The 144,179-nt window shown below is 44.1% G+C and overlaps 1 protein-coding gene across 3 annotated transcripts; it reads left to right on the forward strand.

Moving 5' to 3' along the window:
• The first annotated feature begins 12,587 nt into the window (after positions 1-12,587).
• On the forward strand, positions 12,588-86,092 carry Ly86 (lymphocyte antigen 86). Of its 3 annotated transcripts, XM_036188318.1 has the most exons (6): positions 12,588-12,758; positions 41,704-41,790; positions 42,877-43,005; positions 72,444-72,496; positions 74,348-74,453; positions 77,875-78,233. In XM_036188318.1, exons 1-6 carry the CDS (start codon positions 12,623-12,625, stop codon positions 77,904-77,906), a joined length of 543 nt encoding a protein of 180 aa, XP_036044211.1. In that variant the 5' UTR covers positions 12,588-12,622; the 3' UTR covers positions 77,907-78,233. The 3 variants fall into 3 exon arrangements, with proteins under 3 accessions (XP_036044211.1, XP_036044210.1, XP_036044209.1); XM_036188317.1 differs by lacking the exons at positions 74,348-74,453; positions 77,875-78,233 and adding an exon at positions 86,063-86,092 and having other exon boundaries at positions 12,613-12,758; XM_036188316.1 differs by lacking the exon at positions 74,348-74,453 and having other exon boundaries at positions 12,613-12,758.
• Positions 86,093-144,179: the final 58,087 nt, after the last annotated feature.

Raw genomic sequence — 144,179 nt, forward strand, 5'->3', positions numbered from 1 at the left:
TGGTAGGTGGTGGTGGTGGTGGTGGTGGTGTGTGTGTGTGTGTGTGTGTGTGTGTGTGTGTGTGTGTGTGTTCTAACATGGCTGAATTCTGAGTCTGAAAGTACATGCTTTCTCAAGGATTGCTTCAGGTCCCTTTCAGACAATACTGGGAAAACAAAGGGTGTCATCTTCACAACATGCATATACACTAAGGCTTGGAGAAGGGAAGATGTCCCACCTCTGGGTACTAGGCTTCCTTCAGGAGTTCTCCACAAGCCTTATCTTCCCAGGCCCTTTCCCTCCCCCACAGCACACTGACTCCATGATCAGAGTCAAGAAAACAACAGCAAGAGGTCACCAGAGCTACTATGGAAGAATTCAAAACAAAACTGCTCTGCTCCTACAGCTCTCCTCCAACACTCACTCAACACAGCACTTCCCATGGCGGATAGGTAGGGCTCCCTCCATGTACCAGTCAAACAAGCCTCCAGTGAACACCAGGCTGTCTCCCCAGAGACAGTCCACAGGTTGAGACCTGAGCCTCAAAGATCATCTTCTCCCAACATCCTCCCCAAACACCTCATTGTGTACTGTCCTTCTGACCCACTGACTCTAAATCAGAGAGCTCACAATCTCCTCCTTTGAGCTTGATTACTGTGCAGCTCAAGGAACTCAGGGAGACATAGTTATCCATTTGTTCTGGAAGATGTTGGAAAGTCTACAGGTGAGCAATCAGATACATGAGATGCCTAGGCAATGGTATGGATCAAGAGCATGGGGTTCCCATGTCTTTTCCCTTTGTGTGCCACCCTTCAGGAACTTCCACAAGATCAGTGATCCAGAGGATACCACCTTCAAATTTGGCCTTGGCCTTTGATGATATCATTGGCCATTGGTGATCTTCCTTCCTTCAGTTCCTTTTCTTTCTCCAGAGTGAAAAGTTGGGAATAAAAGAACCCATCTTAGTCCGGTGTTGGTCTTGCTGGTAAAATGAAGCTAAACCATTCATCGGCCATCCTGAAAATACCCAGAGGCATTCAGCCTTCCATTATCTACTTTGATAGAAAGTACATTCACTGTCCTTGAGGTTCCTAGGGTTTTAAGAGTTCTGTGTAAGATAACGGGGACAAGGACCAGCTATCCATTTTGTGTCACAGGCAGAAAGAAGAATGACCCCCTTTCAAGGGAATCTTTTGGAGGCAACAATTCCTCCTTCAACAGCTAGAGTCCAGGCTCTTTCTCCTTCTTCTCCCAGGCTGACAAGTAATTTGAGGCCTGGGACTTTGAAAGAATCACTCCCCAGCTGTCTGTGACATTTTGAAATCTGTTCCCAGTTTGAACAAAGTGATGTCTTCAGCTCTTACATGTGAAGGCTATTCCGTAAAGGTTATAGGAAACTGTTTGTTTCAGCTTTTTATTCTTTGTTGCCTCTGATTTTCTAGACTAAAGTACTCAATAGAAACAGGCTTCCACTGTCTCTGGGGAGGGCAAGTCCAGGAGAGATAATGCAGATCCATTAAAAAGGTGACAGGCTCATGTCTGAACTTCCACAAAGAATTGGCTTCTGCCTTTCTCACCAAAAGACTGTCATGACCACCTCCAGAGTTAAACCACTAATATACAAGTAATTCCTCCTGGGTGTGTTGTCCACTTCCTCCAAGTGTCTGGACCGTCATCTTTGCAGAAGGCTCAAACACTGGGTATGCACAGGACAGAGGCACTTTTATTCTAAGGAGGAAATACATTTTAATTTCCACATCTTGCATTTTAGCTTACATGTTAGTTTATTTCAATGTTTTATGATGTAGTGGTTTTGGCTTACATCTGTTAAAGACAACTTGCCACAGCTGGGAACCATCAGCATCCCTGCTACAAAATCAAGGAAAACTGGCCACTGTATTTTCCTCTCTTCATGGAAAGTGTTAAAGACAAATCAGAAAGGATGATATTCAAACAGGAAGTTGACTTTTGAGGCTCCTGGGCATGTTATTTAAGGTTTGAGGAAGTAACATTTAAAATGAAAGTGGCAAGCTCTACTTGGCACCAAGTTGAGTTCTATTTTGGAATTTTCTTTTCCAATCACACAAGCGCTAACTGGATTACGGTGAAAGATGCAGATACTGAGTGCCCCATGGTGGTTACTCTGCACTGTGGGCTGGACTGGATATAGAGTCATCAGGGAGACGTATCCCAGGGCACGTCAGGCAAGGTATTTCTACAAATGTTTAACTGAGGAGGGGAGACCCCTTATGAGCATGGAGGGCACTGTCCCATGGGCTGGTGTCCTAGGCTAAACAAAAGAAAAAAGTGAGTTGAGAACTTAATGTTCGTCTCTCTCTGCTTCCTGCTTGAGGACAATATGACCAACCTGCCCATGTGCCTGATATTACGCCTTCCCCACCAAGATGCACTGGATCTCTTCAAACTGTGGAGCAAAAAGGAACTTTTCCTTCCTCAAACTGCTTTGTCAGGTCTTGGGTCACAGCAAAGAAAAAGTAACTATACACATGCTCTTTTCACTGCATGTCACAGAACGTCAGATTGTGAAGAACATAGACAGACAGATAAAAAGATGACAGATGATAGATAGATAGATAGATAGATAGATAGATAGATAGATAGATAATAGATAGATGATTGATAGACAGAAGGAAGATAGATACATTGATACATGGTTGAATAGATAAATAGGTTCCAGCATAAAATATATGCATTATGCATATAGTCCATGGATAATGTAAAAAAAATTCAACCATGCTGTCTGGTGTCACTTTTGGCTCTTTGGCTCTGTGGCCCCATGAACTGGCCCTAATGTCATTACTCCAGTTAACACCTTCTGGAGATGATTAGCAGTGGGTCTGAAAATTCTGCCTACAGACATAAAGATGTGCAGGAAACACAATTATCAGACCCGAACAGGGAAGAAAAATAAAAACAGTGCAGTTCCCAGGGTGAGTTTGCCTGTTGTGCTGAGTATCCTAAGCAGACACATCTCTTCCCATGGAACTTCTAAGCTCTCTTTTCTACCATCTCAACTGCAGTCACAGCCAAGGGGTGGTAGTGCATGCCTTTAATCCCAGCACTCACTTGGGAGGCAGAGGCAGGTGGATCTCTGTGGGTTCAAGGCCAGTGTGGTCTACAGAGTGAGTTCCAAGATAGCCATGGCTCACAGAGAAATCTTGTCTCGAAAAACAAAAACAAGAACAATTAGTCATAGCAGTTTGGGCTCTCCTTTCCAATGTCATTTTTTGAAAACCAAATTTGACCTCCTTTTTTCCCCAACAATTTTAGGTGTATAATTTGGTAACAATAATTAAGACCTATCCAGAAATATTTTTCTTACCCTAAATAGAAGCTTAATATTAATGTGACCATTAAACAATTCCCTATTCCTCCTCTTTTAAGCTTCTAGTAGCCATGGCTTTAATTTCTGTCTCCATAAATTTTCCTATTCTAGGTACTTGTGCTGGCTAGTTTTCTGTCATCTTCACAAAGCTAGAGTCATTTTGGAAGAGAGAACCTCAGTAGAGAAAATGCCCCCTGCCAGAGGACTGGCCCCCACCAGATTGGCCCACCAGATTGGCTTGTAATTAATTTTCTTGATTGATGAGTGATGTGGGAGGACTCAGCTCACTGTGGGCAATGCCACTCCTGGGCTGGTGGCCCTGGGTACTATAATATGTACAGCTGAATGAATAACCAATGCATAAGTGGAAATGCACTCTTTTAAGTTTCTTGTGGATGCATGCTATAATTTCTAAGGAAGCAGTACCCAGTGAAAATGTAATGTTAACCATGAATGCAAGTTAATAGGTAGGACTTCACATTTTCTGGCAGGCATATTAAAAGCATGAAAGAAATACCTGAAAATAATTTTAGCATGATAGTTTACTTAGTCCAGTATGTCCAAGACATTATCATTTCAACATGTAATCCATGTGAAAAAAAAATCACTAGTGAAATGTTTTGTATTCTGTTTAGATGAATTCTTTAAAAGTTGTGATGTGATTAAGCTGTCAGTCACCCCATCCTAGTTCCTTTTGGTCACATTTTAATTTGTAACGTAATTTATGGCTATCCCATTGGTCAGCTCAACAACAGCTGAAAATGTCAATCAGAAAGTATAGGTAAGAAGACAATATTGGGATGTGGTGATTAGTATTAATTGTCAACTTCACAACATCTGGAATCACCTGGGAGATGGGCCTCTGAGCTTGCCTTTGGAGATTATCCTGATTGTGTTCATTGAAGTAGGAAGACGTACCGCTGGGAGAGGCATTGTTCCCTGATGGGGATTCTAGACTTTCCAAATGGAGACAGGGACCTGAGGGCTTGCCTACATTCATCCACTGCTCTCTGTTCCTAACCCTAGGTGCAATTTGACGCGCTGTTTCTGGTTCCTGCTGCCCTGACCTCCCTGGCAGGATACAGACTAACTGTGAGCTGAAAGGAACCCCACTTCCTCTCCAGATGCCTTTATCCCGGCAAGAAGAAAGAAACTAGGACAGCAGTCAGTCAAATGTAAATATAGAGGGCCGGAAAGAAAGAAGCAGGGGCTGGAGAGATGGCTCAGAGGTTAAGAGTACTGACTGCTCTTCCAAAAGCTCATGAGTTCAATTCCCAGCACCCACATAGTGGCTCACAATCATGTGTAATGAGAAGTTCCCCCTTCTAAAGGTTCCACACCCTCCCAAAACAGAACCAGCAGGTGGAAAGCAATTGTTCAGACATGAGCCCTACGGTGCCATTTCATATTCAAACTGCAACGAAGGACGACCAGGGTTTTAGTGCCGATTAGCCAACAAATATTCTCCGTACACACTTTACTCTAACTTGAAAGCTGTGCAACCAAGTTTCACGTTGCAGACAAGAATCTGCGTCTTACCCAGGTCACACGGCAGTCAGCGGTGGAACCCAAAGTCACACAGGTCTCACCCCAGCACCTCTTCCTTATAAGCATCCCTCTTCTTGAGGCTTTTGGGGGGGGCTGGAAACCAATTATTGAACAATAGTGTTACTATTTGTTCAAGAATAAAAAGTTGGTCACGTGCTTCCAGTGGCTCTTAACAAACATCCAGAGGTTGCAGACAGACCAAGCACCATATGCTGCTAAGTAAGTGTTTTCTAGTCATCAAAATGTGTGCTCACTGACAAGAGCAGCAGCTGGCGCAGTGTGGCTGAAGAAGTCAACTTTTCCCATACAACTTTTCAGTTGATCATGTTCAATTAGAGGGGGCGATCCAAGAAAACATCTTCCCTCCAGAATTCTTCTTTTTTTTTTTTTTTAATGTGTTATAAGCACCGTGTGTTTTACTAGGAGTTGGCATTGTCCTCCAAGTAAATTTGAGTCTCCAGGAACTCTCAGCAGATTTTCTGTACTCACACCAGACCACAGCGGTTTACAGAGGGATGAGGAGTGTGTGCTGGAAGGAGGGGGTGATGATGCTTATTGATGGGATTATCATGATAGGCTAAATTCCTAGTTTTCATTTCGTTCATTTGAATTTAACATAAGGGGAGAAAATAGTCAATGGCTGTGTATAAGAATTTACAAAGGCAGAAATACAAATAAATGACCAGCACAACATGGTGAAAAGATGTTCACTTGTATTATTGCTGAAGGAAATGTAAATAGGCATAAGGAGATACTAATGTTTGTCTGCTAAAATGGCCAAAAAGTCAATAATAATGTGCAGCTGCTGAGGGGATTGTTAAATTGCCCAGTGTTGTTAGGTAAAAATATGATTGTATGTGTCAAAAGTCTTGTAATATATCTGTCAAATATCTGGTAATTCTTTTCACCAAGAATTTCTCTTTGAGTAATTTACTCTGAAGAAGTAATCCTGGCTAAATTCAAACATAACAAAGAAATCCCCTCACCATTAGCGTCTTTTATTTTTGCTATTGATAGCTAGCTGAGTGTCCAAAGTATAAACAGATTCAGTCCACACAGCAGCAGAAGACATGGTTATTAGGATTATCTAATGGAAGGGGGAAGCTAGTCAATGTAAGTTGTGTAGTACAATTATGTGTGTGCATATATTCAAGTAAATTTCACCAAATCTCAACAATGGAGACTGTTGGATGTTGAGATTATTGGTGTTTCCTTTCCCTGCTTCTTTGACCTCCTGCCTGAAAAGTTCTTCAGTTAAAATGCATGAGAAACATGAAGAGAAAAAAGAAACTGACCTACTTTCAGAAAAAGATGATGCTGTACTTTGTTAATTTCTTGGGGGTGTTACAGACTCTTTGAAGAGGAGAAGTCCCTTGTCTTGCCTTTTTTGTGATTGCCAATGGAGTCTGGAAGTCCAGCAGAGTTGGCCAAAAGACAAGCTTGTTGGGCCACACTACCTTGGAATTTCATCCATTCTATCTAAAATGTTGTATTGACTACTTATTGTGTACTAAGCAGTGAGCATACAATAATGAGAAGGAGAAACAGAAAATAGCAGAAAGCATAAACAAGTAAAGATTCTGTGCTGGTTAGTTTTTTTGTCAACTTGACATGAACTAGGATCATCTGGGAAAAAGGAACCTGAATTGAGAAAGTGTCTACCATCACATTGGCCTTTGTGTAGCATCTATTGATTAATAATTGATGTGGGAAATCCCAGTCCACTGTGAGCAGTATTATGTCTAGGCAGATGGCCATGGGAGATAAGAAAGGTAGCTGAACATGAATTGGGAGAGCAAGCCAGTAAGCAGCATTCCTCCAGGGCCTCCGCTTCAGTTCCTGCCTCTAAGTTCCTGCCTTGGGCTCCTGCCCTGACTTCTCTCAGTGACAGACTTCCCTCTTGTTCAAAAGGTTTTAAGTCCAATTAGAGAGTTGTTGGTTACTACCGAGGTATTTGTGCCACTACTACAGCTTAGATTTATAGTACCATGCTATCCATTGTTGTGGTTCATTGTTGCTTCTCTCCTTTTGATGCTTTCACAAACCCTTCTGGTACCATAAAAACTAGTCCTCAGGGAGGAGGTGTTCAGGTTAGTTCCAGCTCAGAAAGTCTCTGGGCCTTGTGTCCGAAGTGTATGATGTTTTCAGCAATAGAGACTTACCTTTTACCTTTATGAGGAAGCCAAGGGCAATAACAATAGCTTATAATATTTGGGAAAACTCTTGGACAACCCTGACCAACAACTCAAAAGAGAGTTTCTCATGTCTGATGTTGGTTTAGAAAGTTATTTTATTCCAGCTACCATCTTCCAGTACAGCATCATATGCAGTGCAGAGAGTTGACTTAAATGTGGCAAGCACATATCCTATACTGACATCTAGAAGTTCTGAAAGCACCCAGAGTTGGAGGCATATACAGAAGCCAAAACCCCATGTTCTAAATGTAATACCTGCCATGTAAGAACCATCTCCCCATTACCTACCATGTATCAGCCATCTCCCCATTCTTTATGATGCTTTTAGTTTCCTCCAGGGTCCCTCCTTGAACTTACTGAAATTCCTTCCATCTTGATGGATGAAACCTTGAAAGCATTCTTAATTTGTGGGGCAGAGTTTTAGCTACAAGTTGCTAATTTATCCCATGCAACAAAGTACAGTAATTATCAGTCTTTTCAAATGAGACCTCCACACCCTGAACCTCTGAGTAATTTCTCCTGCTTTAATCAGATGCTGCAATGTGTTGCCCTTTAAATCATTGGGAAATTGATCTAGCTGATGTATAGTGCTTACCTCTTCCCTTGAATAGCAAATGTATTCCTCAAACAAAATTCATTTCTGTTTAGAGTTTGTTATAGAAATTTATAGATTCATTTAGAAACAAAGTACTTTACATATTATGTTCCTGGAGTAATTAGACATTAATAACAATAACAAATGTAGCAAAAATAACAAAATGAGGAGACACTGACATTTCATAGAGGCCTGCTACAGTTAATCCATTAGAGAAAATGGTTAATGGAAAAAACTTAATGAGCTACTGGGCTGGCAAAATTTCAAAGTTTATTGTATATGTGCAGCAGCATATATACATGAACTACTTCAGAAAGTTCAGTCAAAGAATCCCACTTTTCAGTCTTCAAATCTCTTTTTCAGCTGGGAGTGGCAGTTCATGCTGTAATCCCAGCACCTGGAAGGCTGAGGCATGAGAACTGCAGTGAGTTCAAGGCTATCCCGGGATCCACTGTGAATTCTGGGCCAGGATGGATACAGAATAAGAACCTACCTAAAACAAACAAATAAACAAACAGGGCCAGTGAGAGGGCCCATCGGCTAAAGGTGATTAGAACTGAGCCTGAAAACCCAAGTTTGGTCGTTAGGATCTGTGTGGTGAAAGAGGAGAAGTGATTACCACTGGTATTCTTCTGACCTCCACAAGGGTGAGAGTGTGGGGTGGCTTGTATATGCACAGGTGCATTCACACACACACACACACACACACACACACACACACATCAATCAATCAATCAATCCATGTAAATAAAAAATATCTTTTTTCCTCTGTTAAGCAAGTTTTGCATCGAACAAATAAGTAATTGTTACTTCTACTAAGAAGCATCTATAAAAATAAAGGTCATGTGTTTGCTGTATTCTTGGTGCTTAGAGCTGTACCTGCTGTTGTGAAAGTGTGTGGCAAACATTTGGTAAATAAATTATTAAGTGAATAGGAAGCAAGTTGACAAATTGGGGATTTTCTCCCCCATTGTTTCTGAACTTTCTGTCAAATGTATAAATCTATGACATCAAGAGTCTAAGGGAGGAATTTTGTACCTTCCTTGGAGACAAACTAGTATGGTATCAATTCTCCAAATAAGAGAAGGTGTGTGGATAAGTGTAAAACACCCACCATAACCAGCATGATGGGAAATGGTGGTACATAGGAAACAAGGTGGCTCCTTGACCTTCATGTGAGAACAGTTTACACTTTTCATTCAATCTAGAAATTTAAAAAGCCTGTCTCCTCCCATCAAAGTGTGACAGAAACCAAGAGACAGGACACAGGGAAAAGGTGTCTTGGTCAAAGAAAGAGAAACATTCTGCTTGATGTCCAGTCAGGGATACTTAACAGTAGGGCATGCTCAGAGAAACATGTCAGAGGGAACACTGGGCCACTGTGTGAACATCACAGAGAACGTTACACAGATCTGGGTGGCACTGAGGATTCACTCCACCAAGTAAATGATCTATCATTTCCAAAACTCCTTCCAGAACACCTTGACATCAGCCCTCCAGGCTCTGCTCACTGGTCAAAGATCTACTGACCTTTGAAGCCACTCAGAAGTGAGAGTAAATTCAAATCTGCACTTGAATCCAGGCTTTTATTGCAACACTGAAAACAGACTTCTTGTTTTGACCATGACTGTCATAACAATAGGATAAATGCATGTCTGGTCTTCCATCCCGATCCCTGTGAATATCACTGCCTTAGTCAAACAGGTCTTTTTGGCCTCTGATTTTATTCTCTAGCTCACACCCTTGACTCAATGGCACCTGATGAAGTGGCAAGCAATGACCGCTGGTTTTCTACCTTTGAAGTCCTTCATCACTTTGAATTTGCTTTCTAGGTCAGTTGCTTCATGTGGTCTCTTCCTGGCAACATTAACAGTGGATTCTGTCAGGGCCACAGTGAGCGAGGCAACTTAAGATTAAATTAGCACAGAAAAAAACAATGCAATAAACGCAAGATGTACAAGGCTGCTACCACTGGCCTCCTTTGGCCAGTTGTTGACCAATACATGGTTGTGCAGTTCTGGGCTGTAACAAGCATCCTAGGCCAGCTAGAGGTGGATAGGCACCATTGAATACAAATAAGAATGAAAGCACCATTGATGTTGAAGCCAGCCTTAGTGTTCAGAGAAGCATGCAAGAGGGAGATAAAACTGATCCAACTTGCCTTCCTTGTCCTAAGAAAATACAATATATCCACACTGAAACTGAATCAATTACTTTCCCAAGGGGCTAGATTCCCATGGCATTAACCTCTAATTTCATAGTAAATTGATGCAAACGTGAACCCTTCACACACACACACACACACACACACACACACGGGGGGGGGGGGGGATCTGGAGGGGGCTCCCACACTGCACAGCAAACAAATTAGAACATGTTGTGTTATTGTTTGGTTGTGGGGGGCAGTTATTGTTTTGAGAAAGGATTTCATGCTGTAGCTCAGGCTGGCCTCAAAGTCATAATCCTCCTGTTTCAGCCTCTGAAGGGCTTAGACTCTGTTCTTAGATATCTTTGGCTCATCCTGCCCATAGACAGGATGCTTCAGCCCACTCAGCAGCCACCCTTTCCAGCTCACCTTGCCTCCCTTTCTCCTTCCACCGTTTGCTGTTTGCTCTCCATCTTTAGGCAGTCTCATTTCCACCCTGCAGGAAAAGGGGGACACCACGCCCAATGTGACCACTCTGAAAGGAGCACAGTGGGTGACAGAGGAAAAGGACCGTCATCGAGCAGAGGAGGAATACAGACAAGAACAGAGACACAGTCTTTTTAGCCACCTCTTGCTAAAGGGGGAGATGATACCAGAGCCTGGCAGCATGTTCGGTTACCATTTACATACACATAACCATATTTTAAATAGCTATCATAAGATGATTCGAATCTTATTCTATAGTAAGGAACAGGACATTCTCAAAGAATTTTTTGTTGTCTTTATAAAGTTTCTAGTTAAAAACTTGTCTTGTCACTGTTCTATTGCTGTAAAGAGACAGCATGACTGAGGCAACTCTTGTAAAAGAATGCATTTAACTGGGGGCTTGCTTACAGTTTCTGAGGTTTAATCCATTATCATAATGGCAGGGACAACAATGGCCAGCAAGTGTGGTGCTGGGGAAGTAGCTGAGAACTACATCCTGATCCACAGGAAGAGGGAGAGAGAGAGAGAGAGAGAGAGAGAGAGAGAGAGAGAGAGAGAGAGAGAGAGAGAGAGAGAAAGAGAAAGAGAGAGAGAGAGAGAGAAGACCTGGCACAGGCTTTTGAAGCCTCAGGGCCCACCCCCAGTGACACACTTCCTCCAACAAGACCACACTTCCTAATCCTTCTCATCTTCTCAAACAGTGCCATTTCCTGGTGACTGAGCATTCAAATCTATGAGCCTCTGTGGGCCATTCTTATTCAAACCACCACACTTGTGTTAGTCAGCTTTCCATCACCATGACAGTTTGCCTAAGACAAACAAAGGAAGGAAAAGTGTATCATGGCTTCAGAGGTTTCGAAGCATGAGCACTTGGTTCCACTGTTGTGTGGGCTCTAGTGGAGCATGTTACGGTGGGGCTGCATGTGGAGGGAACCCGATCATCTAGTGGCATCTTGGAAATAAAACAGAGAGGAAGAAGAAGGGTTGAAGTCCCAATATCTACCTTGAGGGCCGACCCTTGATGGTCTAACTTAAAGGCTCCACTGCCTCTCAACAGGGCCACAGGCTGGAGACCAAGCTTTAGCATGTGGGACTCTCAGAGACAGTTAATATCCAAACCATAACAGAACTCAAGATGATGCCATTAGGGATTGATTTCTGAAACACATGGGTCATAACCAGTGGTCAGACTCAATCCTGGTCCTCAGTGGGCAAAATAAGCAAGCATAACTCCTTGAAGGTTTACTCCTTTTTCCCATGAGGAAAAGTGCCATCTGCCATGCAAGAATATAACATTTCATTGAGAAATCTTCTAAAAATATATTGTACATTCTCAACAGAATATAATTCATCTCTTCCTGCCATGGGAAACAGTGTTTCCTGGTGCTCTGGAGAACTGCTGGCCTTGGCCATGAATCTGGTGAACTATGTAGAATGGGGGTGGGGCTGAGATTAGTAACAAGAGCCCAAGGAAGAAAGGACCTTGGCTGTGAAACGAGACATTGATGACCTCACCAGAGACCAACAGTAGCACTAGCTTTAAGGTAGGTTGTGGACCAATGAAATGACTCAGTGAGTAAAAGCATTTAGCTCATAAACCTGGTGAGTTGGGTTTCATCTCCAGAACCCACAGTGAAAGGAGAGAATTGAGTCCTGGAAGTTGTCTTCGGACCTCCACATGTATGTACACACACATATGAACAAAGAGACAACAATCTCAGAGCTGTTCTCCTGCTGGACAGTGTACTGTTCACTCCTAACCCCAACACCAGAGCCAAAGCCAGAGAAGAGCCAATGAGGCAAAAGCCCTCGTCGTTCCAGATCCTGAATGCTAGCATACACCCATAGAATGCCAAATGAGCCTGGGGGCTTTCTCCGGCTCTGAGTCTCGCTTCAGGGACCTCCAGTGATGTGCATGCTGATGGAGAAACACATGGTGGCCTGAGACTCATCTTTCCTGAGTTTAGGGCTCCACTTGGGGAGGGGGACCCTAAGGGGACCCTAATGTTCTGAGTCATGTTGTACCTCTTCCTGTGAAAGCAGGAAGTCAGCTTTCAACGTAGCCCACGCCTGCACACTACACACACACACACACACACACACACACACCCCTACTATTTTGAGTGAGTAAAGACCCCCACCCCCGGAACAGTATTCAAATGCCCCTCCCTGCTCTCTACCTTTGGCCTCTCACATTAGATTCCCCAGAGCCTAGCATTTGAGAAGTGAAACTTCTCAACATACCACCCCTTTCATGAGGAGGGAGGAGAACAGCAGAGGCTTTTGTATTGGGCTTGTTTAGCATTGGTCACACACAACCCCTCACCATGAACAGTGTCACAGCTGCCCTCCTTGTGTGGACTCTGACTTCTCTCAGAGGCAGTGACCATGGCAGAGGGGAAGCTTGGCCCATTCACATAGCCTGCAGCAGTGGGGGCTTGGAACTATTCTACCAGAGTTGCGGTAAGGTCTTTATGAAATGTTTGTTTGGGTTTACAGAGAAATTAAAGCCTACAAGTGTGGACAGCATGAGCACTAAGTTGGTGTGGGTGAGGAACAAGGTTATCGGCAGCCCAGTGCTTTCTCCAGCTGCACTGAGTCTTTGAGGGCCATGAGCAGCTCTTGGGAGCTGTGAGGAGAGACATTGAGACAGCCTGCTAAAAATAACAAAGACAAAAAAAGAGAAATTCACAGTCTAGATATGGGGCCCAGTCTGAGGGCTCAGTGATCTTCCAACAAGGTTTTCTTCCCAAATCCTACACCTGGGCTGGCTCTCCAGGGCACCCATTGCATCCAGGGATGCAAACTGGGTAAGTATCAAGTCATTTTTATCAAAGGGTCTCTGTTCTTCAGCTGCCACCTCCAGAGTTCTTGTCACATGTGCCGCACCACCTACTGAAGCAGCAAGCACTCCGGAAGTAGCATCGGGTGCCAGGGTTTCCCTGGGAATCAAGACAGCAAACGGGAGTGCTGTGGTCTGACTATGTCCTGGAGCATGTATTAGAAACGTAGTTTGGAGAGGTGGCATATACTGAGGAGAGTTCAGCTGAGAGGGCTCTGCTGTTGGCACTAGCAGCCAGAACTCAGGAGCAGGTTAGTTACACAGTCTGAGTTTGGTGTCTCCCCTTATCCTCTTCCTTCTGTGATGGTACAACACCGTGGGGAGAAATGAGTCTTCGGATCCATTTTCAATGGCAAGTAAAAGAACTGGCTTGTGGAAAGGCAGGCTTTAATGAAGCCTGGGAATCTACAAGGAGATGGGGCAAACATGGCTTGAGATGAAGAATGGGGAAGGGAGAGACTGAGCCCCAGTATCGGTCCCACCATAAGCTGGGAGTAATGAAAGCAACTCTTGAGCAAATAGCTGATCCTGACTTCTGCTACCCAAGGACCTGACCTGAGAGACACAGGTGGTCAGTTTGGTTTCTGGGGTAATATCCGTTTATTCCTTTAAAAGGGAACATTGAAGTGCATTTTAAAAAATACAAATAAGAAAAAGAGAATGTTTGCTGTTCTCAGGGTAAATAGGAACCTAGACTGCTGGTAACAAGTTCATCTAAGGTGTGAGGTGACAGCAAGCTCTGAGGAGCATGGACTAGTTGGGATTTGATTTCTCAGGTCATTCAGTCTCGTGTCATTGGCTAGTCTGTATCCCAGATGCCCCCTCAGACTGCAACCAAGTCTCCTGAGTCCTTTCACTCACCTGGAGAAGAGGCAAGAAGATTGGGTCTGTTGGGGAAGGAACAGGACATAAAGGCTGCCTCACTGTCTGGGGTGGTGCATCTATCTGGAGGTAGGCCTTCTCCAAAGAGTAATAATACTCTATAAAGTATGCTCCCAGGGGCATAGAGAAGACAAACATTAAGTAGACATTTGTGGAATTGAAGCACATCCATCATTGGCCTCTCTAAAACAGCCATACTCTTAATAACCCTGGTGTGCAGTTTTGTTGTTGGAAGAATGGTATAGAGGAGCATGGAGGAGAGTTCACAGAGGGAAGAGTGTGTAAAGGCAACAGAGGCCATGGCATGACCAGACTGAGTTCAGGGAGCTGAGAAATTCGAACCTAACAAGGGAGAGTTGCCTGTCTTTGGCTGAGGAGCCTCCACTTTGGAAAGATCACTTGGGTAGTTACTAGGGACGTAGGAATTGCAATGGAGCCTGTTAATAGCTGGAAATAGGTTTATAGCTGGGAGTCATGACAGTTTAGGAAGAAAACCACAATCATCATGAAAACCATTCAAAGATATTTAGACTGAGGGGGATCATGGGTGAGCTCTGGAGTCAGCAGAAAGGCAATTTGAACCATAGAAGCTCCTGCAGGGGTGATGGTGACTCTGTCTTCTGAAAAGCCACAAGCTTTTGGAGGCTGAATGGCTGTACACTCCTGGATACAGGCTGTACACTACAGCTAGGTTTGCAGGGCAGTGGTCTCAGTCAAAAGCTGCCTGGCGTGACACTCTGGCCAGTGTGGTTCTGTGGCAGTGTTAGCACCTCAGGGGCTTCTGGGATCCAGCTGTAAGCCCAGAAACAGAGTTGCTGTGGTCTTCTAGGGTAGTGCTTCATTTATCTCTGTTTTTTCATTTGTGATTTTAGTTCCAAGAGAAGGAGACTTTAAGCTAGAAATTGTTTTCTGAATCATTAAAAAAAGAAAGAAAAGAAAATCCTTCAAGAGACAGAACAACCATCAGAAGTGATTTCTGATGTTAGGTACAAACCAGGAAGCAAGGTATAGTGTGGTTCATGCCTCGAATCTTAATACTTGAGAGGTGGAGGCTGGAGGATGTGTAAGTTCAAGGTCATCCTTGATTCACAGAGACTTTGAAGCCAGCATGGCCATACGAGACCTGGCCTCAAAAATATAATAATAATAGATAATAATTAGTAATAGTTACAAAATAAAAAAATCTAAACAGGAAGTGAGAAAAATTTTCTGAAAAGCAGAAGTCTGAACTTGTTCAAGAAAGAGAACTACAAAAAAAGAAGCCAGTGTTGTTAGATAAAAATGCAAGAACATGTAAGGATCTTCCTACATTAATTCATAAGATAATATTTTTTAAAAGCCTAGGGATGTGGCCCCAGTGCCTACTAGTGTATTACTCACATGCATCCTCTAGTACTCAAAGAAACAGAGTAGATTATAAAAATACTTAAAAAGGAGAGAAGTCAGTGGCAGTGGAAGAAATAGGGTAAGCAGGAGAGCAGGAGGCAGCGTTATGGACAGAATGTTTGTGCCTCCCACCAAAAAAATTCATCCGCTAAGAGCCAAGGAGATGTCTGCAAGCCTGATAACCTGAGTTGATCCCTGGAATCCATGTTGTGGTGGAAGGAAAAAGCGATTCCACACAGTTGTCCTCTGAGCTCACACATCATATCAGGGGTATGCCCACACTCATGATCATACATCATTCACACACACACACACACACACACACACACACACACACACACACACACACACTAATAATAATAAAGTTTTAGTTTATATGTTGCATCCTACCTCTAAGATGATGGTATTAGGAGGTAGGGCTTTTGTAAGGCAATTAGATCATGAAAGCAGAACCCACAGGAATGGGATTTTTCTTTTACAAAAGAGACCCCCTGGAGCCAGAAGCCCACACCAGGAACCCAGTCCTGCTGAGCACTCTGATCTCAAACTTGTGAAAACTTGAGAACTCTGAGAATACCAGTTGTTGTTCAAGCCACTCTGTGTATGGTAACTTGTCACATAACCCTGAGCCAAGGGAAACAGAAGCAAGTAAGGTCAAAACACATATGACAGATGAATCAGGTGAGAGACAAAGGCTTAGGATCTGGAGTCAGCAAATCTCATGCAAACTGTTAGGGAAGACGCTAGTCTCAGGCCTTTGTTGCTAAGGTATTTGTCCCCACTCATGTTCCAAGTTTCACTTTACTGACTAAAATAGCATGCACTGGGGCTGAGGACACAGCTTATCTAGTAAAGTGCTTGCTATATGACCATGAAGACGTGAGTTCACACCCCAAACTCTCATGCAAACATGCTAGGTATGGTCCTGTGTGCTCAGAATTCCAGCATGGGGGAGGAAGAAGCAGATGTGTCCCGGAAACTCACTGGCATGCCGGCCTAGCCCAGTTGTGAGTGTCAGGCCAGATGGAAGACTCTATCTCAAAAATTAAGGTAGTCAGCACCTGAAGAACAATACGTGAGGTTGACCTCTGACCTCTCTATATATACACACACAGATAAGACACAAAAACAAAAAATTATATACATGTATACATATGCATGTACATATATATTTTTTCAAGCACTCATTAATCATTTCAGAGTTCTGAAGAACAGAACTATAAAGTGAGTTTCTCTGGGTCATGGTGCTACCAGGCCTCACTCCCTTAGAGGTTCTAAGGGAGAAATAACTGCACTTTCCAGTGTGCAGTCTGTCTCTTAGTTCGAGGCTTTTCCTCCATCTTCAGAGGCAGAGCTGTAGCCTCTTGTTTCAGTCATCACATTGCTTTTCTGAACTATGGCAAAGCCCTCTACCTCCTTCTTGTGAGATACTTGTATGGGAGTGACCTCCCAAACATGAGATTTGTAACTGTGATGGCCATCTCTCTGACCATATACAGTAGTATTCACAGGTTCTAAAGATGAGGACATGGCTGGGTTTAGTCACCATTTTCAGCCTACTACAAGAGGCATAATATTTTACCTCACAGGGCTGTGGAAGGATTCAGTGAAAAGAACCACAGGAAAAGTTTTCCAAATATACTACATACTTAATAAACCTTTGCTGTTGGTAACTTTATATAGTATGATAAAATCAATAGAGCAGTGGTTCTCAGCCTTCCTAATGCTGCAACCATTTAATACAGTTCCTGGTGTTGTGATGACCCCCCCCCATCCATAAAATTATTTTGTTGCTGCTTCATAACTATGATTCTGCTACTGTTATGAATCATAATATAAATAATCAGACATGTGACACCGAGAGGGGTCACCACCCCCAGGTTGAGAACCCCTGCAATCAAAGCGTCTCTGACTATAGTCCTCATTGAAAGCAAATCAAACAAGGAGATGACATTTCCAAAACAAACCAGTTTTCAAGGTTGTCAACTTTGCCCAGTTCTGAGAGAGAATCGATGAGAGAAACTTTGCCCTGAATGGCTAGCTTCCTGGGTGATGTGTCTAAGCAGTGCCACTGTCCCCTTAGTGTAAATGAAGGCCTAGAATCAGACCATACAGCAAAGAGCCATTGTAGAACCTCCCTGGGGTGCAGGTCTCAGAGGGCCGCTGGCTCATTTGGAAAGTTCGGTTGTCATAGGAATAAATGAGCCGTTCCTTCCCGCCAGGAAGTCCTCCCTAACTATTGTTGTGGCTGCTGAGAGGTTTGTTAGCAGGTTTTCCATGGGGGTTAGATTGCAGGGGTCTAGGTGATAGTTCCTGATGAAGCTTGAGAATAGATGTAAAAACTGGGCTACATATATAATAAGTAAACAAGATAATGTGACTGAGCCTAATACAAACCTAAGAGTTCCAACTCCCCTCTCCTGGCATTCTAATAGGCAAACATCTAGGAGGGGGAAGAGAAGAAGGGAAATACCTTCTGATTAAAGAACAGTTTTCCCGCCTCTCACCCCATCATCACCCTCTCCATCTCTTTACATATTCAGAATTGGCTCAATTTGGCTCTTTTCCAGCAGCCATCAGGGACCTTCAGTATCTGTAGAGGACCCCCACACTAACATTTGCAATGATGTGTCTCAAGTTGCAAGATTGAATATAGAAATGGTGTCCCCCAAATTTAAAAAAAAAAAAAAGCCAATTGGGAATGCTTTTGCCAGCATGAATGGTGTGTTCACCAGTCAGGGCCTTCCTATGTAGTTGGCATGTTTATTTCCTAAGGAAGCCCATTTCCCACACACAACAACAGGTTCCCCTTTGGTGTAGTTAGTGAAGAGAAGAAGGATGCTCCATCATGGGCAGAATGTTGTGGATGATGCCATAGGACCCAGCCAGCTCCTGAGATTCCCAGGGTCTCAGGTGAGTGCTGCATCTGGTTCTCAAGCTTCAGGCTTTCAGCAAACATCTATCCAGGGCAGTGGTTCTCAACCTTCCTAAAGCTGTGACCCTTTAATCCAGTTCCTCATGTTGTGGTGACCCCCAACCATAGAACTATTTTGTTGTTACTTCATAACTGTAATTTTGCTACTGTGATGAATCATAAAGTAAATATCTGCTATGCAGGATATCTGATATGCAACTCCTGTGAAAGGGTTGTTTGACTCTCAAAATGGTCATGACCCACAGGGTGAGATCCACTGCTCCGAGGTGACCAGCCTCATTCACATCTATCTGAATAGCATTCTAAGTTGTTGAAGTTTGCTTCAGGGTGCATAGTTTACCTGACCTCCAAAATGTCCCTTAATTATGAAAGTCTAAATCTGATCACACACATGCACCTGCATAATCCATCAAGGTAGTCAAACAAGACAATTAATCAGGCTTTAAGAATGCAAAACAATGCTGGCAAAAATCCCCCGTAGGATAGAGGGCAAACTACGAATGACCTACCCCCAGAACTCAATGAACAAAGCACATGGATAAAGTGTTCATCAAAAGTTTTAAGGTGCCTTGAGAAGCAAGGAATAAGGAAAGGGACTGTTTTCCCCAGAACCTGATAATTCTGAAGTAAAGGAGCCACAAAACCAACATCAAAGAAACAACATAATAGCATCAAAAGAATCACAGGCTATGTAAGCATTTAGCAATGCTTTCAAATCCTGCACAGAATGTAATCTCTCTGTTTATGCTATAGTTCAATAAAGGAAAATATTGAAAGATGGAAAGAGAGGAAGAGAGGGGGCAAGGAGAGAAAGGGAGAAGGAAGGAGGGGAGGGAGGGAGGGAGAGAGAGAGGAAATGAATCCCAGGATGATAAGTTTGGGCATGCAGGATGCAGGTTGAGCAGCAGACTACCTGGAACAGGGTGCTGCCTTTGGGGTCAAGTTTTAAAACAGGAAGTTGACTTAGAAAATACAAGAGGTTTGGTAATGAGATGCAGATTTTTTTTTTTTTAAGTTAGTCAGAAGGGATGCTGGAAGGGAAGCAATCCCTAGAGATAGGTTCCTGGGAGCCCATCACTAGGACCCTCGAGTGGTTTTGTTGAATGGAAACCACTTAGAAGCCAAACTTGGAGGGTGGTTGAATTCTCCTGAGCACATTAAGAAAGAGATACTAAGTAACTGAGGAGCAGAGGGAAAAAAGCCAAGTCTGCGGTTCTAAAGAGGCCTCTTTAGTGGGCAGGAAATAAGTGCGTTCTGAAAGGCTAGCCACTGCCCTTTCCAGCCATATGAAATCCCCATAGACACCTGGCTCTGTTCATGTTTGAGGAGGAGACTTTTGGGAGAGGCTGAGATGGGAAAGGCTGAGCTCCAGCTCAGTGATTCGTTTTCAGTCAGCACATCCCCAACACTCCAGGCAGCATCGGGTCCTGGACATGGTTTCTATCCAGGCCTTGCAGGGAGGAGGGGTGTAGGGTGCAGGGCATGGGGCACCAGAGTCCGAGAAAACGTCCTTCACTGAAACATCCTTTGCAAGTTCCCATCATCACAATGATGAAGGAACACACAGCTGTCAGAGGTCACCTGACCCCTAGACTGTAGCATCTGGGAGACCAAGCAACAGGTGCCCCCTCAAAGACCCAAGCAATAGGGCAGGGCTCTGTATAGGAAGAGAAGGATGGACTGCTCAGTGATTTCATACACTCGAGATTGGTGTTTTGCCTTTCCTAGATTCCTCCTAAGGTCATATTCTGGATCTATACCCAGTAGCTTTGTGCTAAGGAACTAGAAATACCAAGCAGGTGCCGGAAGTGTGCTGCAGCTAACCAGGAAGCAAGTGTCTGCACATTTGAATGAGGCTGATGAGTGAGCAATACACAAAGGACAATGTGCAGATTAGTGTGTGGCAGAAGTCCCTTGGCCTCTTAACCATGAGGATAGAGCACCAGAGCCACCTTCTTATGATGGCCACCAGTAATGCCCCCTTTCCCAATAGCTTTCTTATCCAAATGGTTTCTGTGCATGTTAGTGAAAATTTAGTCCTTTTCATTGTGTTTTAAAATGTCTTTTTAAACATGTGAGTACTACTTACACAACTGCTATACCAACGTTTTGCTCATTTAACAAATTTTCACAGAAGTGCACATTATCCACAAATTTATCAATGGACTCTCCTTAAGTGTTTGCTGGAATACAACATATTTTTTCCTGATTGCTTGAAAACATTGACTAGCAGAAAAAGTGTGTAGAACTATCACAAAATCATTTCATGACTGTTTTTTTCTTAAACTTGTTTCAAAGACCCAAAACTATGGGTCTAGTTTCTTCATCTTTGTATTGACACTTACTTTCTTCTCTTCCTTTTCTGTCTTAAATGTGATATGAAGTCTCACTAATGCTGCCCAGGGTAACCACAATCTCTTGATCCTCCTGCCTACTCAGCTTCCTGAGTAACTGGTATTGGGGGTATAGACCATAACACCAACATGATTACTCTTAACTACAAGACTTATGCTTCTTTGCAGTTATAGAGGTATGTGTTTGAGTATTTGTGTATCTAGCATGTTCCAGCTCAAAGAATACATGTTTTTGACTTACCATCCAGTTGATTCTGGGCTTGGTGGCCAGTCATCAGGTTGAGTTCTCCTGGCATTAATGCTTCCTGCCACAACCTGAAGACCTCTGAAGACCCTTCTTCCCACAAAGCTCCCTCCATTTTCTCATGGCCACTTTGTCTTTGAAAAGTATACTGAGGTTTGCTGGGTCACTGTTTTATGATTCAGCACTCTACCATTATCCTATGCCTGGAGGCTTATGTCTACTGTGAACTTCCCAACAAAAACCTCAGGGGATCATTTAAAGAAGAGGACAGAGTTGCTCTGCATGGTTAAGGCTCATCTTTATAAAACAGAGCTGACTTGTGATTAGCATTAAGCTGTCTTTCTACTTATATATCCTGTGATTGCTAGTGACAATCTAACTTTCCATTGACTTTGGGGAAGTGTGCACTGGGGAAAGAACCCAGAGCCTGTGTGTGCTAGGCAAGCACTCTGCCACAAGCTTTACCCTATGCCCATCTACTGGATTTGAGTTGGACCACTTGCACTGGTCCATCCTTCTATTTTTCTCCAAGGCTGTCTGGCTCATTCACAACTCTCTGTCCTCACTCCTACTCATGTACAAAGATAGAGAAAACTTCGGCGTTCTCTCTGGTCTGTCCATATGGCTAAAGACATTCTGAATTCCAAAGAACTGAGAACGAGGCTTCACGCACATGAAGCGCTTAGGATGTGACCCAGTTTCCTTCCCGTCTTCGTTGTCACTCAAACACGCATGCTAAGCAATTCCTAGGGACAGAACCATGAGACATGAGATCTCAGAGACATAAAAACAGCAGTGTCATGCTTCATCCAGCAGCAGCAGCTTCCTGGTATCTTGAACGCCACTGGCCACAGTCAGCGAAGGAGACACGGCACAGTTCTTCTTCCTGACTGGTATTCTCTGTCTCTAACGGGCATTGCAGGTCACACTAGACCTCCTGGAATGCAGATGTGGAGGGCATTGCTCTTTTCCTTCATAACCGCAGTAGACAGGAGGAGAAGGAGACATGCCCCCACATGTAATGAGGGGCCTGAGCAGCTTTTGGGGATCAACTCAGTGTCTCTAGAGGCAAAGCTGTTGGTTTTGGCAGTCTGTCTGTGGCTGCTGGAGAAACATTGGAGTGTAGCAAAGTTGTGACCTGATGACTAATTTCCCCGAAGTCTGGCATTCTTCAGGGAGACTTGGCCTCCTGCAAGGCCCTCTGAAAGGCAAACCAGGGGTCTCGCATGGACTGGAATAAGGTCAAGCCCCGTAGAGCCTTGGGGATTCAGTCCAAATGCCCCCTTATTGAAAAGAGGATCCTCTGAGCCTGAAAGGCAGCATGTTCTAACTGTAGTCACCAAGCCAATCAGTGGAAGAACCTGACAGGACCCTCCTGGTCAAGTTCAGCTTCCTCTTCAAACAGAAAACCACCAAGAGAACTTGCCCAGTTTCAGATCTGAGACACCACCTAAACCAAGACCAGAGCAAGGTCTCTGAAAAGCAAAATGTCCTCTTTCCAGGCAGCTCATCTTGTAAAACAGTTTGTCCAGGTCCCTTCCTGCCTAAGACCCTATAAAATATGAAGCTTTGCAGTTCAGAGCACTGAAACTGTGGACTTTTCATGGGAATGTCATGTATTGTTTCCCCCTTTATCTGTAAAGGACATGTTCTAAGATCCTCAAGTCTAGAGTGATGACCTTGTGCATACTTGACTTGTTCTACACACACGTACCCATGACAAAGTTTAACTTATAAATAGTTCCAGTAAAAGTGACAGCAGGCAACTAATAATAAAATAATTTTAACCACATGCCCTAATAATACTGCCACCAGCTACACTTGTACTTTAGGGTCATTACAAAGTAGGATGACTGTCATTTGGACACAAAGCACTCTGATTCCATGACAACCAATCAGATAGCTGAGACAGCTACTAAATGACTGAGGTGTGAGTCCCATGTACAGGGTGGATGTGCTGGACACAGGGGGACCCAGTCGGGTGGCATGGGAGTTCATTGTGCTGCCCAGAACAGTTTATAATTTACAGTTTAGAAATGGTTCGTTTCTGGAGTTTTCCATTTTAATATGATTAGTCCATGATGGTAACAAATTGTGAAACATAAAACTGCAGATGGCGAACAGCTACTATATTTTTCATAAAATATCAGAAGGGAAAATGCTTGTTTAGAGTAAGGGCTGCACCTTCTGTGACAGGAACCTAACAACTTACAGTAAACACATACTGTGTCAGGGGAGATCTGTGAAAGTTATTACAGTGACTTGGGCCCCTTGAGCCCCAAAGTGTGACACCAGAGCCTGCATCCTCTGTTCTTTTCTCCATATATGGGAGAACTAACTACAGACAACCAACCTCAGCCATCAGACAAATACACACGCTTCTGCCACCACCCTCTCCACTGGGGTCATCCGCCTTGGGTCTGAATCACTGGGTGGAAGGTGTTCTAAGTGGGAGACTAAGTTCCAGCCAGATCCACAGTGAGCCGTTTGGAATCCAAGCAGAATGGGCAGAAAGGTCATTTTCCAGTGGCAATAAAGGCTTTTCCACCTCACATGTGGATTGAATTTTAACTAATTGAAGGATATTTGTGGATAAATCATGTTGGTGTTTTCAGGTGAAGTGTCAGTCACTCTTGATTTATTTGATCCAGTGGTTGAACAGAGCACAGCTGGCAGGCAAGGATCAAAACTGTGCCTGAGGTTTGAGAACCCAGTAAGCAGAAGGAGCAGAGATGCCTGTGTGTGTTATCTGAGGGCAAGCTTTCAGGGGACTTCCTTTATGGGGCAGTAAGCCAGGAAGGGCAGCCGGAGCATAAGGGAGAGCTAGACAGTCATAGCTGCTTTCCTGCTACCCCATAGGTCTATATTTCACCCCTGTCAGAAGGGTGGAGCTAAAGGTCCGAAACACAAGGGACATCAACTTGACAATGTCAGGAATGAAACCATGAATTCTGCTCTTTTTCTGATCTAAAAATAATGGGATGTGATACCCTTTTCCAGATGAAGGGAGGTAGAAATGAGCTTCAATTGTCAGTCAGCCCACGGGTACAGGGGGTAATGATAGTCTACGGTATAACTCTGTTGCTAAGCCATGTTGTTGATAGGCTGGGGGTATTACATGCCTTTTCAACTTCTGATGAGTTTATAAGGCTGTGGCCCCATCATAAGGGAGGGGTGTAGCTGTAGCTAATGGAGAAGGCTAATTGTGATTTACAGTGTGAAATCTCAGGCACTCACCTCATCCCCAATGGGACTCTGATGTTTGGTTCCACCTAAGAGCTATGTGTGCCAGTGAGGTCTATGATGTCCTATTTCCTAATTTTTCCAAAAGAAACCAAGACTTAACCCTCAGATGCAATACCCTAATTTACATATATGGAAACCAGTCTGGTTTTGAGCACAATGAGAATCCACAAAACACATCCAAAAGCCACAAACAACACCAAGTGCCACCACTTTCAGCCTCTTCTAGAGAGGGAAGGGTTCAGTGGGGTCATACCCTTCTACACCACTCCCTCCCTGCAACTCTCCCAACTCTGAGGTCTGCTCAACATCTCCAAGAGCACCTTGAGGTCAGTTTGAGCATCACATCATCCTTTGTATCAAGTGGGCCTCCACATAAATCCTCAATGGGTCCAAACATAAAATAGTTATGCATATCCTTGTTCAGACAGCAATAGTCTCGCCAGCCCATAGCCCAGTGTTCAAGTCTACCTAGTTCATGCTGGTTCCATCCCATCTGGATACCTGGAATTGCTAGTTAAAGTTAGTACTAATTTTGGCCCAAATCTATTAAAATGCTTCTTAGGCCAGGCAGTGGTGGCGCACGCCTTTAATCCCAGCACTTGGGAAGCAGAGGCAGGCGGATCTCTGTGAGTTCGAAGCCAGCCTAGAATACAGAGCTAGTCCAGGATAGGCTCCAAAGCTACAGAGAAACCCTGTCTCAAAAAAAAAAAAATTAATTTATTCTTTGGCAATTTCGTGCATGTACATAATACACTCTGGTTACACTCAGCCACCCCCTCTTACCCCTGCCAGTCTCCACCAACTCTCCTCTTCCCACTAAGTCCCCATCCCATTTTCACATCTTTTTGTTTTTGCTTCATAACCCACCAGGTTTAACCACACCCCTCTTGTAGGCATAGCTGTGAAGCTATCCACTGTAGCATGAATAGTTCACCAGCAGCCATCATTACTAAAGACAATGACTTCCTTTTCCAGCAGTCTACAACTGCTAATTGCTTCCCTCTGTGGGGGCTCCATCCCCTGAGCTCATCCCTCAACTATGACTGAATGTTTGAAGGCTTGGTATTGTCCAGACCTTATATAGGCAACTCCAGTTGTGAATTTATAAATAGTCAGGACCTTGACAGCCCCAGAAGACATTTCCATTTAGCAAAACAAAAGTAGTACATTTACCCCTGGTGCCTTTGACCTCCCCAGCCATAGGCCTTTAAATAGGTCTCCAGTACCAGGCAGGAATTCTTCACTGGGGAGGGGCCTCTGAATCAATCAGGAGTCAGTTGGTTTATTCAATAATCAGGCTACTTTCGCACCAATGGGCACATCTTGCCTGCAAAGTTGAAATATATATATTTCTTAAAAAGAATGAAAAGTAAGAAAGCAACCACAAATTATGCTAGAGATGAACCACATCTGACTTATTTTAGAACAAAATGCATAGACTGTACTCAATATAAACTAGAAGGATTGGCTTGAATATTGCTGACGTTAAAGGTTTGTCCGGAAATGGCTGCTAAAACAAGGCACAGAGTACAAACATGTTTGAGAAATGGTCCCTAGGAAACCCCCGGATGAGAATTAAGAGGTGAGACATGGAAGAAAAATAAGGCTACTCCAAATGACCACTGTCATAAACAAATCTCAATCCTGCCGAGGATCCTCAGGAAGCCCCTGTGGATGATACCTCAAAATGTCTCATCCAAACTGGAAGAGCTGGGGTATTGATCTGTCAGCTCCCAAGAGCTGTTCCCAGAGATGTTGGTTCTCAACACTTCCACTTTAACTGTGTTAATGAGACAGGTTTACTCCTATACCAAGAGATGTATAAGCAGCAAGTCAAAAGCGTTTGCAGGAAGAAATCTTTGGTGGCATTAAATGCTATGTGCTTTAGTTCATTCAAGCTACTAAAACAAAATACCTTAAATTGGGTAATTTATGGGCAATAAAATTTTAATGCTTGGTTATAATTTATTAATTGGGCATGAACTTCTTTCTGTGGAGTGGGCATCAAATCTGATGAGAAATCAATTGGTTACTCCCATCACAGCCATGTCACTATTGTGCTAATGGGCATATGTTTTATTTTATTGAATTACATTAGCTAAATAGATATGCTGGCTAAGAATCCAAGGCAAAGGCAAATTTAACATCTGATGAGAATTTGATCTCAGCTTCATAGATGCTACCTTCTGATTTTGCCCTCATGGTAGGTGGAAGGGGTATACAAGTTTCTCCAAGCATCCTCATAAAATACTAACTAACTCCACTCATGAAGGACTAACAACCTTGCCTTCCAGTATCATTCATTGCCTTGAAGGGTAGTACTCTGCTACAATGCCCTTGAACATTTGAATTGCACACTGAATTACTGAATACACATGAACATGTTGATGAACAGGACACTAGTAAAAGAGAGATTGGCATCACTCACCAAAAAGATGATCTACCCAGGGAAGCTGTGTGGAATGGGCAATTTCTGAAAGCTATCATAGACATCTGTCTTGCTGGATGGTACCTGGATATGAGGTATGCCGTGGAGCACAAATCATTTTTAATACATAGCTGAGCTTGTATTGGAAGGACTAGGGGAGGGCTTCTCCAGAAGCAAAGTCTAATACAAAACCAAAACAAACTACAAAACAATTTTAAAAAATTAAAAAGCAGAGCTAGAAGAGGATACTGGAGCTTTGAGTGCCCTCAGAGAATTGGTTACCTTCCATGGACTAGAACTGAGGTGTTAATGACTGTGCTGTAGTTAGCAACAGTGACCTGCACCCTTCATGAACATACAACCTTCTAAGTGTAGTAGCCATAAATTTTAATTTTCCAGTAAGTAAAAACAAAGTACTACTGGACAAGGGAATCTGTTTAACTCTTCTGGGTCGCTAGGGAAATTATGTGTCTGTGAGCGTGAGCAGTTCCAGATATGATAACGCATAGGCTTGGGCCCAAATGTATATGTACTATCTTTTTGGTTCAGGAAATCCCAGGCCCAGAAGTTAAAGTGGTTTTTGATTGGGAACATCTGGAGTGTATTGGCAAAGAAACAAACACCCTCGGTTTATGTTTCACTGGCATGCTAAAGATTCCATGAGCTCAGGGTCCAAAATCTAAAAACAGAAGGGAATAAATTATAGTTGGCAGAAAACACAATTGAAAGAGACATATCTTGAGAGGTATTAGAATTTGGAAATACAGACACATAACATAAATAATAATATAATTGTTTAAATAATTAGAAGTGGGAATTTCAGAATATGAGAGAAGAAAAATACAGTATTAATAAATATCAGGGAGATTTGACAAAATAAAGCCCCTTAGTATAGAATATTTAATAGCTGAAAAAAAGAATGATAGCTAAATTAAAATGGAGCTTTAAAAATAGCTGGAGAGATGTTATTGGACTCGGAGAGAGGTGTGTTATGGAACAGAGAGATGGAAAATATGAGCTACTACAAAGGGAACTAAGAAAAGGGCAATTGCTAAGCAAACACTTGGTTCCTTTTCTGGAACTCTGAAAGGTATGCATTTTCAGGTTCAGCACACAATCCCCAGGTAGACTCATAAGAGGGACTCCATAGCCTGCCAAAGGGAAACAAATTACCTAACAATAAATTACAATTAAGCTGAGAACAGACTTATAAATAGCATTATCATCATCCCCAGAGAAGAAAGAAAAGAACCGTCAGCCCAGAATTTTATACATAGTTCAAATGCCCATCAGTAATGAGAGAGAATTGAAGATCTTCTGCACAAACAAAATCTAGAGCACATTACCAGCAGTGATCCTAGTTCTGGGGGGAGTCAGTTCTGGGGGGAAGATGGGTCATGAAAAATAACAAATTAATCAGATTTAAAAAAAAATACTTAAGAATACCAGACTGCCTTGTTAAAATGAGCTATCTGTCTTCCAAAGAAATCTATCCAAGCTACCACTCTGCTGTGGGCATTATATTTAAAGGCAGAACACAAAAGCTTTTTGTTTAAGATTTTTAAAAAGGCAAAAATGTCCACCATCATTTCTATCCAACATCCTATTGAAGGCCCCTATCAGAACAGTGAGATGAAATACGTTTATGGATCTGAGAGGTAAACAGAGCATATAAAAATTTTGTTATGTGTATCCAATGTGACTGTCCACATGGAAAAATGAATTAATGAATCACTGCAGTAAGAGAGAGTTGAATTGATAGTCACTCTGGAGACTAACATATTGCACTCTTCCAGGGTACACTGAGCATGTGCCCAACCCGAGGTAATTCTTTCTCAGCTGTAGAATGTGTCATTATGTGTACAGACTACGACTGCTCTGTTTTCTCTTGATTGTACATTTAGACTGCCCAAGCTGTTGTCCTTATAAACTGCTGTGAACGTCAATGTTTTGTTCCTTTCTATAATTGTTGTTTTCACTTGAGATGGAGTCGTATATGGTCCAGGTCTGCCTGGAACTTTCCATATAGCCCAGGCTTTCTTCAGGCATATGCTTCTGTCCTGTCTCTGTCTCCCACACTCAGTGTAAAGGTACTATTTATGTCTGTTACATCAGAAAATGCTTCCTGACCCAGGAATTTGCTTTCTCCATTTCTTTGAAGCAGAAGCTAGGAAAGAGGTATTTAGCTATAATGACATAAGACTTGTCTAGTCATGTTCTACACATACTAACAGTTTCTAGGCTATGCCCTGCAAACATATGAACAAATGGCAAAAGAAGGCTGAACAATATCCAAATAGTTACACAAATGATGTTAAGAAAACCACAGAATGTTGTCCAGCTTCTTGCAACTTAGCTGTGAAGCCGAATTCATCTCCAGCCCCTACTGTGTGATTAACTTGGTAGAGTGTCCAAAAAGATGGGGCTGGAGTTTGTAGTCATTCAAGGGGGCATGGTTCTCCTTGGTTCATCTGAGACTCAGGTTCCCAGCTTCTTTTCTATAGCAGCTTTCTATCTTTCCATGCAATCCTTTACATATATATTTAGCAGAATCATTTTTTTTATCTTGTAAAGAGAAAGAGAGTGATTAATGATAGGACTTGTTCATTGGGGAGAGAGAGAAATGAGTCTTCCACCTGGTTAAGAATTTGTTTAGCTGGCAGAGAAGCACAGTCTCCAGCCATTGGTCTTTTCCTCTTCCACACAGACTTGCAGGAGCTTGTAACCCCATAAAACTCCTGCCCATGGGACCCTGTTCTCCATGTACTTTGCTACACCACAGGTAAAATGAAATCAACAAGGATAGTTTCCCAGGGAAGCAGCTCTCTTCCCTGAAAGGAAGACAGCTCTCTGGCTGAGCCAGGTATCTGGTAGATTCAGTCTGACTTGTTTTCATTGAGGTAAGAGCTGCAGGAAGAATTCATTTCCCCTGATTTCAGTTCATGATATCCTGAGCAGCATTCCCAGTGGACAACTTTAACTCCTCTGGAAAGCTGCACTATAGCTGTAGGAAGCCTGGGAGTCTAGACCTCGGAGATGTTGGGCTTTTGTCAGCTATGGATGTCTGCTGCTATGATTTTCCTTGAATCCAGTGTTTCTTGGTAGAGACACTCTTCTATTAAATCAGAGGCAGCCATGTTCACAAGCAGCATCCTCACTGGCCCTCTGAGACATGCTAAGACAGAAAAGGAGCCTCTCACTATGAGTCATCTCCATCTACGGGACTGCTTCCTAGAAAAGGTATAAATTGATCTGTTTCCTCCTATTGGCCAGCTGGGGGATTGGAAATAGCAGCGGGCAATTCATTACTGGACATACAGAAAGAGCAGGAAACACATCACACTGGTCCCATGATCTGAAGCATTTTGGAAACACAATTAACACCTAGGCTTTAGACCTCCTCAGAGTGAGGCCAAAAGAGTGTCAGGACCCTGAATAGAGCCTTGGGAAGATTGAAGGTGACTAAGCATGGATTCCAGCTGCCATGGGCATCCTTGTTCTGTGTCCTGCAGAGTTAATAGCCTTACCCCTGTGGCACCAATGCTTTCCCAGAGATAGTCTTGTGCTGGCTCATTAAGAGCTGAGGGGGCATGGAAGTTTTCAAGCACACCTTGGACTATAAGGCTCCTGTAATCTTTCCCTTGGGAGTTCAATTCTCTAGCAAGAGTTTCTTTCAAGTGGACGCTGCCTTTGGGATCCCACTGGAAGGAGAGCTTCAAATGCTCTCTCTTGGTGGAAGGTAGCTGGGCCGTTTCTAAGGGAATTGAGCACATACTTGCCAGAATACCCAGAAATCCCACTCATGGGCATTTATTCCAGAGAAATGAAAACCAGTATGTGAGTTGATGATGGATTTATCAGTAGTAGACAAAAAGTGGTCAAATGTCTTGGCCTCCAGAACTCTTCTGGAGGCAATTCTGGGAACTTTGTGGTCCCTATGTGTTATAGATCATTGTCCTCTGAGCATAACAGCCATAACCTTCTTCATCAGAGCAGCTGTGGGTAGGTGCAAGAAATTCTCAAACTCAATCTTCTTGACATTCTTTCATAGTAGGAGAGGTTGAGGAGGGTCAGTAGACCCTCACCTGAGATCCAAGCCATTACTTTCCTACACATCCCTCCTAGTGGTACATAATCCTGCCTAAGCTGCCTGTGATTCCATGGTCTTGGGAGGTGATAGAGTCCATAGTGTGGAAGGCTGACTGATGGTGGGACTTTATCCATGCTGCTATGATGAAGTCACCATCTATGGTGGAGTGAGACTTTTGGGTAATATGGAGTGAGACTTTATGGTCACCTACACTCCTGTAAGTAGCCCTGTAAGTAAGGGCTACATGCTCCGTAAGTAAGCTCAATAAACTAATTAGTTCATCAAGAAGAACTTGGATGAAGTCACACTCATTAGTATGTCATTGGTGCCCTACCTTGCCTAAGTTCACACAACAGCGAACATCTGTGGTGATGTTATTGGTTGTTACCTTGACTACATCTGGAAAGAACTACAGTTCAGAAACAGAGGGCATACGTGTAAGAAATGTTTTTTGCTTGATTTGAAGTGGATAAATCCACTTCTAGTCCAGTCCTGTGAGGTAGGAAGACACACAGCTTGGATCTGAATCTTGAGGCAGGAAGACACACCTTTAATCTGGGCCACACATTCTGCTGGAAGTCTGTATAAGGACACAAAAGGAAGCTTTTGCTCTTGGCCTGCTTGCCCTCACCTTGCTAGCACATTCCTTCCTTCCCTGGCATTGGAGCCTGCTTCTTCGGGATTCCAGTATATACAGAATACCAGCTGAGGCATCCAGCTGGACTGAGCAACTACTAGATTCTTGAACTTTCCACTCACTGCCAGCCATTGTTGGATTTGCTGGGTTGCAAATCATTCCAATAAATCTCTTTTATATATATATAGAGAGAAGTAAACATTCATTCTATAAGTTCTGTTACTCTAGAGAACCCTGACTAATACAGTGTCCAAGCAAACACTACCTACAAGTTGTTGCTCTAAACTCAGAGGCCCTGATGAGCTAGGAAAGTAGCCCAGGTCACTTGAAGATGATTAGACGTCTCCAGTTTGGCTGTGCCAGCCCCCAAGCCTCCCACTCCCATTTACCTAAAATTCTACCGCTCCTCCACCCTCTCTGCACTGGAAAGTTCTTACAGATGAACTCCATGCTTCATCCCCACCATTGAGTCTCATTCTTTCTCTTTTTAATTCTGCCCCCTTCCTCCCTAGACCTCTCTTGTTAAGCCTGTCCATGGCTAAGATAACACTGGTAGAGAGTGGATGCTCAGGGAATTGAAAAAGAAGTTGCTAAGACTGTTTACAAGAGTTTCACTTAAGCAGAGCTGTGCCTTCAAAGAATTCTGGAGAGGCCACCTGGGTAATTGTGGGGGACCCCCATGGCTTGTGTCTAGCTTGAGCTCCTAGACACTGTGACTAGAGAAAACACTGTTTCTCTAGAGACAGAAATCAGTAGGGTGAACAGAGAGGGAGAGAGGGAGCCAGGCACAGTTAATCAGTGATCTGGGTAGGAGGAATTCCCACATGAAGCTCCCCAAATCCTCATACATTCTACAAATCATGGAATATGGTTTGCAAAGAGACACATTAGGAATCTATTACAGAGTTAACTTTGAATCTGCAGCGAAACATAATATATCTTAAGACTTATCTACAGGATTATACACCAAGGAGACTAGCAAAAAAGACTCATTTGGCTTAAAACAGTGGTTTACAAATGAAATAGGCAATTGGATCACCTGGGAACTGTTAAAAATCTCAGTGCTAAGGCAGCACCCAGACACATTAAGTCAGAATGGCTGACTGAGAGACAGACATCCACATATTCACAGTAATGCTCACTTGGTGGCCATCTTTGGTGGGAGAGAGCATGCTGAACCAGAATCATGCCCAATGCAGTCCTATTTCGTTTCCTCTTACTAGGGAATGTGTTCTAGAATCTTCCAGTGGAAGTGAAGCAATAGAGAATGCTAAATTCTGTGGACACATACTTCACTCTTATGTAGATCTTAGTCACCTCAGCATGTGATTCATTTTCGGTATTAAGAATGCTCATCTTTGCACACAAATGTACTTTACAGCTTCTCTATGGTGTGTGTGAACTTTTAGCAGTATTGCTCTTGTGCTTTGAGGTCATTATGAGGTCAAATAAGGGTTACTTGAACAGACTATGATCCCGAGACAGTAGTTTTTTATAACTAAGATAGCTGCTGAGTGTCAGGTTGTGTATACAGTGTGGATACACCAAAGAGCCAATCCATCTCCAAAGGAAATGCTTTGAGAGTCCATCACAGAACCCAGGATAACACCAATTTGAAAAGTACCTATTGTTCACTTTGGGGCACTTTCCATTCAATCATTTGAGATAGAAATTAATCATAAGTAATGCCAACCACTGAAAACAACCCTTCAGGAAAGGAGGGACCACAGGATTATAAAACAAAAATTCCCTCCCCTCCTGGGAGAAGCCAAAGTTCAGTTATTCTGAGAGAGGAGGTTCTAAGGTCCAAAGGGTTGTACATATTCCTTCCCTTTTCTGTCATAAAGGTTATTATTAATGAATTTCATTTATTTTACAGTTGAAAGGAAACTAGCAGAGGTTCCAGAATTTTCCATTAGCAACCCAAACACACCTTGACATCTGAAAGCACACTGGCCATCATTATGAAACAGTCTGCACAATGTTGGAATCCTTAAACCCTCGATTCACTTACAAGTACCCTCTGATGGTGCTGATGCTGTTTTTATTACATTTGATGCAAAGACTCTTACCAGCATATCTCAGTTGAAAACACAAGCAACTCCACTGGAGTTGAATCTACTCACTGAATGAGTAAGTTCCCTATGAGACACTGAATGAGTAAATTCCCTAAGAGACTCTGGGGGAAGAGACTTGAATGGGAACAGAACTATCATTATGTGAAGGTGAGCCACTGGGGCATTGCTGTGCTGGCCTCTAATAATGAGATCTGAAAAGTGGGAAAAAGGAAAGACCAGAAAAACACAGCTAGAAAACATCCACCCATACTATACTTATTTCTTGTACTATAATGAGTTGAGGCGGTAGGTGCAGACGAGACAATAACTTTACAAACAGAAAAGATAAAAGTTGGCTTTGAGTGCTGTGGATGAATTCTAGCAATGGTGTCTGACCCTTATGCCATCATTATCACTGATAGACCTACAATGACCCTCAAATGATATATCTTATGAAATGATACAAAAGGTTTAAGACCCCTATCAATACCACCACACAAGAAAGGAAATTTTCAACACACACTGAATTTTACTCATAAACAGAAACACAAGCTTAAAGAATTGGTAACCAGCCAGCCTGAAGAACAATGTCTAAATAAGGTCTGTTATTATCTGGGGAAAGAATGCTGAAAGATAGAAAAAGTTTGCTACACCTGACCTTGGACTACTGGATGTTCGAGCACACCCAGAAACTCCATCTCAAGCACCAAAGTAAATATTCACATTGTTCTAAAGAAAAGTTAATTCACTCAAAGCTTTCTGACTAGCCTAATTGGCAAAAAAGAGAGCCTATCACAGGCCTCACAACCAGGCCTCTCTTTTAATCACTAGCACCTATCAAAGTCAAGGCTGGGAATAAAACTCCATTGTCTGACACCTTCTCTGCTCTTGTCAAATTACCTGACTTTCTAGTCTCTTCATCTACATATCCAATCAACTGGTATTCTTGAGCCTACCACTAACATAGACACTGGTTATCTAAATATGAATAAATAAAACACCACTGTTCCTAACCTGTCACAGCTTATACCCTGGAAGCAGGTGTGTCCAACTTTTGGACGTTGCAACAAAATTCATGTTTGAGAATGGCACAGTTGAGTTACAAAAAAATTCACCAAAAAATAAAATCCCATAATGCTTAAATAAGTGTATGAGTATTTATTGAACCACTTCCATATCTATTTTGGGCCATAAGGAAGAGCAATATGGCCTTGACTTCTATATTGATGAAGGATGATAAAGATGTGAGGAAGACATACACAACAGGCTGTGGGAAGTCAGAGGAAGGCAGAGTAGTGACCCCGAGGGCATCCTGGAAAGGTGTGGTTAAGCCAGGTATGAAGATGCAGACCACAGGAGAGAGATAATCCAAGTTTTATTATGTAGGATATAAAGCTTTCACAAATTTATTTATTGGAAATTAGCCAAGCACATTAGCATCTTTGGCCTTCACATTAGCATTCTCCTGGGTCAGCCTGTTTTCTGCTAACTGTGCATGCAGGAAGCAAAACCAGATCTTAAGTTAAGGTGAGAATGAACAGGAAGGTTAAATCCATTAGGGGGAAAGTTGGTGTTTCAGGCCGCAGAGTGCAGCCAGATATAAGCACTGGAGAGGGCGTGTGGGGAAAAAGAGAAAGAGGCAGAGAAAGGGAGACCGAGGAGGGCAGGGAGCAGAGTAGGAAGAAGAAAGGAAGGGGCAATTGCCTTCCCAGAGCAGGGAGTGCAGAAGCTTCAAGCTGGCTTTAGACACAAGCATGAGGAGTGCTGATGGAGGGGAGGGAGGAGGGAGAGGAAGTACACTACTCCTTCTCATAGTGACTTTTTCTTTTTCCAAGGCAGAGTTTCTCTGTGACTTTTTAATGAGAATTCCTCCACCATGAGAGAACATTGGCCAATTTCCAACAGGCTTTTAAATCCAAGCTATAGAACTAGAGAGACAGGCAAGTTACACCAATACACACACACACACACACACACACACACACACACACACACAACTTTGATGCACCTAGGGAAAAGTCTCTGTTGAGGAATAATCTAGATTAGGCTAGCCTGTGGACGTGTCTGTGAGAGATTGCCTTGGTTGCTGTGCTGGCTAAATTTATGTCAGTTTGACACAAGCTAGAGTCACTGGAGGGGAAGGGGGCCTCAATTAAGAAAATGCCTCAATAGCATCAGCCTATAGGCAGGCATAGAGCATTTTCTTAATTACTGATTGATAGGGAGGGTCCAGCCATTGTGGGTAGAGCCATCCCTGGCCAAGTGGTCCTGGGTTCTATAAAAAAGCAGACTGAGTAATCACCATGAAGAACAAGCCAGTAAGCAGCACCCTTCCATGGCCTCTGCATCAGCTCCTGCCTCCAGGTTCCTGCTCTCTTTGAGTTCCTATCCTGACTTCCTTTGATAATGAACAGTGATGTGGAAGTGTAAGCCAAATAAACCCTTTCCTCCCAAAGTTGCTTTGGTCATGGTGTTCCATGAGAGCAATAGTAACGCTAACTGAGACAATTGTCAACTGACTCATCCCACGTGGGTAGCACAGTTTCATGAGCCAAACCCTGAATTATCTAAGAGTTAAGAAAGCTAGTTTAGCAGGAAGTAAGCCAGTGAGGATCCACTGTGTTCTGTCTGCTCTTGGCTCCAGATGAGATGTGATGAGCGGCTGAGTTTCTGCACTGACTTTCCCTCAGTGATAGACTGGAATCTGGAACTGTAAGCCAAATAAACTCCTACATTGCTTTTGGTCAGTGTCTTTAACACAGTGACAGGATACAACTAGAACACTGGAGAAATCCCACTGAGTTCTGTGGACTCAAGCTACCCAACAGGAAACACGGAGGCTTCAGGGACTCCACGAAGTTCAGGACTTGACGACATACATCCTTTGGACTGCCTGAGACAGAGCCAACCAGAAGCCCAGAGAGGTGTCCTCCCATCACCATCCTCAGTTAAAGAACTGCATTTCCAGTCATTTTTATTTCTTCCCACTGATTCCAGTTGAAACTCCCTCTCCCCCAAAACACACTGGTCATAAAGTACCAAGGCAAGGGTGTCAGCTTCTGGGGCCACTACCCTAGTCCAGGAGAATCCAGGCAACTAACAGAGTAAAAGGCATGAGAAAGGATCTGGAGCTGGTATTCACTGAGACCTTGCTTTCTCTAAGCCCCACTCTTCCTGCAACTCTGCTCCACAAATATGCCAGAATGTCTAAGACATCTGGAAATGGTATCATTAGCTTTCCTGAGGCCAACAGATGCTATGTTGGCCATGGGAAACCTATCAAGGCAATGTCACTACAAAATGAAGCTCTCTGGGTTGAGAGCAGCCTAGGTCTATGGGTGTAAAATACTGAGAACTGGCTCTGCACCAAGGTCTATGATCTCCCCAGCCACAGGCTTTTGACAAGGAACATAGGACCAAGCAGGAAAATTCCCAGTGGAGCAGCTTTCAAATCCAATCAGAAAGTGGTTAGTTATGCTCTAAGAGTCATGTCACTATTACACCAGTAAGCATATCTTAACTGGCAGATCAGTATTGCAGTACAGATTCCAGCATTGGGTAAGATACCAATGTCTTTTCTCTCCATCAGCCTCCCTAGGACTTCCCAGGACTATGAAAGCTAGCCAGCAGGAAGGGTGCTTCCTGGTCAGTTTGGGACTGATTTCTCTCTGTCTTGCAGCCAGAGTGTGTGATGTCAGCAGCAGGAGTGTTCTGTCTGCCATGTAGTTATAATGGAGAGCCAAGGGCAATGGCAATAGCCTGTGCTGTCTGGGAAGCTTCTGGGGCTTCCCTAATCAATCATTCTAAAAAGGTCTTTCCATACTGTAGAGCAAATTATAATTGGTCTTAACAATAAAAACTCAGATTCAGATATGAAGGTAAAAGCTGAAAGATCAGAGAAGCAGAGCAGCCAGCCACTAGGAAGACTTCTCACCTCTAGGAATCCTCAGAATGAAAGGGGCCAAGCTCCTGTCTCCACCCCACCTTATCACTTCTTCCCTCTGCCCCGCCGTATCACTTCCTCCTCCCAAGTACTGGGATCAAAGGTGTAAGCCTCCCAAGTACTGGGATCAAAGGCATGAGCCTCCCAAGTACTGGGATCAAAGGCGTGTGCTACCACTGCCTGGCCTCTAGTGGCTAGCTCTGAGCTCTGCTCTCCAGGCATGGTTTATTTGTTAGAGCACAAACAAAATATCACCGCATGATTTATTTGTTAGAGCACAAACAAAATATCACCACGTTGTACTTTGTACATACTGAGATGTACACTTTTCTGGAGGAGCATTGTCCACCAAGGCAGGGTAGCTCTGCTTGAACTTTTATCATTAGGAGCTGTATTTTGAAATTATCTTACTAACTAGTGGTTTCTGTGGGGCTTCTTCATACATTCTCAGTTTTGTTTTGTTTTGTTTTGTTTTTGTGGGGGGGGGGTTGTTGTTGTTTGGTTTGGTTTGGTTCGGTTTGGTTTAGTTTGGTTAACCCACCTACTATCCCCCCTCTTTCTCATCACCCCCTCCATCCCTGGTTAATGCTTTAACCCTCAGTGTTTCCCCTCTTCTTCCTTTTCACGTGTGTTCTACTCTCCCTCCACTTCATTTTTTAGGTTGGGCTGTGAGATAGTAGATTTCCATATGGCTTCCACTCCCCTTCCTTTGGGTTAGTCCTCCCTTTCACCCCCTGGTTTTCCCCATGCTCCCATGTCTTTTCCTGCTCACATCTTTCTGGCCCTAGGACTCCACCTCACATTTCAGCTTCATCTATAATCTCCTATCCCCACTCCCTTAACTTGCCCTCCTGCAAAGGTCTCTTTCTATAAGAAAGTAGTTCTTTAAGTCAGTGCTACTTCACTTGGGTTAAGTTAGCACCTTGTAGGGCAGTGGGGGGGGGGTGAGCAGTTTTTGTCACATTATGGATTGTCACAGGGATGCTTTATCACATGGCTAGCAACTGATTGCCATCCTGTGGTACACAAAGGTTGTATGAGACTAAATGACAATAATCGTAAGGTTAAATTATTTTGCTTTAAGGTTCTCAATGAGATTATTCCAAATAACCTTCAATATTTTTTCCTTCCAACAGTTACTGAGGAGCTAGTATAATATGACATGATACCCCTAGTTCTGGGAGCCCATGTCTAGTAGAGGGATGGCAGGGTGTGCGATACACACAATACAGAGCATGCTGCATGCCTAAATGGAAACATAAGAAAATACAGGGTATTAACATGAGGGTCGGACTGAAGGAAGTGACGTCACTTTTTCCTAGAGGTTTGTAGACTGCATACTTATATCCAAAGACATCACTCTTGCATATGAACTTGAGAAAATTGCCAGGGAAGCTCCGAAAATCCCTAAGTACTTTTAAAATAATCTTTCTGTTCTCATCTACATTCCCTTAGAGAGAAGAAACAAACAACCTACCGATCCTTTGTGACTTTGTTTCTTATTAAAATTATTTTTCTAATACCAGGAAAAGGCTTTATATCTTTCTCCTCCTTTTAGTTTATCCTACATAGCTTTAAAATATTGATAAACACTTCCTGGAATTATGTAACTGTTAACTGAACAATACATATACCTTCTTTCATTTTGCCTTGACTGGCAATTTAAATTAATGCACAACTTTGAGGGTGTGCTTTCCTAAGCACCTGCTGTTTAGGTGGCCTTTGCTTTCTTCAATATTGAGTCCTAAGTGTGAAGCAGGAGCAACTGGCTCTTCCCTCCCCGCCACTGTTTTCCAATCTGAAAAAGTTCTGAGACAGCATGAAAATGATTAGGAAGAAGTCAAGTGAGCATCAGAAAAGAGGGGCATTTTCCCTCAGAAAATTCGAGAGCAAACCAAAGGAGTTTGATCAGATTTCCCAGGCAGGCATTGCATAGGGGCCACTTTGGTCACAAGCATCAGAGACAATAATGCATCTCTCAGGTCAGCAGGTGGATGGTAATAACACTGTCCGCATCATTGCCTAGAAACTCATAGTGGAAAGCAGGTATGGAACTGAATTACCCAATGCCACATACCTGCACGGAAAATATCCCAGGCAATCCTAAGAAATGAAATTAACAGACCTCTCCTAGGATTTATTTATTGAATACAAAGCACAATACTTATTGAGCAGCAATGTGGTTTTATTTGTGCTTCTGTTAACACTGGGTTTACATCTTGACTTGGGCACTTTCTTTGTTGGGATCTAATTAAGTTAATACATTTCTGAGTCTATATGCTACAATCTGTGAAAAGAAGAAAGCCACACCTATTTCTCAGATTGTTCCTTATTCTACCAGTCTGGATCCTATAGAGGAAGTAATAACTAATCAATTAATTTTAATATAAATAATTTAATATAGGGAATTTGCTAATTGAATTGAAAAATTAGACAAACCAAAAAAGCAAAATGATGGTGAAGAAAAGTTGCCTCCTTGACGGCTGGGAGAGCAAAGAGCAAAAGCTTGTAGGATGAAAATCTGGAGGCTCAAAAGACAGGCCTTGTAGTCTGAGGCAGGGGAAGGGGTAACCACTTCTGAGGCACTATTTTGCAGAGGTCTGGGAACACACAGAGTTGAACCTTGCTGGTTCCAAGAAGGTGCAAGAGAAGCATATGTTGGAACCAAGTACTGCTAAAAACTGATGAAAAGCAAGGCCAGCCCCTGGCTCCAGCCTCCATCTCACTCTGGTGCCCTGACTGCATACAACAAACAGAGGAATGATTGCAGAGGAGCAACCTCACAAAGCAAAGTACAAAGGCTGGATTTGGAGCTGAGATGTGGATAGTATAATAGATGACCCCTACTCATATTCATTATGTGCATTTGTGGGGTCCCTATCTGTCAGATTAGCTGAGTAGTGAAGAGTTTGGAAACATAGATTGAAAATTCTTAGAAAGTCAGCTCAAGGTGGATTTCCTCCCTTAGGCCCAATAAGAAGCAGAATGGAAAAGGAAATGAAAAATAAATGACCACAAATATTGTTCCTGCCTTAAAGGAGTCTAAGTTTGCATTAGGTACTATACGGTTAAGACACAGAGCAAATTACTAAGTAATACAATTGGGTTTCTATAGCCACAGTTGCCACATCCTCAGATTCAACCAAAAACAGATCTAATGTATTTGAACAGGAGTATACTGAGCATGTGCAGAGTTCTTCCTGTGTTTCTTGAGCAAAGCAGTATAGCAATGATTCACACTGCATTTGCCTTGTCCCACACAATTGCATCACACTTACAACTACTGTAAGTCTCCTAGAGATGATTTAAATCATCTTGGGGGGGAACCCACTTTTGATTTCCAACACCCACATGGCAGCTCACAACTGCCTGTAAACTCCAGAGGATCCAATTCCTTTTTCTGTCCTCCACAGGTATCCATATGGTCCACATACATACATGTAGGCACTCACACATATATTTTAGGAAAATAAATGTATATATATATACACCAGAGGATTGCATGGGTTCTATGAAAATACGATATTTTATATCAAGAACTTGAGCATCTATGGATTTTGGTGCCCATGTGTGGAGGAAGTCCTGGAATGAATACTGAAGGATGACTAGAAATATTTATACAGTTTGAAGAGTATGTCAGATACAACAAGGTTTATGAATTCAGAGAAGCAAAAGACTATTTCAAGACTATGAAGAAGCCTTCACAAAAGACAAGAATGAGCAAAAACTTTTGAAATGAGAGAAAATATGCAAGCCAATCAGAGGGCTGGAGATTTGCAGAGTGTGTGTGTGTGTGTGTGTGTGTGTGTGTGTGTGTGTTGCCACTTGGCCTCGAGTCCACAAAGTAGAAAAAGGATGTGAAGTATGTCTTGGGCTGGGGACAGTAGGATCTTTCTGCTCTTTATTCTGGTTCATAAGCAGCTGTTTAAAATAGCAAAAAATACATGTAAAATACATTATCTTTAGCCCTGACTGTTTAGCATAGCCTTGCACAGAGCAGAATATTGAAGGGAGGGCTTCCATTGAATGGGATGGGATCACATAGGAAAAACAGAATTGTGAAGGGGCATCTTAACTGAGTGTCTACATACAGCTCCTTCTGACAGCTAGACTAAGGTTAGGGACTAAAAGAACTTAAGCAATGATGAAGAAAATATAAGTAATAAACTTGTCATCTGTGGACTGAGGCATGTCATCAGAGTGAACATGACAGTGAATGTGGACAGGCTGGGGAGAACTGCTGAAATGTTACAGTCATTTTAAGTGTGGGGTACTTTAGTGAGTCCTGTAAAAGTCATTAGTGCAGATTCGAAGATGAGTTTGCTGTGGACTCATGACTAATCTCTTGGTGTCCTCTTTGACAGATCCCTTACAGGATTTTGGCCTTTCCATTGACCAGTGTTCCAAGCAGATCCAACCATACCTCAACATTCGATTTGGCATCATTCTGAGTAAGTAGATGTGATTCCCTTCACATAGAGAATAACAGAGCCTCTCCTCCTCTGCACACACAATGACTGGCATTGACTAGCACAGCAGGCTGCACCACTATCCCAACTTCACCTCTCACATTCCCTCTCTAGTTAACCCCAGACACTCACTTCAATGCTGTCAGTCCCTGGTCACCATAAGCAGCAAAAAAAAAAAAAAAAAAAAAAAGCGATTGTCTTGTGGTTACACAAAAGGTTTGCGTATTACTTCTACCACAAACAAACCCCATACTGCATGGTCTGTTACTCACATTATTTGGCTTCTCAAACAATAATGGAAGTTTTTACAATTTGGAAAAAAAAAAAAGTGAGGGGTGGCAAGTCTTTCTTCCACCCTAGACTGTGAGAACACACACTTCCTGGTCGTTTCTTGGTTGGCCATGCCATTATAGTAAACCAATATGTTTGCCATAGCTGCTAAAGCATCCCCCCTTCTAGAAGACCAGTTTTCTCAAAACAGAGAAGAAGCATTCCATCATCGAGCATCTAGAATCGTTCTCAAAGACTAAGAACTCACATATGACTGGATCTTTCCACAACTCTGCACAATATCTGGTCTCCCGGCATCTGGAGGAATGGTATGGGCAGGGAAACCAAGAGGAAAAAAAATTGGTGAAAGACAAAAGAAAGGAGTGGGAAAGGGGCCAGAAAGAAATGGAGGCTGCAACAGAGCTCGCTGAAGTTCTCTAGGAAGCCATGTGCAGTATCTATCAGGCAACAGTAGTGGGAATATGCAGACCCAGCCATGCCCTGCTATTATCATGGGGGATAAATAACTCTATGAAACTAGGGAACTCTAAAAACCAGACTTGTAGACAGTCCGGTGATGGGTAGAGCACTGAGCATCAGGAGAGGAGTGTAGCCAATGAGCTGCCTTACCCAGAACAGGTAAAACCTAAGCTAGAAATGCTGCTCTGTCAAGAAGAGACATGCCCCTACATGCATCAGGTTGAAGGGAAGGCAGTGAAGATCATCTAGACAGTGCTATTGAGCCCTGAGTGACCTTGCAGGGCAGACACACAACACTGAAGCTGTGCTTCTCTTTAGGAGAGGACATCAGAAAGCTGTTTCTGGACATAGCTCTTGTCTCAAGAGGCTCTTCCATTCTGAACTACTCCTATCCCATCTGTGAGGAGGACCTGCCCAAGTTCTCCTTCTGTGGAAGAAGAAAAGGAGGTAAGCCACCTGCCTTGCTGACTGCTTACACCTGACAGCAGGGTCCTAATGGACAGGGAGTCCTGGCTCTCCCTGCTCACCTTTGGGCAACCCACACCCGACTCGTCAGCACCCATTGCGTACAAATACCAGGCAAATCTGTGTGGAGGGCCTCCCTTAGACAGATGTTGTGAGCATTGAAATGAAAGGTGTGCATAGGAGATGGTACTAACAGATGCTTTTTCCACACATGTAACAGCATCTTACTTAAAAGACTGGCAGCAAAAAGAGCTAATAGTTTCCAAAAACTCACGAGGGGGTCAGTGTATTTCCAGGTTTCCTTTAATGATCTCCACAGTGGCAAGGTCTCGCCCATACAGCAACAACTCAGAAAAAGAAAAGAGAACAAGGCTTGCTAAAAGTCGCTGCTGTTCCCAGGGGGCGGCCAACTCATGAAGGAATCAGGTAGCTGCTGCATTCCAAATAGAGAAGCAGAAACCACATTGTCTGAGCTCCCTTCTTACCAGTTCACTAAGCTTTGACCCTCTGCTATGCATGGCTCCCAGGAGAACAGGCAAGCCCACTTTCCCATCCCCACCTCTCCTTTCCCCTTGCTCGCCTCTTCCAGGCCCAAAGATGCTTCACTGTTTATGAGAACTTGGGTCTGTTCTGCACTGAGCTCCCCAGAAGTTGATCACTGTCAACTACTCCCTCCTGCTTGTTCCTGTTGGCCATAGAGGGTACAATTCAACTCTATGTTCCAGGAACCCACCCACCTTGGCTGTGTTTCTGCTCCAAGAAACTAGATTTTTAAGCAACGATGATACTATCAAATTTACCCAATTATCTTTTTAAACAAAAATGTAGCAAGCATTGGAGTTCTCTTCCCATACCCATGGATATGGAGGAAAGATGTCTGCCTGCTAGAATAGCGAATGAAATTAAGGGAGAGTCACCAGATAGAAAGTAGTGGTTTTGCACAATGAGCTGCTCTTCCTTGATGTCCCCTGTACCATAGATGCAGGAGCAGTGATGTAGATAAATCCACTGAGGCTGGGTTTCCCATGATCTGTTAATCACTGAATCGTGTCCAGCTGTGGTTTTCTGCGATTGTCTCCGATTGCTGTAAAAAGAAGTTTCTTTGATGAGAGGTGGTAGCAACACTTGTCTGTGGGTGTAAGGGTAAGATTTAGAATGTAGTAAGGAATTTTGCTGGTCTAGCAAGGCGGCAGTAGTAGGTTCTCCTCTAAGAGCCATGGCCTCACTCACTCTAAGAAACTGACTAGGTTTCTACTACTAGGTACCATTTGTCTCCTGTTCGCTGGGCCTTAAGGCCCATTAGACAGCTCTTAGTTGCCACCAGCATGTGAGTACCACTCATGGCAACTGTATGCCCTGGAGATTTTTGATGAGTTGAGCACATCCATGAGTTTCCTCAGCATGGTGATCACTTTGAGTCAATCTCTTTTCCTCTCTGTATTTTTTTAATGTGGAAAAATGTACAAAACCAGAATGGTCCTATCTGTAATAGCATCAGCAGCCAGAAGAGGAACTACATCAGGAAATGAATCTGAACGGCAATTCATCGAGCATAATTAGGAATTTAAAAGTTCTCACAAATGGTCAGGTGCTAATCCAACCAACCAGGACTTGGGGAGCTTTAAATACAGCATAGAAAGTTTAGAGAATTATTACTCTGACACGGGCCTCTTTCTAGTCTCCTGGCATCTTCCCTCAAGCCCATGGAGATACACATACATAAAATACTAGAAGCTGAGAGATATATAAGAGAAAACATGTAGTGTTTGTCTTTCTGATCCTGGGACACCTCCTTAATATCATATCTTCTAATTCTTTCCATTTTCCTGAAAATTGCATAATCTCTTTTTTCTTTATGGCTAAGTAAAATTCCACTGTGTATATATGCTCTGCTTTTATTATCTATTTGTCTGTTGAAGGACATCTAAGCTAATTCCATTTCCTTGTTATTGTGAATAGAGCAGCCATAAGAATGGATGAGCAAGTGCCTCTTCAGTAGGACATAGAGTCTTTTGAATAGATGTTCATGGGTGGTATGGCTAGGTCATATGGAAGCTCTATTTTTAGCTTATTAGAAAAATGTCCTGTAGCAGGAATCTTAAAGGATCTTATTAATGAAATCAAACTTGAGCCAGGTATTGGGGTGAATGCTGGAAGATCAGAGAAGCAGAACCAGCCACAGCCACCTCACCTTGCCAATTCCTCAGCTGATCCTGTTGCCTCAGACAGCAAGCCTCTGAGTCCTCATCCAAAATAAATATCAGCTGAACTGCTGGTAAAAAGCCTAAAAGCTTAACCAGCTCTAGTTCCTGGTTTTCACACCTTATATACCTTTCTGCTTTCTGACATCACTTCCTGGGATTAAAGGCGTATGTCACCATGCCTGGCTGTTTCCAGTGTGGATTTGAACTCACAGAGATCCATGCCTCTGTATCTAGTGACTGTTCTGTTCTCTGCCCCCAGATAAGTTTATTAGGGTGCACAATATTTTGGGGAACACAATACCACCACCATGTCCCCCACTGAGATCCATGATAGTAACACCTATTCCTACCAGCAGGAAATAATGTTCTTCTTCCCTATATCCTCACCAGTTTGGTTGTCATGTGCTGTCCTGGTGACAACCATTCTGACAGGGGTGGCTCAGGATAGACTTAATGCATACTTACCTAATGGTAAGGATGTTGAACATTTTAAAAAACATTTATAGAACACTTTTATTTCTTATTTTGAGCACATTGTTTAGCTCCTCATCCATATTTTAAATTGGGTTGTTTGTTTCCTCATTGTTTAGTGTTTGATTTCTTTGTCCGTTTTAGATACTAATCCTCTATCATATGTATGAATAGAAAAGAACTCCCATTCTTTTTTCCCTTTTATTGAAAATAATTTTCCATATTTATAACACTCTAATTGATTTCTTCTCCCCAATCTCCTCCTAGATCCCCCCACCCATCCAACTCCATGCCCCCCTTTCTTCCTCCCTTTCTCCCTCTCTCCCTAGAAAACAAACAGGCAAGAAAAAAATAGAATTAAAAAAAAAAAGAAAATACAAGAAACACACACAGAAAACCCAGAAAAACACAAAATCAGAAACCATAATGTACAAACAAGAGACCGGCAAGATAAAAATTACCCAAACAAAGCAATATAAGATGAAAAAAACCTCCAAAAACACCCTTTAGTTGATTTTGTGTTGGCCATCTGCTTAAGGCATGGGGCTTCCCTTAAGTGTGGTTAATACACTCAATGAGACTCCACTGAAGAGAACTAACTTTTTGCAAGCAGATGTCAATTAGAGATAGCTTCTTGGTAAGAGATGTGAGCTCATGTCCACTTCCTTCTCTCAGCACTGGGACCTCATCTGACTTGAACCTGTATGGGCCCTGTGACTGCTGCCACCATCTCTATAAGGTCATAGTTGTGTCTGGAAAACACTGTTCCCTTGGTGTCCTCCATCTTCTCTGGCTTTTACAACTTTTCCATTTTCTCTTCCACATGGTTCCCTGAGCCCTGGGAGGGGGAGGGGGGTGATGAAGACATCCCTCTTAGGAGTGAGTGTTCCAAAGTCTCTCACTCTCTACACACCATCCCCAGTTGTGGGTCTCTGTATTCGTTCCCATATATTGCAAGTGGAAACTTCCCTGATGATGTCTGAGCAAGACACTGCTCTGTGGATATAGCAGAATATTGTTAGGAGTCATTTTTATTGTTCCGTTCCTTTAGCAGAACAACAGTATCTGTTTATCCCCCTAGACCTGTGGCCTATTTAGTCTCAGGTTCTTGGCCACCGGAACAGTGTCAGGGTTCCATCCAAACATGTTCTGTTGCATGGAGTGAGTGCTTGGTTACTCCTACATCTGTGCCACTATTGAGCCAAGATATCATGCAGGAAGGTTAACATTGTAGACTGCAGAGTTTGTAGCTGGGCTGGGTTTTACCTTTCTCCTTTGGTTCAGTACCATGAACACTAGCCAGTAGGGATGAAGGCTCTAGTCTGGCACCAGCCTTACTTCTCCCTGTTCAACGAGATATGTAAGTGTTGTCTTCACCAATAAGGCCTTGCTATTATTTGGTGGAGAATAACCAATAGCCTTGGCAATAGCCTGAGTTTGGGGTGGGAAGGGGGGGGGGGGGGGGGGGCATGGACCTTCTTTTGCCAAAAACTCAAACAGAGGTAACCCATTCCTAGAATTGGGAGCTTTACTTGGCTGCAAAAAATCTCCAGTTGGAGCTTTGTCTCCCCCATTATTTGGTGACTCCACTTAGATTTCTTTGATATATGTGTATATTTTAAGAAGCTTCTACAGTAGGAGATTTCCATATGACCCCTCAATGGTCCTTAGTGTTGGTTGTTACTCCCTGTATTTCCTCTTAGTCCCTCTTTCCTCCTCCCTGTCCCCATTTAATCCTCCTGTCCCAGTCTTCCCCTGTCTCCCCATAATGATATATTCTATTTCTCCTTCCTAAAGAAATCCATCCCCCCTATTTCATCTATTACCCTATAACTAACCTCCGTGATTATACAAATTGTAGCCTGCTTATCAAAGACTTAACAGCTAACATCCACATAGAACAGAATATATACAATATTTGTCCTTTGGGGGTCTGGGTTACCTCACTCAGGATGATTGTTTATTTTCTGGTTCCGTCCATTTATCTATTAGTTTCATGGTTTCATTTTTAACAGCCAAATAATATTCCATTGTGTTAATGTACCATATTTCCATTCTCCATTCATCTGTTGATGGACAGCTAGACTGTTTCAAATTTCTGGCTATTATAAATAGAGAAACAATAAACATGGATGACCAAGTATCTCTGTTGTAGGATGTAGAGTCCTTTGGGTATATACCTAAGAGTGGTATAGCTGGATCTTGAGGTAGATGTATACCCAGCTTCCCGGGGAACTGTCACACTGATTTCCATAGTGTCTTCCAAGTTTGCACTCCTGCCAGCAATGGATACATTTTTCTCTTTCCCACATCCTCACCAGCATAAGCTGTCATTTATTTTCTTGACCATGGCCATTCTGACTGGCATAAGATGAAATCTCAAAGTAGTGTTGGTTTTCAGTTCCCTGATGACTAAGGATATTGAACACTTCTTTAAGTGTTTCTCGGTCATTTGTGTTTCCTCTTTTGAGAATTCTCACTTAAGTTCTGTGCCCCCATTTTTTAATTGAGTTATTTCCAGCATTGCTCTTTGCTCAGGATTGCCTTGGCTATCTAAGAATTTTATGTTTCTAAATGAATTTTAAAATTTTTTTCATTGTCTGGTAAAAGTGATGTTGGCATTTTGATGGGGACTTAATTGAGCCTTTGGACTGCCTCTAGTAAGATGGCATTTTCACAATATTGATTCTTCCAACACATAAGCATGAGGGGGTTTTCCATCTTCCAGCATCTTCTTCAATTCTCCCTTGAGAAGTGGGCCCACTTTGGGTGTTCTGAAGTCTTCATTATAGAAGTCATCACTCCTTCACTGGTTTATTCCCAGATATTTCACATTTATGACTCCACTGTAAATGGGATTGGTTCCGTCATTTCTTCTTTAGCATGTTTATCATTGGTAGATAAAATGGCAATAGATTTTTGTGTGGTAACTTTATACCTTGCCACTTTACTGTGTTAATTGGCGGTAAGAGCTTTCTGGTAGTCTTTGGGATCTCATGTATATAACCATATCATCTGTAAGTGGAGACGGTTTGATTTCTGTTCTTCCTAGTTATATCTCTTTTACTAGTGGCTCTTTGTTACTGCTCTAGCCAAGACTCCCAACACTGTATTTACAAAGTGGGAAAGGTGGATACCTGCATCTTGTTCTGGATTTTAATAGAAATGCTTCAAGTTTTTCCCATTTAATATAATGTTGGCTGTAGTTTTGACATAGATAGCCTTTATTATGTTGAAATACACCCCTTCTGTTCCAAGTTCCTCCAGAACTTTTGTCATGAAAGGATGTTGGACTTTGTCAAAAGCCTTTTCTGCATCTATTGAGATTCCCATGTGATTTCTGTCCTTGAGTCCTCCACATGATGTGTAGAATTTCAGTTATTTTAACCACCTTAAAGTTGTCTGAATCCTGTTACAAAGTGCTCAGCTGTACTGATGGATACATGCTGAACCATCCTTGCATGCTTGAAATAAAGCTGACTTGATTATGATGAACTTTCTTATGTTTTCTTAAATTTGATTTGCAAGTATTTTATTGAAAAAAAATTTCATCTAATCCTTTCTACCTGCCCTTGCCTAGGCTAGCCCCAACCCTCTATTCCTTTGATCTCCTGTCTTTTCCTCCTCCCTTTCCTCTTCTTTTTTGTGGTCCACTCAGTGTTCTACTCCCATCCCTCCCTGACTCCCTTCCCCCTACCACATGACTAAGTCCCTTACTTGGTGCCATATACTCTGGAGACCCTAAGATAAACCAAGGTTGTTTCTTGCCATCCAGGACATTATTGGCCTGAGATAAGAGATTTATAAAAGCACGGTTCAAAGTTACCACATGTGGTGTTTACATTGAACAGGAATAAACGAAATGGCAGGTCAGCTATGAGGTAGCTCATTGCCCTGATGTTCTACCTCTGAGAACCTGAACAAACTGGGGAATTGAATAAAGAATTGCCTCCTGCCTTAGTTATCTGAATCCTATAACAAGGTGTTCAGCTATATGTACTCATGTTTGAGTAATATTCTTTTGTGTATGGATCATATTTTCTTGATCCAGTCATATGTTGCTGGAAACATAGGTTGATCCAAAGTCTATATTCTGTAAGAAGCAAGGTGCATCATGAGCTTCACTGTCCCACTTCTTCAGTTACATCCTGTCCCACGCCCCATATGTACCTTCAGCATCTCAGCAACAGGTTGCCACTTTCTGACCACAGCCTGTGTGTTAGCAGGCGCTTTACTTGGGTGGTCCCTTTGCCCTGTGATACCCTGCTTCCATTTGTCCTCCATGCGGACTTACCCCAAGAATCCTTCCTCCAAACCCAACCAGATGAATTGTTTCAGTCACTGCCAGAGCCAGGGAATTGTATGGGGGAGCAGATGGCAGAGATGCTGATTAACCATTATGGGGGTACACTTGGATAGGAAAATTTACTGAATGTTTTGTCATTGGCAGCAGTTCATGGTTCCTACTTTCACTATAGCCACATCTCAGCTTCAGTTTCGTGTGTGTGTGTGTGTGTGTGTGTGTGTGTGTGTGTGTGTGTGAGAGAGAGAGAGAGAGAGAGAGAGAGAGAGAGAGAGAGAGAGATGAATGAGACTGCATTTTTTAAGATGAGGATCAAACCCAGGGCCTTGTGCTTGCTAGGCAAGCGCTCTACCACTGAGCTAAATCCCCAACCCAGAGACTGCACTTCTTGAAGGCATGAATATTTTCACTTCCTGTCTCCATAGACATGGCAAATAGAGCTGAATCAAGAGTAAAGAGATAGTGAATACTTGTTTTACTGAATTTGGTACGCATAGATGATTGACTAGATAAAAGGACACCAGTTCACACCAGACGAGAGTGTGTAAGGGTGGTTCTGCATTACTAGACACAGAGGCTCATCAAATCCTCACATGGAGAAAATTGCCCTGGTCCTCCAAGATCAAGAAAACCTTACTATTTTATTCTGTGCACGGTTTTAATAGAATTAATAAAACAGAAGAAATATTGTTCCCTCAAACAGTTTAAGGAGTCTAAATCTGTTTAGCAGCTCAGAAAGCTTGCCTTGGACTTATCTAGATGCTGGGCAGGCAGCCCACAGTCATTTACTTTCCTTATTGCTATGGGGACAATGAGTGCAGAGGCAGGCAGAGGGGCTCACATTTGGGGAATTGCCAGGAAACTTTATTTAGTATAAAACAACCAAATAAGGGATTCACAAGCGCTGAGCAAATTATTATGTAAATTAAATGAGCCAGAAAAGTGAAATCTTCAAATTCAGAGGTGTCTTGGGTCATTGTGTTTTTTAACCTACTGCAGAAAGGGCACTTGGAGTGATTAACACTGTAATCGGAAGCAGCCAGTGACACTAGGGAGAACCAGAGTCATCAAACCCAAGCACAAGCTGCTGTTTCCTGTCAGGCATGAGACAGAGTCCCTGGGGCCTTGCAGTTCATCTTAGCAGAGAGGGAGGAAAACTTGCTATCCACTGTGGGTGACACAGTCTGCTGCCATCTGCAAGTCAAGTGCTCAGTGACGCTTATTACACACTCTCCTGCAAACTGGATCCCTCTAGCTGTTCTCCATGCCAGAAAAAGCTACCACATGGGTCGGGTTCAGCAAAAATTAATGAATAAAATGTAGTGTTCTTCTCCCCCACTCTACCTCAGCTACTAAGGTAAGAGGCACTTTGAAGTAAAAAGCCAAGTGGCAACCCTTGAATCCAAAGATGGCCCATTGTTTATGCGTTTGGGAGAGGGGTACAAACTCTCCTCCCCTGCAGAAATCTAAGAGCATTCAAAGAGAAACATAGCACAGTTGAGATTCAGTGGAGTGTGGAATTGAACACAGACACACCCCCATTTTATCCTACCCTATTTCATGGCACTTGGCAGAAACTGTGTTTAACCAGTTGAACACTTGGCAGTCCTGACCAGCAAGTCTCTTGGCACCATTTCTCCAACAGCATGTGCTCACTTTGTATCCGTATTTCACACTTTTTTGGCAATAGGTATTTTTAAGCTAAAGTACATTAATCTTTTTTGTAGACATGGGCTGTTGTACATTGAACAAATCACAGTACAGTATAAATGTAATATGTATGTGTATCCAGAAGCTACAGTCAAACCAGCTGTTTCCAGGAACATCTGTAGGATGTTCTGAATCAGAGTTGAATAGGCCATCAGGGGATCATCCAATACCAGTTCTTCCCTCTTACCCTGAGATCTCTAAGACTCTTCATCCAGGCCCTGAGCTTAGGGAACAGCAACAGGGCTCAAAGTATCTTCTCTACCACTTACTGTCTAGCTTGGGTAACATAGATGTGCTTGCTTTCAGTGCTTTGAGACAAGCTGCAGATGCGCAATATCAATATTTAAGACTAAAGTGGGGTTGACAACATGCTCTTAAGGACCATACCTAATTACTAACCTTAAGGAGGCAAGCCAGGAAGTCCCCAACATACTCAGGGACTGTCACACAGGTAGAACGTCCTGCCATTGGGTAGTTTAGCTTTGCTCTGATCCATAGCCACTCATCACGGTTACCTTAGCAGATACTAATTTTGGTTATATTTTGGTTAGATTCTTGCTGTCCTGTGCAGGAATCATAAGCCATGTGTAGTTAGAGAGCCTCTGCAATTACACCAGTCTTATGGCAATAAGTCCAAAGTACAGGCCCAATTTTTAAAAACAATATGACAGAAAAGCATATTATGTCACCATCACTGATATACGTTTGTCTTCACTTTCTGTTGCTAAAACATAATATCTGAGATCTGGTTGTTTTTGAAGAACTGAAGTCTATTTGTTTGTTTGTCTTTGCACTGCTGGAATGGAACCAAGAGCCTTGCTTGTGCTACACAAGTGCTCTACAGCTTAGTGATGCCAGAACCTGGACGTTTATTTGACTCGTGATTCTAGAGGCTGAAAACCCACTTCCCACTGTTCAGCATCTGGCCAGAGCCTTCTTGCTACATCAGGACACAGCAGAGAGCATCACAAGGGACAACGGAGTGTGCTGCTAGCCTGGGTTTCTCCTCCTTTTCTTCTAAAACTACTAATTATATTGTGAAGGCTCCACTTCTGTGATGCCACCCAATCCAAATTACCTCCCAAAGATTCCCACATCCAAATGCCATTCATAAGCTACTTCAGAGATTCAATTCTCAGCACGTAAAACTTGAAGGACATATTCAAACCACAGCAATGTTGACATAATGTTTGGGACACGGTCAGCATGTTCATCATTTTCTATTACTGCATCACAATACTTGAAATAATCAATTTGAGAAGAGAAAGGGTTTACTGAGAGGCTCACAGTTTCTGAGGTTTTAGTCCATGGCGGTTGGTTCCATCGTTTTGGGGCCAAGAATGTGTGACGACGTAAGGTTGCTCACCTCATGGTGACCTGGAAACACAAAGACAAGAAAAGGCTGTAGTTCTGGCATCCCCTTGAAAGGCACGCCCTAATAGTCTAAGTGCTTCCATAGGCTCCACCTTCTAAAAGTTCCATTACTTCCCTGCAATATCATGGGCTGGGAACCTTCAATGCATGGGCCTTTGGGGACTATTTACAATTCAAATTGTAAGATGGAGTTAAGTAAACTATATCAATGTATTACGCTTTATTAATAAGGATATGTTAGCTTATTGTGAAAACTACTTGTAGTTTTTCAAATGTGATGTCTCAAAAACAAGATTATAGGCTAGGGTGATGTTTGGTGGGTAAAGGTGCTTACTGCCAAGCCTGGTGCCTTGAGTTCAGTCCTGGAATCCACACAGTAGAAGGCAAAAACTGACTCCTGAAAGTTGTCCCTCTGACCTCCACAAGTGTGCTGTGACCTCTGCACACCCACACACATGTAGAAACACATACAATCAATGTAAAAAAATTCAGTAACAAAATTATACATTCATGATGTTCATTATAATTCTACTGGACAGGGCTGCATGTTATTATATTATACATACTATAATATGTATTATATAGCACTGTCATATGTAGTAATATAGTGTAACATTGTCAAGTAGAACTATAATGAAAGTAATGTAATATTACATATAGCATTAATATGATACATAATATATTCATAAAAATGTGTGTTTATACTATACATAATGTATATAATGACATTATATATTACAATGGATAACATTATCCTATGTATTAACCAGTATAACATTTATAATATATTTATTATATTATATTACTTCCCTTTAAAATGGTAAGGATCGGGTTGGGGATTTAGCTCAGTGGTAGTGCGCTTACCTAGCAAGCGCAAGGCCCTGAGTTCAATCCTCAGCTAAAAAAAAAAAAAAAAAAAAAAAAAAAAAAAATTGGTAAGGATCCCAAAACATAGATTGTACCCTAAACCAACTAAATAAAATTCCCTGGAGTCAGAACCAAGCCAGGTTAGGCCAGTCCCCACCATAGCTGAGTAGTAGCACTCTGTTCACTTCAGGAAGTCGTCACAGATAACAATCAACACTATCATAGCACTCGACTGCAGAACGTCATGTGTATTAACCAATGTGCTGCTCTGTGGTCCTCAGGAAGGGTAGAAGCCTTGTAATCGCTTCTGTGTCTTACAATACGTATTCTCTGCCCTTGGTTCCCAGCAGCTTCTAAAACCTTTGCAACTTCCTGAGCCACAGAGAGACCAGGAAAACCTCTTATACTCATGTTAGTCACGGACAGAGCTACTAAGCCCCTTGGACTTTCTTGGGTAATGAGTATCTTTGTTCTGCTGGTGTCAGTCTTGGTTGGCTCTGCAGGTGGTCATCAGAAATGCAAAGTCATATTACAAACCAGCAACTTCCCATCCCACCCACTTCTATCTTCTGATAAGGCGTAGGGCATTGAGTTAATACCAAATCGTGCCCATGTTGTGGGCAGCTCCAAAGTGGTCCCTGAAATGTAGGTGCAGGTCCCTGGCAAGCAGTGTGCCTAGAATGGACATGGAAATGCACAGCTTTGCACATATTTTGCCTTGTGTGTTCACTTGTATTCTCTGTTATAGCTTTCAGAACAAACTCAGAAATGTTAGCAAGTATTTTCCTGAGTTCTGCAAGCTGTTTTTGCCAATTATCAAGCACAGCAAAGGGCTTGAGTAAATCTCTTGTTTGCAGCCACAATTTCAAGGCGAAAGTGTGAATATTCTGAGAGCCTACTGCTTGTGGTTGGTGCCTGAAATGAAGAGGGAAGGCAGTCTTGTGGGATAGAGCCTTAACCTGTGGGGTCAGCACTAACTCTGATTAGTGTCAGAACTGAACTGAATTGTAGGATGCCCAGCTGAAACTGAAGGAGTGGATGGTGTGGGAGTAAATCTCAGACATTTAGCAGCCAGAAGTATAATGTTTTAAGAACATAAGAGGAGAAAATGCGCCATTGCGTTTGTTGTTGTTATTGTTGCTGTTTTTCCTAGCTTTAACAAACAAGGTAGGGTTTCACAGAGCACCAACAAGGTAACCCCTTAGCAATCTCACATAGGAAATCTCCCCCAAGTCTGGCTTTTTTATTCCAAACTCATACCACAGTATAGACCCCTACAGGCTGTGTGTGTGCGTGTGCGTGTGCGTGTGCGTGTGTGTGTGTGTGTGTGTGTGTGCGCGCGCGCATCTCCATATCTCTTCTCGGTGGAGTTAATGCCATTCAATGAGTTTCCTAGAATATCCCATCTCAGGATGGTGAGAGTGTCATGTTAAATAGAGCCAAAAATTGATTATGGGGTGTACTGACCATGTAACTAAATTAGCTTGGAAGTAGGAAGAGGCCTCCCCCATATCACACACCAAACCTCCCCCCCCCCAAAAAAAATGAGTGGGAGAAACCACTCAGAGGACTATGGTAACTCATGTTCTTTATGTAGGCCCATGTGGCACTGAGTTTCTCTGCTGGAAATGAACATAGAATTTTTAGCAAAGGCTCAGACCAAGGTCATGAAGTAAACAATGAGTATGTGGTTTCTCCACTCCTTATGATAATTTGCACATCACTGTCAAACTTGATTCTGGTTTAACCTCTGTGAATTCTAGCCAGAGTGGTCAAGATTGACATTGATCTCACAGAACCAAGTGAATAATTGACTTTAGAAAAAACTCCCTGCATAATGATTTGTGGGTGTCTGTCATACGCAGCTGTAACAGTTTGCTTTAAATGTCACCGAAGGGCCCCAACTGTACAGGATCTGTCCTTTGGGTGGTGCTGTTGGCACATGATAGAGCCATTAGGATGTGGGGTCTAACAGGAGGACCTTAGGTTGTTGGAGGTGTGGAACCCCGGTTATCTTCTTCTTTCTCTGGTTTCCTAGCTATGAGTGAAATAGGTTTGCTCTGAACATGTTCCTATTGTGTTCTCACAGGCCCAAAGTAATAGGACCATCTGATCATGGTCTTGAGCCTCTAAAACCCTGAACCAAAATAAGTATTTTCTCTTTCTTAAGAGAATTAGCTCAGATATTCCTTACGATGAATGAAACACTAAAGCACCAACCTATTTCCAAACCAACGCAAATTAAAATGTAAAAACTGGGAGAGACGAGTATGAGAGTCATGTGGGAAAGCACTGCGTACATCTGTATATATGTAAATGAGTTCTCTGAGATACAGACATGACACAACACTGTGGACACTGAAGACTTAATAATGTCACTCTCATGTTAGAGTCCTAGAGAGGTGCAGGAGACAGTGCTTGCCCACAAGAACTGCTGACTCATGGGGACTGTGTCCCTGTCCAAGACACTTTTCATCAAAAATATAGAACTGAAAGCTATTCCAAAATACAACAGATGTGAACATATGCACATATGAACTTTGTGCACTATGTAAGCTACAGGACAAAATTGAGTTTGGACATTAAACTCATTCACTTTAGACTCTTGGGATTGGAATTCTTGCAGGGTGAAGAATTCTTAGGCTTTTGGTTGTTTTCTAGGGTGTTTGTTTAACCGGTTATTTGTTTATATTTGAGGTGACATATCAAGTATTCCAAGATGGCCTCAAACTCACTACATACCTGAGGATGACTCTGAACTTCTTATTCTCCTGCTTCTATCCCCTGAATGGTGGGAGTACAAGCATGTGCCACTGTGCCCAGCTTATGCAGGGCTAGGGATCAGGCCCCAGGGTCTCATGCATGCTCCACAAGCACTCTACAAACAGAGCCAAATCCCAAGTCCCTGAAGAGTTCTTCAGTCTAGAAAATAATTGCTCTCTGGCTTCTCTTCTGCATAAATCAACTTTCTGATTTTAATTGTTTGCCCAATATGGTAAATATATCATAATTACAAGAATTTCAATATCCAGGAGGTCCACTGAGAGCTATATATAAGCATGATATTGCCCTTGGGGCAGATATTAACGCTGACAGCAGCGAAGGGCTTGGACTATGGTGCTTACTGGTTTTACATATGCAAATAAGTCCAAAGTGGAAGTGCAGGAAGTGCTCTCTTCTGACCACTTGTCCTCCTTTCCTTTCAGTCCCGGGGGGTGTTTCCTGATGTCCTGGTTCTCGCTGAGCATCTGCACCTGATGATCATTAGGATGCCATTAACCTCCAAGATACCTCAGCCTCACTGTCTAGACCTATCCAAAAATTCATCTTAACTCTTCTACCTAAATCCACAGGTGCCTTCCCAAGTGCCTTCATTACTTCTGTTTCAGTGTGCTGTGTTCCTGAGTCTGTGATAGCAGGGTGAGCAATGAGGATGCAATCTCTCTATTGCCTAGATCTGGAAAAATTCCCATTAAGTACTTCTGTAAAATACTTCCTACCTGCACTGCTATAGTAGAAGACAAGGCCAAAAACTGCCTTCCAGGCAGTGCATTGAAGAGCACTAATCTATGCTGACAACCTGACAGCCCTCATAAAGCGTGCTGGAGACACAGCATGTCCACAAGCCTCATTATTCACTTGTTTAACAAATGCAAGCCCGGAGAATTTGGTCTGGTTTCTGCCATAACAGGAGATTCAGCAGCTCCATTTGAAGCCTCAATTATGAAATATGTCACCTTGTTCAGCATGTTCACTCCTCCGGATCCTGGGACCATGTGAGAGCACCTGCTTCTGCAAGCTGTGTTGCTGCAGGCTTTAGGCTCTGGTGGTCCCCAAGCTTTACCCACAACCTCTCCCCATCGCAGCCTCAAGTCCCGACCCTCATCAAACCTCTCAATAGCCTAAATCACAAGGTGCCTTCATTCCTCTCCCCATGGACGAACCCACCTAGGAAAGTGTACCGTCTCTCCTGCCATGCTCATCCTGGCAGACAGCGTGTCACCAAAGCGATATTATTCTGGGACAATGTCCTGCTCCCTGCCTCATCACCCTGTCTGGCTACTGGAGGACAGGATGGGGCTAAGTTCAGCCCAGCAGCTCTCTTAATGGAACAGGCATCAGCTTTGCTTGGAGGTTGTTTTTAATTTTAGATAGAGTGGCCATCCTGAAGTTTCAAGCTCATGAAGAGAATTCAGAGAACGTACATACCTTGTGAAACACTGTACCTAGAGAGATGGGTACTCACCTCAGATAGGGAACCCATCCCAGACCAAGGAGAAGATACCCCAAAGTCTAACTTAGTGAACCAGTAAGTTTTTGGGGGTTACTTACAGAATTATGGTTGAAACACTAACCTCAGGAGCAGGAATGACTCAAGAATGCCTTTGTAGACCTCTCCTATGAAACTGATGGTACTGGTCCAGGGACCACACCCTGAGAACCACTATCCTGGTGGACACATGTGGGTTCTGAAGCCAGAACTACAGATTTAACTACTTACCAATTGTGTAACCTTGGGCAAGCCACTTACTTTCTGAGCCGCAATTTCCTGACCTGTACAATAAAGAAAATGTCATTGAACCCATTTGGATGATTAAAGGAAAATGTGGGCTAATGTGTGTGAAACCTTGCTTTGACAATAGGCATCCAAAATATCACCCACAGCAGCTATTGGAAGCTGCTAATGACAGATTCTCAAGCCAGGGCTCAAAATCCCTTGGGCATCATAAGTCTCAGGGTGGAAGCTAGCATCCTAACAAGGCACCTGGAGGGGCACCGGAGGCATGGAGGCTTCTAAGCTGAAGCTCTCTTTCCTCCCAGGTAGCAGGAAAAATGCCTTTGGTCCAAGCCTGCATACTCCCTAGAGGTTAGCAAAGCAGAGTCTCCCAGGCCTTCCTGCACCCCTGGGGAGAGCTTCATTTGCATTTCTGTCTCGCCTTGCTTTCAACCCTTTCTTCATGTTTTATTCCTTGTCTGTAGACTCAGGAGCTCTGGGTTTCCTGAGCAGCCACTACTGCTGCAAATTCACAGAGAATCAACAAAAGCAATAGCCTCTTTATTGAATGAGTGGGCCGACTTTACTCTTGAACTGCAGAACATAGACCTAAGAATAATGGCCACCACAAAAGGATGGATATGAGCCACGACTAAGCAAGAGGAGATGCCTCTCTGTTAAACAAAATGGAAGGAGAGCCGCTGATTGTTAAGGAATGGTGTGGTTCTGGTGTTTTGTCTCCATCCTCAAATTCAAGTACAGCTGTAAATGATCCAGTTGTGGGTTAAGTCTGCCCTTGAACATGAGCCAATTCGTTTAGTTTGAGCCCCATATATATAGTAAGCTAACGATGGCCTAGGACCAGAAGCAATTTTAATTTTCTAAGACAATGCTTAGCTTCTTTCCAAGTCTTTAGCCAGTTATGAAATTCCATAAATCTAACTCAGTGATTCACACACTTTCATGCAATAATCATTTAGGAAGCTAATTTAAAAGGACAGCTAACTCTCCCTTCCTCCATTCTATCCCAGTCTGCCCCTAAGGTTGCTGGTGTTAGCATTTTAACTAACTAAACATTGCCTGGGCTCTGCTCTGCGGGGCCCCAGAGTTTCTCAGGCCCAGATACACAGGCCTTCCTCCTCAATGCTTACGTTGCATTTTCAATCACGATGTTCTCACCAGACCTGCCCAGGATTCTGCAATCTAAGCCCCTTTCTTTTTCTCTCCTGTGTTCTTCCCTCTTTACCTGGGAATCCAGTCCCTCCGCCAACTGATAAAGCGTACTTGAGTGTGCAATTTTGATTCTACGGAAGTCCAGGAATAGGTTGGTAAGAGAAGACAGAAATAATGAAGGAGTTGAACTGTCTTTTCTGTGCTTCCCAGAAGTTATGTATTTCTCACATGGAACCTGAACAGCAAAGGAAAATCGACCTGGCAGGAAGGAGACAGTTGCAAGTCAGTCTCACTCCCCACAGGCTCCTCTTCTTCACCCATGACTGTCCAGTGGAGTAGCCCTCAGCCACCAGGTCTGAGACGTCCTTGAACCATGACCAGTCCAAAGTGAGACATGCTGTAAATGTAGATCACATACTAGATTTTAAAAACTTTGTGCAAAAAAAAAAAAAAAAGAATTAATGTAAATACTTCATTTTTATATTGGTTGCATGCTAAAAATGGTAATATTTTAAGTAACTTGATTAAACAACACATTTCACTAATCTTACTTGTTTTCTTTTCCTTTTTTAATATGGCCACCAGAAAAGCTTAAATGGCCCATGTGGTTCACATTTGTATTTCTGTTAGTGTTGACCCAGAATTTCATTGTCCAACAAAATAACCACAAATCATATGTGGCTATTCAAAAATATTTCTATTTAAGTAAATTAAAAAGTCATCTCATCTGTTGAACTGGTCACAAGTGCAAGCTCTTATGGCCATAGGAGGCTGGTGGCAGCCATATTTGATGAGATCTTTGCAGAATGTTCTTTTGAGCAGATCCAATCTACTGCTTCATATGGCTCTGTATTGCATGGAATTATCTCTCCTGAACTCGTTGATATAGTTTGCATCAGAAATCTCACTCCTTGGCTAAGTTCAAACCCTAAAATTTTCTCTTGTGCTCAAAGCCTATAATGTTTTTGTCAGGGCTCTAAAATATCCTTTTGGGGAAAACACAAATGCAAAGAAGCTACCATCTCAGGCTGGCCACCTGGGTCCTCCTCCGTTAATCCAATGCTACTGTATTGGCTTCCTACTGCTGCTGTAACAAGTTGTCACAAAACATGCAATTCGTAGTATTGATTTGTTCTCCTGAAGTCTGGATGCCACAAATCTAAATCCAAAGTGTGGGTAGAGCCAGCTGTATGCCCTTGGAAGCTTAGGGAAACATCTCTCCTACTCACTTCAGTCTCTGGGAGTGTTTGTTGCGTTCCTTGGCTCCCAGCCACACCTCTCCACATGGCCTCTCCTCTTTCTTCTCCCGTCCTTCCTCCTTCTCAGCTTCTGGTTGCACTGAGTCCATCCAGGTAACCCAGGATCATCTCTCCATCTCAATGTTCTAGTTGAGCTCTATCTGCAAAGTACCTTTGGCCATGTGAGATGGCATAGTCGCAGTCTCTGGGGACCAGGGTGTGGACATCTGTGAACTGCTGCCTATACAAGCCTCACCAAGAAGAACAGCACTTATTCTGACTTCAGCTTGCCATGTCAAGAGCCCAAGTAGCTATGTGTAATCCAAGGAAACCTCACACTCCATGTGTTTTTTATTAAAATGACTTTGTGGAAACCAAACAACTAAGAACTCCCCAGACTACACACTTGCCCACATGCCCAGGGCAAGATATGAGTTTTTCTATTAGGAAGTCAGAGCATTGCTTCATATCAAAACCTTACTTAACTGGAGTATTATTGTCACCCTTTCTCAACTCTATAACCACCCCTACGTGCCATATCCCTTGCCCAGAAGAGAAATAATGTGGCCTGAAGTCAATGACATAACTTATGTGTTGAAACCTTCCCTAGTTCAAAACCATCTTGCTATCTAAAAGGAAGATTGATGATGAGCTCGTCTCTGAATCACTTGAGAGGTGTGAATTGAAGGCCATGATTGATTCAACCCCAGAGAATTCTTAGTTGAAAATTTTGTAATGATCCATTGCAAGTTCACAGTGAATGTTTTTGAGTTGCCAATAATATTTGATTTCTCTAGGTAGTGCAATTCCATAAGGGGGTCAGAAGTCTGGCTGCATGTGTAGGGAAAGATATCAAAGTAGAACTTACTGAGCCAAAATGAAAATAATTTACATAGAGGAAAAGTAACCACTGTTGCTGTATAGCTGTGGGCTCTAAAGTAAGACTATGGTTTCACAAAGGAAGACAATAAATATTCCCAGAGCACCTGACCCTACACATAGGGGTCAGATAAAGTACTGGGCATTAGCTGGGATGTAACTCAGCTGGTAGCATGTTCCCTAGCATACAGCAGGCCCTAGGATAGATCCCCAGCATGACATCAGGTTGGTGGCACACTCAAAATCCCAGCACATGGGAGGCGGGCACAAGAGAATCAGAAGTCCAAGGTCATTCTTAGCCACAAAGTGAGTTCAAGAACATCCTGGGATATGTGAGACCTTATCCGTCTTAGTTAGGGTTTTTTTATTGCTGTGAAGAGACACCATGACCATGGCAACATTTAATTGAGGTGGCTCGCTTACAGTTTCAGAGATTCAGTCCATTATCATCAGGATGGGGAGCACGGCAGTGTGCAGGCAGCTGTGGTACCGGAGCTGAGGGGCAACAGGAAGTTGACTGACTGTCACACTGAGTGAAGCTTGAGAAAAGAGACCTCAAAGCCCACCCCCACAGTGACACACTTCCTCTGACAAGGCCACATCTCCTAATAGTGCCACTCCCTTTGGGGGCCATTTTCTTTCAAACCATCATACTGTCTCAAAAAGAAAATAAAAATTAAAAAAAAAAAAAAAAACTGAGTGTCACCAAAAATAATTTAGAAGTAAAGGTGAATATATTCTCATTATTAAACAATCATTCATATTGTTAAGAAAAACAATCCTCTCAGGAAAAGTTCCAAATACTGTCCACGGTATTCAAATCCAGTGTGTTAGACAGCTCATTTTTTGGTGGATGTTGTACTGCAGATTGCTATTCAGTACTGAAAACTCCAAAGGAATAGAGAACACACAGAAGCTGGCCATACCCCCATTCCTCCAAAGTTCCTTAAGCTTTCTGCTTCCATACCACCACCACCCAACTCATTCCCTCCTGTGCACAGATGTCATCTTCACCTCTGTGTCCCTTTCTCTCAGCCACCATCTCCTCCCAAAGTGCAAGGTTCAGAGAATTCACAGGCACAATTCAGGACATGGAAATTCTCCTTCCTGGTTTTGGCTTAAAAGCCAGTGAGTCAACTCCAGGTCATTCCAACGTAATCTGTAGACTGGATGGCCTGTCATCAGAACCAGTTCCAAATGAATCAATGATTGAGTTTCTTGGGCCAACACTAGCTCAAATGTAGCCTTGTTGTGTGGGCTGGCTAGTTTTTTGTTTGTTTGTTTATCTACTTTACATAAGCTAGAGTCATCTGCGAGGAGGGAACCTCAACTGAGAAAATGTTTCCCTACGATCTACCTGTAGGTAAGCCTGTGGGATATTTTCTTGACTAATGACTGATGTGGGCAGACCCAGCCCACTGTGGGCTGTACCACCCTTACACAGGTAGTCTTGAGTCATGCAAAAAAGCAGGCTGAGAAAGCTAAGGGGAGCAATCCAGTAAGCAGCACTGTTCCATGGCCTCTCATCAGTTCCTGCTTCCAGGTTCCCGGCCAGGTTGAGTTCTTGTCCTGACTCCCTCAGTGATGGACCATGACCTAGAAGTATAAGATGAGATAAACCCATCCCTCCCCAAGTTGCTTCTAGTCATGATGTTCCATCATAGCAATTGAAACCCTAAGGCAGTGTACACAAGGAAAAGAGGGCACTGCCATGGCCTATTTTCTAGTTCTGTAGCAGAATCCTTAAGCCTGAGTGCTTCATATAGGAAAGAAGTTTGTTTAGATTGATAGTTCTGGAGTCCACGTAAAGAGGCCCACATCTGCTGAGGGCCTCATGCTGCTTCATAATGTGACTTAGGAGCAAGAAGAGAAGATAAAAGTTATCACTCTGCTTTATAGTGTAGGGTCCTTAGATCACTCCAAATGACCAGAAGATGCCTGATATGCAATTGCCAAAAGCAGTTTTACTCTCAAGAAAAGCCAGCATGCTGGAGCCCACCCAAAATCTCTCAGACCCCAGGGGAGGGTAAGGCAGCCCCTTTTAAGCCTGTTTAGGGGAATTCAAGCTGTGGTCAAGTGTACTTTGAAGTGATTGGGTATAGACCACTACTGATACAGGAATCATTTTATGATTGGCTCATGAAATCTAGTCAGCACCTGTGGTTACAGTGTCAGGGATCTGTTTGCTGTGTCAGGGGTCTGTCTGACTGAAAATAGCAAGGACAGCTCCTGCTTGTAGCTGGGTAGGACCCTGATTGGCTACCAGACTGGACTTACTTCCCAAAGGTCTGGTTGAAACCAGACATGAGTCAACATAAGAAACTAGCCCCTAGCAAAAAACAACTGGCCCTGGTCCCTCCAACTGCAAACCTGCTCTTATGATAACCAGTGCAGCTCCTACAAAGCCAGAGCACCAGTCCCTCTATGAGGCTGTTATCCCTTATCACCCAAATGTATCTCAAAGATCCTACTCCCTCACAATCCTATGACATCACACAGGTTTAGATGGCGACAAACTGTATTCAAACCATTGCACATACCTTCTACCAGGGTATATTCTGCATTCAGGATCCTCCCTATGGAAATACAGAAATGAGTGACTCAGAAACCTAACACTAAGCAGGAGTGAGGGAGGGTTGGGGAGGATGGGACTCGAGGAGGAAAAGCTGGCCATCCTATAGCATGGATCTGATCACCAATTTGGGGGAATTGCAGTCAGTCTTCCAGGATTGTCCTTCTCAAGGTCAGGAAGCTCCTAGGTCAAGGGCATCCTCTGAGGTTTAACATCACTGATTTCCTGGCTCCTCTCCATATCATCTCTAATGCAGAATCCTATGCCCAGGTGGCAATCCCATGACCTGGGATGACACCAGAGGGCCACTGCAGTCTCTGGATTTCTGCTTCTCTCATCCCTCACCACACACTCTCCAAAAGCATGTGGTAAGGCCCCTGCAGGCCATCTGAGACTTGAAGCAGGTGTGCAGCAGAAACTCCCAGGGTGCCCTTCAGAATAAAATGAAAATGGGCTGGAGCGATGCCTCGAGTGAAGCTGTGCTTCCAGAGGGCCTGGATTCAATTCCCTGCATCCATGTGGTGACTCAGAAGCATCTGTAACTCCAGTTACAGGGGATCCAGTACCCCTCTCCATGTTCTGGCCTCAAGGCACTAGGCTCAAGTGGTATACCAACCTGTACACAGGTGAGACACCCATAGATATGCAAAATAAAAATTCTCAAAAGTGAAACAAACAAAAAACAAAACAAAAAAACAACTCAGAAACTCTACAAGACAATGTAAAGTTGCCCAGAAACATGCAAGGCTCTGCTGGCTTGTAGTGGCTGCCTAGGAAACCCAGAACTCCTGAAAGTCTACAGACGAGGAATAAACATGCCATGAATATTATGTTGTTCCCATTGGTTAATAAATAAGCTGTTTTGGCCGATGGCAAGGCAGCTTAGAGGCAGGCAGGAAATCCAAAACAGAGAGAGGAGAAGAAAGGCAAAGGCAGAGGAGACACCAGCAGCGGAGGGAACAACAAGATGCCAGCAAACCAGTAATGCTACCTGCGACCACGTGGTAACTCATGGGTTAATAGAAATGCGCTAAGTTATAAGAGCTTAGCAAGAAGCCTGCCATAGGCCATGCAATTGATAATTAATATTAAGCCTCTGAATGATTTTTATAAGCAGCTGAGAGACCACGGGGCCAGGTGAGACTGAAGAAAACTTTTGACTACAAGGCTCTGGTCTAATTCCTAGCATGTATACATGTGTGAATACACACAAGTACATATATAGACAGACAGACAGACAGAGAAAGAGAAGGGAAGGGAGGAGGGGAGAGGGAAAGAGGAAAGAAGGGAAGGGGAGCAGATAGGAAAGGAGGGCAAGGCAGGGTAGGAGAGGGAGAAGAGAGGAGAGGAGAGGAGAAGAAAGGAGAGGAGAAAGCCTGGCATGCTGGCATGAAGAGCTATGCTGGAGGAGCCATGCTCAGCCTTTGTCTAGATTTGGCTCAGGAAATACCCAAAGGGAGGGAGAGGGAAAAGGTTTTATTCACAGCTCACTAGAGTGAAGTAACACACTCCTTGCCTCCCCCTCTAGAGACAGGCAATGTGTTCCACTGACCTTTGTCTCTCTCTTGGTTTTCCTTCTTTAGTTTTTGTTGGCCTCTATCCCATTGTGCCCTTGCAGAGCAAAGGCTGTGTCTTTCAGATCCACAGGCCGCCCCTGCATGCAAAGAGTTCTGCTGGATCGTGGTTCTAAAGGAATCTCCATCGTTTTTTCTATAGTTGTACTATACTCCCACCAAGAGTATGCAAGAGTTCCCTTTCTTCAAAACAGTATTCAAGTAGACAAGAAGCTGAAACATCAACAGTGAATGAAGCCATTAGGATAGAGCTCACAGTAGAGTGCTAGTCTACCTTAAAGAAGGAAATTCTATCATTTTTTAACACCATGGATAAAACTAGAAGACAATGTGTTAAGTGAAATAAGCCAGAGAAAGGACAGATGTGGCATGGTTCTCTTTATATATGGAAACTAAAAGTTGTTTTTTGTTTTTGTTTTTGTTTTTTAATTAAATTCATCAACTCACAAAAGAGAGAATAGTTACCAGCTAGGACCTAAGAAGTAAAGGAATGACATTGGCCCAAGTGTACTGTAATTGTTAAAGCTCCTTTTTCTCACTGCTGTGATGAACAGTCTAACAAAAGCAACTTAAAGGAGTTACAGTTTATCATGGCAGGGAAGGAGAGGTGTCTGGCCACATTACATCCACAGCCAAGAAGCAGACTGAGGTCTTGCTGGTACTCTGCCAGCTTCCACCTTCTTTTTCAGTCTGAGATTCCAGACTATAGAATAATGCCACCCACATTTAGATTGGCCACCTCAGTTAACTCAGTGTAGAAACTCCCTCACAGACATGCCCAGAGGCCACTCTCCTAGCCAGTTCTAGACTCTGTCTAGTTGACAGCATTAACCATCACAGGCACAGACTTCAAGCTCTAAGATCAACCAGCTCTTGAGATCTGATGCACAGTATGGAAACTAGGCTTCACAGCCCTGTGTTATTTACTGGGAATTTGCTGACAAGGTGGATCTTAGGTGTTCTTATTGAGAGAATGACACAAGGAGCCTGTGATTAGATTGGTTAGCCTGAAGTGTCTTTGATATACACTTCGTCAGTGATTTTCTATAGCTTAGGAGAACCATTTTGCCCTACTGGCCCATCAAGAAGGAAAGGGCTTCAAAGTGTCAGCAGTTGTAGGGCAACAGAACAGCAATGATACCCATAGGCATACGACCCCTACATGCATACCCACGTCCTTAAGGACCTCCACTCAGGTAAAGCGAGGTCCTTGACTTCAACACAGAAAAGAATTTCAGAAAAGGCCAGAGTGAATAAAAGTTAGTAAGTTTATTAAGCAGATATAGTACACACTGTCGATTTAAGGACAGGTATTGAAAAAAAAAAAAAGAGATGCCAGGAAGGACAGAGATCACATGCACGTGGGCTTCTCAAAAGAAAAGAAAGTATTGTTTACATGTTATCTTAGTTTGCTTTCTCTTACGCACCAGGACCAAAAGCAACTTGGAGAGGAAAGGGTTTATTTCATCTTACAGCTTACTGTCCATCATGGAGGGATGATATCAGGACAGGAACCCAGAGATAGGAACTAAAGCAAAGGCCGTGGAGGAATACTGTATGCTGACTTGCTCTCCGGGCTCATGTTCACCTGCTTTTCTTATACACCCCAGGACCACCTATCCAGGTGTGGAACAACCGACAGTGGACTAGGCCCTCCCACATCAATCATTAATCAAGAAAATGACCCCACAAACTTTCCTACAGGCCAATCTGATGGAGGCATTGTCTCAAATGTGGTTTCTTCTTCCCATATGACTCTAGCTTGTATAGAGTTGACAAAACACTGCTTGGCACAGGTATCTTCACAATGGATGTATGCACATCCATTGATAGCTTTTTAAGACTCACTGATCCAGCCTCAGAAGCCCACCAGTGGCAAACAGCTGCCCTGCCAAAGCAAGAGAAAGTGTAACCAGAGAGCCAAAGCAAAAAGGGAATACCACCAGGACTGAGTGAACTGCCCAGACATGGATTCCATACAGGAACAACAGCTACACCCAAGATGGTAGCTATTGCACATCTAATTCATCTTGAGAATTTCAATGGTCAGCCATAAAGTAAATGCTCTGGCTTCAACACCTGAGAAAAAGGCTGAGTAAACAAATAAATGAAGCCTGAGAGTATAGCTCAGTGATTAAGCACATGCTTAGCATGGGTAAAGCTCTAGATTCAATCCCCAGCATAGCACATAAAAATAGTAATAAGTGAAGCCCTTGTTCTACATAAACTAATAGACTTGGCATCATAATTGTCAGTCTATGTATTTTTTTCATACTGTTAAAACACTATAACGATGCTTAAATGTTGGGAAAGTGAAAGAAATTCCAATGAGGTCCCAGCAAGGCCTGGGGAAGACACAGATGCTGCTGTTAGAGTTTACCACTCTGGGAGCACCTATGTTCCAGCCTCAGCCTGGTTTCTGAGAACAAAAAGGCAGAACAATTGGCCAAGCTCAGTGGAATCTGCTGAGGAAGGGGCCCTCCTACACACCAGCAGAACAGAGTGATGATCTGAATTCACCAAGGACTGGACCAGGGCAGACCAGGGCAGCCAGAACTAAAGAGCTCAAAACAGAGCACTGGGCCCAGTAGACCGGGTTCTCCCTGAGGTCAGTGGGACTCACCCCACAAGGGCTTACACCCACCCATGCTGTCATTCCTGGGAAGAGAACTGTGGAGCCAGAACCAGAATTGAACACAACATGCACAGAGAGGCTGAGATCAATGCAGGCCATGGTTTCCAGGGGTGGCGAAAAGAGGGAGGAACCTTCACCCCAAGCCTGTGTCATCCAGACCCTGTGGGGCCTTCGTGCCTATGCTGTAGAAGTCAGTTTCTGGGGTAGGAATGGGGCTCAGTGTTCCAGCACTTGCATAGTAAGCACAATGGCAATCTCTGGGCAAAAAAAAAAAAAAAAAAAAAAAAAAAATCAAATTAGGTTCAATTACTCTCTTTAATAAGGGAGGGGAAAAGGTCAACTTTTTAGAACATTTTCAGAATCAAGGAAGTGAATTTCTTTAATCCTCTGCACATTAAAAACAAATAAGTATTTCAATGAGGGAAAGGAAGAAATGGGTGCAAGTATCCTGGGGATCTTTTTATAGTGTGGAGTGTGAGAATGTTAATTAAAGGAATCTCAGAACGAAGAGGGCCTGAGAAGGGAAGGAACGGGAGTTTAATTTTAGGTGTTGTTTTGTCGAGTTAACAATAAAAAGTCACTTCCCTGAGTTACTCGCAGCTATTCTCAGGAACTTCATGGGCCCCCCCAAAAAAAGCCCCAGTTGAAAGTGCGAAGCATAGAAAACCAATTTAATGAAAACCTCTCCCAGAGAAGGACCTGTTAAGAGTGAAGAACACAAATTAGCAAACCCTGGGGCACTGTGTGAGCATTGGAGATGAGCAGGTATCATCTAAACAGAGTTCTTCACACAGCTGTACACGTCCATCTTTGAAACTGAAGATGTGAAAAAAAGAAAAAGAGATGCTCTACACGAGACTTTTCAGAACTGAGTGCCATTGCACCTGTCAGAATCCATCAAATGATACTTCTCCGAGGTGACTAATAATCAACTAGTAACAACTGTCACTACCCTCCTGGGGTCTGCACTCTGCCCCGTGAGGCTACAGACGAGGTCTCTAGTCCTCCCTGGACCCTGCAGGAAGTTTTTCTATTTCTGTTTTGTGAGTCCAGACGCTGCGTGGCAAAATTGCCCCTCTCACTTTGTTAGTGACCAAGAGAGCTGTGCTTTCCACCCATCTCTGTTTCCTAGCTCAGGTCATTTGCCCTGGGCCACCCAGAAGCAGTAAAATGGGCATGAAGCACACAACAGGAATCCAGACACACAGAGAGAGGGGTTGTCAGAGGCTGGAAGGGGACCAGCAGAGGGACGAATGAGAAGGGAGGGAATATGGAGGTAAGCAGAAGCAAGAACCATAATGTAGGTTGTAGGCATGCACCTAATTCCATGGGGCACCTGCTGAAATTTCAAGATGCCTGTATCCAGGAACAAAGAATTAGACCAGGAACACTGATAGTTTTAGAAATGGAGACCAATGATCAACAAGAAAGTCAGGCCTGGAGAGATGGCTTAGTGGTTAAGGGCTTTTACTTCCATCAGAGGAACAGAGTGTGGTTCCCAGTACAAAGAGCAGCTTACAAATAACTCCAGCTCTAAGAACCTGATACCTACTTTTAGCCTCAGTGGTCATGCTGGAAAACACACACACACACACACACACACACACACACACACATATGCACGCACATATGCGCACACGTGTATACAGAAAGATACACATAAATCATAAATTAGGTTTTAATATGAGAAAGAGGAGAGAGGCAGAGACAGAGACAGACAGACACCCTGGACTTAGCCCCAGGCCCCTAGATTCTGCCTTAACAGAAATTCACATAGCATCTACCTTTCCTGGCTTTTGGAAGTATGTTCTCACACATGCTCTGTACATGTAGCCCTGGTGAGGATGATCGCCAGTCTTTCTGCTAATGGCTTGTCTGTTGTTATTGTTTCCCACGATAATCTTAATGCATATAGAGCCATCCTCTCCACCTTCTTCTCCACAAAACGCAAGTGTGAGAACGGACATGTCATCTGGGGATGGTGGACCTGCAGTCACAATACTTGGAGGGCTAAGGCAGAAGGACCAGAAATACAAGATCATCCTCAGCCTCTTAGTAAACCCAAGGCCAGGCAGGTTTATACGAGATCTCGTCTCAAAATAAACAGGAAAAAAAGTCACCGTGGAACTCATTGTTTTGTATGCTAACTAAAAACAAGCAGTTGGTCTGTTTTAAAATAGATTTTAAAAAAAAAAATCTGGCTCTTTACGTGACTGAGACAGGAAGCCTCTGAAGTGGGGCAGAAGAAAGATGGGTCTTTAGCACAGTGAAAATACTTACTGTTCTTACTTCAGTGATGCAGTGTGATGACCAGTAACACAACCACCTCTATATGAGGGACCAGAATGCTTTGCTGTTCTTGTCTTCAAAAGAGGACAGCTGGTAATTCACCTCTCCTGAACATGGCTAGACTTATTTCTAATAGACACTGTAGAAATGGCACTGTGTGACTCCTGCAGCATTAAGTAGCAACAGACACAGTGTCCAGAGAAGAGAAAAAAAACAGAAATGACTACAACCCAAATCTTGCCTACAGCTGAGCTATTCAGAGCCTTCAGCACATCCTAGGAATCCTGCTGCTTCTCAAGGAATTTCTTTCCCCGCTGTTCATAAGGAACACTGTAATAACTTCCTTTGCCTCTCACAACCCAAGACCTTCGGCCTCCATGTTCTGAAGCCTGTGACCTTCAATGAGAAAGTCAAAACAGTCAGGCATGCTACCTCAATCCTCTGGCCAATTTCAAATCAGCCTACGCTGAACTTGATCTGCTCTCCTCATATACAGAGTTATATTTGTGCTTCTCTCCAGGGCAAATCCGCCCCCCACCCCCCCCCCCCCCCGCCCCGCTCCTTCTTAATCGCCCCACACTCCATTTATTCCTTCTCCTCTGCAGTTCAGTCATCCTGTTAACTGGCTTTCCTTCTCCCAACTTCGGAATGTGGGCAGGGCTCCGGGTGCTTCCAACCTCCACTCCTCTGACTGCTAATTCTGTCTCCCTTGAGGCTTCCTCCTGTCTCATGACTTTATAGCTAGCTACATGTTAATGACTCAATTCTTTGTAGCTGCACCCCTAATTCTTCCCTCGTATTCCAGAACTGTAGATCCAACTGCTTTCAAAGACCCTGTCTTGGTCATTTGAGAAATCAAAGCCTTTCGCGCCCCTGACACACATTTTCCTCCCTGTCCTCCAGACTCCCTGTCTTAAGGAGCAGCACCCCTATCTTCCCAGATGCTCCAGCCACCTCTGTCTCTGTCCTTACCCTTTTCCACATCAGTGCCATTCTCTTCATGCTGTTGCTTTAAAATTCTCTTTCTTGCTCCTCGGGACTTAGTCTATTATCACCACCATGGTGACACCTCCTCTGACCAACCATCCTGTAAAACTCAGCATCTCCCTCTTCCCGGATGTAGTTTGCCACAGGCTGCTCTTCGGGCTTTACATTCAGTACGTCTTAATTCCTGCAGGCCTAGGAAGTGGGCGTGCCCTTTACATTATAACACCCTTCTTGTGGAAAGAGCAAATGGCTGGCCAGGCCGTTAGAGCAGGTGGCTTCAGAGTTTCAGCCTCTGTCTCCCCTGAATCCCAGCTCCAGTTCTTGACCCCTCAGTCAGTCAGAGTCTTTCCAGGACCTTCACGTTTCCCCTCAGCACTTTTCACTGTTTAGGGAGCTCTCTGCTCACACCATTCTCTACTGTCAGCCTCAGTGTTGGAAAACAAGCAACATGGGGACAGAGACTATTGTTCATAAATAAATGAAGATCCACTTGGAGTCAGGAAATTAAAGCTTTTATATCAACGGCTACTCTTGTTTTATTTCCCAGACTTGATCTACATCTCTATGACCACAAATGATATGAACACATTATTTTGGGATTTGTCTTGAATGACTGAATGATGTTATCTATGCTTTATGTATTTTTCAGAGCAGATATACTATGCTGGCCCTATCAATAATCTTGGATTTGATGTTCCACAGGTAAGGTTTTGGTTTTCTCTTTTTGTGTTGTTACGTAATTATTGTGTCGGAGAGTGGATCTTCAACTCTTGGAAGAGAAAAAAGAGGAGGAGGAAGATGAAGAGAAGGAAAAGAGGAAGAAAAGAAGAGGAGAAATAGATTTAAATAGTTGAAAGCATTAGCACACGCCATAGTTAGGAGGCATGCTTAAGATGCTGGCTTTGCCCTTTTTGATGCTTCCTTCACATTGGTGTTTTGTTGAACCTTTGGGTTGAACCAGAAGAAATCCAACTGAGAGTTGAAATGCTGGCATCTTGTCCACAGGATTGGGGGTGTGTCTGTGGGGACTCCATATGGCTAGAGTTGCTTGGGCTGTGTAGGAGGAACTCGCTTCCGGTACAGGACACTTACAAAACCTCAAAGACTTTAATGTCCCTCAGTTACCATCCTTTCACGGTGTCTTCTGGGGTTTTAGTCTGCTTCTATTTGCTGTGTCATGTATGAAGAACAGGGATGAGGGGATTGCTTAGCGGTGAGAGTGCTCACCCTGCAAACATTAGTACCTGAGTTTGATCTCCAGAGCCCACGTTTAAAAAGCCAAATGAGGTGGCACATGCTTATAATCCAAATGCTGGAAAAGTAGAAACAGGCAGACCCCTGGGACTTCCTGGCCAGCCAGCCTAGCAAGCTTCAAGTCAGTGAGAAATCCTGACTCAAAAAAGGAAAAAGTTAGATGACACATGAATAGTAACACCAAGATTGTCCTTGGCCTCCACATGCATGTGCACATGCATGTGTGTGCATGCACACACACACACACACACACACACACACATATGTATATATATATATATATATATATATATATATATATATATATATATATCCAATATACACATGTCTGCACATACAAACATGACCACACACATACATGTACACAAAGTAATAAAGGTGTACCTAGCCTACCGCTCCAGAGTATTGCACATCCAGGGTAAAGGGCGAACATCTGGTGAGGGTCTCCTTGCTGCTGAGGACTTTGCAGCATCCTAAGTCAGCACAGGACATTAGGGGACAAAAGGCATCAAAGTTGTTTTTATAACATACCCACTCCTGAGAAAACCCTCCTGCCCCACACTGTGAGCTCCTAAGTCAGTCTGGAACAGGCCTTCTTGGATTTCTGTAGGAATCTTTCTCTCAACTGGAGTCTCCAGCCCTCCCTCTTGGGAATTTTCCAGTGATCTTCTCAGGCCTTTCTGTAAAATGCATAACGTCTGCCAGGAAGGGAAACAATCTCTCCTCACTGCTAGCATGCACAGCCTGAACTCTCCCAGGGAGCTTCGCTTCAAATTGTTGCTACTTGAATGCTTTCTCTTTCCTCGTTTTTCTTCTGATACCCCACAAGAGACTGATATAATAATTGCTATCAATTGGATTTCATTTTTGCTTTGCTGGCTTTTTAAAATCAGTTACTCTTAGCAATTCCTATGAAACAAAGGGGGGCAGGGTCTTAAAGTCATAGAAGCCCTTTGAAAGGAAATTTGCCTTCCGAGATATAAAGGGATTTATAGATGCTCCTCATCTTAACTCAGGATTACATCCCATAAACTCTCCATGAGTTGAAAATAGCATAAATTGAAAGTATTGACTCCACCCAGCCTACAGAAAAAAACATCATCGCTTCACCACATGGTTCACAGAAGAGTCCTGGTCATTCGATTGTGTATTCTCATGGCTGGGCACTGTGACTCACTGGCACTGCTCAGGATGCGGGGAGGGGGGTTGAACTGTATGACACAGGCCTGGAAAAAGGAAAATTCAAAATGCAAAGTAGAGATCCTACTGAGCCCATTTTTCCTCCCCCACTTTAACTAGAGCCATTGTAAGCGGACACCATATTGTAGTTATCTACAGTTCTTGCAGGACACTCCTTCCCTGCCTTCTTCAGCCAATCAACAGCTCTCTACAGATACAATCCAATGTAAGTCACTCGTAGTCGGCTGTCCAGAGCCTGGTTCTCCTCCTCTTCCGGGGCCTGTACCTGGGAAGTAGACACCTGGCAAGCTCCTTCCCACACCCAGCCTGGAGACCCAACAGAGGATGTAGCCTCCTGGGACACATTCCACGCAGGCCTATGCAGCAGAACAGTCGGGACCTTGATCCCAAGAGAGGCTGTTCACACTGGCCACAGACAGCCAGAGTGTGCTTTGGGCCTCCAGCTCACAGCCAGCTGCCACACAGAGAACCTCTGCTTTCCTAAGAGCAGTTAGTTGAGAATATTTTAATGAAGGGCCTATTCACATCCCCTCCTTCACCTAGACCCTCAGAGATGGGCTCTGAACTAAAGGAGATTTCCTCTTTAACCAAAATTCTTTCCACTCAGTATTTACTTTTCAGTATCTTGGTTATTTTCCCTCTTTTTTGAAATGTGTTTATTTATGTACCTATAAGTGTGTGTGGTATATACTGTTAGTGTGCACATGTGCATGCAAGTGAATGGATAAAAGGATGTGGATATGTGTATAGAGACCTGAGATCTCCATTGGATGTCTTTTCTTGATCTCAATCCATCTTTATTTTTCACATTTATCTATCTATCTATCTATCTATCTATCTATCTATCTATCTATTTATGTGTATGTGTGTATGTTATATGCACATATCACAGTGCATGTGTGGAGTTCAAAGGATAACTTTCAGGAGTCTGTTCTCTCCTTCCACCATGTGGGTTCTGAAAATCAAACTCAGATAGTCAGATTGGAAACCAACACATTTACCATTGAGCCATCTTGCATGCCTGCACCTTTATTTTTTGAGACAAGGCCTCACAATGATCCTTAAGCACATCAATTCAGCTGAACTGGCTGGCCAATGAGTTTCAGGGATCCACTTATTGCTATGGAACAATCTTTGTACACTGTAAATATATATTACTCTCATTGGTTAATGAAAGAGCTGACTGACCAATAGCTGGACAGGTAGAGGTTAGGCAGGACTTGCAGACAAAAACAGAGCATGAAGAAGAAGGAAGGAGTCTCAGGAGTCAAAGAGATGAATTTGCTGTATTGAAAAAAGGTACTGTCACATGGCAGAGTGTAGATAAGAAATATGGATTAATTAAAATGTCAGAGCTAGTTATTAATAAGCCTGAGCTACTGGCCAAGCATTTGTAATTAATAATAAGTCTCTGTATGGTTATTTGGGAACTGGATGGCAGGACAAAAAAAGTCTTCCTACAACTTTTCTCCACCCTCCACTCCCATCCCAAGTGCTAGTGTATTAGGGGTAGTGCCACCTGTGGGTTTTTGCGGAGATTCTGGAGATACAAATTCTGATCCTAAGGCCTGCACATCCGACTTTATACCAACTAAGTCATTTCCTTAATGCAAAACTTATCTTTTAATTGATGGATAATAATTGTGGGTTTTTATAGAGTTCAATGTGACATCTCTGGATACATGCAGAGCATATATTCACCAGATCAGGGCAAATGGCATAGCCATTGCTATCATTTCCTTGTGCTGGGTAAGGATAGTCCCAGCTTATTTATAAAAAGCCCTCTCCACCATCTTATTTTCCTTTTAACACAACAATCCCTTGACCCAAATTAAAGTCTTGCATATAATCCTGTATTTTCCTGTGTCTGCTCTTTTCTGAATTAAAAGTGGAAGATCCTTTTTTGTCTAACAAAATATATGGACATTTTCTTGGTACAACCTGAACCATAAATTGCCAAGGACATGGATACATACCTCCTCAGTGCCCTCTTTAGCTGTGGAAACAGACTGCTCTCTGTCCATTGCCCCTATCCTGGTTTCCTATTCCATAGTCCATGCCTTGGTTGGTCTCCAGAAAGACTGGGTCCCCTGAAGAAGCTCACCCTTTATATAAAAGCATGTGTATCAGCTGGGCAATGGTGGCACCCTCCTTTAATCCCAGCACTTGGGAGGCAGAGCCAGGCAGATCTCTGTGAATTCAAGGCCAGTCTGGTCTACAGAGCAAGATCTAGGACAGGCACAAAAACTACACAGAGAGGGCTGGAGAGATGGTGCAGAGGTTAAGAGCACTGCTTGCTCTTCCAAAGGTCCTGAGTTCAATTCCCAGCAACCACATGGTGGCTCACAACCATCTGTAATGAGATCTGGTGCCCTCTTCTGGCCTGCAGGGATATGTACACTGTATACACAATAAATAAATAAATTTAAAAAAAAAAACTACAGAGAGAAACCCTGTCTCAAAACAAACAAACAAACAAACAAAAAGCATATATATTTTGTCATTCATAATCTAGAGCCCCTTCCTTCAAATGCTGTAGCTTCTTCTAGGCTAATGGCATGTACAGCTTCTTTTTAACACAGCAGCCAGAGAGATCTTCCTAATATACCCAAGAAAACTGTCACACCTGAGTCCCTTTCAGGGTTGAAGCAAATACCCCATCATGTCTGCCAAGCCTTGAGACTCTGGCCTCTTGTGGGCTTCCAATCTCCCTTTCTCTGCCTCCTCCCTGAAGTCCCATTGGCCTCTTGTCTGTTTCTAAAATATGGAGACATCAGCCCCACAGTAGCCTGGCACCCTCTTGCATCCCTTTCAAGTGTTTGCCTAAAGGTCATTCTCTTTCCAAGGCCTCCCTTGGATCATCCTGCTTAGAGTTGCAAGCTAACATCAGTCCCACCAAAGCCAGCTATCATTTCCACCCTCTTCCTGAACAAATTTCTCCATAGCAACTTCATCTGTGGTGTTACTTACCCTGGGAATTTTTCATCTCTCCCAGTGAAATGCAAGCCATATGCTGTGACATGTACACACCAATACCCATACACATATACACACACACTAAGATAGACAGATGATAGATAGAGAGATGATAGACAGACAGACAGACAGATCGATAGATTAATAGAGAGAGAGAGATAAAGAGAGAGATAGAGAGATAGAGAGAGAGATAAATAGATGATAGATAGATAGATAGATGGATGGATGGATGGATGGATGGATGGATAGATAGATAGATAGATAGATAGATAGATAGATAGATAGATGTAATTGAAAAACATCTAATAAATATGCTCAAATACTTATTTAAAATAGCATAGTCTTTGCAATATAATCTATGCTTATCATCCTTGGGTTCACTTTAACCATTTCTAGATGACATACTACTTGATATCATGTAAGCTCTATGTTGATCATTATACTAGACTGTCCAGAGGATCTTAACAAGACAAAGAAGTCTAAACATATTCAGAACAGAAACAACGTTCTATGAATATTCTTATTCTGCAGTTGGTAGAGTACACAGAGGCACAGTACTTGGATGGAGAAGGAACTGATTGTACTTATTAAGTGGTTGATTGGATTGTGGCTCATTCATATGCCTAATGCTTTACCTGTGTCCCTTGCAGGGCGAATACCAGATTTTGCTGGAACTGTATAATGAAAATCGTGCCATTGTGGCTTGTGCCAATGCTACTGTCATCAGCTCTTGACCATTGCCTGCCAGAAAATGCATAGCAAGCTTGGCCTAGGTGAACCCCAAAGTCCCCAGACTCAGCTGCCTGTAAGAAGAACCACTGATGGCCAAAAGAGGCTTTACAAAGAAATTCCATATGGGTCCCCCTGCCAATCTTAGCCCCAGGGACAGATGCTTCCAGACCCCACGAAAGTAATAAAGCCTCCAAAATGATGTTTCTGAGGACTCTAAGTAGTCTCGAGGCCACATTTGTAATGGCTCTCCTTATGTAATTACATGTCATCAAATGTACCTCCTTGTCTGCTCCTTAGAAACACTTCCTTGCAGTTGCCCGGGATTTAAAAACAAACAAACAAACAAACCTGACCTGCACCTGTTCGTTGTGGCTTACTCAATGACTGTTAGGACAGTCTGTGGTTAACGAGTTATTTTCTTCAGACACAAGTGTTGGTCACTGATGCAGCACAAGTAGCTCTCGGAAGTACAAGAGGATGGTGATCTGCCTAAAATCAGAGCTCCAAAACACTGTACATTGCTGCTCCTGGGCCCTAAGACCATGACGGGGAAATGCTGATGAGCCCTCACCGAGAGTTATGTCATCCCCCCCACTTGTCCACACACTCTTTATCTTCATCCTCCATGTCTGCCAACCCTCCATCTCTAGGGTCAGTCCTGGGGTCAGTCCCACATGGTGGAAGGAAAGAACTGATAACCACAAGCTGTCCTTTGACACCCCTGACATATACAACCATATTCTGTGGCATGTACATGCCAATACACATATACACACATGCACACACTAAGATAGATAGACAGACCAACAGATAGATAGATAGATGATTGATAGATAGATAGATAGATAGATAGATAGATAGATAGATAGATGATAGGCAGATAGATAGACAGACAGATAGATAACAAATCTCTATGTTAACTAACTTAACAAAGGGAAGACGGACACTTGGCTCATAGCTTTGGAAGTTTCTGCCCGTGACTGTGGTCCTTATGCTTTAGCCTGTGATGGAGTGTCACCTTACAGCAAGAGCATTGTGGCAGAGTAAAGGGGGACAGGATCCCACGATCCCTTCAAGACAATGACTCAATTATCTGAAGACTAGGAGTAGTAGGCCCTTTTTCTGCAAGACTGCATCACTTCTAAATGGCATCTCCCTAGGGACCAAGCTTTTAACTCACTAGCTTTCCTGGACAGTCAAGATTCAAACTTAGCATCCCCAAAGCCTGACTTTGCCTGCCCTCAGCACACAGTGCTACTTATTCTTGAATTCATTCATTCATTCATTCATTCATTCATTCATTCATTCATTCAGGAAATTACTCCTGACCACTTTACATATCAGGTACTATGTGGTTTTAGGATACGCTTAAAAACAAAATGACTCTGCCCCATCTCCTCAGGATTATCGGTCCCCTGAACTGTTTAGAAGCCACGTGTCCACTTGAGGGCACATTCACTCATGTCACTCACTTGACCCTCCTTCAGCACCTCAGTAAGTGAGCCAGTTGCCATCCCGCGTCTCGCTTCCCAGAAGCCATGCCTTCCTGTTTCTTGCACATGCAGATGGCTCTCAGGCTGGGTAGCTGCTTCCTTCCCATTTCCTCCCAACCTCTCCACTGCATCCCTGGGCCTCCTGCTCCATGGCCTTAGTGAAAGGAGGTGTGTGGACTCACCATCTGTCCATTCCTAACATCTATAGACATGTCTTGGTGTCTGATTAGAAGAAGAAAAAGGTTCCTAGTCCAAAGCATGTTGATTGCTTTGAATTCCTGTAGGCACAGAATTAAATCTCAGAGAACGGCCAGACAGACAGACCGTGAGTCAGTACTAAACCAATCAGGATGGCCAGCCATATATGTACAGTAAGGCAGCTTTAAAAGTAGTATTGAAGTTTCCTGGGTTGAAAACAGACAAAAATGATATCAGTGTCCCTGTGTGGGCCTATAATGCTCCCAAGAAAAACACAGCCATGCCAGGCCTAGGAGCAAGCTTCTAATTGTACAACCATTCTGACCCTTCCAGTCCCTCTAACTCTGGGCATGTGCCCCATTCCCTTCTCAGTACATTCCTGTGACTGATTTGAAAAAACACTTGAGGAGACTGTGTTCTCACTCACATGTCCCACCAGGTCAGAACAGCTGCCACAGCCTCCCAAAGGCACAAATAGATCCCAGCCATTCTTTCTCTTTGGCCCTTCTTGAACCTGACAACCTCTGTGGGGCGTGCACGTGTGTGTGTGTGTGTGTGTGTGTGTGTGTGTGTGTGTGTGTGTGTGCACCCTTCCCTATATAATCCAGCCATTTTGGTTACCTTCCCTCTTTTTTGGTCTATCCTTTACCTCCCTGGTCTCTTGGTCTGGCTCTCCCCTCTCCTCCCCTTCTCTTCACATGGTCTGGTTCAGTCTGCTCACATTCACTCTGGATGCTTCAAGGATGCCCCTGACACTGGCTATACTCTCCCTTTTATCTACAACAAACTTTCTCCTCCACCATACCTGGGAGCAGTCATTTCCTTTCCTTTTTTATTTCTTTTTCCATTCATCTGGTGTCAAAACCCAGAACCGGTCATGTCCTTTTCTATTTCTTTTTTCATTCAGATACATATACAACACGACCCCTGCACCTGAGGCATAGGGAACAGTGCAGAACACAGGGCCAAAAAACTGTAAGATCCAGAGGACCAGGAAGTCTGCTGCAAGATTGTTTTCTAGACATGACAGAAAAGGCACACCCACGAGGCCGGGCGTTGGTGGTGCATGCCTTTAATCCTAGCACTCGGGAGGCAGAGGCAGGCGGATCTCTGTGAGTTTGAGGCCAGCCTGGTCTACAAAGCGAGTTCCAGGAAAGGCGCAAAGCTACACAGAGAAACCCTGTCTCGAAAACCCAAAAAAAAAAAAAAAAAAAAAAAGGCATACCCACAAAATGTCAATATCACAGCTGCTCAATCAAGACCTAAACAATGACAAGACCAGTTGACATAACCCTGATGGAGGAATTCTCATGGGATCCTACATAAAGAGCTACAAGCAATTAAAGACTGCTAAGACAGAGAAAATTAACCTTCCCCAGGGATGTTTTCCCCTAAATGGCTATCCAATCCCAAGCCGTCAGTCCTAAAAATATATACAAACAAACAATACTAAAGAGACTCAGCGGGTGGCATTTATATATTTATTTGCATCTATATGTAACAATACAATTACAATTGCAATAGTAATTGAAGAGGAAAGGGCCATGAATTTGAGGAGGAAAGGATACAGAAGAAGTTGGAGGTTGAGGGAAATAGTGCAATTATATTTTAATTAAATATAGAAGTTTCTTTTTAAGTAGGTACCCAGAGCTAGAAATCTAGGTGATGTGGTAAGGAAAGGCAGAGGGTATAGAAGGGACCCAAATTTCCTGTCTAATGGTTTAAGTTTACTTCTCTTCTCCTAAAAAGACTTTGCTACTCTTTCAAAATCATAGAAAACTCCAGGAGTTTGTCCAACCTCTGAAGTGAAAGAATCAAAGGCCTCTTTGGGAATCTCCAGCCATCGCTGTAGTCCCTACCCTTCTTTATGTTTTGAGAGAAATTTCAACCTCTCTGCATAGATTATTACTGAACTATCTTTTAAGGAGCCCAGTGTCCTGGGGAAGTCCTGGTCTAAGGCACAGGTCTGGGTAAATGTCCAACAGTCCTTAGGGACAGTGTGATCTTCTTCCGGGAATTAGTCTCTCACTGTATCTAAAATGTAGGGGGACCTGGCTGTCCCCTGTGATTACTGATGCCCCGGGATTTGGCTATTAGTCGGGTTTGCTGTAGTCAACCTACTTCTCTTCAGGGCTTCCCTTCAAGCTTCCCTGAACATGAGTTTCTTTCTCAGGCAGTGTCTCCTTTCAGCAACTGTATACTTCACACCCCAAACTGCCCAAGGTACAGAAGACAAGGGCTGATTTGCCTTGAAGACTGTTCTTTGCTCTGATTGGACTGGCTTGTGTCACATGACCTGATCACAGCTAGTTCAAGTGGGAACCACAAATATGTGTAAGACACGTCTCAGGGATTAGAAATGTGTGAAGGGGAAAGTAAAAAGATGCTAGACGCTGAGAACACCAGTGAGATTTCAGCAGTTCCTACGATCATGGATGCTTCTTCCTCTGCTGCGCACTGGGCAGATGATCTGTGTCTTCACACTAAGACTCTACCTGTATCTCTGGAATGTAACCATGATAAATACGTGCCCTGTAAAGATGGGACGAGAGTTAAATGAACGGATGCATGCTGCGCTGGTCGCTTTCTGAGAACAAACAGCCTGAGAAAATGTACCTAATGAGGAAAGGCTCATCTGCTTCACAGTTTGGGGGTTTTCAGCCCACGGTCACTTGGTCCCCTTGCTCTGGTTCTGTGGTGACCCAGTGCACTGCAGGGGAGGTGCATGACCGAAAGAGCTTGCTCACCTCACGGCAGCTGGGAAGCAGAAGAAAGGCAGGAAAGGACCAGATCCCCAAATTCCTCAAGGGAAAGCCCCAGTGGCCTGCCTTTCCCCCACTAGGCTCCACTTCTTGATGTGACATTGCCTTCCAACAGCACTGCTCTTGGACCCACGACTTTAACACATGCGCATTTGGGAGATATCCAAGATTTGAAGGATGGTGCATGTTCTCATTAGAACTGGCTTGGGATACCAGTCATCATCATCATTGTGTTGGGATGGGCACTCCCCGGTGGAGGTAATGCCTCGTGTTCTGCTACCACCTTCCTATCCTATCCCTCCTACGCTCCATGATGGCACCAAACAATGGTAGATTGTAGTCAGACTTACTTTGGACCTCAGGCTTCCAAATAATAAAACGGAGACTTATTAAGCATGAAATTTTGACCTTAGCTTAGGCTTGCTCCTAACTAGCTCTTAAAACTAAAATTAACCCATTTATATTAATCTGTGTTCTGCCACATGGCTTGTTACCTCTCCTCAGTACGGTACATCAACTTCCTCAGAGTTCAGAGTCTTGTTGGTGAATTCCCCTGCCTCTCATCTCATCCGCAGCCTGCACAGCCCCCCATCCCCACCCCCCCCCCCCAGTTCCTCTCTCTCCCTGGAAGTCCTGCCTATCCTCTCCTGCCTAGCTATTGGCCATTCAGCTCTTTATTAAACCAATCAGAAGGTGCCTTAGGCAAGCAAAGGAGGACAGAGATACATCTTCACAGTGTGATCAAATATCCCACAACAGCAGAAAGCTGCCCCTCTTACATTGTGTTAGCCATATTTCAGGATACCAGTCCTAGACACCTTCTGTCTCTGTGACAAAACACTGACCCAAAGCAATTTGGGAAAGAAAGGGTTTATTGGTTTACACTTCCACATCACAGTCCATCATTGAGGGAAGTCAGCAGATGCCAAAGAAGAGCACTGCTTACTCAATTACAGTTCCATCCAACCAGGACCGTCTGCCCAGAGGTGGCACTGCCCACAGAGTGCTGGGCCCTCATTCATCAATTAGTAATCAAGAATTATCCCACCGACTTGCTCACAGGCCAATCCTCTATGGTAGAAGCATTTCTCAATGAGGTTCCCTCTTCCCAGATGACTCTGGCTTATGTCCAACTGACAAGAAACTGACCAGCACAACTGGCCCCTTCTCAGCTTGACACACAAATGTATCACTATTTTATCTAAACATGCTATGAGTAGCTTTCTTAGACAAAGGGTCAGGTGACATGTTCCATGAGTTATAGGCTGGGTCAATTAGCACTCCAAAGTATTTAAGTAAAATGCTCTTCCCCAAAAGATAAATTGAAGTTCCCCCAAAATGGAAATACTGTAACCAGGCCAAAAGGATCTTTGAAAGAAAGTATGTGTATATTTTAATTCAATTTGTTCCCTGCAAATAAAGACACACCTTGAAGACCTGAAGAACCAAATGTAGCAACTGCCAGTTTAACAATTACTTAACAGCCAGAAATAGCTGCTGAGAGGTGGGAATGGTTCTTAGCCTCATTATGACACTGACTGCCTGTCATCTGGGTGGCTATGGCTCAGATGTAAACTAACTGGATGTTTCCCAGTCAGCAAGGCCAGTACCTCAGTCTACTCTCTCCGGCACTGCGACAGGCAGGCCGGGCATTATGGGAGATGAAAAGGAGTAATTTTTCCCTCTAGTGTACATGTGGTTGCAGTTGTTCAGTTGGAACTCTAAGACGCCTTTCATCACTTTCCAGTGTATCTATGTGATTTTTTTTCTCCTCACTAATATAGCTTTCCCTTAATATGTGCTTTGGTTTGGTACATGTGTGTCCCCCCAAAACCCATGTGTTAAAGGCCTGGACCCCAGGTCCTTCTCTGCTGCTGATGCTGTTGAGAAGTATGGTGGCAACTTTAAGAAGCAAAGCCTCCTAAAGGCCAGGGGCCTTTAGGTCATCAGGAGCATGTCTCAGGGAACTGTGGGCTCCAGGCCCCTTTTCACTTTAACTTCACAGCTGGAAATCAGTGTATCTGCTTTATCATGTACTCCCACCATAATGTACTCCTCACCAAAGCTCCAAAGCAACACAACCCATCCATCATGGACTAGAACTCCAAAATTGAGCCCAAAATTACCATTTGTATCTTTATAATCTTACTGGTTAGATGATGAGTGAGTAAGTTCTTTACTTCAATATCTTGGTCTTTTTGCCCTTGAGGAAAAAGATTTATATACCAACCCAGACTCGTGTACTTGGTCTCCAGCTGATAAAGCTGTTGCGGGGAGGGGTCTCTGAAGATTTTAAGAAGCGGGGCATACCTGGGGGAATGAGGTCACTGGTGGGTGAACCTTGAGGTTATATCCTGCCCCTACTTCTTGCCCTATTTTTGCTTCCCAATCTACCCAGATGTGAGCAAGCAGCCTCATACTTCTGCAGCCATCAGATCCACTCCAACTACTGTGTCTTCCCTACTGTAAGAGACTGCACATCAAATTTTGGGCCTCCCCAGTTGACTCAGAGTGGTGCTAAGACACAGGTAGCATTATTACTTTATTTTTATTTTATGTGCATTGGTGTGAGAGTGATGGATCTCCTGGGACTGGAGTTACAGGCAGCTGTGAGCTGCCATGTGGGTGCTGGGAATAGAACCCGGGTCCTCTGGAAGAGCAGCTGGTGCTTTTAACCACTGAGCCATCTTTCCAGTCCAAGAATGGAATTTGTAGAGAACATTGTAGACAGTATTTATAATGAACATTTGTTAGCCAATTACTTACAGCATTACCTAAGCTATATGAAAGCTTAGGCCATAGACAATCAACGATAAGACCTTGGGAGAGCATTAGGAAAGTTACAGGTGTACCAATAGGCAGTCATGGTGAAGCCTTAAGGTGGAGGATCATTAAGAGAGTTGGAACACTACACTCTAGACAGAACAGTGGGGTCCTGAAGGGACAAAGGAGAAGTCTGGCTTTTATAGGCTTCCTGGAATTGCCGTGGGAGTGGGAAGACATGATGAGCAAGCTCCATACTATGAGACCTCTATCCTATGTGCTACAAGTCACAAGGCACTGAAAGGAACAAAGCTGTAATTCGAGGTTGTTTTGTGCTTGCTCACAGCTGCAAGGGGCAGGGAGGCTGCAGGGCCACATCAAACATCAACATAAAGTTGTGCTTTATCAACTCTCTGCCCCAGAGGGAGCTGTGGGGGGCTGATTTGCGGGGAGAGAATGTTAGCAGGTCTGTGCTCATGTATGTGACTTTAACACTAAGCAACTAGCCACTGTGGTGGGAGACTTTAGCCGTAGGGTACACATGGACCTCAGTTCAAGTCCTCACTCTGCCACCAGTGGGATCCATGAGCTCTGTTTCCTCATCTGTTAAATAGGGACAGTGACAGCCAGACATGATGGAATAAGCCTTTAATCCCAGCACTCAGAAGGCAAAAGTTTAAGGTCTTATGTTTGTATAGCTCATTTTAAATTGTAATGGATAATTAAAAATAGATTAATAATTAATCATCTATGATAATCATACTCGTAGCCATGTTAGTTTTCTAGGTATACATAGAGATATTTCAGATAGATAGGTAATCTTCAAATACTTCAAAGACCTACAGCATATGGCATTTAAAATATTTTTAAAATTTAAACTTTCTGGACAGTGAGACATGTCTGCTCCTGGCAACACCGATTTACTTCAGAGAGGAGGATGGGCATTAAAGACACTTTGTATCTTATCTTCACCTTGGCAAAAGTAGCCATTTGTGTACTGCTTGATCGACTGGACATGCAGGACCCATAGAAAGGTGACCACTAAACTTTGCTTGACAAAATGGTCCTTCAGGTTCCTGCTTTGAAGAGGAAACTGCCAGACATTCTACAGGACACTGAGAGAAGTGACCGAGAGACTCTAGCCCTGTGGGCTGAAGACAAATGCCCCAACTTTACAAAGGAACATTAGGTGACTGTCCAGGCTGCCAGCTGTCTCTGTATACCCTGCAAGACTCCCGAAAGTTGCTTACATCCTTCTCCCAGTTCTCAGGTAATAGTATATCCTTCTGAGGTCTTTGATGTGGTTGAAGACTAGATAGTTATAATTTCCTCAGTTATGATAAAAGATAAGTTAGATATAAAACCTTAGACTCACAAATATGATAGGATATCTTCTTTAATATTGTAACTGTAATTCTTGCTTGATAATTGTTTTGTTATATGTAATTGTACTATGTAAAAGTTAAAACCTTCCTTTAAAAAAAAAAAAGAAAAGGGGAAGTGCTGTGGACATCGCTCTGTGTAAATAAAGTTCTGATTGGCCAGTAGACAGGCAGGAAGTATAGGCAGGACAAGAGAGAAGAGAATTGTGGGAGGTGGAAAGCTGAGTGGATAAAGACACTGCCAGCCGCCACCATGACAAGATGTAAGGTACTGGTAAGCCATGAGCCACATGGCAAAGTATAGATTAATAGAAATGGGTTAATTTAAGATAGAAAAAGTAGATAACAAGAAGCCTGCCACAGCCATACAGTTTGTAAACAATGTAAGTTTCTGTGTGTTTATTTGGTTGGTTCTGAGTGTCTATGGGCCTGGCGGGTGAGAGAGATTTGTCCTGACTGTGGGCCAGGCAGGAAAACTCCAACTACACACATATGGTTGCTTCCTCCTTTCTGAGGTATCTAGAGTATTGGGGCCTAGCATTTAACTCAAAAACAATGCACCTAAAGTCTTTTAAAATTTTTAAAAATCTTAAGATTAACTTTATGTGTGTGAGTGTTTGCCTGTACACACACACACACACACACACAGTGCCTACAGAGACAAGAAGAGGGCCTCAGATTCCCTAGTAGGACTACATATGGTTGTGAGCAGCCACATGGATGACAGGAACTGAACCTGGGTCCTCTGGAAGAGCAACAAGTGCTTTTTACCACTGAGCCATCTCTCCAGGCCCAAGTCAGCATTTATTTAACCCAAGTACAGATCCAGCAGATTTTCCCCAACTGGAGCTTAATAAAAAAGAGGAATCAAAATCCATGTCTCTGAAAATTGGACCAGCAGGAAAAGTCCTGTTTGCCCTGCAAGAGAAATGAAAGTCCTGACTCCGTGAACACTTATCAGCATTCCAGCAGGGGGCCGGCTTCTCACATGGAATCCTGCAAAGGTGGGTAGGGGCTGGAACTCTGGATCCTTGTATAAAATGGGAATTGATGGCAAAAGTGTAAGTCCCAACTTTGCCATGGACAGGATACCCTAGCTGGTATTTTAACTGGCTAGGTCTCAGATTCTGGGACTAAATTACACCAGGGTAGTGATGGTGCATGCCTTTAATCCCCGTACTCAGGAGGCAGAGGCAGGCAGAGGTCTGTGAGTTCGAGGCCAGCCTGGTCTATAGAGAGAGTTCGAGGACAGCCAGGGACTACACAGAGAAACCTTGTCTGGAAAAACAAAAAAATAAATAATAAATAAATATATCACATCAACTATCTCTTTAAGCATTTCAACCATTAGCAATATTTTTCAAGAAACTAAATGAACTCAGCATTCTCATCTTATGAGTAGGCCCTTCCTGAGTTTGACAGGTCCCTTCCTAGAGTTCTAGTTATTCCATGGAAAAGTATGAAACTTTAATTTCTAGATATATTATCCCAAAAGCAGAGTCTCGCCTCATGTAAAAGGAGCTAGAGGCTCAGGCTTTTGGTGTCCGAGTTCTCAAATGCAGAAGCTCTAGACCTTTCTTATTTGATAAATAAAACTGAGACCGAACTCCAACGTGCAAAGAACACTTGAGTGTTGGGGGGGGGGGTGTAGGGAGGAGTTCGTGAGTTATGCACTTGTGCCATTCCATTTATGGTATGAGTGTCTGTAGATTGCAAATTTATACTCTCAGTCTGATTGAGTCTATAGGGTCTGGATTTCCCTCTGAGTTCCCTCTTTATAGTTCTAGTGGAAGGACAGTTCACGGAACCAATTCAGTCTGCTTGTCTACCTCAGTTAGACACAGTCACTGCAACAGCGCCTCTGGAATTCATTTAGAGAGAAATTCTGCCTCAATTTCCATTGGCCCATGGCCACCCCAACAAGATCTAGTATCTAGTACACATATATTGTAGCTTCCTGGTGTAAAATGAGGGATATGGGCTTGGCTTGGTCTACCTGGCACTAATATATAGTTAACTAGGCCTTGCCTATTGGATCTGTCAGTTAAGGGATATAGTCTGAGGCTCTTAAACCTGTGACCATCTTCATGGTGTTCTCCTATTGAGTTGGTGGGGGCGGGTGAGGGGTCAGGTCATGAGTTACACATTTGTGTAAACAAAAGTTTACACAGCCTCTCTCAGTTCTTGCTAACCTGTAGAGCCCTGAGTACCTACCTATTCTTTGACCCAGGTTTTATAGTAGGACCCTTCATCTTACCATATACCTGGCTTCATGGCAGATTCTGTTTTTTCAGTCAACATTTATGCCACATGAGAAACAAGAACAGCTTGAAAGTGTCAAGAAGACTCTTACACACTAAAAATAAGTAAAATTTAAAAATCAAAGAAAAAGACTCATTCTCAGGGCTGGCAAGATGGTTGAGAAGATTAAGGAACTTGTTTCCAAGCCTGCTACCCTGAGTTCAATCCCTGGGACCCACATTGTTGAAGGAGAAAAATGACTCTTACAACTTACCCTCTGACCTTCAAACACCCACTGTGGCACACATGCACTGTAGCACCTACACACACACACACACACACACACACACACATAAATGCACTTTATAAAAGGCTCACTCTCTATCCAACTGTGGCATGCCACCATGTTGGTTCACCCCACACTGGCATGAATCTTTGTACGCCACAGTGCCCCGTGTTATAAGCAGTAAACAGGGGAAGCATGGTCCATGCCCTCCATGGTTTTGTGTTCCTTTTAGCAAATTCCATTGCTGGGCTCTAATCTAATAACTGTCTCTCCTGAGATTCCACAGTGTTCAATCCAGAACCAGCATTTAATGATCAGCTCACCAAGGTGTAGCATGAATCTTAACAGGTCTTTTTAATAAAATCAAACCTGAGGCCAGTATTGGGGTCAATGCTGGAAGATCAGAGAAGCAGAACAAGCCACAGCTTCCTCACCTCGACAATTCCTCAGCTGATCCTGTTTCCTCAGACTGGAAACCTCTTGAGTCCTCATCCAGAATGAATCTCAGCTGAACTGCTGCTCAGAAGCCTAAAAGCTTAACCAGCCCAATGCTTCTAGTTTCTGGTCCTCACGACTTACATATCTTTCTCTTTCTGCCATCACTCCCTGGGATTAAAAGCTCACTTCTTAAGATTAAAGGTGTGTGTCACCAAGCCTGGCTGTTTCCAGTGTGGCCTTGAACTCACAGAGATCCAGAGGGATTTCTGTCTCTGGAATGCTAGGATTAAAGGCGTGAGTGCCACCATTTTCTAGCCTCTGTATCTAGTGGCTGTCTGTTCTCTGACCCTAGATAAATTTATTAGGGTGCACAATATTTTGGGGAACACAAAACCACATTTCCCCTTTTTTGTCTAAAATTTAAAAAGCTTATAACTAATACAAGAAAAACTATCCAATAAGTATATACAATTTATACAGTCAAGAATTACATTAATAATGTCTAGTCCATTAACATTTGACAAATTCAGATAATAATTCCACTATATATATATTAATAATGTCCAGTCCAGTAACATTTGATAAACTCAGACAAAAAAAAAATTATTACTTATCCTATTTAAAACAAGTAGTTTGTTTGGGTTTTTTGTTTGTTTGTTTGTTTTTATTGTTTTGTTTTCGAGACAGCGTTTCTCTGTGTAGCTTTGTACCTTTCCTGGAACTCGCTTTGGAGACCAGGCTGGCCTCGAACTTACAAAGATCTGCCTGCCTCTGCCTCCCAAGTGCTGGGATTAAAGGCATGTGCCACCACCGCCTGGCAAGTAGTTCCTTTTTAAAAGTATTTTTTCTTTTCATAATAGATTCAGTAATCTACCTTTTGTCATTTTTATATCTTCCCCCTTTTCTCTTTAGAGTAGATTCAATTATCTATCCATTTATCTTATTATTTCTTTATCTTTTTTCTCAGAGTAGATTCAGTGATCTACCTTATATCTATATTCTTTTTCTTTTTCTTTTTTTTTTTTTTTGAACAAAACTCTGAATCTAATATCCTTAGCTTTTTTCCTGACCATTAACAATTAACAACTTGTAACCAACCGTCATAAACAATGACAATACCCAAAACTCATTAAATGACCAAAAGCCTCCCATCCCACCTCTTGGGAATGTGGGCATCATTTTCTTAAAATTACTTCCTGCTTTCTGGGGGTGAAGACATCTTTAGGGGAATCCTGAAAAGAAAATTTTTGGGTTAATTGTCAAGTCCTGTATCATTTGTCCAGTCACTGTATAGTGAGAAAGTGCAGGACTTGTCACAAGTCCTTGCTCAAGTAGTCTGTCAGGCTGGATCATCTCAGCTAGCCATCTCGAAATTGTCCTGAGTAGTTTGTAGTCCAAAGTCAATCTTTCCATAGTGTTAATCAGTTTAATGGCTTTATCGTAGTCCATGTGGAATCATCATTGTAGGATCCTGTCATCTTTTTGAAGATTTCAAAGTCACTGTTAGGCGTGGTCATGGTTCCCTGCAGACATTTTTTTTTTTTTTTTTTTTTTTTTTTTGCCTCCTCTGTGGTTTGGAGCAATCACAGTCTGATAAATGTCTGTCTCTCAGAACCACGAATATTCTTCCCTAGAAGAGAAAATCTTCACAGCTATTTCTCCCCACCATTTGTCTCACCAAACTGACCTTTGCCGATGCTTTCTAGTAACACGATGGTCTTGGCAATTTTTCTCTGAACAAGCAGTAGTAAACCCTTTGTCCCAGGTAGCAGCATCACTGCAGTCACCAACACAATGAGAAGGAGCCTGCAACTTGGAGCAGCAGCCACCGCCCCCATGGTCCCACCACTGTTTTTGGCTTGTCCCCGGCCGAAGCTTCTCCTAGGTTGGCCTCAAACTCGGGATCCTCCTGCCTCTGTCTTCTTCAGTAAATCCAACTAGCGTGCTCCACCATGACCGGCAAAGTGTAGCTCGCATCTGACCTGGGGCCCATGAGGCCACAGGCAAGTAGCTTTTTCGAGAATTCAAACCAGGAAAGTTGGGCACCAGATGTAGCATGAATCTTAAAGAGTCTCATTAATAAAAACAAACCCAGAGCCAAGCATTGGGGTAAACACTGGAAGATCAGAGAGACAGAACAAGCCACAGCTACCTCACCTCACCAGTTCCTCAGCTGATCCTGTTTCCTCAGACTGAAAGCCTCTGTGTCCTCATCCAAATGGATCTCAGCTGAACTGTGCTGCTCAAAGCCTAAAAGCTTAACCAGTCAAATGCTTCTAGTTTCTGGTCTTCATGCCTTATGTATCTTTCTACTTTCTGCCATCACTCCCTGGGATTAAGGGCTCACTTCTTGGGATTAAAGGTATGTGTCGCCAAGCCTGGCTATTTCCAATGTGGCCTTGAACTCACAGAGATCCAGAGGGAATGTTAGGATTAAACGTGTGAGTGCCACCGCCTAACCTCTATGCTTAATATTGTGGCTTTTCTGTTCTCTGACCCCAGACAAGTTTATTAGGGTGCACAATATTTTGAGGAACACAATACCACCACACCAAAGCCCTCAAGTTTCAACCAAGAGCTGTTGGAAGCCAGCAGTAGCCCTCCAATCTCTGCCACTCTCCACCCTGAAGCACAGAGACAAAAAACTGCAACCACCTTCCTCCCAACAGGATTTCCCGCCTCCTTCTTCCCAATGACTCACCCATCGTCTCTCTGTGTGAACAAGCTGCAATTCTCCTCTTCTGCCCAGAACAGCAAGTTGCACAGCCTAGATGAACATCTTCTTTGCATTAAGGCACAAACTGCAAGATATGCACTCTGCAGAGATGGGTGACTGGGTTGACAGGGTTGGGATTTTTGTTTTAGGGTGTGTGTGTGTGTGTGTGTGTGTGTGTGTGTGTGTGTGTGTGTTCTTCTGAGTTGGGGTCTTTCTTCTGTTTCTATGGAATCCATTCAGCATTTTTTTTTCACTCCTAAAATACCCAGTTGTCTTTTTTTTTTCCTTTTAGTATCTCCGTTGTTCACTCAGACGATCTTTCCATTCATTTCAGGAAAGTTTGCCCTTACTGCTGAGAGCATTTTTCTAATCACAACTCTAAAATCTTTGTTGGATAATTCAACTCTGTGATATCACTGCTTGAGCATTTCTTGCAAGTTTCCCCATAGGAAAGTTGTGCATTAACAAATGTTGGATGATGACTATTTTGGAGACTATGCCACAGGACTCTAGATATTATTTAAACCCTTTGGAACATGATGATGCTTTCAATAGACTTAGTTAGAGTGTCTATTGCTGTGAAGAGACACCATAACCACAACACTGTAAAAGAAAAACATTCAATTGGGATGGCTGGCTTACAGTTTCAGAGGTTCAGTCCATTATCATCATGATGGGATGTGGCAGCACGCAGGCAGACATGGTGCTAGAGAAGAAGCTGAGGGTCTTACATGCAGGCAACAGGAAGTGGTCTGAAACACTGAGTGTGGCTTGAACATAAATGAGACATCATCAAAGCCCACCTCCACAGTGACACATTTACTCCAACAAGACCACACCTACCAACACCTTTGGGGACCATTTTCTTTCACATCATCACCACAGGCAAACTGCTTTGTTCAGCGGACAGTATTGGATCTAGGCTGCAAGTCCTGGCCAGTCTTCCACAGATGTGATCTCAGTGCCAATACCATTTACAAGCAACTTCAATGAGAGTTCAATGGCCAAGGTGTTTGCATGTGCCCAGTCACCCAGCAGTGAGTGTGGGTCAGACTATGGTCTAGCCCAGAGTTTGCTTCTCAAAGTCTACAGGAGTCTGAGAAGACTCAACTCCAGGCATGAGGAACCAAAGACTTCATACCCAGCTTTATGAAGCTGCTTCCCAGAGTTGCCCCGCCCCTCTTCCCAGCCACAGTGAGAGTCCCCTGGGGTTCAGTCTCCAGATGGAAATGCAGGATCATGATTACCTCATTTCAGCACATATTTGCTGCATGCAAGCACATACCTGAGGCCATATAACATCGGAATGTTTTAGAGCAACGAGGGTTCCTCCCGTGCACTGGGGACCACAGCTCCTCCTGTCCCAGCAGATGTTTCTCCTTCCTCAGGACTTGGGGCTTCTATAAACCAGTGTTGTCATTACTGTCTCTACTGCCACCTCAGCATTTCTTTCGGACAGGATTGCAACTCTTTTTTAATATCAGGAACACCTTTCCCACTCATCATACTTCTGGATTGGTCTCTCCCCAGATGCTCCTCCTGGGTTGACACTCTAATTAAACCCAGAAAAAGTCCTAGAGGAGAATAAATGAAGACATACTGGTGGTGGTTCTCCAATATTTCAAATCATCTCTTCCCGGTCCATGTGTTACTATTCACTTTCCAGAGTCCTCACGTGGCTGACTGACATCAAGTCTGCCCAGATTTTGTAACCATTTCGGGAGCAGACACAGGACTGAGTTCACCAAAACCCTGCAATCAAATCAGAGTGGTCTTTCTAAAACACAAACATAGTCATGTCACTGCCCTGCTTACGGTCTGTAAAGTGCCTCCTCCTTGTGCCCCCAACCCCCCATGTTTGACTTATCTCCCTTTCTCTCCAGTTTCTGGCCACTTCTCTTTCCCTCAGCAGTATCACTGAGCCATGTGCTACTCCCAGCACACAATACTCTTGGGAACCCCAGCCCCAGTGGCTCCCTTGCCCAGGAGGTGCTTTCCTTTCTGTCCCCAGCTACTGCCCCAGAAGTCTCAGGAGAGACTTTACCTTCTCTAGGAAGCTGTTCTTTACCTCCACCAATGGATTTCTTTTCCCAGCCAAGAGTTCCTGCCACATTCTGTTCTAGCCAGTGGTCACTGAGTGCAACTAACTTTTTAGTTTCCTGCCTTTGACACTAGCCAGTGAGCACCAGGAAAGCAGACATTATGTTTTCTGTAGCTTCTAAGAGAGGAGCTAGCACATGCTAGGTTGGCAGGTGATACCTACAGAATTGAGTCTGAGTACCAGCAGTGCCTGGGGGAAGCAACTGTCCTCCCCAGAACCATAGGCCTCAGATAACAGCCTGCCATGACTCTTGGTTTAACAATATGCCCACTCTGCATCTGAGATCCCACCTTGGATCCTGCACCCCTGTCTGAACCATCAGCTCTTCAGTCTGTCTTTAAACTCCTGGGATTAAGAAACACTCCCTGAAATGACCAAACAGTGACCTCAGGCAATACCTATGTGGTTGCATTGTATCAGTGCCCACAGCACCCTTGGGAAACAATCACTGCCTCCTTTGTCTGATTCCATGATAACCACAAGATACTGGGAAAGTGGATTGTGATTTCCTGGCTCACCTTAATCTCCCTTTCCATGCCTCCCGCCACCTCTAATCCATCAGCCTGGGCCAGTGTTTCTCCAACAACAATCTGGTAACACAAGGCTTAGAAGTTGTAATTTTCTGGTAGCTGCTTTTAAAAGCAGAAATGGGTAGAATTAATGTTAATGTTATATACTAGGAATAGCACAGTAGGTTAGCTATGGATGAGAAGACAATGGCTGTTACAAAATAGCTAGTAGGGAGGATGTGGAATATTCTCAATATTCTCAATCCCATGAAGTGATAACTACCTGAGGTGATGGACATGGCATCACACTCTGAGCACATGTATTGACACACTCCATGAATAGGATGTCAATCAAAGATTTTAAATACATGCCAAATGTCAAAATACATTTTATTTAACCCAGTTACTTGGTGCATAATCATTTCAGTATGCAACCAATATTTTTGTAAAGTATTGGCAAGCGATTTCACATTTTTGTTTTTGTACCAAGACTTCAAACTATAGCCTGAGATGTCTCAGCACTTAAAGAGCACTGTCACAAAGGACCCAGGTTTAGTTCACAGTACCCACATAGCAACTCACAGCTGTCTGTAACTTCAGTTCCAGGGAATTTGATGGTCTCTTCTGGCCTCTGCTGGCAACCCCCCTACATACACACACACACATACACACACACACACACACACACACACACACACACACACACACACACACAGACAGAGAGAGAGAGACAGAGACAGAGACAGAGAGACAGAGAGAGACAGAGAGAGAAAGAGAGAGTTCACATATACACAAGCAGGCAAACAATCATACACACAAAATAAAAATAAATCATTCTTTTATAAAAGCTTAAAAAAACAGAATCCACCGGGCGGTGGTAGCGCAAGCCTTTAATCCCAGCACTCGGGAGGCAGAGGCAGGTGGATTTCTGTGAGTTCGAGGCCAGCCTGGGCTACCAAGTGAGTTCCAAGAAAGGCACAAAGCTACACAGAGAAACCCTGTCTCGGAAAAACAAACAAACAGAATCCAAGGTCTCTGTAACTCGGGCTGACCTAGAACTTGCTCCTTTAGAGCAGGCTGGCCTCCAACTCAGAGCTTTGCCTGCTTCTGCCTCACAAGCGCTGGGATTAAAGGCTCACACTGCGACAGCTAGTTTATACCTTGTATTTTTCACTTGTGCTTTTGTTTTGTTTTGTGGAAGGGTCTCATATAGTTCAGGCTGACCTCCACCTCGCTTTGTAGACAAGGATGGCCTTGAACTCCCGGCTCTCCTGGTCTATTTCCCAAATGCTGAGATCTCAGGTGTCTATCACCTGTCCAGTGTTTTATAATTATAGTACGTGTCACTTTGGTCTAACCTCATTTCAGCCTCAGTGGCCACAGGAAGCTGGTAGTTGACAGCACATGGCTGGAGGGTGAACAGCAGTCACAGCATGCTTACAGAGCTGCTGTGCGCTTACAGCCTGCCCCCTACTCTACTGAGCACTCAAGGCCTGGTGTGCTTGTCAGACCTGATCTTCATAGCAGCCTCCCATCCCGGGGACTAGTCTCAAATCTATACTCTAGATGAGAAAACAGTCTCACAGACTAAGAACTCACCTAAGGTGACACAAGAAACTGAGCTGCAGAAAAGACAAGACTAGATCCAGACTCCTGGCCCACACTGTTTCTCACTTCTCAACATCTCAACGTCGTTAACCAGTCAATAGACTTCGAGAGCTTGATAACTCCAGGTTGACACACTGAAAACACATATATTGGCTGAACATATCACAAGCAACAATCAGGTGGGGTTTCATCTTGACTTCATTTTGCTTTTCCAGGGCTTTGGAGCATGCTGGGTGCTCTACCTCTGATTTGCACCTCCAGCCCAACCCAAATGCTTTGATGGGTAAATTCATGTTTTGAAAGTCATCACAAAGGATAAGCAGATCTTTTCAGAAAACCCCCCTCCCTGAACCACAGGCCAAGTAAACAGCACAGTACTGGGTGACTGAGGAGCCACATAAAGGGCTGTGTTTACTATGTTCCCAAGCCCCGAGAACTGCCAGAAGGATTGGTTTAGGGAAAGCTGGTTTTCTCCAGGCTTGACTGACAGTTAAAATCAAGCTCTTTCCCTTCTTCCCTTCATCTCTCTCTCTGAAACCTTCAGGGCCAATGTTCTCAGCCAGGCTGAGGTGGGGGGTGGGGCTGTTTTCTCCTAGGCCTCCTTTCTGTCAGGAGAGGAGAGAGTCTGCTAGCCTGGCACCTTCGTGGTGATGCATGCGTAGCCAACACCATCTCCAAGTGATTGTTCTGGATAATTCAGCTCTTCTATTTCTTTCTTATTTCTTCCAGGGCTAGGCTAGGCTAAGAAAGCTACTCTACCAATAAGCCTCATCACTGGCTCTCAGCTTCTCACTTGATGTGATTTACCTTGATTTAGCCCCCCATTTGGGAGAGACTGGTATTGAAATAAAAACTTCAGCTCTGGCTCACACAAGTCAGACATTTATGTCTCTCTTCTGTGAACATAGTCAGTCCATAGTGGCCCTTGTGAGAGGAACCTGAGGTTTGTTGGAAGTGAGGAAGAAGCAGAGCAAGGAGCTGTGTCCATATCTCTAACATGGCTCAGAATTTCTTCTCTGCGTTGTACCACTTTCATCATTAATAGAAAAGACAATTTCTTCCCCAAAGGAAACCTAACTACCTGGAAAGGCTGTTTCATGTCTGCCAGTGTATGTGTATGAGATGTCTGATCTACTAATAGGCCCTAACAGAATTTACCTCCTTGGAGGGTAAGTATGGGCCAGTGTATAGAACTAATACCAAATGATAAAGGTAGACCGGATAAACCAGCCTGCCTCCAGCTTGAGCTTGAAAGCTACTCCTGTTTATGATTAAGTCTGTTTCTCAAGGATTAGGCTATGCCCCATCTGTACTCTTAACTACACATAGTTCTGTACTGCCTGTTTCTAGAAGGGCCTGCTGTTTCAAAGGGTTGTTATGACCACTTTGTTATGACCACCTTGTTATGACCACCTTGTTATGACCACCTTGTTATGACAACATTGCCATGACCACCTTGTAACCATGCCTTTGTTTCAGAAGGTGGTTATGACCAACTTGTTACACTTATGTTCTGCTTCTGTGACTCCTGCTTATTTCCCAACTAAATCCCCCATTTGGAAACTCCCTACCCCTGAGTTATAGAAACCTTACCTTCCTCATATCCAGTGCTTATCTCTTGAACCCCACCTTTTGGGGAGACAGCCCATGTACACAAATAAAGCTTGCTTTATTTAATTAATTTGGCCATGATTTGGGTCAGTGGACTTTCTCCTCACCTCTGTGGGATTAACAGTCCCAAATCTGACATTATTTCCATTGCTTGATTTAGGCATGCCTAAAGAGACACACCATTTATTTTATTATTTTATTTTTTGTTTATTCATTCATTCATTTATTTGTTTGGTTTTTCAAGGCAGGGTTTCTCTGTGTAACTTTGGAGCCTGTCCTGGAACTCCCTCTGTAGACCAGGCTGGCCTTGAACTCATAGAGATCCTGCTGCCTCTGCCTCTCAAGTACTGGAATTAAAGGCATGAGTCACCACTACCCAGAGAGACACACCATTTTATGTTGTAGCTTCTAGTACATTCCTTGCTTTTGCACTAATTTTTCCAACATGACTTCTAGATTTCCCTACACTTTTTAAAGGGGTCTTAAAAATTCAGGTTGTGCCCAACGCTTACTTTGGACGTAGAAGAGTAGCAGGTGTGATGGTCACTCTTCCTGGATTTGGAAGTGCATAGGAAAGACACCTGCAAGAGTATGGTTGAGGGTTTCCAGAGACGTTTAACTGAAGAGGTAAGAACCACCGTCCTTAATGTATGAAGCACCAACTCGTGAACTGGAATCCTGTAATGAACAGTGAGTTCGAGGCCAGCCTGATATACAAAGTGAGTTCCAGGATAGCCAGGACTGTTACCCAGAGAAACCTGGTCTTGAAAAACAAACAAGAAAGGGGGCCTGGGAGGCAACTGAGCATTCCTCTCTCTGCCTCCTGACTGTGGACAGAGGCCACCAGGTACCTCCAGCTCCTGTTGCCTCCAGCCAAAGCTGATCTTGTCGCCAAGCCTTTCCTACCATGCAGCACTCTTCCCTCAAGATGAATGAGAATAAAGCCTTCCGTCCCTAAATTGGTTTGTCGGGTATTTTGTCCTGAAAGCAGCTAAGGCAGAGGTGTAATAAGCCGCCCTGGGGAGTTCTTCCCTCCAGCGCTCCAGGTAAGCCCGGTGTCATTTCAGTCATCATTCCCACGTTTATCACCGAAGGCCAATGAAAGACGCCGATAAATACCCTAACTGAAAAAATGGTTCTTGCCATTTCCCTTTCACGCTCTTAAAAACTTGTAGAAAGATGGGAGAGGGGAGCAAGCCTTCTCAGTTTACCCGCGATGCCCTGTAGTTCTCAAACTCTGCCAGGAGATGGCGGTAGGAACCAACGACAAAATCCTTTAGCTCGTCTCCTCAGCGTCTCATTGTCCTGTGGACATTTCCTGCATCTAATCTGATGCTTATGAAAACTATTTCCTCCTTTCAAAAGCACAAGCCCAAACAGAAACCAACCTCACCCTGCAGATCAAGGATGTTTGTGCCTTTCCAGTTGTCGAACCCTCCCAGCCATGGCTTAACTGTCAAGTATTTTCCCAGCAGCTACACGTCCGGTCCAGGAAGCAAAGTGAGAAGACTGCGGACTTCCTCTGGGCTGGTGGGAAGGTGTGTCTAGGGGCACCACCCATCCAGCCACAACACAGATCCCAACTCCGGGAAGCGGAGCGGGTGGAAGGATGCTGCGGTGAATAATCAGTTCTGTGAGAGTGACTTTCCCAAGACCTCAGCTGTGCAACCCACGTACTTGCCCAGAGGCAGCACCCAGCTGTCTCGTGCACACAAACACAGGTCTCAGCGTTAGCGTCCTTCTGGAAGATGGAGTCTAAATGGCTATCACAAACTGAAACACTTCAGAACAGCTGCCGGGCAACTCAGACAGGGAAGGTCTGGAGAAGTCATGTCACGGTAAAGCGAAGCGTCCAGACCTGATCCAAGGTTTAATCGCCTGAGATGGGGCGGGTGGGGAGGGGTGTCACATGATCAAATTAACCTCACTTAGAAGTGACCGTGAAAAGTCAAGTACGTTGTGTCCTTTGGAGCCTCTGAGTATATCATGAAGAATGCTGAGGAAAGTCTAGACTATACTCAGTCTCCTTTCTCTACTGCAGGAAGGAAGCAGCTGGAGCACCAGAGGGCCTTGGCTTTGGGACTTGGAAAAGCAGTTGAAGCTCTGGAAACTCCATTTCCTCATTTCCTTGCATGTTAATTAGAGATGGCAGTCCTGACTGGCAAACTGTCAGGAGGCAGAGCAAACTAGCCACCAAATGATGTTCAAGCCAGATAGTTAGAAGCCAGATAATTGTACTTGTAATTTTGAAAATCAGACTCAGAAAAGAAAAATGTCAGTAACAATACAAAGAATCCCTATATACCTTTTATAGGCTCCCTGAACATTAAGTTACAACAAAAGCATGCTGCAATGATCAAAATCAGAAAATAACAATCTACCTAATATTACCTAACCTTCAGTCCTCATTCAAATTTTACTGTGTCCTTTTCTGGCTCAGGGTGAAACAATGAATCTATTGTCTGGATCTCTCAAGTCCTCTTGAACTTGAAGTTGCTGGGTCCTTTTTGCTCCTGACCTTGACACTTCTGAAGACTGCTACCAGTGTTTTGTAAACTGTGTTGAAGTTCAGGTGTATGTGATGCTTCCTCTTGATCAAATGCAAGTCAGGCTACTTTGTGTGGAGTCCGACAGGAGTAAGGTCCCAACACATAACATCCGAAGGCTCTTGCTGTTGACTTATGCGTTATAGGATGGTGCCCAGAAGGTCCTCAGCCATAATGCTACAGACTGTGTAAGTACCCTGATCCTCAGCATACCTCTGCCCTCTCATATGAGCACATTTATGGTCTCCACCTGAAATAGTTACTACCATGGTATTTACCAAATGCCATAGAGATGTGTACCTGAAAAATACGTTCTATTGATTTTGGGATGTGGTTATCTGGAGAGGTGTGAGTGTGTGTGTGTGTGTGTGTGTGTGTGTGTGTGTGTGTGTGCGCGCGCGCGCACATGCACCCAGGTTTTGCATAGGCTAGGCAAGTGGGCTGTCACCAAGCTACATGACCAGACTTTCTGATTTCTTTATAAAATAGGTGGACGATATTGGGCCTCCCAGACTCTTGCTTCCATTTTGTGCTTTTATTATTTTACAAATGTTTTATTTCATGCCTTAATAGATCTTGTAGGAAACTGAGAGATGATCCAAATTATAGTGCTGATTTGAAAACTCATTGGACACTCATTTAAGACCTAAGTCTATTCCATTGCCACTAATACTAGCACCTACACACACACACACACACAGAGAGAGAGAGAGAGAGAGAGAGAGAGAGAGAGAGAGAGAGAAACATTTGCACAGAGAGAGACAGAGAGAGAGAGAGAGAGAGAGAGAGAGATTTGCACATATGCACACACATACACACACAAATGCACCCATGCACAGAGGCAGCATCCCTCCCCTAGCACAGAATCAAAGGTATCCCATCCTAGAATCTGTCTCCCATCCTACACATCTTTGCTAAGACTTGCTAAGTCTTACTAAGACTTCTTTGCTTTAGCCAAGAATTGCTGAGAGAGACCCTTTTCTCTCTGCATGAAAATATATCAGAGAACCCCTGGTGTTCAGCTTCTCAAATTCAGCTCCTAGGGGTGGCCAATTCCAGGCTCCTCCCGAGCAAGCCTTTCCTTTTATTGTAATCAGAGAAAGGTCACCTGCTGGCTTGGATAAGCATCACTAAGAAGTGTTGGCTTCCATGTCACCAGGAGCCACAGGTTTAAGGGAAGGATGAAACAACATTTCAGCTGGCAGGTAGAAAGGGGGCCCTGCCCAGGTCAGGAGGGAGGTGGGAACTCACAGAAGCCACAGAAGGAAAAGCCACTGGTGATAGACACCAATTTCACACCTGTTACCCAGGGGAATGACCTTAAACCAGTCCCGGGAGTCATTTGCAAGTGAACTAGGTGTGCCACTTAGCAAGCCCTGCAGAGTGATAGCCCGGCTCTCCCTGAAGTCTCATGGGTGGGAACTTGTATGATTTTCCAAAGCCAAGTCAGAGTTTGTCTGCCTTCACCCAGCCCTGTTCCTAATGCCTTCACAGGCTCCATGAAGCCGGAACAGACCAGCTGCACCACCTGTGTAAAACCTCCAAAGTTCTAAAAGGCCCAGCCATGCGGGTGCAAACCAGATTCCTTTCAAACACATGTGCAGGTCCGGCCTTATGCACCTTGCACTCTGAAGTAGGTGTGGAATGTGTGCTCTTAGAACAATGAGGCTCAGGGTGGATGTGTTCCCAGGACCCCCCTCAAGAGCCAGGGGAAAGAGTCCCTGTGCTAGCAGGAAAGTTTTGTACATTTGGGGAAACTGAGCCTCATCCAGAGTGGCTAGACAACTGATGTGGAAGAGACTGAAGACACAAAGAAGCCCCATCTAACGCCGAGGATAACGGATGCTGTGCAAGGGGTCCTGGTGTGTATCCACAGTACATAGTGCTGGCTTTCACAGGGACATTGCCATAAAAGTACGTCATGAACCTTGGCCGCGTTCCCCATGTACCACTCTGCCTTCCTCGGCCTCTCCACTCCTCCCTCCCACTGGTCCCCTTCCTGACCTAGTCAGCTTTGGGCTTCTACTTCATGTAATATATGTGTTCATGATTGTGTCTATTGCTATAAAATCTGTCTTTCTGAGCATAATTTAGTTGGTACCACTTTTTGGTCTCCACTTACATCCATTTTCTTGAAAAATAATGTAATTTCATTCTTCTTTATAGATGAAGAATATTCCACATGTTGGAGCCACCAGGCCAGAAAAAAGGAAAAAGAGAAAACAAAAAACAACAACAACAAAAAAAAAAAACCAAACAGGATTGATGGACACTTTTCTTTTCAAGGCACACAGCAGAGGCAGCAAGACCCAGACCTTGAAGTTATAGAGACTTCAGAAAAACAGAGAGAATTGACTGGAGGAAGGATGTGAGGCCCCAGGGGTATGGAGGGTGACCCTGAAGTTCATGGCTTCAGCAAAAAAAAAAAAAAAAAGTCACAGAGACCAGGAGAGAGGTTACTTGAACAAGAAGCCCACAGGCACCAAATCCCAGGTCGGAAAGCACCTTTTAGGGAGAGCTCTGCTTTAATGCCATTTTCCAGAAACTGGAGTGACTCCGCATCCTTCTTTCTTAAATGTGGGTTTCTCAAAGCCCAGACAATGCTACCAGCCAGAGACAAAGGTGACAAGGCAGTGGTCATACTCAAAATAATAGTGCAAGTCAAATGATTGGATCCTTTCTTAGGGAACATTTGTTGTTCCCTGGAATGTGACAGAAACTGAAGTTCCTAAGGCCAGCAAGTACTGATGTTTTCTTTAGCTCAGACCTAAGCTACATAGGAACTGAGGTTTGTGGGAAGAAAGTCCAATGGAAATACCATTATGATCTAACAGTGTTTTTCTAAAAGAAAATTTGAGGCACATACATACACCTGGAGCACCAATGATAAAATGAACATGTATAAAGATACTCATAGGACAAATAAAGAGAACTGAAGGAATGTGGGTTCCCAATCACAAGTCACTCAACACGTGGGTGAATGGACCAGGTACAGGAACAAGTGTTCTTCTGAAATTCATACAAAGCCCTGCACCCAGGTGTAAGCCTCTCACCCCAGCACTCAGGAGGCTGGTGCAGGAGGATCATGAACTGAGTTCCAGGACAGCCTGGCTTGCAAAGCAAGAAAAAGCTATTCTGATGTCATTCTTTACATTCCACATTTTATAATAGGGACGTTTTGGTTTTTCTCTTCACCTCCCTATTTATTTATTTGTTTATGTACTTATTTTGACTCTAGAATAATGGTAGCTTTACCGAAGAGATATCCAGAGACATACCCTGACAATTCCCTCTTACATGCAAGAGTGTTCCTTAGCTAGCTTGCAAAACCACTGGCAGTTTTCCACAAGATTTCAAAAATAGCTTAATGGCAAGATGGCTCCCAGATTTGTCCATGAATACATTAGAAACAGATTGATAACTATTGAAACATAAGGCATAAATCCTACCACATTCCATGGAATCTAAAACTCCATCTGTATAAGATGCTGCTATTTCCTGAAGGTGCATGGGAGGCAAAGTGCTGATCACAAGCCAGGGGTGTCACACAGCTCCCCTAGTGCTTAGAATTCTCCTTTTCACCTTACTGGAGACCATGGCTCAGCAGATAAAGTTGCTTGTCCCGAGCTGGTGATCTGGATCTGATTCCTAGCCTCATGTGGTAGAAGGATAGGAGCAATTCCTGCACGTTGTCCTCTGACCTCTGAACATGCTCTGTGGTGTGCCCCCCACACACCCATGTATGTACATGCACACACAAAAAAATAATCATGTAAGACCTTGGTATGAAAAATTTTAATTATATACTACTTTCTGCATATTCAAAGGGGAAATACAAATGGAGCACAATGTACCTAAACCCCTTACAATGGAACTCGGTTGAATCACTTCAAGATCATTTTTATTCATGTCCTTCCAACACTAGTGCTGTCTATGAGCCATCAAGAGCTTCCTGGAGATTTTAAGGGTGTGGGTCTTGGTTAAAATGATCCACAGTGATCCCAGAATTTTGGAGCCACAGACAAGAGTGCAAATTCAAAGATGGAGAGCTACAGAATGCTCTTCGGGATTTTCTTCCAAATCTATGGTAACAGTACCCAGAGCTTTAATATTCCCAGAGGGCCAGTAGCAGCTACAGCGACGTCACATAGAAGTCCAGGTTGAAAGCAGTATGGATTCTTGAGACGAAAGCATTCTCCTCACCATCAGTAGACTGAGCACTCACGTTCACCAATTTCTTCCCTCTTGCCTTCTACCTCTACTTCTCAGCTTCCCTCCAACCAAGTAGATCACAATTACCCAGAGATAAACTCTAGGAAGGGAAGAAAACCAGCCATCCCTAATAGAAGTGGGGAAGAATCAGAGACAAACCTGTGATTTAAGAGTATCATGCCTAGGACTGACTCTCCAGGGCTCACAGGCTGGGTGAGTCAGCCAAGCAGGAAGCTAAACAGCAGTGTTGTAAGAAGCCAGGGAGGCTTCTCCATGGGGGTGGAAATAGCACCGGCTAGGGTGGGGCTGCCCAGTGACACTCAGCTCACCTCACCTTGCTAAACTCCTGCTTGCTCATCTGTAGAGGATGGATGACTCCAGTACGTGTCTCACGGGACTGTCAGAAGGGGTTAGTAATGCACGTAAACGCCATTAATACATGCCAAGGACACCGTGGCCCCTCCACTTTTCCCACACTCAAAATGCAGTGCCGGTTATCACCCTGAGCACTGAAAGAAAAACAGAACCTAAGGGGAAGCAGAGGCCCCGGCTGCGGCTTGCCTGTGTCTAGTTCCCTGAGTTTCACGGGCGGGAGGGCACAAATCGTCTTGATAGTTGTATTTTCTCTGTTTCCCCCAGTATGTACAGAAAACAGCAGCTTACCATTGGGGGCAATTTTAGTATTGTTATTCTCATTATCTTTCGCATTTGATTGAAAACAGTGGTGTTTTAAAGAATAGTATTTAGACAAGACTGAGCCCTGCCCTGTGCTGTTGATGATGGAGGCGCAGGCTCTTCTGTGGCAGAGGCAAGTCCAGTCATGGAAATTGAGAAGGCAGGTGCTCGACCCACCACACCCCTGTGCAGCTTGCTCCCATAGCTCCTCTACCCTCCCTTTCTCAGACATGCCAACTGCAGCTTTCTCCTCCTGTCTTGTGAAATGCCCCAGTCCACTGCAAGGCGTACAAATGCAAGCCTCTGCCTTCCAGGAACCTAGCAAACCATCTGCCCTAGAGTCAGATCCAGTAAAAGGTGGGGCCAGGCCACAGCCTCAGCCACAGACACAGTCACAGCCTCAGCCACAGAGGGTGGGAAGCCCAAAGTGTAATCCCAAATTCAGCAAGATTTTCTCTTATGGCTTTGGCAGATCAACCAATCATTTCGCCTTGGTTTCCCGTATCTGGAAGGGGAGCTCAGGTTTACCTCCTTTACAAGCCTGCTGTAGAACTAAGGATGTGGGAGGGCGGCTGTTTTGCACGGATGGATGGAATGCAGAGGGAGTAGCAAGTACCACTAGGGCATAATTGTGGGCAAACTCCCAGCCCCACCCTTTAGCAAACCATATTCCTGGGAGACTGGTTTCCACCATTGCTCCTAGCTGTTTTAAATATAGTGGGCCATTTTCTCCCCCTGCCTTGCCTCATGCTATTTTTAGTCCAAGTTGGTTTATTTCTCCACTGTGGCAGCAGCATCCTTCCCCTTTGAGCATCTGCATCCTTTTCAGTACCCCCACAATATCTCACTACATCTTTCTCCGATTTAGGAAGCCCAAAGATGCAGGACTCAAGCCTGTCTGGTCTGCCCAAGACAGGATTTACCCCAGAGCGGACAGATAATCAACTCAGGAAGGCAGGACAGTGAGCATGAGAGAAAGAAGCAGCAGATGCATCAGTGCCTTGTGGCATTGGCCTCTGAGGACTGTCTGGGGTCATCTGGAGCTTCAAGGAACCTATCACATGCATCTCAGCATCACCAGCATCCCTTGGCTGCTCTCCCCAGACCCTTTTGGCTTCCAGAGTGATCATGTGTCAGGTGGAGTCTCTTAGGCTTTTCTCGTGAGTAAGGAAGGCAGCAGTAGGTTGGTAAACATGGCTCAGTGAGGTGCTCTCAGCCAAACCTGTGACTGAGATAAGACATGAATCTGAGACAATGCAAGGCAGACACTAGAGTTTGGATCTTCAATGTCTCCCAGAATCCTGTGTGTTAAAGGTTTCATTTGCAAGGTTGTGGAAACTTTTAAAACTTCTGGAAGGTAGGCAGAGTAGAAGTTAGGTTTGGGTAGTGTGCCCTTGATGGATTACTGGGACCACTTGCTAACTCCTCTCACCCCCCCCCCCCACTTCTCTCTCCCTCTGGTCCTTCCTCTTTCCTTCTTGGCTGTCAGGAGTTGAATAGCCTCCTTATCTTGACCTTCCACAGGCTTAAAAACAATGAAGCCTGGGGACCACAGACTGCGACCTCGGAGCCAAAACAAACGACTCCTTAAAGGTGCTTATCTCAGCCAAGGCAGACTTTTCAGACCTGCAATCCCAGCTGTTTAGGAAGCCTGAGATAGAAAGATCCAAACCTCAAGGCCTGCTAGGCTACAAAGTGAGTTCAAGGCCAGCTTGGACAACTAAATGAGACTTTGTCTCCAAAATTGAAAGAAAGAAAGAAAGAAAGAAAGAAAGAAAGAAAGAAAGAAAGAAAGAAAGAAAGAAAGGAGGGAGGGAGGGAGGGAGGGAGGGAAGGAGGGAAGGAGGGAGGGAAGCTAGGGCTATGGTACATGGTATGGTACTGACCCACGTACCCATACTACTGACAAAACAAACAAACAAAACAGAAAAGCCATTTATGAAATATTTTGTCACAGTGATAGAAATCAACACAGCACGCTATCAAACCTCCATCTAGGATACAATCCCTGGACCACCTTTCTGGTAATTTCCTTTTATTCCCATACTATTCCTAGTCAGTATTTGTTTTATGTGCAACCCAGGAGCATCCTGACAGTGGAGTGTTGACACTGCTCCCCAAACAGTAGCCCATGGGTCAGAACATCATTAAAGGAAGCCCGCTTCCCCACTGGAAGGACAATTTTGCAAGCAGCAATTAAGGAGCCATTTTTAAACTTGTCTTTCGAAAGAAGGCAAGAGTCTCAACTTCTGGCTGTTGTGGTTGGGCCTCAGTACACATGTTTAGAAACCCCAAACAAAATCTTATTTTACTACTTATATTTATCTGCACTTTACAAAAATGGTGGATCTATTTTTTACTCCATATTTACCGGCCACTTCAATGCTTCACAGACCCAATCTTTTGGGCAAGAAGGGGACAGAATCTCATTAGATAGCCCTGGGTGGCCTAGAACTCACAAAGTAAACCAGATTGGCCTTGAAGTTATGTCAGTCTCCTGCATCAGTCTCCCACGTGTTGGTCCTATAGGCCTGAGGTAATGGATGCCACCATAAAGCATCTTTAACCAATCCTACAGGTCTTGACTCTACCATCCACATTTCCCCTTTCTTCCACATGTCTAAAATCATAATTCATCTTGAAACGTGTGGGCCAGGTATCCATACTGAGAGTTATGGCCTGACCTGTGCCACCCTCAAAATTCATTATGTAGATTCTGTGGTAGTTTGAATGTAGTTGTCCCCTATAATCTCACAGGGAGTGGTACTATTAGGAGGTCCAGCTTTATTGGAGTGGGTGTGGCCTTGTTGGAGGAAGCATGTCACCGTGTGGATAGGCTTTGATGTTTCCTATGCTCAGGGTACTTCCCAGTGTCTCAGTCAACTTCCTGTTGCCTGTAAGATGTAGGACTCTCAGCTACTCCTCCAGCACCATGTCTGCCTGCATGCCAGCACGCTCCCCATCATGATGATAATGGACTGAACCTCTGAAACTGTAAGCGGCCACCTCAATTAAATGTTTTCTTTGTAAGAGTAGCCATGGTCATGGTGTCTCTTCACAGCAATAGAAACCCTAAGATTCCTTGTTCCAGAACCTCAGACTGTAACTGTGTTTGTGCCTTTGAAAGGGTAATTAGGGTAAAATGATGTTACAAAGGTGACCTGTGAGTCAACCTGAGTGGTTATCTGCTAAGAAGAAACTTGGACAGGGACATCAGAGATGCTCATTTACAAAGGACAGGCCATGTCAACACAGCAGTAAGCTGAGCACCTGGGTACCAATGAGAGACCATATGGGAAGTCACATCAGCCATGAGCAGTCACAAACTCTGCTGCACAACTTAGCCCATAAATCAATACACAAACAATAGGTGTAAACCATGATCTATGACCAACCACATCACGTACGCTTCCTTCAAAGTCTGTCAGTGATCAGGTAGTGTCCAGTTAATGCACAGAGAGCAAACGGTAGTGTATACTCCCTTCTTGGCTCCAAATGGCAAATCCATGGGAGGCTTTTTTATTTTTGTTTTGTTTTTAAATGGGTAATCTAAAGAAGGAATTATGGCCAAAGAGAAAAGTGATCATACTGGAAATGAACAATGAGGGAAATAATGTCAGTGGAATTCCAGGAGTTTCTGAGCCCAGAGTGAAGAAGCCATTGGTGTCTTCTGTGGGAATCTGAGGTGAAGCCAGAGGATGTAGACTACAGAGGCTGTCATGGCAGTTCACATTGAAGGAGGTTTGGGGCTGTTCCATGGCACTGAAAAAAGTACAAAGGATACAATGCTATGGGCGTATCCAAGTTTAGGAGAGTGTGACAATTCACCAAGCTACTGAAATGGTAGTTGGTCTGTACTGTGAGTTCTATGGTGAGGGGACGGTGCTGTTCAGTTTATTCTCAATAAAATTTTCACAAATCAATAAAAGAGTGGCAAAACACAGCTATATAGAAGAAGTAAATCCTGGTGCTCTGAGGCACAGCGTGAAGACCACAGCTCACAATAAAGCTGTTACAGAGCTGAAGATCTAGAAAAGAGATGCTCAGAGGCTCCGAGCATAAACAGGGAAATGGTCCTGGTCATCTGATCAGCATTGTGTTGAGTGCTGAAACATCACCCCACTAATATGTGCAATAAATGCATGTGAGTAAGCACTGGATAAAATTCTGCAATTAGAACTCTAGACTATCATCAGTGTAGATTAAAGGCGACTAGCTTGCTTATTGGGGAAACTTGGGGTGAAAAAAATCCAGAGTATAGATGTATCTGTTAATTTCTTCTTCTATTGTGTCTGCTAGCTCAGAAAAAGGATTTTTTTTTTCTTCCCAGATCTTGCTCCATTTTTGAGGATATTAGGGCCAGGTTCCAGCTGTATGTTCTAGATTCTAAGTACACATTACATAATCTAGAGTCTAGATGTGCATTATACACTCTAGTGATAACGTTTTTTACTCTAGATAAACACAAATTCTTTCCTAGCCATGATGCTTCACTCCTAGAATCCCAGTTTATGACCTGAGGCAGCAGGACTGAGTCTAGGGTCAGCCTGGGTTACACAGTGGGACACTGTTGAAGGGAAAGGAAAGAGGGGAGGGGAAACTGGAGGGAGGGAAGGAGGGAGGGAGGGAGAAAGACCCTGCATATTCTTGATTCTTTGGACACATTCTTCTCGAAAGGCCTTAAATCCATCTGTTCTTCCCAATGAAGAGAATGTGAGAGAAGCAGCAGTCTGGGTATTTCTAGGCACATCGCTAAGCATTCTATCAGGAACATAACCTGAGAGACTTGTTAGGGGTCTTGATAATGCCATGAAGCTAACTTCTATTAAATAATGATAATATTAAACCTAAAGTGATTCTGGGGTGGGGAGTCAGTATTTTTTTAATGTCTCTAATACAGTGGTTATCAACTTTCCTAATACTACAACCCTTTAATACAGTTCCTCATGTTGTGGTGACCCCCAAAAATAAAACTATTTTTGTTGCTACTTTGTAACTATAATTTTGCTATTGTTATGAATCATAATGTAATCATTTGTGTTTTCAAATGTTCTTAGGTGACCCCATCAAAGGGTTGTTAAATACCTGAAGGGGTCAAAACCCACAGGTTGAGAACCACTGTTATAATCCTATTAAAGATTAACTTACATGCTTTCATTTCCATATATATTTACAACCATCAGCAAGAGAATTTTATGGTTTTAACAGAAATTTTGAACAGTGTCATCTTTATTTTAATTTTCATGAAGTTGTTCATAATTTTCCTTGTTGCTTTGTAAAATTGTTCCCCACAATTTCAACTAATACGGCCCTTTCTGCACTAGTAGACTACTGTGCAAAGCAAAGACAGTTTGGGACACTGTGACACAGACCCTACTCTCATGTTCATAACCACTTGACACATACAAGGCAGTGATATAAGGAGCCAAATTCCAAGGTGTAAGGCACATTACGTCGTCAAAACGTCATGGGCTGTCTGAGCCACTGAGAAGCTGTTTCCAGAAGCATGGTTGCTCCCCATCTATTTGAGGGGACCCTGAGCTGTGTCCAGATGGCTCTCTGATAAAGCAGAAACCATCTTTTCTTTCCACACTTACAGTCTCCAAGACAAAAAGGAACTATGGCAAGGAACCACTTGAGAAGATGGAACTGTGCTGGTCACGGGACCATTTGTTCTGTTTTCATGACAGCCACTGCCTTTCCATCACTGTGTAACATCTGAATCTCCTGTATCTTTTCTGTATCTTTCTTCTACTTCACGTGAGCACACTTCTAGGGAGTGAGCCATGTCAGAGGAAAAGCTGTAGGACTTGGAAAACCTTCTGAGCACGGAAAATATAAACAAGCCATCAATATTATCTTCAAATTCCAACGATCACTGTTAGTGACATCACTGCTAGTGATGTCTTTGCTGGATCCCTGTACCCACAGGACTTGCACAGCTAAGGCAGAACAAAATCCAGAGGGCCGTGCCAGTGAGACTTCATTTCTCCAAAACAAAGCAGGAGAGAAAGAGGAAGGAGGAGCTGAGGGAAAGGAGGAGGGAGAGAGAAAGGGAGGAGGGGGAAGGGAAGAAGGGAGGAAGGAGGGAAGAAAGGGAGGAAGAGGGGAGGGTGGAAGGAAAGGGGAAAAAAAGGAAGGAAAAATCTTAAATATGACAACCAGATAGTGAGTGTCTTTATCAAACCTTGTATATCAACACATAGGCTTTAACTCATGGAATAGACTGGAGCTTTAGGATTCTAGAAATTTCTATCCTCTTCACAGCCCCAGTACTGCAAATACTGATGTGTGTGCCCATGTATGTTCATGTGTGTTGGTGTGAGTGTAAATGTATCTTAGTAAGCCCCAGGCTGCTTTGAAAAGAATGGATTTCCATTCTGCCCAGAGATGCCCCATATAATTCCAAATAGTTGGAGAGGAGGATCAGAAAAAATATTCCCTTTATCTTCCTTTTACTGCTAAACCTAGAGGGCTTAAATACCATGGCACAACACTTGTGGCCTTCACCTCCTCGACCAGATCCATGACCCCATTGGACTGGGACCCTTGGAAGGGTACATACCCTTTCCCTTGTCCCATAGATCTTTCACACCCACCCACCTCCCCATCCACTCTGTTGTTACACATGCACATCCAACTTCTTGCTCTCTTCACCATGGTTACCAAAGCCACCGCCCTTTACTTTCCTAAATCAAAAACTGGCAAAGAACCCAAGGAAATGAATGTCTTCCCAATGGGCCCAAGTTTTGCAACATATTCTTTGGATAATAAATCCTAACAGAATACCCGGAAGTCATGGATTATACTCATTAAACATAACTGGCAGTTAAGCCCTGAAAATACCTTAGGATTCCCAACTAAGAGAGGTATTTGTTTGTTTGTTTTTTTGTTTTGTCTTGTTTTTGGAGACAGGGCCAGGCAGAAGACCTAGCTTCTGCGTGAGAGTAACATTTCATTTTCATTTGGAAACCACCAGCTCTGTACTGTGCTAAGAATGTTTCAAGGTCCAAAAGCCTTGTGGGAGAGGGGCTGTGAGAGTGATGGTGTCATGGTACATTTGTACTTTGGCCCTAGAAAGAAAAGTGCCCTGTGTTTCCATTCTCAGGAAAATGCACACTCAGGACTTGCCTTGTGCAGTCCACGTGGCTTCTTTTGTGGTAACAGCCCATATTTCACCATTTTGCAAGGACACAAGTCAGAATGAAACAGGATCCACCCTGATGCCCTTATCTTCACTTGGTTACAGCTGCAAAGACTGTTTTCAAGTGAAACTCTATTCACGGGTCCTGGGGACTAGGTCTTCAGTGAATCATCTTCTGGAGAACATAAGTTAGCCTACAATAGTCCTCATACAAAAGGTAAATGTTGGACATTTGCTCAGGTCAACAGGAAAGGAGAAGATTCAGTCAACCCCAAACTAGTGGTCAGTCTTAGTCAACACTGACATGGGAAGACCTTAAGTGTCATTATGGCTCCCTACCCCCACATTAGAGTGAATACCCAGAGCCAGGCACTAGATAGAATCATGGCTAATGTCCTGCTCATAATGCTCCTATTAGATCCAGTAGCATGTGGTAGACAAACCCTGGGCCCTAAGTACACAATTGTCATTAGCATACTCAGTAGGTGGTCTGCTTCAGCATCAATTCCATGGGCCATGGTATAAAAATCTTCCATAGTGAAAGACATCAAATAGAAACCTTTGGGAATGCCCCCAATATGTCAAACTAGTACATAAACAGCTCAGACAGTAGAGCATTAGACTCTTAATAACAGGGTTATGGGTTCAAGCCCCACATTGGGCGCCAAAATGTAGGTTTTTGTTTTTGTTTTTTTACTCTTTGATCTTTGGGGGCCTGCCACTCAGCTCCCAAATAAATACACATATGGAGACTTGTTCTTACTTAGGAATGCCTGGCCTTAGCTTGGCTTGTTTCTAGCCAGCTTTTCTTAACTTAATTATTCCATCTACCTTTTGCCTCTGGGCTTTTTGCCTTTCTTTATACCTTTCTTTTCTTCTTATCCTATGGCTTGCTGTATAACTGGGTGGCTGGCCCCTGGGACTCTCCTCTCCTCCTTTCACTCTATTTACTCTCTCCTGCCTAGCTATTGGCCATTCAGCTCTTTATTAGACCTCAATCAGGTGTTTTAGGCAGACAAAGTAACACAGCCTCACAGAGTTAAACAAATGCAACCTAAAAAATGCAACACATCTTTACATCATTAAACAAATATTCCCCAGCATAAACCAATATAACACATCTTAAACTAATATTCTACAACATAGCACATTCTGGAGAAAGATGGAGGGTATTTGTTTGACCATGAAAAGACTTCACATTCCCTATCACAAATTAGGGAGTCTAGTGTCTGGTGTACCTTACTTGTTTTTGGAGGCAGCATATCCCACACTTGGGAACACTGACTCCCTTTATACACTAGATGACACTAACGAGTGTTAACTTTAAGTGGAACCTTAAAATTCAAAGCAAAGGTGAATACATATGCTACTGGAGCCATGTGATTTGGTGAACTCCTTGGGTCTGGAGATATTAATAGTGGGATCAGATGAATTATAGGATGGAAATGAGATTTTTCAAGATCTAAGCCATGCCAGTTATGAACACACATGCCTATAATCCTAGCAGGAGTCTATAGAGCTTGAGTCAAGCCTGGGCAATTCAGTGATACACTGTGCCAAAATAAAATTTAAAAGGGCTGTTCAGGAAGCACAATAGTTAGAGTACTTACCTAACCTATGGAAAGCCCTATGTTTGATCCCTAGTGCTATCCCTCAAAATTTTTTCATCCCAAGCAGAAGGATACAGCATAACTAAGTAAGCTGCATGAGCTAGTAGCACATATAGAGGGCATCACTTAGCTACACAAACCAGTAGCTCAGTATTGCCACCTTCCCCCATCTACTGCACCAGGATTCCTCCCCAAGACTGTTTCTGTGGTCACATTGGAATGCTAACACACTAACTTTGGATGACTTGCATTAGACATATAAATTCAGTTCCTTGGGCTAGGAACACACTTACCCAGACCCTTTCCTTCAGTAGGATTGGTGACCCTCCTCTCTGTCAGCTTCAGTCTGGGGGACAATCATCATGCCCTCTGCAGGCTTTGTGCCATAAGTCAGGAAGTCTTCTGAGAGTGCATTAGCTTTCACTCCAAGGTGCCAAGGGGGGCTACCAATTCAGATCTGCTTTGCCTTGTTCATTTGTTTGTTTGTTTAAAACAGGGTTGTTTTGTTTTGTTTTGTTTTTTTAAGTAGCTCTGGCTGTCTTGGAACTCTTGACCTTAAACTCATAGAGATTCACCTGCTTCTATCTCCCCAGTACTGAAAGTCGTAAGCCACCATGCCCAGATGTGCTCTGAATTATGATGTGACATCATATGAGGTGACATCATCCTCTCCTAATGTTTAAGAAGAAGGGATGGCATTTCTAGCTTAATGGGGTCTTCTTGATTGCTCCTCCCAGGGCCTCTTTGAGGATAAGATAGGAAGGCAGGCATGGGATGATTGTGGAAAAACCCAGGAATAAGGGTGGATAATTTACTCTGGATTGCCAAGTCATCAGCAGAAAGTTTCCCATGAAAGAACTACATTAAAGACTATTGACCTTAGAGAACTGTCAATTCAACCATCAAATTGAAGCTTCCTGGACCAGGGCAGAAAGACATGGTGCTTGGCCATGAGGATGAATCTTCACAGTAAAAGTACGTTAGACACATATACAAAATCATCTTGTCTACCCAGAACTCTAAATCATTAGATTTGAACATCTTGTTGTATAGAAATTTTCTCTAAATTTAAATATTCCATCCTGGAGGGAAAATCCTTGCAGGAGACAGGAGGTAGGGGCACAAGTTTTGAGAAGTTCCTGAAATTAACAAGATACACAGGACCCTCTCTGACATTATGGGAGCAATAAATAACTGCTGGGGAGGAGGCTCTTCAATCAGAACTACCTGGAGATGTTTGGCCTGTCAACCTGTCTACACATCGTAGAAACAGCTGTGGGGATATAGCTTTTATGAGACTGCACATAGGCTGGAGCTGGCTTTTTGATGATGCAGCTTTTTTTGAGCCATCCCTACACCACTCACCCATGCTACTCTAAGTAACCCTAGTAAATTAGTGGATTCGCCAAGTTGAGCTTCAGTGTAGTCATTACTTTGGTCTGTTATTGGTTCTGTCTTGGGGTAAATAGATGATATTTGCTTGAGTCTCTCCAGCAAATGTGTTACCCAGCACTCATCCACTCATAACTCTAAGTCCATCAGTCACGGTGCATTCCACACAGGTTGTCAATTTTTCCATACACTTTTAAAATAAAATCCTTTTTGTTAGACAGAAGATCCACAAAAATAGTTTCCTTGTCTTCATCGATGACATGAATAAGAATTGTTCTAGACATTGCAGACACAAAAAAAGAAGCCATAAAGTACACCCAATGTAACTCGGTGTCTAAACTCGCAGAGATGCCCACAGAGATGGCGGCAAGAACACATTCGATGGTTCTGTGCTGCATTTCCCAAGTGAGGTCATGGTAAGGGCAACAAGAAGAACCATAACTCTTTTCAGGTGCTTATTTATTGAGATTTCTCAGCCAAGCTTCTTCTCTTCAGCTTCTCTTTGGTCGGTTCTTCATTAACCAGAGTTCCATAGGATGCCTGTGGAATGACATCAGAGACTCCTGGGTCTGCCTGTCCCAACAACCTACTCTGCACCCCCCAAATTATATTGAATTATCAATCAGACGGCCTCCTTCCTTTCTGCTTGCTCTCATTCTAGAGTCTGGCTTCAATTAAAGGGTCTTTATCAAATAATTCTCCAACCCACACCCTATAGATCATAGTGAGAGAACTACAAAAGAAGAAATCATGAAGCATCCAGGGAAAGATCAAGGCATGGGTCGTCCTGGCTTGTATTTGCAATACTGATCAGAATAAGCAAGGAGTCTTCACTGGCATGGATTTCCTAGTTTATTTCTCATTCTGTGTTGTACATGGCCCGAAGATGCTCACCATCAGGCAGAATTGGGGGGGGGGAGGCTAAGCTGCAGGGCTGGTGAGTGGCACAGAGAGCCCATCTTCCCTTCAAGAAGTGCTGATCATTAAGCTGGTTGTGGTGGTGCACACCTTTAATCCCAGCATTTGGGAAGCTGAGGCAGGTGGATCTCTGTGATTTCAAGGCCAGCCTGGTCTACAAGTTCCAGGGCAGCCAAGAACACATAGTGAGTGTTAATATTCTGACCCACCTTTTGGGGATGCCCTGCATCCTGATGTAGAAGCTTCTTCTTAAGGAAAAACTCCACCTCTCTCTCTCTCTCTCTCTCTCTCTCTCTCTCTCTCTCTCTCTCTCTTTCTCTTTCCCTCCCTCCCTCCTTCTACTCTCATGAGGTGTGCACCCCTCCACTCCCTCTCTCCCTCTCTTTCTCTCGATTTCCCTATCTTCTCTTTGTCTCTCTATTATAATAAACCATTTCTGCTTGGATGTAACCTCTGGGTTGTGAATGTCCACCCGCCACCATGCTGCCATACTCACATGGAATGAGTCACCTGCCAGCCCACTGCTGCATCTGCCCAGCATGCCAGCATAGTTTCCTGCTCGAGTGAAATACCCTGGCCTGGCCACCTGGGGGGTTTCCCATGCATGCATAATTCATAACAATGAGATTCAATCTCTCTCTCTCTCTCTCTCTCTCTCTCTCTCTCTCTCTCTCTCTCTCTTTCTGGTTTTTTGAGACAGGGTTTCTCTGTGTAGTTTTGGTGTCTGTCCTGGATCTCACTCTGTAGTCCAGGCTGGCCTTGAACTCACAGAGATTCATTCGCCTGGCTCTGCCTCCCGAGTGCTGGGATTAAAGGCATGTGCCGCCGACACCACCCGGCCTGAAAAAGGTTGATAAGGTTGGTAGATACAGGTGGGAGCACCAGGTTTGGGTCCAGTCTGGAAATGGAATTGGTGTAGATGTCCTGTAGCTGATAGGCCTTCATACACCAAAGACTGTGTAAAGAAACTCACTTGTAGAGCTCAGCAGCTTCCACATCCATGTGAAATAGTCATTTCTCCATCCTCTTTAAGCTCCTTTAGTCATTCACATTGCTGTGGTTGAGGTCTATGTCACCTGAAATGCTAGTGCATCGAAGGCTTGGTCCCTGACTCCTGGTAGTATTTAAGAGGTGGATCCTGGTGAGAAGAGGTTAAGTCATCCTGTGGGGCCAGGTGTCTTTGAAGGGGCCCTTAGGATCTTGTCCTCTTTCTGTCTCCTTCTTTTGCTTCCTGGTCACTAGAAGATGAGCAGCTTGGTCGGCTACACGCCCCTGCTTTGCTGTCCTGCTTTGCTGTCCTGCTTTGCTGTCCTGCTTTGCTGTCCTGCTTTGCTGTCCTGCTTTGCTGTAGGCTCAAGGACAGCAGGACCAAGTGATCAGGAACTGAAATCACAAACCAAAACAAACATTTGCTCCTTAAAAATTTATGAGCTCGGGTGTTTTGTGATAATAGAAGGCTGGCGGATGCACCGTGGTGATAGGTGGCATGTGCTTGTAAAGAGGCTCTAAGGATACAGCCATGGATCTAAGCAACAATGTGTGGTACCCAGTCTGGGGGCGAGCATTGTTCAGGACAGCCTGTGAGATTCGAAAGGAAACATGCTAGGCTGAGACCCACACAGAGACAAGATGCACTCAGGAGAAAGGAAGTAGGAGGAGAGCAGGCAGCTTTGAGGGAGAAGCCAAGTTGCTGGAAGATGTTTTGTGATTTAGGAAAGAAAAGACATAAGATTCAATCCAAAAAAATTTTTTAAATTAAAAAAAAATAAAATAAATTTAAAAAAAAAGAAATCCATTGGTGAGAAAAAGACCAAAATGTACAGAGGAAGGATCAAGAGGGTCATCGTTCCGGAGGAGATGGTCAAGGAGTGTAGAAATAAAGTCATGGGAAGATGTTTATTTTCTAAGAAAAGAGAGAGAAGGCAGACTGGGAAATGTGGAAACTGTCGAGGGTGGGGGCAAGGAATGCAGGAGGCTCACAACAGATGGCCTCAATCTTCTAAGTGAGAAAGTTAGGCTGGGTGATGATGGGAGACAGGGCTGGAGAAGTCCCTAATGGCCACTGGGGTCTGAGCTGGGTCCTGGGCCAGCCACAGCTGTGCTTCTCAAGCCTCCCTGTGAACAGGGTGGCTAACAGTGCGGCAGTGCAAATTCCCAAACTCCCCCCCCCCCCCCGGGAGACATGCCTTCTGCAGAACTGGGGCAGACTGAAATCTGTGTCATCGGATGGATTCAGAGCACACTTGTCTTCAGGCTCTTCAGAGAACTCATAGGCATGAGAAGTGTTGATCTCAAGGAGACCCATACACGCTGGAAAACATGACCCTGAGGGGATCACTCTGAATTCTTTCCTCGGCCAAACTCTTCCATCAGGAAGCTGTTAGGGGGAAAAATCAGAAGTGGGGTATATCTGTGTGTCTGTCCATCCAGGATGGATGCGAGTGGCTAGGTCTGCCCAGGAAGGTGAGGTATATCCTGGAGGGAGGGGTCTAGATAAGGCAGCAGAACCCAGCAAAAATTGAGTCATAAGGAAGAGAGCTTCTTCAGAAGGGCAAGGTCTGGAAAGGGATTGGCCTAGATGGGACGGGGTGGGGGTGGGGGAGCTGTGCAGAGGGTTCTAGTGAGGAAGAGAGGTCTAGCCAGGAAGACGGAACTGAACCAAAATGGTGGGTGGAATCAGAACTCTGTCCCCGGGAAGATAGGGTCTATGGAAGAGGATAATCTCTCCAGAGTGATATGGCTGGAGGTCTGGGATGTTGCACTTGACATGCTTGACCATGGACCACCTTTAGCAGAGACCAAAGTGAGGGCATGAGAGGTCTGCCATGCTATGAGGAAAGTCGGAACAGAGAAGCCAAGGAAGATAAAAGAAGCAAGGGAGAGGTGGAATCTCAGAGTTGGGGGGGTGGGATGTGCAGGTGGTTCCCCATCTAGCTAGGAGGGGCATATTCCCAGGAACACACTCTTAGACCAATTGCACCTTCTGGGGCAGGCTTAGGGAGGATATTAAATTTATATGGCAATAAGCACATTCTACTGATTTTCAAGAAATGGACAAAAAAAGCAAACAAACAAGCAAACAGCCTTGCAAATATTTTCCGAGGCTGTTTCCCAAGATTCTTGTCCTTCTATGGTAAAGGCAATTTGAGAAAAACAGCTGAAGAAGCCTGTGGCTTTTAAGTGGCTACCTGGCTTGATTCAGCTGGCTTCCTCCCCAGCATCTCCACCTTGTGGCCTCAAGGGGGTGCTGCTCCATTTCCTAAACGCCCCCAAAGGCAAAGGCTATGTTCAAAGGTCTCCCTGTCAGTATTCCAGCAAAAACCTTTAAAGGGGAACAAACACTCCCAGAGGGAAATAAGAATACAACAGCTTAGCTCCTTAGTCCCTTATTCATGGTCCCCACAGGATAAATGATAAAAACCAACCCAAAGCTTTCAGACTACTCCCTCACCACTGTTTCCAGAGGCTCCTGTTTGAAATTATGAGTGTCCTGACAAGGTTCCCCTCACCCCCACCCCCACCCTGAGACCTCTATATACAAATCCACGCTGGAGAAGCAATGGCCTGGGCAAAGATGCTGTTTCTTTGTCCCCAGAAACTTGGGCACTGACTCCATAGCAGCCACCCCCAGGAACATTCTCTTGGACCAACCACAGCTCAGGCTCAGCATTTAGTCCGTTCCTTCTAGGAGGAATGTGCGCCCTTTCAAAAAGTTAGGGTTTTTTTCCCAAGGAGTATATTAGTGACTTTTGCTATCACTTTAGTTACTTTGCTTGTGGCTGTGACAGAGTGTGGGACAGAGGTACCTTCCAGGAGGAGACGTTTATTTTGGTTCAACTTCAGAGGACAGTCCAGCTCGACAAGGAAGGCTTGGCAACAGAAGCTCCAGCTGGCAGATACTCACTCACATCTTGGGTGGGACACAGAGATGGACGGACCTAAGGCAGGACAGAGCTACAGCTATCAAGGCCCACCCCTCCTGGCCCATCCACCAGCTGGGTCTTATTTTTCAAAGGTTGTACGGCTTCTACCACACAGCTGGGAACCAGGTGTTCAAACATACGAGCCTGTGGGGGACATTACAGACAGATCATAACAAACCCCCCAAACTGAGCACTTCAAAATAAGAAACATTTATCATCTTAGGCCTTCTGTGAGTCAGGAATCTAGGTGTGGTTTAGCTGGAGAACTCTGACAGGGGCTACACTCTGCTGCATAGGCTGGGGCTGTAGTCATGACAGGGCTGGATCAGAGGGCAGCTCATGTGAGTTCCAGCTCACTCACCCAGGAGTCAGCAGGCTCTAGGACATCACTACCTCACTTCCCTGCCACAGAGCTGTCCATAACTGTTAGCCATTGTCCCTTGGAGCTAGGGAAGGGGACCCGAAGCCAAGCAAGAGGCACAAGACATAAACTCCTGCAAGTAACTTCCCATCACTTCTGACATATGTTCCCAGTTAGATGTGAGTCATTAGGTGGTGCCCAGGCTTAAAGGGAGGGGATTACACAAAATCCTAAATACCAAGAGTTGGGGCTCACCGGACCATCTTTAGGTCCTCTTACTTCAGAGAGTGATCTCACAGCTGGGCCATGCCTCAACAGGGCAACTGCATCAGCACACAAGAACATAACCTCCACTGTCACAGGGTGGAGACGTCCTACAACCTGTAACAGGACACTGATTCTCCTTTAACAGTGGCTTTCCAAGTGACTCCACATTAGATTACCTAGGGAACTAAAAACAACCAATGTCTAGGTCTCACCCAAGACCCTTGAATCCGAGTCTGCAGATGTGGATCATTTTCTTGATTTTGCTGTTCCTTTTAAAATTTCCTGCCGGACTCTCTTGCACAGTTGGGGTTGAGATGAAAATTTTAAGTGCTAGTTACCTACTGGGGCTGTGGTGACACCAGTGAGGCAGAAGATGTGATGCTTGGCAGCTTAGACTTCTGTGAGTGACCAGTTATGAACAGGAAAATCTGAGCCAGAGAGAGAGGTTGGCCTTAAGGAGTCCTGGGACATTTGGGGGATAAGCAGATAAGACAGACAGACAGGAGAAGCATACGTTGCTACAATTGCCACCAAAACAAGGCTACCAGGGAGTTGTGATGCCAGGTGACACTCAAAAAAGTCAGAAGAGATGTAAAGAAGGGGTAAGAAGTGAGGGGGAAGAAAACTGTAAGCTGGGCATGTTGGGCCAAGCTTGTATCACAGCACTTGGGAGGCTGAGACAGGAGGATTGTCGAGTTCAAAGAAGCCTAGGCTCCATAGTGAGCTCCAGATCAGTGAGACCCCTGTGTCAAAACAAGCAAACAATAACAACAAACTAGAAAGTTATCTGAAGTCAATCTGCAAAGGCCACACGCTATGATTCCAACCACATGATGTTCTGGGAAAGGCAAAATCATGGAGACAGGAAAGATCTGTGATTGCCAGAGGCTTAGGGAGAGGGAGGGAGGGACAGACAGAAATTTAATGCTGGTGGATACATATTTTTTTTCTTTTAGTTTTTTTCTGGTGTGTGTGTGTGTGTGTGTGTGTGTGTGTGTGTGTGTGTGTGTGTTATATGTGCATGCCTGTGTGCTGTATATGCATGTCTGTGTTTTGCTGCATACTACTATACTCATACCAGGGGATGATGTTGAATAGCCAACGATTTTTCTTTGCCTTATTTGTTTGAGTCAGGTCCTCTCACTGTACCTGGAGTTAGGCTGATGGCCAGCAAGCCCCAGCAATCCTCCTGTATTCCCTTCCTCACCACGCTGGGCTCCAGGCATGCATGTGGCCACACCCAGATTTTTATATATGTTCTGGGGATTTGAACTCAGAGCCTCATGCTTATACTGCACGCACTCTTATCCACTAAGCCATGGTCCATGCTTTGCAAACCCATAGAATCAATACCACCAGGATGGAGCCCTGCTGTAAACTATGGCCTTTGCATGATCACAATCTGCAAATATATTTATTAGTTGTCACAAATTGACCACTTTGTTAGGATGGCAGTAATGGGGGAGGATGTGCATGAGGGTTATGTGGGAAGTCTCTGTGCGTTCCCTTTTCAATTGCGCAAGAGCTTAAAACTGCTCTAAAATAAGTAAAGAATTTAACGGGCAAGGAAGGAGAAAGTTGAAAAGGCAATCTATTGACTTATCTTTAGCTGTACCCAGTGGCTTCAAAGAAATACAAGTAAGAAACAAAGTGTCTCCTGATCCACAGTCTATAGACACAGACATCCAGAACTGGAGCTGGTCCTCTGTTTTTTACCTCAACACCAAACGCCTTCATTTCATAGAAGAGGAAAGTGAGGAAGGATTCAAAGGTGGAGAGGGGGAAGAGTCAGTGCTAGGACTAGAACTTAGCTCCTCAAATGTGAGCCCAGGACTTCAATCACAGGCCACACATGAACAGAATCTCTTTTTCTAAAGTGAAGAAATGCCTTGAATAAAGAACTAGGCACATGGATATTTCAATATGATTGAGTACTACCAGTAAGTCAGTGGTTAATTCTCTCTGAAGTCAGCAGGTCAGTGGGTTGATCACATTCACCAGAGTTTAACAAACTCTTGGCTCCAGCTACACCTACTTGAAGAAAGGAGGGGCTTGAGATGGACCACTAGTAACCCCTGACTGAAGTAGCTCAGCCCACAACAATAAAGGGCTCCATTCTTCAGGCAAGGCCAACCTTGACCTCCCCTCCCTACCCCTTGCCTGCCCAATCTGTATCTTGGCCACAGTTCTTACTCCCAGGAACTGGGTCTCTCCCATCCTGTTGCCATGGCCACGAGCCTCACCCAAAGCATACCAACACTGCAGTGTGCACAGATCTTTGGCCAGAGGCCAGGCAGATGCAGAGCAGTGGGGGGTGGGGTGAGGGAGTGCCCTCTTCTAAAAGCTGTTGGTCCAAGACAGGCCAGGGGCCTCTCTCTCCACTGTCCACTTCAGTCTTTCAGGGCTGTCCACTTGGCTGCCCAGCTGTGAATGAGTGGTGGTTGTTAATTTCTCTCCCCTACATCAACTTCTCAGAGCCTCTAGCCCAAAACTTAAACAAAGAGCTAAGCAAGGCTGTTCCCAGGGCTCCGGATACTGGCTGTTTACCAAACACTGAAAACTACCAGTTGCCACCAGTTCCAAACCTCTAAGCTCTTAAGAGAGCATGAAGAATGCTGTCCCTGGAGTTCCAGGCCTGTTCCCTGATGCTCTGGCATGTTCTTTTCCACAGTCCCCATCCTGATCTAAAATGGCTCTCCCAAAGAAAAAGAAATCAAAGACAGAGGGAGCACAGATCCCATCACCAGAGGACCGAGATTCAATCTCTTCTAAAACAAACAAAGAAAATGCTTCCCGGGTGTGTAGCACACCATGAAAGCTGGTTCATCCCTGGATCATTTGTTTTGGCCCGATGCTTGAGCTTGCTCCAACTGCAGAGAAGCAGAGAATACCAGGAGTGGTCCATGAAAAGCAACACTCTCAGCTGACATCCATCCTTGCTCCAGGATGCTCCTTGGAGTCCTCCACTATGAGAACACATGTAGGAGCACATTAGAGTAGGCAGTGAGGGTGCAATGCCCATCAAAGTGCATCGTGGCTTTCCCTCTGCCCCTCTAATGGTTCATGTCAAGTAAGAAAAACCTTCAGAACCCTGCCCCAGGGAGCATGCCCACAGTGTCCCAGAATTTGGATTTGAGAAGACCCTGATCTCCCTCCCAGAGAGTCTTTGCTGGTCTTTGCTTCATTTTTGCTAAGGTGTTGTAAAATTAAAAAAAAAAAAAAAAAAATTAAAGTACTATTTAGATTTAGATGCTTGGGAAAGAAAGGTGTTTTGCTCTTCTTCAAACGTGATATAAAAATGAATAAGTAAAAGTAATATAGAGGTTGGGCATGGTGATGCAAGCTGCAGGCTTAGAACCAGCGAGTCAGAGACCATAGAACGCTGGAAGTTCAAAGCCAGCCTGGTCTCCATAGCAAGCCCCAGGGAACCTGTACTGCACAGCAAGAACTTCTCTCTAAAAATAAATGAAAATAAAGGTAAAATATAGAGAATTACACCTTTTAGAGCAGATGTAAATATAACCATAAGTAATAACTCAAAGTCAATGAGGAAGCTGCCAAATGATGATGTGCCTTTAATTTATCACTTTTGTGCCTTAAAAAAAAAAATCGTGCCTGTTGAAACAATTTCTTCACTTTACTATTTACAGTCAAATGTTTTCAAAACAAGTTTGGGTTTAATTTTGACATTGAAGGATGGTTACTATGTTTATCTCTAAAGCTGACTGAAATTGAAAAAGTCTTGAGAATAAACTTTAATATTCAGCTTACACAATCAAGCCAAAGTCACCAAACAACTTCACTACCACCAACTTTTAGGAAAGAGCAAGAGATACAGATGCAGGTCCTAAGACTGAAACACAAATATTCAAAAGGACAGCAGATACCATATTTCCCGATATGCAATCCAGCAACTGGAACACACCCTAAGTGATGTGTCTGGGGCCCTGGCAAGAGTTAACAATAATCCCAAGTTTAACATAGCAGTCTCATCTTGTGGGTCTGTGCTTTTCAGCATCTATGCTGGCCCAGTTTGTTCAAAATGACTCCTTGTTTTTAGAAGGAAGACTTAGATAACTAGAAGCTGAGTGGTTCTTACGAAAAGCCCCAGCATATGATTAAAAGAGAAAGACCTGACATTGCTTCAAAACCACTGTTACAATAGAGAGATGCAGGGTCCCTCAAAAGATCAAGGCAATAGAAAACGGCTTAGACTGAGGAAGGCTGGCATCCTAATGTCTGCAATGGTTTCTCTCTGTGTGGCACATGTGTTATGTCTCCGTCACTGGCATTCACAGGCATAGCACTCTGCCTCACCCATGTCCCCCCGAGGGACAGCTGCTCCGGGATCCACCCAGCAGCTGAGCGACAAGATGAATAGTATTTTCCACTTCAAGCAAAAGTCAGGGCTAACATTGCAAGCCATGAACCACAACAACCCGCACAGGAAGAGATGGGCACTATATTTAACAAAGGCGATGTCCCCAGGAGAGTAGGCACAGAGGGGCCGAGCCATTCTCCAAACAGAGAATCTCAAGTTCTGTTTTGGTTTGAACTGAGTTTCAACTTCTTGCATAGTTTGTGTACAGCTGCTGACTTTCTGGGCCCTCCAAGAAAAATGGAGCTCCTGTTACGATGCAAAATGGTGCCACATGCAGCAAATGAGGAGTTAACGGTTGTCAGCATGGAGGGGGCCCTGCTTCTTGGAGCTACAGTGCCTGTCGGTCACTTCTCTTTGTAACAAAACTCCATTTCATTTGAAACTCTTCAAACTGGGCTGAAGAGATGGTCCAGAGGATAAGAGCACCAGCTGTGCTTCCAGAAGACCTGGGTTCCATTCCCAGCACCCACATGGCGGCTCACACCTGTCTGTAACTCCAGTTCCAGGGCTTCTGAAACCCTCACACAGACATGCATGCATCCAAAACACCAATGCACATACATAAAATAAAAATAAATTATTTTTAAACGTGTTTTTTTTTTCCCACTTTCAAAAAAAAAAAAAAAAAAAGCCTGTGAAACTCTTCAAACTGAAGAATCTGCCCTGAGTGCAGATATTTTCTGTGGACATGGTACAGTAGTCACTCCACAGGTGTTGATTTTGTCTCTCTCCTTTGCCAGCTAAGCAGCCTCCATAGTGTAGTGTTGTTTTCTGAGTCTCAGTGAAGCCCCAAATACAAGTTCTCAGAGGGGCCAGACCATCCCTGCAAAGCAGTGAGGGGACAGTACCTAAGCTGGCTTCCAGCCCCATCCTGTCACAAGCAAGGTGTACCCAGGACACAGGATGGTCACTGTCTCTCCCCTCAGTCTGAACTGTTTCCCCACCCTTCAGATGGAAGCTCTGGTTATGTCTGCAGCTGTCAATCATTTTCTGTCCTCAAACTCGGCACACACAAGCACTCTGACGTGGAGCCCCAGTTAATGAAGAGAACTGTGCAAACCCTGTGCGCTCAGACTCCCAGCTCACCTATGCTTAGGGGCTGAATGGAAAAGAACCCTCTCCTTGAGGAAGCTTCTAGAGTTCTTTGGAGCACAGTTCAAGGGCTTTGGGCTGAATTCTCTCTACTGCCTTTGCCAGGCCCGCCGTTCAGTCCTTCTGAGCATGTGTGGAATAACTGAGGTACATTTTTTGAGCTGGATCAAATTAGCTCAAGGCTGATGTGGACCATACACAAGAAAACCAGGGAGGTTCTCCTTTGTACTCAGCCCATCACACTGCCTAGCCAAAAGTCACTTGGCAGGAAGCCTTTCTGACTGGTTTCAGCCAGAGTTTCAGTGGCTGTGACTGACAGAGTTGGGGCTTTGTGGGTCAGGGAGGAGAGGGAAGTAACTAAGGGAAAATAAAAGTGTAATCTTATCCTCCAGAGAGTGTCCTGTGAATATGAACCAATTAGAAGGCCCCACAGCCAGAGGGCCTGCAATCATTTAGGATGAACAATAGGGGGTGGTGGGCCAGAGGGCACTGGGCGAGAAGTCAGAACACCTGATTCCAGGTCAGCAGCAGCTGCTCAGTGGTGAGCAGATCACACCTGTTTCTACCTCCGTGGAAGGGCTAGGCAGGGTAGTTTCTGTCAGACACTTGCAGCCCTGCACTTCTGTGGTTCTGAGAATTGCAGCCACGTAGGACTGCTGACAGCAGGGTTATCAGACTGGAGTGTCAGCATGTTCCAGACTTGTTTGTTACCTATAAATATTCCTCAGCTGTGACACTAGTGACCATCTTGGGCCGTGTGTAGAGTTGTAACCAGACTGCTCCTACAGTCTTTGAAGGTGTGGCCTGCGTCTGTAAAACCATTCTGGGCAGTGATCGCAGGGGCCTTTGTACTATGCATCATGTTAAAGCAATCCTGGCACAGGCAGGCACTTATCAAGTCTAGAAAAGGCAAATTTGCAGGCTGATAGAATTATCTGCACAGATTTGCTTGCTACAGCCCACATACAGCAAAGCCAATATTTTCTGAGGTCACATTGCCAGGTCTTTCTTCAGTTTACTTCAACAAAGTGACCCTGAAGTTGAATCCATGAAGAATTAACACAGAGACGTAGTGAGACTCTGAGATTTATGTTATCCTAGGTGTGATAGGGTTGATTTTTTTTCAGGTTATAAGTGGCTCTTAGAAGGTAAATGGTTACCCGAAGAGGCAGTGATGGAAACACAGCCTCTTTACGTAGGGAAATATCTTGGCTAGGTTGTTGTTCCGAATGGCATTCTGTGTGAAATCTGATCGTGGGCCCTAATTCCAGGGCAGCCCCTTTAGTCTTCTTTTGCTGTTGAGTTCCAAAGTGTTATTAAGGCTACCGACATGGCTCCCAGCACCACCGATCCACCTTTGTACACATCACAGCCGGACATGGCAATAGACACCTATAATCCTAGCACTTGAGAGGAAGGGTGCAAGTTCAAGACCAGCCTGAGCTACACAGGGAGACCTCATGTCAACCAAAAACAGTATAAGACATAAAGACAGAGAAAAAGGTGTGCGATTATCACTGCGAACCAAATTCCCAGAAAGAAACCATACCGATACCGAGCATTCTGCAAAGGCTGATTGATTAGAACTTCAGTGATTGGGGGCTGGAGAGATGGCTCAGTGTTAAGAACACCGGCTGCTCTTCCAGAGGGCTCTGCTTAGATTCCCAACATCCTCAGGGCAGCTCATAACCAGCTATAACTCCAGTTCCAGGGAATCCAGCGCCCTCTTCTGGCCCCACAGGCAATGCACAAATGAGAGGTGCACACGCGTGCAGGCTTGTGGAGTCGCATCCTCCTCGGACCCAGCACGTCTTCTTATTGGTTCAGATCACCTCTCTATTGCTTAAAACTGCACGTTTAGTACACAGGCCACTTTTCCTTTCTTACTGCTTTCAACCCTCAGATGGTCGGGTGAGCAAATGCGGAGCCTGTGGGTACAGGGTGCCAACTGAGTCACTGCTCATCCCCAGCCCTCATTTTGAAAACAAATGCCAAAGATCTCCCTTTGCCAGCCCATCCTCACACACCCAGAGCCTCACCCCTGGCTGGCCTTGCTGCCTGCCAGACCTCCTTTCCCAACCACTGGCTTTCCAGCCCATGGAGAGGAAAGGAAGTGGGTCACAGGCAAGCACATGCTAGGGGGTGGACACGCCTACAGCTAGGGTGGACACGCCTACAGCTAGGGTGGACACGCCTACAGCTAGGGGTGGACACGCCTACACCAAGCGGTGGAAGGACAGAACTGGAGCGGTTTCTTCTTCCTATTTCTTGTAATTTTGTAATTTTCCAAACTGATTCATGAGCGGGCCTGTTCTAGAATGTAATTCTGTTTGAGCCAGAGAAGGGCTCGGTGGAAGCCAGGGCCAAGATCCAGGCCACCATGCTCACAGCGTGCTCACTAGGTCTGTTTTAATAGCACTACCCTACTCCCCAGAGTCACCCTTCACGATGTGACAAGACCTAATTTTTCAAGACTTTTAAATTAGTGTGTACTGTTCGTACAAAATAGTGGATTTTATTTTATGAGAGTATCATACATTTATAGTGTACTTAGATTACATTTACGACCCCATTGAGCCTCTTATTGCCCATCCTCCACTCCATGGGCCCCCTTCCTCGACTCAAGTAGTTCCTGTTGTGTTTGGGAGGCTGTGGAGCCCATAAGCAGTGGGGTCTAGCTGGCAGAAGTAGATCCCTAGCAGGAGGCCTTCAAAGGGTCTATGCTCCTCCAGCTCTGGCCACACTCTGTCTGCTTCTAAGTCAACGCTGTAAGAACGATTCCTGCTAAATACTTCCACCACTGTAGACTGGGTCACTCCACGTCCCCTGTTAGGATGGAGCAACCCTTGGGGAACTGAGTCAAAACAAATCTTCCTCCTCTGACGTCATTTCTGTCACCTTTTGCTGTCTTCCAGTCTTCCTTTACATGTAAGTTCGTTTGTTTTTGAGACAAGGTTTCTCTGTCTAGCCTTGGCTGTCCTGGAACTCTCTCTATAGCCCAGGCTGGCTTCCAACTCACAGAGATCCGCCTGCCTCTGCCTCCCGAGTGCTGGGATTAAAGGCGTGGGCCCCACCGCCACCCGGCTTACGTGTATGTTCTTCATACAAGAGAAAGCATGCAGTATTTGACTTTCTGAGTCTAGTAGATTTTTTTTAACACAATAATTTTCAAGCCCACTTGTTTTTTTCCTATAGGTGATACAATTTCATTCTTTATGACTAAATTAAAATCTGGATATATATTCCACATTTCCTTTATCCATTGATAGGCACTAGGCTAAGTCTATAATTTGGCTATTGTGAATAGTGCCACAATAAACATGGGTGTGCAAAAGTCTGCTTCATGTGATGATTCAGATTCCTCTAGATCATAGCCAGGTGTGATGTAGCTAAATCATTGGTAGTTCTATTTTTCATTTTTTGAGGTTTATATTAATATCCATAGTCACTGAACTAATTTATATTCTCATAACCAACAAGATCAATTCTTTTTTTGTTGTTTGTTTGTTTTTGTTTGTTTTTTTTCCAAGACGGGGGTTTCTCTGTGTAGTTTTGGAGCCTGTCCTGGAACTCACTCTGTAGACTAGGCTGGCCTTGAACTCACAGAGATCCACCTGCCTCTGTTGGGATTAAAGGTGTGCGCCACCACCAGCTGGCTCCAAGATCAGTTCTTAGCCAGAAACCACACCAGATAACTCTCCTGTTTTCACTTCCTCATCGCATCTGAGAACACTGACAGGCAGGCCAAGCTCTAAGAGTCAGTCCCTGTCAGAAACCCATGGGTTCATTTGGTTTCTAGACTAGAGAATGACCTGGAATTAGCCGTTGTCTAGATGAGAGCTTTTCAGTATCAGCACTGTGAACTTTCTGGGTAGGATTCTTCTCACTCAGGTCATTTTGTACATCTGGGGTCCTAGAAAAAGAAATAAACATAGACTTCAGTAAAGTCCTGAAGCAGGACTTTCCAAATACATGCTGTCCTTTCCATACAGAGACAGAGGGTATTGTGAGGAGAATTGGAAAGGGTATTTTTTTTTTAAATCTAAATTGATGACTGTGAAGTGAATAGCTTTAGGAAGATGATGGCAGGATGGTGCTGGGCCCTCAGAAGGTGGAAGAAATACAAGACAGACTGCTTTGCTTACTGCTCACAAACCTTGGGCCATCTGGTGTTTCATTTGACTTGTCTGTCCAGAGGATGAGAATATCACAGGGACTAGGCATGGATTCTAAGAGTTCCTTGTCAAAGAAGCCTAGAAGTATATGTTGAAGACTTTGTAGAATTCTTGCTTTGGCTTGCTAATGGCAAGCATCAGAGAAGGATCTAGCTCTACATAAGGAAGTCCAGACTCTCAGATTTGGCCTGTTGATGGAGCAAGGAGCTAAATGGGAGTCAGCTCACATAGTTTGCCTTTGACAGGCAAAGGAGGGTATAATCAAGTACCTTAGCTAACCTGGTTTGCACTTGACAGGTTAAAGGGGGTTTAGAGTGTTGTGGGATAATCTTTTCATTCACTGTGAAGATGTATCTTGCCAAGGCACCTTCTGATTAGTTTAATAAAGAGCTGAGTGGCCAATAGCTAGGCAGCAGAGAAAAGGCGGGACTTCCAGGGAGGGAGAGGAACAGGAGACAACTCCAATGAGACACAGAGGGAGTCGGACATACAGAATGGAAGAAAGGTAAAAAGCCACGTGGCAGAATGTGGATTAATAAAAGCAGGTTAAATTAAGTTATAAGAACTAGTTGGGAACAAGTTTAAGCTAACACCAAGCTTTCATAATTAATCATAAGTCTCCATGTTATTATTTGGGGGTTAGCAGTCCAAAAAAAGCCTGATGAGAAAGCTTACTATGTTGGAAATCTTGAGGAGAAAAAGAACAATTAGATGGTCAATGTCAAGGACAAATATGCAAGGTAGGAAGCCAAGTACATCAAGAGTGTGCCTTTTGGGGACACAAAGAATACTGACAGTCCAGTTGGGGAGTATTTTTCCAGAAGTTCAACTAGTTGAACTAAACAGAAAGCTGGGCTGCATAGCATGGGGTTATCATAAGAAAGAAAAACATTCAGACACAAGCTTCACATGATTAATTACCAAGTTCTTCACCATAGAGATGGCTTGTGCATTCCTAGGGAGTGTGGCAAGAAATAAAAAGTGATAACAAGGGGCTATGTCACCTTTGGTGCACCAGGAAGAGTGTGGGGCACCCACAGGTAGAGCTGGTTATCTCTTCTTGCACGTTGGTGTGGACCTAAGAGGAGTGGTCCCTTCAACAAAGTCACAGGAAAGATAGACTTAATGGACTTTTTCTGCTTTCATGTACTAAGGTCAATGGTGTTTTGTTTGTTTGTTTGTTTGCAATATCTCCAAATATCTCTAACTTCAGGGGGTTCTCACAGGAGCAGACTGCTCTGGTTTGCTGTCCTGTACAAACTTTTCATTTACACTGTGTTGACTTGGCCCATCCTGCAATGAAGCCTTCATGCTGTTGCAAGGGCACTCTGTAAAAACAGACATTATATTCATACATCCCTCCCTTTCACAGACACACTGGCAGAAGCTCCCTTCTCTGTGCCATCTCTTCATACTCCTGGTCCCCACAGTAGGGCTTTATCTACCTGTGACTCTTGGACCCCCAGTGAAAAGGTCTATAAACTAGATGTGTTAACTCTCCTCTGGGGGGCACTGGAGTCCCATTAACCCCAGGAAAGTTAGCAAGTAACTGACTTTTGAACTCCTCTGGTTTCTCAACAAAGGTGTACATGTTGAAAGAGCAAAGCAAACAGACTGCTTTCCCAGCGGGGTGGAGATGAGGAAGGGGCAGGCCTCTCTGAGACTCTGGGCCCACTGAGAAGTGGGGAGGCCTTCCTAGGAGCCAGTGGAGACCCACAAAGACAATCTGCTGGGAACTGGAGCCCCAGCCTCATTAGCTTATGCTCTGACCCCCTACCCTTACCCCTTCCCGCTTTCAGGGCTGTTCTCTTGGCCTGAATTAAACTCTGAGTGTGGAAATCTGTTAGGAAATGAGATAAATGCCAAGAAGGCAGGTGAGGAGAAAAACAGGGTAAGGGGACAGGGAGGATGCTGCAGCCACCCAGCCCTCCTCACCGGTGCTCAAGCACTCATGGCCACCCTCCCCTGCTGCTCACACCAGCAGGCTGGGGTAGGGACCCAAGGAGGAGGACCGGCCAAGCAGAGACTTGAAATGGCCCTGGAAGACAGAGGCCAGGCCCGGTGTCTTAAGTGTGTTTTCTTTTGGGGGGAGACGCTGTGAGGCATGCAAAAGTGAGCAGTGATGATGGCTTGCAGGAACCCAGAAGCTAGGACTCAACCGACTCTCTTCCACAGGGCGGGAGGGTGTGCTGGCTGGCTGTGGCGGATCACTGCACAAAATGTTTTTTATAGCTCTATTTGGCTTCACAGTTCTCAAACAGACAAGTTGGAGGACTGATGACTGTAAGATCCACTTGTGTGTGCCTTTAAAACACCCAGATTGGCTTCCTAAGGGTTTCTGCACTCCCAACTGCTTCAGCAACAATAGGAAAAAGCCCAGAAAAAACAAATGCAGTTAGAACATCAGGTTTTCTTTCTTTCCACTAAAATGCCACCCTCCCCAGGTATGTACCTTCCACCAAAATGTAGTGTTGACTTTTAAAATACAAACAAAGGCAGCAGAAACAGCAGAGGAAAAGGGTAAAGGGGAGCTGTGGTATCCTGGGCTGTTTACAGCCTCAGCTCCACTTCCATTGTATAAATCAGAACAGAGCCCTTCCATACCCACTATAGAACCTGGAAAGCCCCGGGTCTGAAAATGTTTCATGAAAGCATTCACAGAATTCATCTTGGCTCATCCTCGTTCACATTAAGATCAGCTAAAGGATGCACTAGATTAGCAAATATAACTGCAAAAATCAGGGTACTAGAGACTAGAGGAACACTTTCCCTTATGAATTATGACCTTTGAATTGCAGGGTCTGCATTGTCCTGACATCTAATTGCAGCAAAAAGCCACACTACACAGGAGCAGCTTCAGGAACTGCCTACATGAGAAGGTGGTCAGCAAACAGCCTCACATCTGGGCCCCACTCTGTGGCTCTGCTGAGCCAAGCCTCAAAGATGCTGAGTAAGGAAGTCACACACACACACACACACACACACACACACACACACACACACACACACAGTTTCCACACACAGGACATCTCTCTACTGAGGATCCAGAAGACTGAAACATTCTACAATGTTCAGCAGCAGCCATGTTCTGAGATTGGGAGAAGCCAGCTGTGTTTTCATACAGATCCCTGGATTCTGAGCTTCAGCTCCCTTTTGAGTATATTGTTTAAAGTGAGTAAAAAGAAATGAAGACAGCAGGAAAGGAAGTCTCTTTTTCAGCTACTCTTAATTCCCCAAGGAGAAGAGTTGCCTGTATCTCCAGAGAGCATAATCGGTAGTAGCTGGTGGGCGGAAGAGTCTTGCACTTGTCTCTGTGAACATGCTGGGCTAGCACCAAAGGCTTTGTTTCCCCCAGTGGAAACAAGGGTTTGAGCCACAGCTGGAGGACACGTTGTGAAGATCTGTATAACTAACTCTACACAGGGGCTCTCTAGCCCTGGACAATCCTTTAGTTCTTGGTTTATGACCCCATATTTTCCACTGTCGAGGGCTGGAGCTGTTGTCCAGAAATCCAAAGAGCTGACACACAGCACATCAAGTAGAGGAAGAAAAGTCTGTCTCATGCTGACAGAGTGAGAAAATGAGGATACGAGGTGAGAAAATAGAAAGTCTGCAACCGTGGGCCCGAGTGCTGGGAATTCCTAACAGTGTCTCCACTCTCGAGATGTACATGCTTTGAGATGTACGTGCTTTTGGACTGTTAACCCATCATTACATAGATGGGGCTGGGGTCTGAGCCAGCGTGAGAGCTACCCAGCTTCTATCTCAATCTTCTTTTCCAACAGTTTCTGCTTCCTTTCCAACTCTTTTTTAAACACATACCAATGACAAGATGGATTGAGCCTGTTTCCTTGTCCCTGACTGAGTTAGCAAGCAGGAAAGGCTATGAAGATGTGCAAAGACAAGCCACAGTCTCTCGATAAAATGTGAACTAATTGAATGACTGCCTATGGTTTTGCCAATCAACAAGCACACTCATGGGTGCAGAGACTGCCCACGCATAGGCTGAAGAACTGAAAATAAACAGGAACATAAAATGGGTCCTTTCCGTGTGGAGAAAAGAAAGCCCTGAGGTCACAGATCTAGGAAATGAGGTCTGAACTTCCTCAGGACAATGGAACATGGAAAGGATCTTTTTAATAATGTGATCCCAAGCCAGACTCATGGCTAGAGGAAGGCTTCCAGGGTGATGGCCCTGACATTCTCAGTGCAGAGCCAATCCACCCACAAATAGATGCAAGAATGCAGAACAGGGCCAGGCGAGGAGACAAGAGGAGAGGGAAACAGCAATGCCAGCAAAGCCAAGAGTCCATCAAGGGCATCTGCAGAAAGCTGGGTGATTTAACTACAAGGCAAGAAGAAACACGGCCACATCTCAAGTCATTCTATGGAATCCATTCATCTGGTGGGCCCATCACTCATTTCCCCGAGCTTTCTACAAAGAATTCTAATTCTATAATGACTGGGGCAAAGAGACCCTCTAAGGAGATCAAAGATAAAGGTGACACAATTGGTCCTCATCAACTTAAGATGTAGCTTCCTCTCACTGCAAAGTACTTTCCATTGACAGATGAGAACAGCATTTGAATAGGGCATTTAGAAAACAATTTGGGTCCTCTTGTAAATGAGCAAGAAACTCATTCTTATCACAAAATGCTCCCCTCTGACACCCATGTTCAACTCAGAAGACTTGGGTGTCAGCATCTATCCTGCTACCAACCGGCTCTTGGTTCCTTATTCCTATCTCTGTGGGAAGGTGTATTGTACAGCTTTCCAATACTGTAACCAACACCTCAGACAATCCAATTATCAAGAGAAAAGGTTTGTTTGGGCTCACAGTTATAGTGCCTTCAGTCCATGATTGACTGGTTGGGCCTGTACTGAAGCAAAGCATTATGGCTGCTCACATCATGCTTGCCCCCAACAATCTCCTTTGAGACATGTGTGAGCAGAAGGCTCTGTGCTCAGCCACCTTTTTTTTTTTTTTTTTTTTAAGTTCAAGAACAATTTTATTAGAATTTTACAGAAAAACTCCAGAGCAGGCAAACTATAAATCTCTGCAGCTTCCTGGAGAAGGGAGACAGAGACAAGGAAGAGAAAAAGCCATGCTGTTTCAATTAAGCTGGTACGGAATCCTGCTGTGAGATGTTCTGTATGTTAAATGTGTTGCTCTAATTGGTTAATAAATAAAACACTGATTGGCCAGTAGCCAGGCAGGAAGTATAGGCGGGACAAGCAGAGAGGAGAATTCTGGTAAGTGGAAGGCTAAGTCAGAGAGGCTGCCACCCACCCATAACAAGCAACATGTAAGATACTGGTAAGCCACGGGCCATGTGGCAAGGTATAGACTAACAGAAATGGGTTAATTTAAGATATAAGAACTAGATAACAAGAAGCCTGCCATGGCCATACAGTTTATAAGCAATATAAGTCTCTGTGTGTTTACTCAGTTGGGTCTAAGCAGCTGCGGGACTGGCAGGTGAGAGAGATTTGTCCTGACTATGGGCCAGGCAGGACTGGAGAAAACTCCAGCTACAGAGTCTAGCCACATGGTAGATAAGCAGCCACGTGGTGGGGAGAGGAGCTTTAGAGAAAGAGTGATACCCAACATGTTAAAGAAAGCACGCTCAGAAAAGAGGTAGAAATAGAAGGAAGGGCTGTGATTTGCTGTGGCCATAAGGGACTCAGCAGAGGGCAGAGGTCCTATGAAGGAAAGCACTTTGTCTCACTGAAGGCATAATTATTCCTCCCATCTTCTTAGCATGGCTTAATGAAGGCCTTCCTGAGCAGTGGTCCTTCAGCCTAGAGATTGGCTCAGCTGGATTTACTCTTAAGGAAAGAGTCAATAGCATGGCTCTCCCCAGGGTTAGATTTTATTCTTTATTGTAGCATCCTCCTGCCTTGAAAAAGGTAGCCCTAAAATCATTTAGGAACCAGACCCCAAGCACTTTGGTATTCTAACCTCCAGCCAAGACAGGACCAAGGACGTTTCTACAAGTGCTTCTTTCAGGGTTCATGCCATGAGCTACTTACCCAATTTCTATCTCTTATTCTCCTTAGTCACCCCCTGTAGCAGTAACCCTAATTGTCATTTTGTGAACTGGGGCATTTGTTGGCCTGGCTTCTTTGTAGGGCAATCTAGGGGACCCCAAAGTGTATTAATAGTTTCATTTCTTAAGGATTGCATGAAGCCAGTTCAAATTGAGATAGAGCATCACTATAAATTTATCTTGAGTTCAAACATTTAAATGAAAAACAAACTATGTAAATTACCATGAATTATATTAACATATTTCTGCATATTTGTACTTGATGTTGTTTATATTGCAATGATTTTTCATTTATTAGGCAAATTAAAATACTTACGATGCATTTTTACCTTTTCTTCTTCTTCTTACAATGTAGCTACTGAAAAATTTGAAGTAAGACACGTTGTTCACATTGAGCCACCTTTCATTTCCACTGGTCGTCATGGGGGCTGGACTCAGGGTAAAGTCCCTCTCTGCTCAGTGGATCCACTCACCCTGTGACTGACTGACTCCCTCAGGCAAAAGATATGCTTGGCAGTCAGCACCTGCATGGCAGAGTAGACTCTAAAGCCTGTCAGTAAACCCTGACACTCTCCCTAGAAGTGTCCAAGTCCCCTCTCCTCCAGAACACAGGCGTGAAAACAGCAGCAGCAGCAGCAGCAGCAGCACTCAGAGATGACTGTCCTGCCTGTCCCACAAAGGAAGCAGCTTCACTGTCAACATCCTGCTTTGGCAGCCTCTGGATGCTGCAGGAGACCTACACCCCCCCCCCCCCCGGCAGCTTGGAAAGCCTGCCTCACTGCAGCCATGTAAAGCTTCTATTCTCCTGGAAATGGGAGAGCCATTCCAGCAGGGCTGCATGGGATGCTGCTAAGTGTTCTCACACACTTTACTCATTTCCTCGCCTCCCACAGCCACACAAGCCCTGCACCAGGCAATATCCATTTTATACGGAGCCAATAGGAATTTTGCCCCCAGAAATTTAGGTCCAAAGAAACTGTTTCCATTCAAACACTACTAGAGGAGTAAGAAAACTCAACTTCAGGAGCTGAGTATGGTGGTGCATAGCTGTAATCCCAGCACTCAAGAGCTACCTAGAGATAGGAAGACAGGAGTTCAAGGCCAGCCTGGGCTACATGGGTCCTTTCCAAACAAAAAAAGCTGAACAGTGATGCATGTCTGTAATTCTGCACTTGAGGGAAGAGGTAGGTGGATTTCTGTGAGTTTAAGGCCAGCCTGATCTTCATAGAAAATTCCAGGCCAGCAGGAGCTACATAGAGAGACCCTGCCAGAGAGAGAGAGAGACAGAGACACAGAGAAAACAAAACAAATCGAGCCTCATCAAGACATGGTGGCTCATGTTGGGGAATCCAGTATTTAGGAGGATGAGGCTGGAGGATTGCCACTAGTTCAAGTCCAGCCTGGGCTATAGTAAATAGCAATAACAAAAATATATTCCTCCTCTGCCTGTCTTGCTACTGTGACGTTTCTCCCCAGGGCCAAAGTTGATTGTAAGGTCCCAACATCAGAAGGAAAGGAAGCATCCAAGCAGTTGTCTTGGCCCCTTGGCATCTGATGTGACTGCAGCTGCCTTGGGAGAAGTCTGCACATCTGTCACGGGAAGCTTGAGCAGACACTACCTTCCATGTTCTGACTGCTCTCTGAGAGTTACAGCATGGGACTCAGCTCCCCAGAGCCCCCTCTGTCTGCTATAATGGTGTAAGTCTACCCCCCAAACTGTGTACTAAAGGCTGATTTGTCAGCCTGTGGACATACTAGGGGGTGGGGCCTAGCGAGTGGATTGTGGTCATCGGCACATACTCCTGGAGAAGATATTGGGACTTTGCCCCACTTCCTCCATTCCCTTCTTCCTCCCTTTTCAACCTCTTTCCTTCACGGCCTGCCCAGAAGCTGAGCAGCTATGCTCTACCACGTTCCCTGCCAGGAAACACCACCTCATTATAGACTCAAGGCCATGGGGCAGCATGGTTAACGGAGCCTCTGCAAACAGCAGCCCCAGTGAACTTTCCTCTACTTAGATTGATTTATCTTGATTTATTGATTCATCTTGCTAAAGCGACACAAAGCTGAGTTAACACCAACCTACTTACTCTTTCCCAACCACAGGAAAGTGTTTCTGCTGCCCTCTATTTAGAAGCTTCTTCTCCTCACTACAAAAAAAGAAACGCTAACCTCAATCGCCTCCCTTTACACACACACACACACACACACACACACACACACGTTGGGGATGGGGGGGACACATGGTTCTTGAGCCCAAGCTCATCATTTCCTAAGTGGCTTAAAGCTTTCAAAACAAAACCCACACGGGTTGAGTTTGGATCTGGGCAAAATCTGCTCTCAGTCCTGTACCACAAATTTCCCAGAAAGATCGGGGGCCCAAAGGTCTGGTGGCTTTCTGGAAATAAATCCTTTTGAAGGAGTGACAGCAGACAGCAGAGCAGGTTGTATCTCTGTAGCCCACTCATCTTCCAGGCCTCATGCCCTCAGCCTCAGGAGCAGCTGGGATTTCAAGCCTGTGCCACAGGCCTGACTGCAGTTTAAGATAACATATTTCCACACCTCTGCGCTCACTTTGCTAATGAATGCTCCATCCACAGCCATCTGCCTAAAAAAGAAAGCTTCAGTAACCAGGCCCCCCGAGTCCCCTGGGAATTACACTGAATATTTGTTTAACTTTTTTTTTGGCGGTGGCTGGTGGGGGTGGGGTGGGGGGGGGGGGGAGGGTTGTTGATTGTTCATTTATTTGTTTTTACACCAATGGAGAAACCAAGACCCTGTGGTATGAGAGTCAGAGGAAAGACTCAAACCCAGGACTCAGGTCCTCCTACACACAGGTGGTGTTCTCCCATTTCACACATTCAGTCCCAACATTGCAGAGAGCGGGCAGGACATGTGCCCTGCCTGTGTCATAGGCTAGTGGCCCTAGGAAGGCCAGTGGGACCGCCAGCCACTCCTCCTGTTCCTAATCTCTTTCCTCTGAGGAAGCACTGGTCCTCCTCCTGCAGCCAGCTTCCTCCACAGACCACACTAGGACAGGATCTCCTTACTCTGCCAGAGCACTAGCTGGAACTCACCAGAACACTTCAAAAAGACCTGTTGTGAGTGGAGGCTAGGACTTGAAAGATCACCTGCTTTACCTGTTATTTTTTATTTTTCAGGAATCTGAAAATATGGTTTTAAAAAAGTATTCGGTGTAACCCACAGGGGACTCAGGGGTAGTGATAAGGGTGATTCCAACTGTATTTGTGTTTTAGGTGGATTGTTGTGGATAGAGGAGTTGTAGGATAAGTGAATTCAGAGATGTGGAAATAAATGCATTATCTTATCAGTCAAGGTGTTTATCAGCTGGATAACTGAACTGATCAAAGTACTCTATTATAAACGTACTGAATAGGTCCACCACAAGGAGTATTCGCCCAGCATGTACAAGACCCTGGGAATTATCTCCAGCATTACAACACACACACACACACACACACACACACACACACACACACACGCACGCACGCACGCGCACACACACACACACACACAAACACACACACACACAAACACACACACACACGCACACACACACAAGGGCGGGGTACATTCAAATACCAACAAAAACTGAATTTCACCAACTAAATGTGAAGTGAAAAGTTGATGGTAATGCCAAACACAGGGCATGGGCTGAGCAGTTGCACGGTTATAAAGAACAAGGGAAGAGAGATGGAAGCATGGTGCTTCCTCCAAAAGAAGAAAATGATCCAGTGGGTAGAGATGCTTGTCACTGAGCCTGGTGGCAGGAGTTCCATCCCTGGGACCCATACAATGGAAGGAGAGGACCAACTCCTGCAAGCTGTCTTCTGACCTCCAATAAAATGAGCTCCCTGGAGTCGGCAAGTCATTGAGATAGGAAATAGAATAGTGGCCGCTGTAAGCTCTGAACAAGAGAGATCAGAGATTAGTGTTTGTGGGTACAAGGACGCTTCTGAAAACAAAAGTTAGGGAGATGGGTGGTGGTGATGGCCGATGTAAAATTACTTCTGCCATAATTCCATACACTGAACAGTGTTTAAATAGTTAAAAGAGTAAGCTTTATGGTAAATTGTGGTGTTGGAAACCACAATTTAATTTTTTCCCCTCATGCTGGGGCTGTAGCTCAGAGATGGGGCACTGGCTTAGTTTGTGCAAGGCACTGGGCTGGATCTCAGGACAGAGTGGGTAGGTTGGGGGCAGGAAACAAAAGGAGTGCTAGAAGAAATAATCATCAGGCAAACTGGGCTGTGATGTAGGTCAAGAGCCGGAGCTAGGAAAGGCATGGGTGAGGTAGGCCCCTGCTGTAAGTAATGTTATTCCAAATGCTAGTCAGCGTGAGCATTGCAAGCTTTAGCAAACCACATGGTTGGAATTCTGGCATTAAAAGTCTGAGAAACTGTTATCAACAAAAATGGGAACAAAAATACACAAGGACGTCCCCAAAGCTGGAAAATAATCTTGTCTATAAGTACATACAACAGACAGTTAAGTTCTGCCCATATTTGGTGGCCAAACTTAGAAAGTAATTCTGATTCTTGTCTTCATGGGCCCTTCTGCTCATGAGCAAGAATGGCCCCTCAAGCTCCAGCCCAATTCTAAATCAGATTGTCTTTTTTAAATGCCCCCCCCCCCCCGAACCCCTTCCCCCAAGGCCATTCAGCACAATCCAGGCTTTCTTCCCACAGTTTTGAGCACGAGGGATCTCAGGGTGCAGCTTTGTAGGGATTAGGTAATTCACAGGTGCACCTTCACCTGAACCAGCCCCCAGTTTATCCATTAATCAGGAGCTTACCCGGCTGTTATTCCAAGTTCCCTCTCTCCCTGGCAGACTGGTGGCTTTGGACTGGTTCCCAGTTTGGGGCCCCTGCAGCCCCCACTTTCTACTCATAGCCAAAAGTTCTCTTTGCAGGTTTCTCCACCATGTGCCTGGGTTCTGTGGGTGTGTATTCTCAGGCAGATGCCCCATGCGGAGTTGGCATCCCAGTTTGTCTCCCTCTCTCTCACCCACTGCCATGGCAAGCCACCCTTTTCACAAGCCCCGACAGTGTGATCTGAGCTGCTTTCTCTACAAAGGGATCTAGGTCTCCTTTCTCACTCCCAACTTCCTTCCAAAATTTTTCTTTCGACTTTGATCACAAGCCCCAATGCGGCCAAGAGCTCACTGAAGCCAGTTTACATTTCAGTCCTTTGAATCCAGCCTTTCTATACAAAAATAGTAATGATCGGGAGTAGAGGTGCAGCTCTGAGGTGGGCCCTCCCCTAGCATGCATGGGGACTCAGGCTCCTTCTCTATTGTCACCAATAGAAAGAAAGAGGTTGGGGGGGGGGATGGGAAGGGAAAACAACGTATTGACTTCTTTGCTATAGAAATACTAAGTCCTCCATCCACACACTGTCAGAGAATGCTCCTAACTTTACCAGGAAAGAAATTTGGGTCTGTGGGACTGCTGGCTTCCTACAAGCCTACCGAAATAGCAAAACGTTCATCCCTAGTATGCATGCACTCATACATGTACCCACCCAGTCAAAAAACATTTAAAAATAGGGCTTGTGGGTGACTCAGAACTGAAGAACACTCCAAGCTCATTTCCCAAAGACTCAAGTTCAGTTTCCAGCACCCAAATCGAGTGGTCATAGTCTGTAATTCCAGCTCTTGCATATCCGATGCCTCTGACCTCTAAGGGCTCCTATATACATTTGCACATATCAACTTGCAAGCACACACCTCTTTTTATGCATAATTACAAATAATAATAATACATCTTTATAAAATACTAAAAAATAAAGTGATGTGTCTAGCTGAGGGTGTTGCTCAGTAGCAGAGTATTACTGTAGCAAGAATAAGACCATGGGTTCCACCTCCAGCTCTGCACAAAGGAAGGAGTGGGGTGGGAGTAGCTAAGGCTGTAACACAGCTTTAGCATCAGTAAGGAAGGCACTGTGTTCTGCCCTTGTATGCACACATGCATACACCCCACAAAACACAAAATTCAAAAGCAAGCTCGGTTGAAGAGTGCTTGTCTAGAATGAACAAGATCACAGATCCATTCCCAAATACATAAAAACAAGCAGCCAGTGACGTGGGGATTTGGCTCGGGGGCAAAGGGCTTTGTGTGGTGTGTTGCTCATTGTTTTTGATGCTGTGACCAGATGCCTGAGGGAAGTAACTTAAAGGAGGAAAAACTGACTCCAGCTCTGTTTAAAGAAAGCAGTCCATCTTGGTGGTGGGGACTTGTAGAGCATTGCTCACAGTGGAGAGAACTGAGGTATAGTGACATTGTATTTGTACTGAAATGTGATTTTATTTGTATATTAATAAAGTTGCCTTGGGGTCAGAGCAAGCCATAGCAGAAGCTGGGCGGTGGTGGTACACGCCTTTAATCCCAGCATTTGGGAGGTAGAGCTAGGCAGGATCTGTGTGTTTAAGGATATAACCAGCATGGCGACACACGCCTTTAAGCTCAATAAAAAAAATTAGAAGACCTGGAGGTCTGTATAGACAGGCAGTGACAAGGAAGTCATGTGGCTGGGTTTACAACCAATGAGAAGGCAGAACAGAAAGTCTATAAAAAAGAGAAAAACACAGGAAGTAGATCTCTTGCAGAGAGGAAAGACAGAACAGCAGTGAAGGGTAAGGTTTTCAGCTCTCAGCTATTACTCTGACCTCTTGGCTTTTAACTCTGCAATTGGCTCTGTGTTTCTTATTTAACAAGATGGTTACATCTACACTGAGGAGGAGAAAAAGGACTACAGCCTTCAAATTCCTTACCCGACTTCATCAAGCTAGGCCCTACCTGAAGGTTTCACAGCCTCCCAAGGCAATGCCACCACCTCCGGACCACATGTTCAAAGATGTGAGTGTGAGGGTCATTTCACATCTGGTGGGTGAGGCTCTGATTTTAATCACAACACATGCCCATGTTCACTTTCATGCCCACCCTGCCGTGTGGAAATGCCAAGAAACAAGGGGTAGAGCTGGACCCACAGAAGTCAGCCTGGGCAGCATAGTCAAACTATGTTCAAATGCAAACAATGCCATGGCAGAGCTGTCATGCGCTCCATTGTGCCAGGTATCCCCGGAGGCTCATGCATTCTACTGAAGTGGAGCCCTCCCGTGAGGTGCCATTGTCCCTACACATATAGTGTGTCCATCTTGTTGGCTTCTTCTAGCTACAGTTAGAATCATGAACTGTCAAGAGATTTAGATATCTCCAGGGCTGGAGGGGTGAGAGGTCTTGCCTAGCATGCACAAGGCCTCTCCTGGATTCCATCCCAGTGCTACACGGAATAAATAATAATAAAATAAAGGAACCTTTTGGTGTCTGCTGGTTAGATACTCTTTTGC

The sequence above is a fragment of the Onychomys torridus genome, chromosome 5, assembly GCF_903995425.1.
Source record: "Onychomys torridus chromosome 5, mOncTor1.1, whole genome shotgun sequence".
NCBI lineage: Eukaryota > Metazoa > Chordata > Mammalia > Rodentia > Cricetidae > Onychomys > Onychomys torridus.

Excerpts from the sequence above, each read along its gene's own strand:
- Ly86 (XM_036188318.1), top strand. The coding sequence starts at position 12,623 with ATGAACAGTGTCACAGCTGCCCTCCTTGTGTGGACTCTGACTTCTCTC. Across the intron at positions 12,759-41,703 it reads ACTATTCTACCAGAGTTGCG|ATCCCTTACAGGATTTTGGC; the intron begins GTAAGGTCTTTA and ends CCTCTTTGACAG. Across the intron at positions 72,497-74,347 it reads TTGGATTTGATGTTCCACAG|AGCCATTGTAAGCGGACACC; the intron begins GTAAGGTTTTGG and ends CACTTTAACTAG.